Consider the following 141,762-nt stretch of genomic DNA (forward strand, 5'->3'; position numbering starts at 1 on the left):
AATGTCAAAACATGTCTTGATGCATCTCAATCATCCAGGAAAGTAAATCTCCAAAAGTTGATTCTGTTCATCTGGACGTAGCGTTTTGTGGCAGAAACGTTTCGTCACTCATCCAGGTGACTTCTTCAGTCTCCGCTGACTGCAGGTTTCCCCAATCTTATAAACAGCACATTTGCATTGGAGAATGTCAAAACATATCATTACCATATGTTTATGAAGGAATTCAAGATGATGATAGGCGATTTAAGGGAAAGGTGGGTTCTAAACCATCTGCGCCCCCTGGTGAGGTCTTCATTGGATCCGCTGCAGTTTGCTTACCAGCCTGGCATCGGGGTGAAGGACGCCATCATCTACCTCCTGCACCGAGCTCTGGCTCACCTGAAGAAGCCTGGAAGCAATGTGAGGATCATGTTCTTTGATTTCTCCAGTGCTTTCAACACCATCCAGCCACGACTTCTGAGGGACAAGCTGGAGCTATCAGGAGTGGACCACCACATGTCCCAGTGGATACTGGACTACCTCACAGGACGCCCACAGTATGTGCGGACACAGGGCTGTGTCTCTGATACGCTGGTCTGCAGTCCGGGGGCCCCATGGGGAACAGTGCTGGCACCGTTCCTCTTCACCGCAGACTTCTCCATCAACTCCCCACGCTGCCACCCACAGAAGTTCTCTGACGACTCTGCCATAGACTCTGAGTACAGACAGTGGACTCTGGACTTTGTGGACTCGTGCCACAAAGTCTAGAGTCCAGATCAGCAGGTGACTCGTGCCACCTGCTGATCAACGCCGGGAAAACCAAGGAGTTGGTGGACACACCACACTGACACTGGTGAACATCCAGAGAGTGGACATTGAGATAGTGGACTCGTATATGGTAAATGGCCTGTATTTGTATAGCGCTTTACTAGTCCCTAAGGACTTTACACACCCATTCACACACTGGTGATGGCAGCTACATTGTAGCCACAGCCACCCTGGGGCGCACTGACAGAGGCGAGGCTGCCGGACACTGGCGCCACCAGGCAACGGGTGAAGTGTCTTGCCCAAGGATACAATGACCAAGACTGTCCAAGCCGGGGCTCGAACCGGCAACCTTCCGATTACAAGGCAAACTCCCAGCTCTTGAGCGATGATCGCCCCGCATGTATAGGTGTATAGGCACCTGGGTATTCACCTGAATAATAAGCTAGACTGGAGCCACAACACTGATGCTCTGTACAGGAAGGGTCAGAGCAGACTCTACCTGCTGAGGCGGCTGATGTCATTTGGAGTACAGGGAGCGCTTTTAAAGACCTTCTATGACTCTGTGGTGGCATCCGCCAGCTCTGTTCTGGGATGCACCCTGGACCCAGTGCAGGTGGTGGGAGACAGAAGGACTCTGGCCAAAATAACATCTCTGATGGACAGAGTCTCCCACCCCATGCATGTAGATGTTGCTGCAGAGCTGCTTCAGTGACAGACTGCTGCATCCTCGATGCATGAAGGAGCGTTTCTGCAGGTCCTTCCTCCCTGCAGCTGTCAGACTATACAATCAGAACTGCTCCCAACAAACACAGATGTTTACATCAGCGCTGTAACTGCAGTATTTTATCAACTGACTCACTCTACAGCCTGGGTTTGCCTCTTACCTGTATTTTATTTTATTTTATTTTATTTAATAATGGTACAATACTCTGTTTTTGGTAACCATTGTCCTCAATGTAAATATGTAAAACTTGTGTATGTTTCTGTTCTGTGTCTTGTGTACTGTTTCTTTGTATATGTGTCTTTTTTGCTGCTGTTACACCCAAATTTCCCCTTGTGGGACAATTAAAGGATTATTCTATGTCTTCTTCTTCTTATGTCAGCGTGAGATGAGACGAGACGAGACGAGACGAGACGAGACGAGACTTTATTGATCCCACTGTGTGGAAATTTTTGCATTACGTCAGCTCAGGGACAGAAAGCAGAAGGATAATACAAAAAATACAAATAAAATACAAACAAATATAAAATAAGTAAGATATTAAACTATATACAACGGTAGCATAGACAGTATGTGACTGTGGATATAGCTGTAGAAATATGCAAGACATAAACTATAAACTACATAGTTATAACATAATTTTTCCATGTAAGTAATAGTTATCTATAAGAATAGACGTGTACACGCACACTCACATGCAATATGAGTGTGCATCTAAATGTACAGCATCTAAATATACATATACATACACATATTCCTGCAAACGTCCACACACATAGAATGTGCATTATGCATGAAGTGACCGTGGATGTCCACAATGTCCAGTGACTTATGACACTGTGAGGAAAAATGTTAAAGTATTCACATTTTTTTCTTTCTCCATAAAAAAAAGTTGATTTTGTTTTTCTCTAAATTCTTTGATCATTTCTGGATATGAACAACCGAGTACAGAGCCATTTTAAAACGTTATAGCGGCAATTTTGTTCCTCATGACAAGTTCGCCATTGTTATGACAAACACCAGCCCACAGAGACACTTCCTGTGAACTTCAAAATAAAATCTGCGAGGATTTACAATGCGCACTGTCTGACAGTAGAGGGCAGCATATGACTCCTTGGCGTCAAAATCACGAAAAGAAGAAGAAGATCGTGATCACGAAGAAGAAGTAAACCCGCGATACTGAAGAACATGTAGTTTTAGTTCAGAGTAATAACAGAAACTGGGGCTGATTTCAAGCAATATTATTCTTAGACATGAGTGATACCCACCGGAAACATGGAGCGTGTTTGTAGATGTTCTGGAGCGACGTTATAACCGGATAGAACCTCCACAGTTTAAATGTGGGACACCGAGAAGCTGCTTCGCGGTTTGTGAGGAAAAGTGTGAGAAAATGGAGGAAAGTGCGATGGAACCGGACTCAGTGGAGATGTCTGGATCCGGACCGAATCCCGGGGTCGCTGAATCCTGGGAAACCGTCACTGCGGCGCTGGTGAGTGGCTTCCCACTCTGGACACCTGCAGCTATGTGACTGTAGCATAACGAGCAACCGAACTCCATTAAAAAATCTCTCGATTTAACGTTTTGTTGGTCGTAGATGTGGTTTGTTAGCAATTTGAGAGGTTTTCAGATGTCACATTAATCAGGAGAAGTTTTCGGTTAAATTCGGCTTGTATGTATCGATGTCTTCTTAATGGTCCTAATCTGTGTTGTTTCCTCTGTCTGCTTCCTACTGAGTTCATTATTGGTTATCAATCCTCATAAATGTAAAGTAAACTGTGACGTGACGTCCATAAACAGCCAAACTTACAAGTTACAAAACAGAGGTGAAACAAGTGTGTGAAAAAACGAACTTTCACAGTTAGAGAAAGACCACAAAGCTACACAAATTCAACTGTAAGAAATGTAAAATGAACACAGGTTAATAAAGCAAGTGCAAAGACTCAAAAGGAGCGCACGGAGACTCGGAGCAAGATGCAGATCAGGTCAAAAAGAAGCAAAACAACCACAAGGGTTAGTGGAATTGAACCAAAAACACAAGCTGAGACACAAACTCGTCTCCTCCAGTCTCGTGGTTTTGCTCCTCTGTACGAGGGTCATCGGTCAGTCTAAGAAATCCAAACTGAAACTGGCTGTGAAGAAACCCTGTCAGCCAGCACCAGCACGTGTGCATCCTGTGTTTGTGTAACGCTGTGTTTTGGTTGCGTTCAGGTGTCTCCGGGTAGCTCGGTGTCAGAGCAGAGCCTCTCAGACTCGCTGGCCCTGCTGAACGATCAGGGTCTGGGCCGGCTGCTGGGCAGCTGGCTGCTGGAGACGCTGCAGATGCGTCTGTCTGCCTGCGTGGTTCCCGAGTTCTGGTCTGCCCTGAAGCAGCCGGAGAACGAGATGGAGGAGAAGGACAGGGTCTGGGTTCTGCTTACGGCCTTCAGGACTCTGCTGGACAGGCTCGAACCTTTTCTGGGTGAGTGGACCATCAGAGAGTTGATGGGTTTTCTCTGTGCGCAGCATTCAAACTTCTCCTCCTCCTTACAGCTGGTTTGGAGAAGCTGGGGGCGTGGCAGGATGAGGGCCGTGGAGGTCTGTGTGGCCCAGGATCCAAAGCCCTCATGGAGCGAGCCTTCACCACCATCAGGGCCCTCCTCCTCTTCTCCCCGGCTCCCGTCCTCCAGGAGCGAGTGCTGGAGTTTTACAGCCGGACCTTCTCTGTCTACATGAACCGGGAGGGCAGCGGTGAGGACGCCACCGAGGCTCCCGGTGGCGGGGCCTGCCGGGGCTGCTGGGTCCCCGTGCAGCAGTGCTGGTGTCAGCAGGCCCTGGAACACCTGCAGGAGCTCAGCCACATCCTGTGAGTCAGGCTTTTAATTTGAAATAATTGACGTAACGAGGCAGGAAGTTGGCATTATTTCCTTGAATTTTCAGAGTAAAAAAAAAAAAAAAAAAGTTGTGACTAAAATAAAATAATAATAATATAATATATAGCAAATATAAATCTTCGATCATTTCTAACAGTTGTATTTATGATGCTGAAGCGTGGCTCAGATCAGCTGTTTGTTCTCATGCAGTCTGAAACGCTGACGTCTGATTGGTTGTTTCCAGGTCGAAGCTGCAGCTGCTGGAGTGGGTGAGCTCCGAGGCCGTCACCACCATCCTCCACAAGCTCATCGAGATGCGGATGGAGCAGCTGTGCCGGGGCGAGTACGAGCGCTCCTTCCTGCTGGAGTTCCAGGAGGTGAAACATCTGCAGCATCTGTCCACGCTGAAACTCACTGCGGCCTGCTCCTCATTTACTGTGTGTGTGTGTGTGTGTGTGTGTGTGTGTGTGTGTGTGTGTGTGTGAGGGAGCAGTGGTTGGAGCTGGTGCTGGGCTGGCTGGCTAAAGTGTTTGCCAGTGAGGCGGACGGAGATGCCGCTTCACTCCCAGCGGCCCCCGGCGGTCTCGGCGTCCAGGTGGTCCCGGGCGGCGGCTCGGTGCTGAAGCAGTGGAGGTGCCACATGCATCAGTTCTTCTGCAGGATCTATGTCAACATGAGGATCGAGGAGCTCTTCAGCATCATCAGAGGTGGGAGTCTGCAGCAGGTTTACAGATCCACGCCAGGCTGAACTCTGACCTCTGAGCTGTGATTGGACGCTGACGCCTGCTGATTCTTTAAGTCTTTTCTTTGCCGCGGAGCTCTCGTTTCCTCTACGGCAGTGTTTCCTGTCATCGCCTAGAGCTCAGCTCGAGTCAGGACGACGGAGCGTTTCAGCTAGCCACCGCTATAGAACAGGGTGGTCAAACATAAGGCCTGTGGGACAGAATCGCCCCAGGAAAGAATCCACTCTGGCCCACTGAAAGGATTCGAAAACAATAAAGAAGGGCATGAAGTTTGTAGAAAGAGCTCCCCGGTGGTCATTCGTGCTACGACAAAGTAATAAAGTAGTAGATAAACATTTAAAACACAGAAAAACGTCTAGTTTTTCTGTCATTTAATCAGTTTCTGTTTGTAACAGAGCCACAGTCAAAAAACAACAATAATAATTCTCTCTCTCTGTAAACCAGATTTCAAACTCTTCTTGGCTCTTGTGCTTCCTTTCAGATTTCCCAGAATCCAAAGCTGCTATTGAGGATCTGAAGTTCTGCCTGGAGAGAACCAATCAGAGACAGCAGCTCCTCACCTCGCTCAAATCCGCCTTCGAAAGCCGCCTACTGCACCCGGGTCGGTTTCTGTTGGGGTTTATTTTTGTGACCTGATGAGTCGCGGTGGCAGATTTTTTTAAGTTAAACGCGATTCAATGTTTAAAGTCAGGATTAGAGAAGAAAACAACAATGAGATGAAGGTGGAGGAGGAAAAGAGCCCAGAGGAGGTTCAGTGAGGTGGTGAAGGAGGAGGTGGAGGCGGACCATAGAGCTGATGCAGCTATTTAAAAACAGCATTTGTTGATTTGCTTATTTTGAAGCTGTTTTTCAGCTCGTCGTGCACACGTGTGATTTCTCAGGTCATCCTCATCATCGTGTAGGGAAGCTGGTCTCTATGGTAACGTCTGTGAAACTGACTGATCTGTCTGCAGGCGTTCACACGTCAGACATCCTCACTGTTTACATCTCGGCCATCAAAGCGCTCCGAGAGCTCGACCCGTCCATGGTCATCCTGCAGGTCGTCTCCCAGCCGATCCGCAAGTACCTCAGGTGAGTCCACGCAGGCGCCGGCGGGATTCGCTTTCAGTCCTGCTCTGATCTTTTGGCTCTGATCGTGCACTTTTTTGTGAGTAAAGTTCTACATGAGTTTAACATTTGACGTCCTAGCAGAGGATCAAACGTCCGTGTTGTGTTTCAGGACCCGGGAGGACACGGTGAGGCAGATCGTAGCCGGTCTGACCGGAGATGCAGAGGGCTGCACCGACCTCGCCTCCGAGCTGTCCCGAGGAGACCCGGTGACTCTGGAGATGCAGGACAGCGACGAAGAAGGCAACGACCCCGAGGACTGGACTCCAGACCCGACCGACGCCATGCCCGGTCAGTGAACGCACCGCGCTGAGCGCAGAGAAGGAGACCGCAGCTGAAGAGAAAGATCTTACTCGTGTGTTTGTTCTCAGATAAAATGGGCTCGAAGCGCCGCTCGTCCGACATCATCAGCCTGCTGGTCAGCATCTACGGCAGTAAGGAGATCTTCATAGACGAGTACAGAGGCGTGCTCGCCGACAGGCTGCTGCAGCAGCTCAACTACAACACGGCCAGGTACGACCGCACCAGCGCCCAGCTTAAAGCTGAGAGAAAGTGTTGGTACTTTGAACATGTCGGGTCACTGATAGCAAAGTAAACGCTCACGCCCGTCCTGTTTTCTGCGTCTTCAGGGAGATTCGTAACGTGGAGCTGCTGAAGCTGCGGTTCGGCGAGTCTCACATGCATTACTGCGAGGTCATGTTGAAGGTAAACATCTGGAATATGGATCGTTAACCAGATATTTTAGGACATTCCCTGAAAGGATGAATTTCTGAGAACGTTGTGATTACCCGATGGATGCAGGACATGGCGGATTCTCGCAGGATCAACAGCAACATCCGCGAGGAGGAGTCAAAGCTGAGCGAGGAGGAGCAGCCGCCGCTGCCCCTGTCGGCCATCATCCTCTCATCTGAGTTCTGGCCCGCGCTGAAGGAGGAGAAGCTGGAGCTCCCTCCTGTCGTCTGCCAGGCCATGGAGGCCTACACCCACCGCTACGAGAAGCTGAAGGTGGAGTTGACCCACTGTGGCGTCTCTGGTTTGGTTTGCAGTAGAAACCAAATGCACAGCTACGCTTTTACCTGCTGAGTCGAGTCCCGTTTGTGTTTCAGGCCATGAGGACGCTGAGCTGGAAGCCTCACCTGGGCTCGGTCACTCTGGACGTGGAGCTGGAGGACCGAGTCCTCACCAACCTCACGGTCTCACCCATCCAGGCTGCCACCATCATGTACTTCCAAGAGAAAAGTAAGGACTTTCATTTCAGAGCGCTTTCATGCTGTGAAATGTAATTCTGCGATGACCCCTGATGTTTTCCTGACATGGCGATGTCATGGTTGTAAACTATCGGCTCTGACATCGCTCGTTACGCTGCGTGGAGTCGAGGGAGATGCAGTTTGATCGTCGTGTACCTGCTCGTCCTCTCAGGTTCTTGGACGTTGGAGGAGCTGAGTGCGAAGCTGGGCGCCCCGAAGGAGCTGGTGCACAGGAAGCTGGCTCTGTGGCAGCAGCAGGGCGTGCTGAGGGAGGAGGCGGGCGGCCACTTCTACGTGGTGGAGAAGGGTTCGTCGAAAGAGAAGCTGGACAGAGGCGTGATGCTGATCGACAGCGACGAGGAGAGGGACTCCAACACCGCCACACAGTCCGAGCAGAGGGAGGAGAAGCTGCAGGTACGCACTTCATTCATCCTGCTGTCTCAGGGTTATTTACTTAGTTACTTTAAGTATTTGAAACCTGGCACCTGATGATGTGCCGCTTCTTTTCAGTCGTGTTATAAAAATCACTTAATAATGAATGACAGTGGGTGTTTTAGGATCACATGCTCCATAAATCACGAGCTTATTGTTGTGAACGACTTGGTGCACCCGCATGATCCCAGGAGGGTAACTCACCCCTGGTTGGGTCTCCTAAGGAGGTCTTTCATGGGAGAGCGCCTGAGAGCCGGGATCTTAGCCATTGAGGCACAGCTGTGGACAGCCCACCTCTCTTGGGAGGGGCCGTAGGGGTTCAGTGCTTTGTGAATCGCGTGGTGTATGTCTTCAGCTGTCTGGAACGTCACCGCTCTGCTGGGGAAGCAGCTCAAACGAGCGCTTCAGCCTGAAAAGTATCAGCTAGTTCTAGTTAGGTCTTAAACTCTCACAGTAAGCACACTGGGCCTCTGTCTCTGCAGCTGTTCTGGGTCTACGTCCAGGCCATGCTCACCAACCTGGACACCATGACACTGGAACGCATACACACCATGCTGCGGATGTTCGTCGCTACGGGACCCGTCGTCACGGAGATGGACGTGAACGAGCTGGAGGCGTTCCTGCAGAGGAAGGTCAGGGACCATCAGCTCATAATGTCCGGCAACGTCTACAGGCTGCCCAAATCCAACTGATGACTGTGCTGCGTTCAAGTGCGTCGGAATATGTGGAAGATTCCAGCGTTTGTTTTGCTCTGAGGGATTTTTACTAAAAGGGCTCATGGAGTAAATATGGAACAATTCTAACTTAAATTTCCTGGATTTTTCCATATGATGTGAAAGCAGCATGGATTTAAATAAAAAAAGGAAAAGCAGTGTTTGTTTTTTCAAAATAAAAGCACTTCCACTCCTTTAAGCATCAGTACAGACAGATTTGATGCTGCACCTGGAGATAACTGTAAAGGTGTTTGGTGAACACCGATGTGTAAAACTGGTTAATAAACAGAATCATTTCAAAACCACTTTCATCTGTGCCTTTTTCTAACAGCTGCAGTTCTTCCCAAAGTATAGAGCAAACATTTCAGCCTCTCCTGGTTCTCTCTGTGAGATGAAAACCACGGGCGGAAGGGCCTGCAGCTGCAACAGTGGGAACACACTCTTTGACAACAAAGAAACACCAACAGCTGCAGTTCCTCTAATGTCCAGCAGAGACTCCAGGAGCGAGTCAGTCCCCATGTTAAAGCTTTACAGCAGTAATAAAAGTGTCTGACACAAACTGATCTCTGTAGAGAATTTCCCCTTCATAATCGATTGTCCCAAAAATCAGAACAGAATTGGGGAAAAGGGCTTTTAAACACGCTGCCCCGGCTTCCTGGAACAATCTGCAGAAGGAACTGAAATGATCTGACTTGGTTACCTTGGGAGAGTTTAAGTCTGTCTCAAAGGAACGAGAGAACAGCTCTTTGACTCAGTGTGATTGTTTTTAAATGTACTCTTAATTTGATCTGTTATTGTATATTTTCCACATGGTATGGGGATATTGTATTGGTTGTAAATGTTATAGTGCTGCGTGTATTTGATGATGCCAGGTCTCTGTTGGAAATGAGATTTTTTTTTACCTGGGTAAATAAAGGACTAATAAAAAATAACACCTGTACAGGGGACGATGTTTTTATAACTCACCTGTTTAAAGTTTGCATTGTTAGGGGCGTGGCACAGGTGACTGTCTGCTCCGCCTCACCTGAGCTGGACCTCTGAGCCGTGTTTGTACTGTTGGAGCCTTTTGGGGCATTTTAATGACATCACCTAACCAAAAACATGGCTGCTGTGAGGTCACTCTACTAAAGGTAAGTGAAATTCTAGGATTTCATTGCATACAGTCTCATCACTGCACAAAGAATCACTGAATTTATTGCTTTTATTGTATTTGGACACATTTGCTTGGCATCAGATTTACATTAAAACATGTTTTGGGATTACTGGCCTCATTCAGACTGAAATAAGGCATGCAGACAGTTTGTACTCATCACACACGTTAATGTCACAATTGAACAAACAGCTCCCTTTCACTGGTTAAATACATGTTCTGTATTAAGAAAAAATCTAAACAGTGGTTTAAGACCAAAGTTAAAGGACCATGCTGGTGTTTGTTTTTGCATGTTTTAGTTCACTGCAAATACAGATGTAGAGTTTCTCAGTGTTACTCCCTTTTTTCCACTAACATGAGAACTGGCGACTAAAGACGTGGAGCGTGATATGGCTTTCATCTTCCACGTGTCACAGAAGGTAACAGAACAAAATAGAAACAAATCCCTGCAGTTTTATCTTCAGTGAAACCTACACAACTAGAACCTGTCATTGTGAAAGGTCGCAAGGTCATTATTTTCCCACTTTCAAAACCTCTGCTGATGAGCCAACCGGAGAAAAACTGACCTAACAGGGGAGAAGCTATCGGCTTGTTTCAGACAGGATGGAGCCTGTCTGAAACAAGCCTACCACGAGATAAGTGAGTAATCATGCAAAGCCGCTTTAATCCAAAAACATGGAGGGAACGAGCAGAATCGGAGCACTTTAACATAAAAACTGATTCTCCCTAAAGCGCTGTGCAGCTGTGGTGGGAGCACAGACTCGACATGTGACCAAATCTCCGGGTTTTCCACCAATCAGGACGCATTATTGACTGACGCAGTGCCCAATCAAACACGTTTCATGCCAAAAAGGTGGACGGTGTTTGAATGGTCACCACAGAGGTCCCCGGCTCTAGAGCTCAAGCATCGGGGCCATGTTGGTGGAAAGTTCTTTGGCTACATGTGACCATGAACTGACTTCTGTCTTTGGAGAGATGAGTAAAAAAGAATCAGTTTTAATGATGAAACCAGGTTTGTTTCCTGCCAATTGAAGTGTTTGAAAATTGTAAAAGCCGGGATAGAAGCTTCATTTTTGTGGTGTAACTTGAATGAGAGTTTTACAGGTGCTGATTAAGCTGATGATCACACACCTCCTCATAAACCAGTGCAGCTCAGACTGAAACGAGTCATTTAAGGCGAGCTCAGGAATCCACTCGTTTGAATAAACGTCACAGAAATGTTTCTTCTGGTTAGCATCCACAAACCAACCTGCACATTAGTCGCTCTTTAGCTTCAGTCCAACACACGACACGCTGCAGTCTGGTTAGAAGAAAGAAAAAAAAAAAAAAAAAAAAAGCATAAACACCAGAATGATCCTTTAGGTCATGTGACCTCCTGGCTGCTACTTGCATTCAGTGCTGGCAGACTGTAGACCCTCAGGCACAGCGAGAGCTACAGCCTGCTGTGCTGTAGCTCCACACATTCATATCTGCAGTGAGAGACGGCCTCGAAGGCGCCGAGTTCAGTCTCAGCTGAATGCTGTGGGCAGAAGCGGCGTCTCAGCAGCATTTCTTCCCCCTCTTCCTGCGGTCTCGGTCTCGCTGGGCGTTGATGTTCACCGTGTCCTTCTCCCGCTCCCGCTCCCTCTCCACTCTGTTCTGGCTCTCCTTCTTGGCCCGGAGCACCATGAGGGTGAACGCCATGAACATCTGAGCAGAGCAGCAGAAACAACACAGACTTCAGGATTATCTATCGCGGCCCCGTGTCCCACTCCCCGACCCTCAAACGGCAGCGACACCGTGCACGAAACTGTTCGTGTCACTGAAGACATTTTAAAAATAATAAAGCAAATACTCATGGATAGTAACAACAGGAAGCACAGTCACATCTGATCCTGCCTTTACTTTAGTCTCCGTTATTAAAACAGTCTGAGCGTTCCATGGTGAATATATCTGAGATCAGTCACAGGGTCCCTGCTGGTGGTTTACCAGCATTTTTATCAGCGGGATTGAGGACGAACCGCCATCTCTGCTGTTACCACAGTCTCCGTCTTTCAGCTCAAATCGAGGCTAAACAGACCCCTCCTCCTCATCGCTACCCTCTGCAGTGTAATAATGAGATGATGAGGTGCATCTTCATCTGCAGGCCTGGACCATCCAGTATGAAGGAAACCACTGCATTCAACCTGAAGCCCCATCATTATGAGACACTTCTGCGTCACTGGGCCTGGATGACAGCAGTGAAAGGACACTGCCCCCCTCAGGTCACACTGAGAACTACGACCCCACGCTCTAATTTACCTGCCTGTCATTTCAATACCAACCTTACAGACAAAACATTAGGAACAAAGGCTTTCGACCTTGTAATGGGACAAACTGCACACCAAAAAAATCTTTTTAAATCAGGATGTTAATCATTTAAAGCTTCACCTCTTCAACATTTATGTTCTCTTTGGCACTCGTCTCGAAGACACGGACACCCACCGACTCCCCAAAACGCAAAGCATCCTGGGTATCCACCTGCCTCTTGGAAGGGTCGTCATTCTTGTTCCCCACTGAGGAAAGAAGGAAAATCCATCTGTAAACGCTTCCTGCAGACGTCCCCAACCAGGGTGAAACTCAAATGCATCATAAAAAAAGATATTAATAACTGATGCTGCAGGTCTGAAATGAACCAAAGCATCTCTAAGTGTCAACCCTGATTCACCTCCCCAGAGTCAGACCTGCACAATAACCTTCCTGTTTAAAATTACCAGTAAAACTTCACGTTTACTGAACCTGAGAAATCATCTGATAACAACAGTTTGTCTTAAACACAGTAGATCTACAAAAGTGTTTATGACGACTCAGCGGGACGGCACGTCTCACCATCAGGAAGTTTATAAACTGTTGGTGAGGGGAAAGAGGCTCTCCTCACCAGAGATCTGCCTGCATGATATCATAATAGATAAAATATTCGACCAGTGTTCAAGCTGACTGCATGTGGACTTTAAAACATATCCAAACTCAATTTTCCAAGTCTGGACATTAAAGTGGATAATGGAGCTGAATGAATGCAGCTGCATCTTTAACAAACCGTACGTCACCTGGAAGCAGACGGAGCCTCTCAGCAGCTTTCGGCACACCTGTGAGCAGGTCAGAGTTCACACTGAAACACTGATATTCAGGATGAGTTTAGGGTCGACCTACCCAGGATCTTGCAGACGTTGTCACAGTTCTGGGAGATTTCATTCAGCCACCTCTTAACATTTACGAACGACTCTGGATTTGTCACGTCGTAAACTATGATGACGCCGTGGGTGTTTCTGTAGTACCTGGGGACAGGTGAAGCGGAATAAACTGATGACCTCAACGATGACGCTGCAGCGGGCTGCACGCAGTCATACAAAGAAACTCGGGGGAGAAAGTTTCAGAGATCATTACGTCGAGGTGATGGTTCGAAACCTCTCCTGCCCCGCCGTGTCCCAGATCTGCAGCTTCACCCGCTCCCCGTCGATATCCACCGTCCGGATCTTAAAGTCCACGCCGATGGTGGTGATGTAGCTGCCTGCACGAGACCACACGAGAAAAAATAAAAGCCAGAGTGAGGCAGACGTGCTGCACAGCAAGGCGAGTGCAGACGCACTGCGTGCGTGTGTGTGTGTGTGTGTGTGTGCGTGTGTAACTGCGTGTGTGTGCAACTGCGTGTGTGTGCGCAACTGCGTGCGTGTGTAACTGCGTGTGTGTGCGTGTGTAACTGCGTGTGTGTGCGTGTGTAACTGCGTGTGTGTGCAACTGCGTGTGTAACTGCGTGTGTGTGCAACTGCGTGTGCAACTGCGTGTGTGCAACTGTGTGTAACTGCGTGTGCAACTGCGTGTGTGTGCAACTGCGTGTGTGTGCGTGTGTGTGCAACTGCGTGTGTAACTGCGTGTGTGTGTAACTGCGTGTGTAACTGCGTGTGTGTACGTGTGTGTGTAACTGCGTGTGTGTGTAACTGCGTGTGTGTACGTGTGTGTGTGTGCAACTGCGTGTGTGTAACTGCGTGTGTGTACCTGCGTGTGTGTACGTGTGTGTAACTGCGTGTGTGTACGTGTGTGTGTGTGCAACTGCGTGTGTAACTGCGTGTGTGTGTGCAACTGCGTGTGTAACTGCGTGTGTGTGTAACTGTGTGTAACTGCGTGTGTGTGCGTGTGTGTGTAACTGCGTGTGTGTGCAACTGCGTGTGTAACTGCGTGTGTGTGCAACTGCGTGTGTGTGCGTGTGTGTGTAACTGCGTGTGTGTACGTGTGTGTGTGTGCAACTGCGTGTGTAACTGCGTGTGTGTGTAACTGCGTGTGTAACTGCGTGTGTGTACGTGTGTGTGCGTGTAACTGCGTGTGTGTGTAACTGCGTGTGTGTACGTGTGTGTGTGTGCAACTGCGTGTGTGTACGTGTGTGTGTGTGCAACTGCGTGTGTGTGTGTGCAACTGCGTGTGTAACTGCGTGTGTAACTGCGTGTGTGTACGTGTGTGTGCGTGTAACTGCGTGTGTGTGTAACTGCGTGTGTGTGCGTGTGTGTGTAACTGCGTGTGTGTGTAACTGTGTGTAACTGTGTGTGTGTGTAACTGCGTGTAACTGTGTGTGTGTGTAACTGCGTGTGTGTGCGTGTGTGTCCTGCTGTTGCATCTGCAGGCCCTTGTTAACCCCCCCTCCCCCCTCACGCACCAACTCCACCACTTCAGATGTTTTGGCGTCCTGTCAGGAGCGCCTGGCCCACTTCCACTCGCCCCACCCGTTTACATCCTCTCCCCGCCTTCGAGAACTATATTTGATTCCCGCTGAGCGGCTGAGACACGGAGCGCCATTCCAGCCGTATGTGGGAAAAACTCTGCTAGAAACCCTCGATATTTCCCCAGACTGCAGAAACGTGGCCGAGGCTCCAAAACGGTTTCTCAGACGGGATCGCAGCTGGCCGTCACTCTGACCATCTGTGGCCGCAGCTACAGCCCACTGAACCACCACCACTCCAGCTTACATGTTTGTGATTCCAGCAAGAAAAAACCGAGCCGTGTTTCTGGCTCCGTCCTCCAGCTGTCGTGAGAACTTTTGGTCTGTCATGTCAGGACCAGACAAACCGTCCAGTGACACGCTTTAATCGACCGTGAGATGCGTGTTCCATTCGGTAAACAAGCCTGAGTGTGAATGCTGCTGGTAGCGCTTCATAACTAATGACACATTCAACGACCACGTTTCTCCAACACCTGAGCTTCCTGTTATGAAACGATCAGCAAATAAAAAAAACTGCAAATAAACTTTGGACTGTTGCTGCCTGACGCAGTCGCTTCCTCTGCTGGGATCCAACTCGTCTTTACAGCATCATCACTTTGAGATTTGGCGCACGACAGACATCTTACTCTAGTTTCACGTCGGCTTTCAGTTCAGCAACTTTCTGCTTCTGTTACACATCCGTGGCTGTGTACCCACGCCACAGAGTGGATTCAAAACGCCGACACAGGTTATTAATATTCCTAAAGGAGGGCAGTTATTGTTTGACACTTGGGTGCGAGCACACGAGACCGTTCAGAGGAAATGGATGAAGCATTTAAACGTTTGATGATATAGACCTGCCTCTCCTGCAGCTCCTGACGTGTTAGGACAGCTCTTATGACTCCTGGAGATAAGATGACTCCTCCTGATAAAATGCTTTTAATTCTCGGCCTATAACTGGAGTCTGCTGTGTGTTTAGTGTGAGCAGGTATCACCTTTCATGTAACCAACTCACCTGAGAAGGAGTTATCTGCGAAGCGGAGCAGGAGGCTGCTTTTTCCCACATCTAAAGGGGGGAAAAGATCAGAGGGACGAGATTAATATCTGTTTGAGTAAAGCCTACTATGACCCCCACTGTAACTTTAGTGACAGCCACATACCAGCAAAAACACACAGACGGGAGGAGGTGAGATAAGGAAAGTGAAACAACACAAAATAGGACAAAGGTTGAACTCGCACTGGACATGTGTGAGAAAAGCATCTGAAGAAAACCTGACAGAGGAGAGCCGACGAAGCAGGAAGACGTCGGGCTAAACGGAGAAATCGATGGGAAAGTTACAGTTTTCTCAGAGCATTAAAGTGTTAGAGACTACACGCCTGTAAAAACAAGTCCTGCATCTGCTTTGCAGGCTGGATGTTTGCAGCTGACACTTGTGCTGTCTATCAAAATCAGATTCCAGAAGCTGGAGAAAAAAAAAAAAGAAAAATCACTGCTTGGTTCAATCATTTAAGCGGTTTTCCAAAACAAGACTGGACTAGACTCGTTCAGCAGGCTCGGAGATGGAGCTCGTTTATCAGGAACTAAAACCTCTGCCTGCTACGCCTCAAACAGATGGACGATAAACGTGACAGCATTACTCCTCACAGAAACAGCTCTGCCAACGAAAGGCACGAGAACTATGTCGAGCTGAAAACTGGAAACTCGCAGCAGCTTCCTGAAACCGTCTTTCCATCCAGGCACGCGTCTCATGTGCAGCGATGAAATCCACCCACTGCTCTAAAATAAGTTCCTGCAGGGAAGAAGGTGACCGACAGTGACTCAGCACCTCCTGCAGGAGGCCTGACACCAAAAGCCCTGAAACTACAACATTCGATCAATAACTGGAGCCTGCTCTCTCCAAAGCAGAGGACCAGGTCCGTTTGTTTTATGGAGTCATCTTTGTTTTACTACGAGCTTGGAGAGAGTTTGTTTTCTTGTTCTCGTGCTGAGAAAGTGACATTAAACGAGTTTTCCTGGGAACGCACTCCCAGCACAAAACCAGGCTCTGCTGAGGCCCGCGGTGCTGGCATCCCAACATGCTTTGCAGTGTCTGAACTCAGACTTTGTGCTTTCAAACAACATCTGGATTCATGAAATGTTAAAGTTTAATTATCATTATTTTTATTTAGGTACTCAGTCACTCTTACTGGTTTGAGATATATCACACCACCCCAGTCCTGGACTCTTTATTTTATCGATGACCTTTTAAACTAAAAGCTGTGCTCCGCCCCTCATGGGGCCTAATCTGCAGCCAAAACACAGAAACATTCACACATGCATCAGACACGCCCACTACAGCCGAGTCCGATACCCGAGCTGTGACGTCTTACACACATCTATCTACGTTTCATATCTGAGACATTGGAGCACATTAGGAGATAAGGAAGACAAACAACATCACAAAAACAGTGAAAGACCTCCTGTGGAACATGATCCCCGACTGCTCTGTTTCACAGTTTTTTCTGCTCTTGGATCTGTATGATGTCATAAAGAGGTGATCTCTCTAATCTGGAAAGCTCCACCCACCCAAAGCTCAAACCGGGCAGCCAATCACAAGAAAACTGATTTTAAAGGGGGCGGGGTTTAAACAGCTTGTTTCAGTCAGAGGACAAACTGAAGGCCCGCAGCAAGGCTCAGTATGATTTAAGGGGGGATTATTTTGAACTGTGAATCATGCAAAGCTGCTTTAGTTGCGTCGAGAAATAAAATTATGGCGCTATAAATAAATAAATGTTTAGTCCTTAATCCAGCCTTGCATCTGGGCTGGCATGAGCTCAGGATTAATCTCTATGAACTGTGCATAATATATTAGAAAACAAAGATGAATTTTAACTTTAAATCACATAAAGCTACTCTAACTGCAAGGATAAGCACATGGAGCTGGGAATGAGTACAGGTCCTCTTTAAAGCAAGTCTATAAAAGCAGGCAGTAAGAAGGCAGTGAGTCTGTGAGGGGTCCCGAGGGCTACAACGCCAACACCTTTGAGATTCATGCAGTCAAGCTTCTTTCACATACAGGTGAAAACCAGACCAGGTGATCGGCAAAAATCAGCTAAAACCAATTCTGAAACAAACTGGAAGCCAGGACAGGGATGGTGCGATTTCGACCAGTAAGACCTCCCCAGTTCATCAGTATGGAAACGTTCCTATTAATAGGTTTATTATGGTTCTACTGGCCCACAGAGACAGCAGCCTAAATGTACTGGAAGTGTCTGTTCACACATCTGTTTCTTGCAGGGCTCCATTAAAAAAAAGAAAAGCTTTGACTGCAGAGAGATGTAAACAAGTTAAAATGTACTAACTGGAGTCTCCAATGATGAGCAGCTTAAAGAGATGATTGTAGTCCTTCCCTGCCATTTGGATGGCCTTGTTTTGGATTTCCAAGTAAAACCAGTTTCATAGGAGGAAGGTGAGCTTCCTTCCCTCCAAGTGCACATGCGGCACTCGCCTTGTTCCGCCTCCAAACGCTGACCACCTCAAGAGTTTGTCCAGAAATCACAGGTTCGCTTCCCCTTTGGGTGTGAGGACATTTCCAGTTACACTCTAGTTTCAGTTCTGATGTTCACATCGTTTTAAAAGCGAAACCGCAGCAGCCGGCAGAGTAGGTGGCACTTCTCGAGAGCTCTGCATTTATGATTCACGCTTGACGGCGAGGGCCGGCACCGTGGTTCCACCTTACTTCCAGTTCCACCCAGCGACACTCCTGTGGGGGATTTCCAACAACTCCTCCACAGTTGTGTCAGTGCAGCTCCAGCACTCCTCTGGATGCTCAGTCTTCACATGTACGGCTCCAGGATGGGCACATTTGGCATTTTGTGGTAGTGCTGATCATAAATCCCGTTACTGCCCTTCTCCTCAGAATTCCTGCCCCTCACCTCTTTTTTTTTGGTTGTTGCACTTGAAAGAAACTAAGATGTTCCTCTTTTTTTAACAGCAGCGGTTACATCTGCAGAGGTTTCTTTGACTCAATCCCTTCGGTTCCTCTGGTGGTTGGCTAAAAAGTCACCCGTTCCCTGTTTCATTGCACGAGGAGGGTTCACCAAAAGGAGCTAAACAAAAACAAGGAGAAAAGGTAATGAGAAGTCAGACCAAATCACATCAGACTTCACAACTTTTTGCTTGCTGTGTCCCGCCTTAACTCCCTGCCTGTTACTCGAACAGCAGCTGAGTCACTAAATATAACTTCCTATTCCTGCTGTATCCACCCCCATCCAATGCCTTATCTGTGTTAGCAATATCAGCAGCTCACTGACGGCCATCGTCCAGATTTGGTTGTTTTTCTAAATTCTTCAGGTAAAACAGCGGAGCTGAGCTGGCTGCTGCTGGGTTCGCTTTCCGTGAAAACAGGAAAGGCTGGACTTCGCTAATGCGAGCTAATCCAGCCCCAGGACGCTGTTCTGTCGTGAGTAGAGCGACGCCAATCTCCACTCCAACAAACGCACATTTAAATGTTCGTAATGTGGCGGCAGAATCAATGCCTTCAACAATAAAACTACTCACCCCGGAAAGTCTTGGACCGATCGGCTTTGATTCGGCTCACATCAAGCCCCCAAATGTATACGTGATTCAATAAAGAAAAATAAACCTAAATTTAAAGTAACGGACTGGCTCCTTTAACTAGACTTAAACAACCATGTAAAGGCACAGCAAATTATTGAATAAAAGTATAAATTACGTGCAACCTTGTGTGTCTATACATGCCGAATTGAAGTATAATACATAACGTTGGAGCAAAGAAGTCCCAAATCTGTGTGACTCAGGTTTAAAACGCTTGGGCGTAGAAAACTGATGTTTTCGCTTAGATTTTTGAAGCAGTTTGGCAGATAATTCCATCAAACATTAGAAGAGATGGCTATTGGTCTGTGGATGGCCTCAGGTCACTGATTCAGCTTTAAAAATCTTTAACGGCCATTACTGGCAGTTTCTGACCCGCTGCTGGGACAGCACGTTCGAAAGTCTCTTATTGCGCGAGCGTTTGTAGCTTTTGGTGGAACGACACGCCTGACTCCACGCGAAATATATTCATTTTTCGTTAAATGAAATCAAACTATGCCAATCCAAGACTTAGAGTCACTTGTGAAAACATTGTAAAAATGAATCAGGGACGTGCTTCAATACGGCACAAATAAAATAACACAGTGCTGGCGTTAAACTGTAGTTTTGTTCAGAGCTCGATGGTTTTAACGGCCAAACCACCGACCTGTTAAGGCACAAACGGGACAAAACTGGTGAATAAATAAATATTAACGTTAATTTAACGGGTGTAAATAAAGAAGAAAGCAATGACCGCTCGTTATAAGGCTAAATGTGTATTTGGTACTGGGTGTACCGCTGCAGACTAGCAAGAAAACGTTTAAACTTCCAGATTTGTTCATCCAGCCTCGAGTGACGGTGTCCGGGCCCGACGCTGGCCTGCCAAGACGTCGGGAAACTTCAGTGCTCGGAGAAACTTTCAACCCGCCGCCGTTTATTTAAAAAACGAACTTACTGTGGTCATGATGCGGTGCTTGGCCGGTGGGTCATGCTCACAGACCGGTGCTACACTCTGACTTGTGCCCGTTGATTCCGCTGGCTCGCCGCTCCGACGGTCGGACCGTCTCCCTGCCGACCACACCTGACTGACTGCAGCTGATGACCCACTCTCATCATCTGACGCTGCGTTCACGGTCATGTGGGAAAACCCTGCACCCTTCAACCGCAAAGTGCACACCGACACAGAGTACTACAGCTGCTCTTTCTTTCGTTTTATAATATCTAATCAAATCATCTTTACCCATGTACTGAAACATATGATAAGGAAACAAGCCAGGGGCGTCCAGCATACGACCGGGGGAAACAGATCTGCCCCACAAAAGGGTCCAATCTGGCCCTCGTGGACTATTTTTTCAGATTCTCAATTTAAAATTTCCACATTGTCTATTTTATTTCATGCATTTAATGTACATAATTCACTTACTTGCTGCATATAATGTCCTCCTGTGTATATTCACTTAATGTACATAATGTTCTCTCTCTTTCTGCACAGCCAAGGAGCATGTCAGGATACATTTCACTGCGTGCTGTACTCGTATAACTATGGATGTGACAAAGAAAGATTCTTGAACCTTGGAGGGTTTTACAAAATATTACAATTAAAAAAAATCTTCACTTGGAAAGAATCATGAGAGTTTGAATCATCATAGGTTTTACAGCCTTCTTACTGACAAATACTTACTGTTTCCCCCATTACAAATGAACCATTGAATGAATTGTTTATTTTCTACAGTGGGAGCATAGTTACAAGAATAATAACAATAATTTCACAGTAATAACTTAATAACACAGATTTATTTGTTAAAGTTAAAACATGGGTAGTGATGCTGATTTATCTTTGAAAGGGTAAAATTAAGAAAAATTAAAGAGAGAGACAGAGAGAAGTAAATGAATAATAAAATCAATGCAGAAAGACAAATAACGTACAATCAAAGGTGAAAAACAGATGCAAAATGGTCACTATGACACTTTAAAATGACCCCAAAGCAACTAAAAGAATTACAAAAATTACTGAAAGGAGGAGTCTGGAAAGAGGCTCAAACCCATCAGACAAAAAGGTCAAATGAAAAGGACGTAGGGTGAGTACAAAGTACATAATAAAACTACAAAGACACAAAAATGCAAAAAGCAAGTCCACTGGAATGACATGCTGTTAATGAGCTTTCCCTCTGTGATCAGTAAAGAGTGAATGCTAAAGAAATGTAACCAAAACTAAAATTCACAGTTTGAACTTTAACCAAAATATTTGAAACACGGAGCTCAGAATCAGAACTTGTCTGTGTCGTGTGTGAAGTCAAAGTAGTGAGAAACACACACTGAACGATGGCGTGTCACCAGTTTTAGTATTACAACAGCAGCTTCCGCTTATGTCCGGTCACACCAAGATTTCCGCTGGCAGGTCACTTTTTTACCAACAAAAAAGTATTTCACAAGAAATTCTACGGACATTTAAAAAGCTGCTTAAGAAACGAAGCCAAAGGAAAAATGTCACAAACGACTGCAGGAAATAAATCAGCCGGGTGACCCACATACATGTGACCCTATATCTGTAAATGATTTGTAACCGTATCCTGTTGCAAAACTCTTTATTTTGAAATTCAGAGCTCCAAGCTTTTATTTTGTAACGTTACACTTGTTACTCACTTAATACTTTGTGTTAAACGTTTTTTTTTCCACACTTGTAATTTTCAGTAACTTGCAGATTCAGCTGAGCTCATGTTTTGGAGCCAGAGGCTGGTCTGCTGTCACCATGTGAGAAACGTAAAAATGTGTGAACACGTCGTGTTGCATTTGGTGCTTTATTGCTCCTCTGGTGAATCATCTGCGCACAGCGGGCAGAAAGCGGCCTTGATTGTCGTTTTTAAAATTACTGCATTCATAAAATGAGTCACTGGTTTTTCCAGGAAAACCTGGGCTAATTATACAACCTACCTGCTCAAAGACACTTACAGTTACCATCATTATTAAACTGTGGTGTAGCGGTTCTCAAACGCTGGGGCGTGGGCAACAAGAAGGAAACATGAAGTGAAACTCAACTGAATGAACAGGACTTTTTTTTTTTCAGGAAAACAGATTGTTAGGCAACAACTGCTCAGCTCCTGTTTTTGTTCATGATAAATGTATAAAAAGACTTTTGTGGCTTTTTATAGAACAATTGTGGTGAAAACTGAGCAATTATGACCGTATGTTTACACCATAAAAATAAACGTGCACTGCATCATTTTTTTAAATTAAATCTGTTACTACAGTACAAATACTTTTACATTGAAAGACTTAGATTTAGTGTTAGGAAATTAAAAACTAGGATTAATGTATGAAAATTGCTTGTTACATTTTCTGAATAAGAGGACAAAAACTGAAATTGTTCAGTCAAAAGAAGCAAACTGAAGTAATTCTCTGCACTACAACAAAACCTTGATTACTGCTACTTAAAGGTGCATTTCCTCTTTGACACTCGGCGTTAACAGAACGTGACTGCTAGGAAGTTTCAAAACATCTTTTTACTGTTAAGAAATGCAAGTTGAAATAATGCTCAGTTGTACTTCTCATACGCAGTGAGTCGATGTGACCGTTATTGGACCGAGTGAGCTGTTAAACATTCGTATTTCCAGCAGAAGCCTGTTGAGAAAATGGTGTTAAAAGTTAAAAGAACAGCAACACACCCGCTGCTCAAACCTGGTTAAAGTTGAAGTCACAAATTGCAGAAAAACAACAAAAGTACCTTTAAAGTGTGACACAAAGCACAGCAACAGAAAACTCCCAGACAAATAAAATGTACAATTGCCTTTTATTATTGTTATTAATCATTTGCAACAAAGAAATTAACCACGTTTCAGTTTCCGCTCACATTAAATGGAACTCACATGATAACCAAAATACAGACAGCTCATATCTACAGGTGAAACGCAACACAGAGTACAGGTACAGAGGAACAGTGCTAGAGTTACGCTTTACTTAACTGGGTGAACTTTTTACTGAGCTCATAAAAAGAGACGTACACGCCAGCCTCGAGCCATCGCTGCTTAAAAAAAACAAAACAAAAACCCACTAACACTGGAGACCTCCCGGCGATGCAGATCTGCTGGCTCTGGCATTTGTGTTGTAGTCCAGTTCAAACACCACAGAAGAAGAAGGGAGGCGTCTGCTGTCGCCTCACTTCCTTCGTCTGCTGCTCGATGATTGGTTCGGTGACCGTCTGTTGCTGCTTCTACCAGCAAAGAGTTTAAGAAAAAACAAGTCATTTCCAGACCTTTTTCCACTACTACTCCACTTTAACCTTTATTCATACAAAATCGTTTCACAACAGCACACAGCTAATGTGAAACAGGTGCATTAGATACAAAAAGCACCAGCTTCTGCAGATATATCTGCATATATGAACAGGGAGGTTAATTTGAGATGTTCCATCTTCATTTTTGTACCCTGACAGGAAGTGGTGATGTGTTCATTCCTATTTGTTTTACAGTTTATGGCAGGTGTGTCAAACACGTGGCCCGGGGGTCTGAAACCGCCCGCCAAAGGGTTTCAAAGGGCTTCAAAGTTTGGTCTCCACGTCTAGCAAATCTCCTGGTCTTCTCGCCCTGCATCACTTACTGCTGCACATCTCACTAAACAGCACTAAACACAACCTGTTTATTTTTTAATAATTGTATTCAGATATAAGCCTGCTGAAGCAATCAGGACATGTAATCACAGCAGGCTCTCAATATATTTTAGATTCAGCATCATTTAAAAAATACATTTACAACTTACTCCACAAATTTTTCTAATTCTGTAAAACCAACCAAAACGAATAAACGACACCATAGGCTGCTGTCGCTCTATGTCAAGTTCAAATGTCCCGGGTGGTTACAGACCTGCGGCTCGGTGAGGACGCCACTGGTCTCACGTGTCGGGGAGGAGAGTAACTGAGGGAGCGAGAATCTCTCAGCGAATCAGCCGGCACCCGCTGAGGCCTGATGGGGCTGCGAGCAAAACACAAATCTGTCATCAGACTACTGCGCTGCAACCTCGGTATAATCAAACATCACTGTAACCATTAAAGCTGAAGCAGGCCGGTACTCGCCTAACGGCTCAGCGAGTATGATAACAATAACTTCCAGAGAAGTGGTGACTACACAGGACAAAAAAAACATTCATTGGGCAACAGTTCATTTTATCTGCCTGTTAATGCAGTTTAACATTTTACAGGACCAAAGGAGCTTGCAAAGAAAAGCGTCTGGACTTCTTTAAGTTGCTTGAAGACGTTTCACCTCTCATCCGAGAAGCTTTCTTCAACTGAAGCAGCTTCTTCAACTGAAGCAGCTTCTTCAACTGAAGCAGCTTCTTCAACTGAAGCAGCTTCTTCAACTGAAGCAGCTTCTTCAACTGAAGCAGCTGCTTCAGTTGAAGAAGCTGCTTCAGTTGAAGAAAGCTTCTCGGATGAGAGGTGAAACGTCTTCAAGCAACTTAAAGAAGTCCAGACGCTTTTCTTTGCAAGCTCCTTTGACTACGGTGACCTGGATGACTGAGAACCTTCACAGACATTTTACAGGACCACTGAGATGTTTTTCATGAAATCTTTAAGCTAGCTGCCAGCTCGCCACTGTTGCCCAAAGCGATGTCACAACTGATAATTAAAAACAAACAACAACAAACTATTTTGCAACTTCCTGTTTCCACGTGTTCTACTCCTGAGTGTTTCTTTCTTTCCATCTATCCGGAGACTTTCACTTCAAGCAACAGCATAAACGTGTCGTTGCTGTGGTGAAGGTATTAAACAGTGTTTGTGTGGTCCTCCCTTCTTACCTTCTCTTCTTTGCTTCCTTCTCGTTGTCAGAGGAAGAGGAAGCAGAGCTCTTAGCTTTGGCTGCCTTCCTGTTGGAGAGAAAACAGTCTTAGTTCATTAATGGTGTGACGGACACAGTGAACTCCACCGTCAGCTCAGATTATCAGTCTGCTCACCCGTTCTCCTGCTCGGCTTCAGAATCTGAGCTGTCTGAAGAGGACGAAGATGATGATGAGGAGGAGGATGATGATGAAGAGGAGGAAGAAGATGAAGAGGAGCTGGAGCTGCTGCTCTTCATCTCTGCCTCCTTCCCGTTTACAGCGCTCTCGCTTCTGCCCGTTCGTTCAGGTGGCTGGCGGCTGGCTGGCGGCGACCGCTTTCCACTTTGACCCCGGTGCGGCTGCTTGCCGTCTGGTTGGCTGCTCCCCAGAGATCTTTGCGGGGTCACTTCAGAGCGGCGAGAATCGGACTGTGAGCCTCTCCCACCTGAGGGTGGAGCATGAGAAGAGTCTCTAGAAGCGCCCTGTGAGGCAGAGGGGCGGCTTTTCTGCTCCCTCCTCTCGTCCTGCTGATCTGCTCTCCTGTCCCTCTCTGATGGTCCTCTGCTGTCTTTCCTCTCTGGCGGCGGTGACTGTGAGGACGCAGAGGAAGAAGAGGAGCTGGAAGAAGATGATGACGAGGAAGAAGACCTGCGGGGTTGGGGAACATCCTTTGGCTGCAGGCTTTCTTTCTCCTTCTCCCTTTCTCGCTCCTGCTCGAGCTCCCTCCTCCTGACCCTCTCACGTTCTCTCTCCCTTTCTCTTTCACGTGAGAGCGAGCGACTTGTCCTTCTTCGCCGCTGTGGAGACGGAGACCGCCGAGGCCTGGGGGGGGGGGGGGAGATTTGACTTTACTCTGTTACTCTGCACAGTCAGCATGGCAGAAATCATCATTGGATCGCCGCCCACAATACACACAATGATGTCAGATTATAAACTTCCATCTGAAGTAAACTAAGTTTTTATTTATAATGACACGTTAGTACATACAAGAGTTCAGAACCCTAATTAATATTAGAGGGGGCTGATCTGAAGTTCATACATCAGGACAGGACCGAGGTGTTTTTAGGCCAGCAGACAGAGGTAATCTCTCCAGCGTGGTCTGGGTCTGCCCCAGGGCCTTCGTCTGACAGGACATGCCTAAAACACCTCGCCCAGGAGACATCCTCACTTACACTTAGCTGTGAACTGCTGCAACGCGAGCTGGAGGTGAGCTGAAGCCAGCCTAACAGCATCATCTGCAAAAACCAGAGTTGAGAATCTGAGGCCAAACTGGAGGCCTCCTGCCAGCTGGCTACGCCCACATGGCAATCCAGAGACCACCCAAAATGTGACTTTGTAGAGGCATGTCAACCAGGACAGCCCTGCAACATCCAGAGCTTTCAGGAACTCAGGGGAAAACTTTACACACCCCAGAGGACCAGAAACCAAGGAGTTGTTAGCTGCCTCAGTGACCTCACCCCAGGCTAACGAAGTCCAACAGGACTGCATTAGCTTGATGGATCTCTTCACCTCTAGTGCTCACCATCTGGTATCGTGGATTACTACCGCAACAGGGAACAACCATCATCGCAGCTCCTGCAGCACCCACCCTTGAAGAGCTCATAGACCCAGGCCTCTGCCTCGTGTTTCCAACACACCCTCACTTAAAGGTTTAGGTGTGCCAGCTCTGTCCACCATCCCCCCCCACCCCCCCACCACCTGATCACCAGCACTGCAAACTGACTAACATTAGGAAAGAAGACGACCGAAAGAAACATTAGTTTCACATTAGTGATCTCTGTGTTTTCCAAAGATTAGTGCATCTTTGGAAAACACTGACTGACAGAGACATGCAGCTGCCATCACATGTCCACAGCTTAAGCATTTGATATTTGTTCGATTGTGAAAGAGTTTGATATTTGCACATCATTGGATTCTGTTTTAATTACATTTTATTCAGCGTCCCAACTATTGGGGAACTGTGGTTGTAAATTTGCCCCCTAAATATTCATCATGTGATCTGTTACCTACTCAAGATTTACTTCGTACAATTTTCCCTTCTGTTGCCGACGACTGGAACTCTTAGGATTTGGTGCGTGCTGTAGCCGTGTACTGCTCTTAGACAAGCTCAAGCACAGTCACAGAAAAAAATAAAATAAAACATAAGATGATGACGTCCCTGTGAGGCTGTTCATTAACGTGAGAGAATATGGATGTTGCCTCATGACAACGCTGCCCTGCAGACCCTGCACACTTACATGTAGGCTTATCTCTTACCTGTTGGGGGGGCTTCGTCTTCTTAGACCTCTTGAAGTGGACCTGCTACGTCTCCTTGGACTTCTGGACCTGGTCCTCCTGATGATCCTATCTCGCTCCCTCTCCCGGTCTCTGTCCCTCTGCCTCTGCCTGTCTCGGTCTGACCAGGCTGGAGGAGGTGGAGAAACTCTTCTGGACCGGGCTGGGGGGTCCTGATACTGCCTGGGTGGAGTGCGACGGGGGGGTGAGACGGTAGCTTTCCTCTGGGGTGGAGAGCGTGACCTCCGGGCAAAGGGGCTAGACCTTGTGGCTCCCCTGGTTGTGTCTTTGTCCCTCCCTCTCTCCTTTTCCCCAGCCTTTACCTCTGCTCTCCCCCTCCCACCATCAGCCTCAGAGGGAGAATATCTCCTGCCTGCTCTGGTGCCTGCTCTGCTGGGTGGGGAAGGAGGTGGGCTGGGACTGTCCATCTGTGTGGGGCTGTAGCGTTCCTGGCCTTTGGTGCGGCGTGAGCACTCCTCTGTCGGAGCTCTTTGAGGCAGTCTTTCCCTCTCGGGTGCATCTCTTCCCCCTGCTCCTCCTCCTCGCTCCCTCTGGGAGCTTTTGGGTGTGTCGCGCTCAGAGGCCGAGCTTTGCTGTTTACCGTTGGCTAAATGTCTCTGGACTGCAATCCCGATGGCGGACAGTGCAGCTTTTCCTAGGCTGTCCTTCTCCCTCTGTGGGGATCCAGCCTTTTTTGACTTGCCTTCATCTTCAGAGGATGAGGACGAGGAGGAGGAGGAAGATGATGAAGAAGATGAGGAGCTATCACTGTCACTGTCGCTGCTGCTATTGCTGCCGCTACTACTACTGCTGCTGCTGCTGCTACTGCTCTCCCGTTTCTCAGCAGGCTTCTCCCTCGCCTCCGGTCTTTCACTCACCGCCTTCTCGGCAGGCCTTGATTCATCTCGCCTGATTTCTGAGGACAATCGAACCTCGTCCCGCTTCCTCTTGCCTTCCTGGACTCTGTCTTCTTCCCTCTGCTTGTTCAGATGCCTGTCCTTCTCCTTGTTGCTCTCTCTGTCTGTTTCTCCTCTCCTGTCGTTCTCCTTTTCCCTCTGACGTCCATTGGTGACAGGTGAGTGGGAAGCAGGTGACAAGGAGCCACGAGATGGTTGTCCGTCCCTCTTCCTGTCATTTCTCTGCTGGCGAGGAGGCGTCTCTCTCGCAAGTCTCCTTGCATCCTTCCTGTTGTCCCTTTCGTTTGGCACTGCTGACTGCAGATCATTAGTTCTGCGCTCCCTCTCTCTACTCCTCTCCCTCCTTATTCTCTCTTTTTCAGGGGGAGGCGAAGGCGTGGAGGAGGAGTCATGTCTTGACTTTTTGTCCAGTTTAATTCCGTCTTTGCTCCTTTCCATCCTTGTTTCCTGTTTCAGAGGGGAAGGGGAAGGGGATGAGGAGGAGTCATGTCTTGTCCTCTGAGGGATGCTCTCCTTTCCTTTGTCCCGCTGTTCTCTGCTCCTTGAACGCCTCCCTCTCTCCATCTCTGGACTTGCTGTTCTTCCCCTCTCCATGTCTCTGCTTCTGGAGCGCTTACTTCTCTCCCCCTCATTTTCTCTGCTCCTTGATCGTCTCCCCCTTTCCATCTCTCGACTCCTCGATCTCCTTACCCTCTCCGTGTCTCTTATTCTTAAATGCTGCCCTCTGTTCCTTTCCATGTCCCGACTCCTTGATCGTCTCCCCCTCTGTATGTCTCTGCTTCTGGAGTGCCTATTTCTCTCCTTCTCCTTGCTTCTTGAACGTCGTGATCTTTCCCTCTCATTTTCTAAGCTTCTTGAGCGCCTCCTCTTCTCCATCTCTACACTCCTCGAGCGCCTCCTCTTCTCCATCTCTACACTCCTCGAGCGCCTCCTCTTCTCCATCTCTACACTCCTCGAGCGCCTCCTCTTCTCCATGATCTCCACACTCTGGGAACGCCTTCTTTTCTCCACTTCTCTGCTTCTTGAGCGCCTCCCTTTCTCACTCTCCTTCTGCTTGCTCCTGGACCTCCTTCCTCTCTCTGTGGCTTTTGCCAGCTGTGGTGGGGGAGAAGGGGATGAGTAGTTGTGTCTCCTGGAGGTCCTCTCCATCTCGCTTGGTCGCTCTTTTTCCCTCTGAAGATTGGGCCTCTTCTAGAGGACATGAAATAGCGTTTCCGTCACTTTAAGGTGTCGATCAATATTTAAATAGTATTAGTGACCACACACGCTCAGCCTTACCCGTTCGCCCTGTTCTGGGCTCTGCTCCTCATGGCCTCGTCTCCTCCTGTCTGGAGAACTGCCTTTTCTACCTTCAACAACGTTTCTTCCAGTCTGGTCCTGTTGGCGTGATCTTGGTGGCGCCGGAGATGGGCTGCTGCTAATGTAAGGGGGAGGGGATTTAATAATTAACAATTTGATCCAAAATGTCAAAGCTGTTTTTAAAGTTAAGGGATTCACTGATGTATTGCTTTGTCTGTAAAACTTTCTATCCAGTTTACTGTGACGTGGCAAAAAAAGCCTTCACATCCTCACATTTCTGAGAAACTATAAGCAAAAAACGTGATCTCCCCCCATCTGTTCCTTTTATCTGTTTTTCAGTCTGTAGTCATGTAGAACAACAATACTTCGTGATGATCCATGAAGCAGAATCAAGTCAAAAGGAAAAGAGATCATGACCTTATGACTAGGAATTAAAAACATGAATGTCACATATTGGGTCGAGGTCAGAGTGACATGAAACAAAGCTATTCCTTGTTGGTTAGATCCAGTAGGACACGATTTTACCAAATACAATAACGAAGCTTTTGTTTTTCTCAAAAGACAAAAACAAAGATAAAATGAGAAAAACTTAGAAAAACTCCCTCAAATGATACAGTAGGGAAGATAAGTGGTGTCAAACTGAGTACGAACGGCACTGTAAGGTTAATTATGAACAGCCAGTTCCTCAAAGCTGGCCCTGCACGTCTCCTGTTTGATGTCATACCTGTGAGCAGAGCTGGAGGAAGCGCTCCTGCCTCGTCCTGGCTTTGCTTTTGGAGGACTCGCGCTTTCACTCTTTTTTCTGTTTTTCTTCGACACCATCTCTTTTTCCTCTGACGAACTTTAAAGAGGGCGAAGGACAAAGTTAGACACAACGCTGTTTAAACAGCGACAAAATCAAACGCTGCCGATTGGCTGTCAAGTACAAGAGTCTGATAAACACCTACCTGTCTTCTTCCTCCTCTGACACCTCTCTGAAAAACAGATTTTCAGGTTAACAGTGACAGTCTGTATGATATAAATGAATATGAATGAAAAAAAATAAATGGTGGTGTATAGGGCTGTCACGATTACAGTCGACGACTGATTTAATAGTCGACGCGTCGTTTGAAGCTTTGTAAGATCACAAAAGACGCAGGAATAAGTAGCAGGATTTAAGAGTGTAATAACGGATTGAAACAGAAGATGGCAGCACTGCATGTACAAGGATGCCAGCTGCCGTTAAACCCCGAAGAAGAAGAAGCTGTGTCCCAGAATTCATAGCGCAGCCCAGCGCAGTAGTCAACAATGGCAGCAGCTGGTTAGTTTTAATATTACTCTTATTATTCTTTCTGGGTCACAAAATAAACGTTTAACATATTTTCAGGCGAGAATGTAGCTGTGTAAACCTCAAATATCTGCTCAGTTTATCAAGACACCACATATTTTCAAAAGCGCTCCGACGTTTTCAGAGACGTCTGTTACCCACTAGCTCGATAGCTAGCCGGGGGCTAGGTCACTAGCGCCGTGAGAACACTGGACTCCCGGCAGATCGTTTTCAAACCATCGCTGTCTTTCGCTACTCAGGTTAAACATGATATATGAGTCACTTAGATAACTTAAAAATGTTATTGTTTGGCTTTTTTTAAAAGTATTTTATTTGTTCCTGAGTAAATCTGTTTGGCTGAGATTAAAGTTATAGTTTTTACACAGCTGAATAAACGTCAAGCAGACAGCTGATTATCAGAAGTGTGAGATGCTCGAGAATATACTCCGGTGTCCTGTTATATTTTAGATAGCAAGGAGTTTATTAAACTTCACTGAAACAATCTGCAAATTTCATTAAAATTTAATAAACTATCATTTTGTCTTTATTTTTAGTTAGCACAGACCTTAAACACTTAAAGCTGTAAGCTAATGATAGTTATATAAGAGCAGATGCTGCTGGTGCAATAAGCTGTAGTTTTACGTCCAATGGATGATGATCTGATTAGTCGACTAATCGCATAAATAATCGGTGACTAGTCGACTATCAAAATAATCGTTTGTGGCAGCCCCAGTGGTGTAATACCGTTTCTTCTTCTTCTTTTTAGATTTCTTCTTCTCTCTGCGAGGTGATGGGGAGGGACTCTCTGAGCTGCTTGGAGAAGAAATAAAACCATCAGACCACCGCTCAGCAGCCAAAACCTTTTCTGCTTTCCCCTCATTTATCGTCTCACCTGTCTCTGCTCTTGTTTTTCTTTTTCTTCTTGCGACTGCGCTTCTTTGGAGGAGAATCTGATTCATCTGAATCTTCCAGCAACCTGAGAGAGAAAAAAAACAAACAAACCAGACTCTAAATAATAATCAAAACATTAATTAATAATTAATTTGATGTGCACTCAGGCTCTGAAGGTGTTTTTATGTCCTCCTCACGTGTATTTCTGTTGCTGTTGCTTCTCCCTCTCCAGTCGTTCCTGCTCCCTCTTTTCCTTCTCTTTCTCCTTGCGGTCAGCGTGGAAGGATGATCCGTCCACGTAATCGCTGGCGATGCCAAAAGCAGCGCGAAGGCGGTCATTCTTCTGCTGGTTGGCTGCAGCGAGGGCATGTGTCTCTGTCACCCTGAGAAGAAACCGTAAAAACCCACCAACACGCTCTGAAGGATTAGAAGTTTCTGTCATGCTGTTTTCCACAGTTTAGGCACCTGGGTAGCACGTGCAGACCAAGCTTCCTGTAAATTCTGCAAATAATGAGCTGGTGCCCCTGAACATCACACTGTAGCTCTAATATTAAGACATGGCAGGATTTTACAAATGTAATTAACTGGACGTTCTTTTAAATTAATGGACACAAGACAATTTTAGCCTTATTCCTTCCGCTGCAACCCTCTTGCTGTCAAATGAGCTCACGGTAAGTAAAAGAAATAACAAACTGACAGGTGTGATTATCCTCCGTGCAAACTGTATATGAGGTCAGCAAGTACGAGGCCGGGTGCTGGTTTATAGAAAAATATGTTTCTTGAAACCAATAAAAGAAAACAGGCAACCAAAGTTGCTTCAAGGAATCAATTTGTGATTTCTTTTGTTATTAATGAGGACATAAATGCTTACGTTGGTCTCTCGGTGGAGGCGGGTGCAGGCTCCTCCTTCTCCTGCAGCATCATGCGGAAACTGTTCACCTTCTCCTCGATCTCCTCAGCAGAATACCTGAGCGTTCACACAAAGAAGATTTAGCAATATGCAGAAGTCGGTGTAACAGCATGCTGCACTACCAGTACTTTCTTCCTCCCACTGAAGCAATCTGGGTGGACTGATTACATATTTCTAAAGACACGGTTCAATATTTTTGTGAGAGAGAGAGAAAAAAAAAACTCAGTTAAGAATAAGCTGGAAATCCTCACGATTCAAGAAGCAGAGACCTTCAAACACACAGCAGCTTAGATAAAGAGATTCATTTTGAGTTCAATAACCATATTTACCCTTGCTCCTCCATCATGTCCTGCAGCTCAGCACACTTCACCTCCAGCTGCCTCTTCCGCTGGTGCTCCAGGATGTCGGCATTGGGCTGCCTGTTGAGCTGGCTCTCCAGCCTCTCCCGGTCCTTCTCATCCCGCTCGCCGCCACGCTCGTCCCGCGGCCGCTTGACCCGCAGACTCGATAGGTTGCGCTGCACGTAGCCATTGGTGCCACTCCCGCGCGGAGTCGTCAGGCCAATCCCATTGTACATGGCTCTGAAGACGTGAAGCAAGTGATTAAACATCAGATATCAGCTGCAGTAAAACGTAATAAACATAAGTAGAAAAAAAACAAACAACAATCAGGATCATTGAAAGGACCTGATATGCTGGTGAGGTCCAAGTGAACACTGAATAACAAATATGGAGCTCAAGAAAGGAGACGACCTGAAGATTAAAAAGAAAAAAAAAAGACTCACTGCAATAGGGGTGGGCGATAGAAACGATATAAATTTGGCCAACGACAGAGATTTTGACTATACCGCTCTATCGCGATAGCACATGTTGATGATGTCATCAAGCTGCGCCTGTTTTGGTCGAAAGCGTTGCAGCGGCTACAACCATTATCTTCTGCAAATTATGGTGGGCGACAGTCACAGCAAAGAGATGAAGCACTTTTGAAATATGGGGAAAGCCAAAAACTGCGCTTCCTCCACTTCTGTAACATTGATTCATTAATGCTGAATTCTCTGGCAGCTGCTCTGTTCCCATGTTGTTGCAGTATATTAATAACTAACCTCGTATTGTGGATGAATGATCTCAGTTGTTCTCCTGACTGAAGTTTGCCCCGTGTACAGCATCCTGCTATGCGATTGCATTTGTCCCTGACCACCAGAATCCCTCACGTTAACTTTTATCGAGTGGAAAAAAAGTTGGCGTTCATCCTCCAGCTTCACTGTGCTAATGTTATGCTAACATAGCTGTGTCGCTAGCAATCACGTAGCACAACATTATATACCAGCTAGCCCAACTTCAGTAACCCTGCAAACGTCACTGCTGTTTAGTTTTCTGTCTTCATTTATGTTGGAAGTGATAGCAGAGCTGTACGTTTTAATTAGTTTCAAAAATCTCTGATATGAAATGTTTAGGTGGAAACTAGCGAGCTAACTTCCTGTTAACTTCTAACTCCGTTAAATTTAATAAATTCTGTTTTCATGGATGTCTGGATGTTAAACTTAATTGTTACACCTGCTAAAGCAGCAACGCTGATGATTTTATTAAAGATGAAAGAATTTAGACAGTTTTTAACTCTTAGTGTTCGTTTGACTTTGGGACCTGAAGCAGACGGAGTTTTGGACCCAGATTACTCCGCGCAGCTCCTCACTACGGCAGCCGTAATGCTCTGACAATCCATCAAGCAGTGCTGCTTACCAAAGTTGTACTAAAACATTTTTTAACAGATTTCTGCCAAAATCGGTTCGAGGTCAGTAAGCACAACCAGAATTCATACATAAGGCACACTCTTGATTTTTGAGAAAATTAAAGGATTTTAAGTCCTTATAGTGTGGAAAACATGCTATACAGAAGAAAAGAATATATCGCGATATATATAGTTACCGCACATGCTTCAAATTATATCGCGATATGAATTTTAGGCCATATCGCCCAGCTCTACACTGCAACACTAATGTGAATGAGTGTCTCAAAAAGCCACCTGGTGTTTTCCCTGCATCTGATAAGGCAGTGTTAGAACCTACATTATCTAAAAATAAATTATTTAAACTTTGAAGCGTGTGTATGCAGACTCTATGCACACCGACCAATACAAATGCAAATAGATCAAATGCTGATTGGTTAAAAAGTGGGTTGGAACAGGGAAGGGAGCAGCAGTGGAGTCCCCACAAATGACAGAAGACCAACAAATATATAAAGAAACACAAACAGTGGCAGCAGAGGACACCGTTTATTGTTCTTAACACTTGGTTTCATTTCAGCTCTTTGAATGTTGGACCTCTGCTCTTCTTCACGGGTCACTAATGGACCAACAGCAGCACAAACAAGACAATGTGCAGACTACTGTCTGCAAAGCTGTCCGAGGACCACCACACTGGCATGTTTGAGCCATTACCTCTCACAATTTCAAAAGAACAGGGTTCACCATGTCATCTACTATTAGGAAGGTTAGTTGGGCCGATCACTGGCTGCTCTGTATACAGACTGTACAGTCAAGATACTGATCTGCAAGTTGCTCTCTAATGCATTTGGAGCCTGAATGTATAGAAAGCACTATGATATGACTGCTGTATAAAGTGCTTTGAGTGCTCATGTAGAGTAGAAAAGAGCTTTAAAAGAACTTTAGTGTGTGTCATGTCATTTCCATGTTCTGGCTTTGTTGTAATGCGCTTGAAGGACATGTTTAACGTTTTTAAATTGTGCTTTGTGCTTAAATAAAAGTCTGCAAAAGCAATTAAGGGTAAATATAAAATGTTAAAAATCAAAAGAATAAATATTTTAAAAATGTGTCTGGAATAAAGTACTGTAGAAAAAGTAAAGATCAAAGTAAAACCAAATTAAATTAAAAATAATAGTAATTGTAGAATTACATTTAAAAAAAACATCTAAAAATACTTCAAACTAAATAAAAAAAATACAACAATATTTAGGTAAAATAGAAACACTAGTATACGGCTTAAAATAAATAGATAAAAATAAAATAATAAATAACTAAAATGGTAGGAGTAGAAAAACAATTATGCCGACAGCTCCCTGATCCTGAACAGCAGGATGTGGTTACGGTTCGACAACTATAACTTTTCTCATAGTCTCGCTTTCGCTGCTAATAACCAAATATTCCGACGCAATGGTAGGCGTTAAAAACTGGCAGTGATTATTAGTCCTACCTGTTTCAAGCCTCAGACTGTCACAGGTGTATCATCAAATCAGTCTCTCGCACTCTTTTTGTTTTTTGTTGACACGGGTTTGTTTGAAGCTTCGGATCACCGAAGGCTGGAGCAGCCTCTGAGCCGGGTAGTACACGCTGTGTGGGTCGGTGTGCGTCTCCGCTCGTGTTTAACGTCAATTCTTCTTCATTTGATCTGAATTTATTACCGCTAACAGTAATTTTTTGGCGCACTAACACGTGCGCCATAACAGGCCTGCTGTTGCGCCTGATTGTTAAATAAACTCATTTATGATAACTAACGCCAACAGAACCGAAGGGACACGCAGATTATATTTATATATAAAAAATTAAAGGAGTAAATGCAGCTTCTCTGACATTTGGTTTCCTTACCAACTGGCGAATTTAAACGCCATGTTTCTAAAGGCCTCTCAACACACAGCGAAGCTAATATAGCTAACGTATTTGATACGTACCAGCTTGTTCTCCGGGCGGGGGCGAAGAGAAAACGGCGTCTGAGATAATTTGGCGGTTAATAAGGTCCCTTACAATCACACGATCACAGAAATTAGATTATAACAACAGTGTCTTTAAAACTATGCAAAGATAAAGAAACGCTGCTAGCTCCGTTTGCTTTCAGATAGCCCCTCTGGTCTCCAACCGCAGGAAGAACGAGACTCCCAGTGACGTCAGACGCACGCAGGCGCGGATAAAGACTGATGCGTTCAGGTTCTGAAAGACAGAACCATATTCACAAAAACTACACCGTTCTGTCGTTAACTATTATATTGAGCTTACTAAGCTACCTGTTAAACTCTCTGAATTCCATAAACAGGTCCTTCTTTATTGGAAAATGTTATTTAAACATAATTTCACTCCACATAATAGCCCAATTTGGAACAATAGATATATACTGATGAACAGAAAATCTATTTTTATTCAAGATTGGTTATCAAAAGGTGTTTGGGCAATTGCCCATTTCGTAGAAGAGGAAGGACATGTTCTAGGACATCAAGATTTTTGCCAAAAGTTTAATATCCAATGTTCTAAAAGTAAATTTAATCGGGTTATAAATTCCATTCCATTGTCACTTAAAAACATAGTTGTAAATGATATAATATATTCTGACATCTCCCCCAAGTTAAGGCAATTATATATAGATGGTATTCGATTTTGTGATGTTAAATGCAATAATAAGTTTCTAAGATTGTCATTAAGGAGTCTTTATTCTCCAAATTTACTTAGATGTAATTACATATTAAAAGATTTCCAAAGGGAAGAAATTTAAAAAATAAGAACTGATTATATCACCTTCCCTATCCCTCCTAAAGGGAAAGAAGTCCAATTAAAAATAAAATTTACCCGACAAATAGACTCCTTGGTGATAGATTCAAAATAGAAACGGGTAATTGTGTATTTTGTGAAACAGAAGAGGAGGATTTGGACCATCTATTCTTTTTGTGCAATTTTATACAAATATTTTGGTTGGATTTTCATACCTGGCTTTATTCCAGTGGGATTCAAATTACCCCGTTTACCTTAAATATGATAATGTTTGGAGTGTTTTTGAAAGAAAAGAAAGCTAATTATGGTGTTACTGTGTTATTAATCTTGTGCAAGCATTTTATACATTAATGTCGTTTTTTCAAGACCAAACCAACACTAGCTCACTGGAAAAACGACTTAAACCTGTTGGTTAAATCTTTGACCTTAGTTAAAAAGAAAAAGGCTGCTTTTTTGTTTCCTTTGTGGAAGATTTTGATTTAGTGAGTTAATAATCTGTTAAATTATGTGACCCCATCTTTATATTTTCTTTTTCCTATGTATGAAAATTGCTAATATGTAAGGAATGTTTATTTTCTGAATGTGTAATATATGGTGCATTTTGTTTGTATATTAATATTACTAATAAAAAAAACTATTATATTGAGCATTAAATATCCCCAATACACGAAAGCCTGGAACAGCCCGTTTGCAAAGTCCGAGTCTCTGATCCTATGAGTATCATCCAGTAGGCACTGCATAGCTTGGATGAACTTATCCAGCTTTATAGTCCTCAGAATGTCGATCCTGCTCCCTCTTAAGGTGTGCTTGCCTGGGTGGCCTTGTAGGTCAGGTGCAGTCCTTCAGATACATCCGTCATCATCCGTGTCGATAAAATCCAAATTGGAAGGGAGCCAAATCCTTGGAAGTTGCAATCCAGCAGGAAACAGACAAATGCTTTGACGTTATGATCCAACAAAAAATAAGCAGAAAAAAGCCCCAAAAATATATAAATGCAATTTGTGAGTCCACAGTATTGCACTTTATCCGCTGGCGGTTTTTGTTTTTGTTGGTTTTTTTGCTGTAATTTTAAACTGTGAATTCCCAATCCGAGATCTTCTGATACTGAAACTAGAGGAAGAACAGCTTATTCCGTCTGCACGGGGTGTTTATGCGTTTCTTCTTCTATCTCCTCCCCTCCTTGATCTCCACGAGACATCTATGACAGCTACATCAGTCCATGCTGCTCTCTCTCTACAGCCTTTCAAATACATGATTTAAAGCAAAGTTCAGTCACTTTCATTATTCGTCACAAATGAATAGACTTTACTTTTCATTCAGTCTTAATGTTGTTGTAGGATGATTCTAACATGATCTCTTTTTAACTCAGGAATACTTTTTCTCTGCATGACTCGACGTTTGTGACTCACAGTATACTCAGTATCACTTGTTTTGTTCAGAATCATGCATGATGATGGGCCAGAGTCACATTTCACTCTTTTGCACACACACTCTGTCCACTGTACTCTCTCTCTCTCTGTCTCACACACACACTGAGTCAAGGATACATCACAGTCATAACAATGCTCCTGGAATCTGGGTGGAAAAAAATCAGGCATGTCAAAAACTGAAATTTGTGATTGTAAGGGATGTTGTTACGCTAAGTTTTCATTCATTAGATTGATCAGAATTATACTTGGTTATTTTCTGATTATAATTATAAATCATTAACTGTTTCAAAATCACATACTCTGTTTAACACTCTGTGTGTCTTTAACCATAAAGAGATGGATGTTAACTCCTTTTACTCCACTTGTGGGTAAAGATGAGCCTGGGGTGTCAAATCTCTTTGACATTATTTATATAAAGATCAGAAAATGAGTTTATTTTATGAAATATTTTCAAAAATATGAAGAGAAATGTATTGAGAACATAATTTTCAATAGACCTAACTAGGCTTGTGTCCTTTGAGTGCAAAAAACAGAAGACAAGCTGCATCTCTCTCCTGTTTAAAACGTTATACAGTTCTGTTGTTTCCCCTTCCTTCTGTCTTAACACAAGGCTGGAATAAATTATTTTTATGTTGTCTATGTCACATGTTAAGAGGATGAAGGAGGACAGTGATGAGGTGTCCCGAGTTGTGCTATAGACATGAGGTTCTAGGTGGGGGAGATTACGGGGTTATGGACTATTATGTTTGAGAGTAGCATGATCTGAAATCCCCGTCTTGGCGTTGTTCCTACATCATCATAACGATGGTGGTCAGGGTCACAACTGACCAGTGATGTTGTCTGCGCGTGGAGTTGGCATTAAAAAATAACCAAAAATTGGCTAACACTAAACCAGACTTGATAATATATTTATTCTATTGTATAAATTGTAGGGAGCACGGTGGCACGGTGGTTAGCACTGTTGCCGCACAGCAAGAAGGTCCAGAGTTCAATTCCACCATCAGGCCGGGGTCTTTCTGTGTGGAGTTTGCATGTTCTCCCCGTGTTTGCGTGGGTTCTCTCCGGGTACTCCGGCTTCCTCCCACCGTCCAAAGACATGCAGCTTGTGGGGATAGGTTAATTGGATAATCCAAATTGCCACTAGGTGTGAATGGTTGTCTGTCCCTCTGTGTTGGCCCTGCGACAGACTGGCGAACTGTCCAGGGTGTACCCCGCCTCTCGCCCTATGACAGCTGGGATAGGCTCCAGCGCCCCCCGTGACCCTGAAAAGGATAAGCGAATGGATGGATAAATTGTATGAAAACACTTGGACTGCAGACCATTTGTTCCAGATGAAAGTTTTATATAAACAAAGGAATTAAAATGATAATGTAGGTACAACACCGAGGAGTAGACACAGAAGTCCCCTCTTGACCACAGCAGAGGATGTGAAGAAGCTGGATTATCACGTGAAGAAACAAAGCAAGACCTTTCTGTAAGGAACCATTTTCCTTTCATTTTACATACGAATTTCTTTTTAATTTATAAAATCTCCCCCAAAATAGTAGTTTCCATTAACCTAATAACATTTCAAGCTTCTACTTGTCCCAGACGACTGAGATGAATTTGGAATTTAAAAATGATCCTTATCCTGTAGAGGGGGCTGTTTAATGACTGTGTTAACGCGCTGCACATACTTCATTACAAACTTTAAACTGTAATAAAATGCAATAAAAAAAAACGTGTATTTTCTCAGCAGAAAGTGTCAGTAAAGCTCAAAAATGAGCATACCTTTAATTTTAATGGTGACATCATTTCTGTAATAAAAGTAAAGACAATCTTATAGAAGTTTTTAATATTTTCTCAAAGTTTTCTGTCTTTTTTCCTCTTTAAAAATGGGATTTAACTTTATTCTTAAAATGCAAAATTAAAATAAGCTCCTGTAATACTTCTTTTTTCTTAATGTGTTTAGCTGTTGTTAATTTAAAATGAATTTAAAATGCTGCGTTTCATTTTAAATTCTATTATTTGTTGTTAAATTTGAAATGGTGTACTGTTTTAAATGCTCTATCATTAAGTAACCTAATATTTTCATTTAAAAGTATGCTTTAACTCTCTTTAATTTTTATATCAGGTTGCACCCTATTAATTATTATTAAGTAAGTAAGTAAAATTTTATTTATATAGCAAAATATCACAAAGTGCTTCACAAGGTATAAAACAAAAACAGACAAAAGATAACAAAATGCAATTCTAAAAAGACGTGTTTTTAGTTGCTTTTTTAAAAGTCACCACTGAGTCCGCAGATCCTAAGTTCTGAGGAAGAGAGTTCCACAGTGGCAAAAGCTGCGTCTCCCTTGGTTTTCAGCCTTGTGTGCTGAATAACAAGTAGGCCCTGATCACAAGATCTCAGGGACCTGCTAGGGACGTAGGGCTGTAAAAGTTCAGTGATGTAGGCTGGTGCTTGTCCTTTAAGAGCTTTAAATGTCAGAACCAGTATCTTAAAATGGACTCTGACTTCAACGGGGAGCCAGTGCAGCTGTATAAGCAACGGTGTTACATGAGAGTACTTACATGTTTTAGTCAGAAGCCTTGCTGCAGCACTTTGGACAATCTGCAGACGCTCCAGGGAGCTTTTGTTTAGACATGTAAACAGTGAATTACAGTAGTTCAATCGTGATCAAATGAATGCATAAATAACAATCTCCAGTTCAGTATGAGATACTATGGGGCTCAGTTTAGAAATGTTTCTTAAATGATAGAAGCAGGACCGAACCAGAGATTTGACGTGAACATCCAGGGTAGGAGCAGAATCAAAGGTTACCCCGAGGTTCCTGATGGACGATTTCACAAATGTTGAAAGAGGACCAAGAGCATTCATTATGTCAGGTACGTGTCTGTCTGGAGCACATACAAGGACTTCAGTCCTTTCTTCATTAAGTTGGAGGAAGTTGTCAGCCATCCAACCTGTGATGGTTTCTAAGCACACATTTAGAATCTGCAGCTTAGAAACATCTTCAGGTTTAAAAGACACGTACAGCTGGATGTCGTCTGCGTAGCAGTGGTAGCAAATGTCCTCAAAGGGGCTCAAAATATGCTGGAGAGGAAGTAGATATATTAAAAACAATAAGGGCCCCAGCACAGAACCTTGTGGCACACCATAGGACAGGGACGTGGAAGATGACCTGTACTTAGAGACCGCCACAGAAAAGTATCGTTCATAGAGATACGAGGAGAACCACTCTAAGGCAGACCCAGATACAACAACCCAGTATTTCAGCCTTTCAAGCAAAATGTGATGGTCAGCGGTGTCAAAGGCTGAGGGCCAACATTAGGAGTACAGAACACTTTCCTGCGTCAGAATGTCACTGGAAACTCTAAGAAGGGCTGTCTCAGTAGAATGAGCTTTAAAGCTTATTTAAAGAATAATAAATCATTTTTGTATCTTGATTACATTTATGACTGTGAAAAAAAGATGTTTTCGAAAGGTTGTAATCAGCGGGCGGGGAAGCAAGGAGCGGCGCTGATTTTGAACTTTGGAGAAGGCTTGGTTTTGAAGGATTGGATTACGGATTTTGGCGGTTGGCATAAACTGGTGTGTGACTGGACTGGAATGGCAACTCAGGTAGAAGACGATGATGACATGGATTTAGGAGATTGGACACCGGTTAGTGGGAAAGGGGCGAGGAGAGGGAGAAGAGGTAGGGAGGATGAAAGTGTCATAGGAACTCAGGGCAGCAAACGAAGTTTGGAGGGGAATAGTTCGGATGATGGGAGTGTTATCCGGAAAAGGAGTGTCAGAGAAGAGTTTAAAATAATATTGAAATTTAGGCTGAAGGGGTGCAACTTAGCCCAATAGTTTTGTCAAGAGAGCTGAAAAAGAAGTTTGGAGAGGTAACGTTAGCCAAAGTACTTAGAATTTGTTGATAATCGTTAAGACGGAAGAAGAGAAAAATAAAGTGTTGCATACTGAGAGCATCTGCAGAAAGACAGCGAGAGAGAGAGAGAGGTGTTGGGGGAGTGTAAAGTGGTGCGAGGGGTAATCACGGGCATGCCAATAGAAGAAGATTTAGAAAAAATTAGACGTAAATGTTTCAGAGTGGTTTTAGAAGAGGGAGGGGTGCAATGGATCCAGCGTTATGTTTAGAACATGAGATAAGGAAGGCACAAGTGAATAAGGAGAGTGTGCTGGCGGTCTTTTTTGATATAGAGAAAGCGTATGTGGAGGGAAGGTGTATTAATTAAAATGAGGGAAATGGGTATAAATGGTCGAATGTTCAGATGGATTAAGGATTTTTTGGAAGGCCGATGAATAATAGTAAGGATTGGGAGGAGTTATTCGGAGAGTTTGCCAATAAAAAATGGAATGCCACATGGAAGCATAGTTAGCCCGCTATTGTTTTCACTGCTGATTAATGATGTGTTTAAGAACATAGAGGGTGGGATGGGGTTTTCAGCTTTTGCAGACGATGGGGCGATGTGGGCACGAGGACGACGGTTAGAGTTTTTGGTGAAGAAAGTACAGAACAGTGGTCATATAAATGAGGGTTTAAATTCTCAGTTGATAAGACTAAGTTGATGGTTTTTACAAGAAAAAGAGGTGGGGTTGACGTCAGGGTCAGATTATATGGACGGGAACTGGAAAGGGTGAAACAATTTAAATTTTTGGGGGTTGTGGTTTGATGAAAGGGTGACATGGGCTGTACATATTCAGAAAATAATAGACAGGTGCAAGAAAGTGTTGAATGTCATGAGGTGCTTAGTGGGAACTGACTGTGGGGCTGATAGGAAATCTTTAAAAGCTTTATATACTGGGTTGATTGGGTCAGTATTGGATTATGGGTGTGTCGTATATAATTCTGCTGCCGGAACAAGTCTTTGTAAGTTGGATAGTATCCAATATCAGGCGTTAAGACTTTGCTCAGGTGCATTCAAAACAACATCTGCAGCAGCACTACAGGTAGAAATGGGGGAAATGCCATTACAACTAAGAAGAGAGCAACTGACATTGAATTACTGGGCAAATTTACAAGGACATGGTCAGGATCATCCGACAAAAACTGTTTTCCAACCATGCTGGGAAAAAGAGAAAACGCAATTGGACAGTGGGACAGAAAGCAGCTGAACTTAATCTGGACAAGATCAACATGTCAAACAGTACCGTTGCCTACAATACCACCATGGATGCTCGCTGATGCAGTAGTAGTTCCTCAAGAGCAGAATACGACACAAAATGAAGGAAAGGTGGCAAAAGCAATGGGAGGAGGAGAGGAAAGGGCGATGGCTGTAAACATCCAAAGGAAAGTGGGGAAATGAGAAGTACTGGACGAAACAGGAGAGAGGAGACGATTATATCTCGACTGAGATTTGGACACACTGGCTTAAATAGCACATTATTTTTAATAGGTAAACACTGTGCAGGGGAGTGTGACTGCAGTAGGGAACAGGAAAAAAAGAACATGTTTTATTGCATTGTCAGAAGTATGATATGGAAAGGAGACAACTGATCAAAAAGCTGGACGATATGAAAGTGAAGTTGGACTTGTTTGATTTATTTCGCATGAGCTCTATAAGTGAAAGTTATCAGGCTGTATTTTGGTTTTTAAGGCAGACCGATTTGTTCCGGAGAATTTGAATATTTTATTTTATTTTATTTTATTTATTTTATTTTTTTTAAATTGTCATTTCGGTCCACACTCCACACCACGTGGTGGCGGTAATGCACAATTTTGCTGTTTGCCAACCGCCAATAAACCCTATACAAAAGAAGAAGATGTTTTCGAAAGGCAAGGATTGATATTGGAACTCTATTACCCAGAGTTCCTCATGTGTGACGTAGGTTTTTCAGTTAAAAACATCCTGCCTCCTCGGCTCTACCGTTAGTGGCGCTGAAGCTAACGGGAGCGGAGGGTGCTGTCCTTCTGTTGGTCGTTTCTCCGAAAACTCATAAAAGAACTCCACATTAGAAAGTAGGCCGCTCAGTTTAGAGATAATGGCGGAAGGAGACAACAAAAGCGTGAACTTGATGGTAAGTATGAAGCATTTTTAAAACACAGTATGGCGAATTTAAGGGCTCGTGTTCGATGTAGACGTGTTTGCAGCAGGAGAGTTAGCCTCGCACGTCGCTGCTAATCTGACGGCACTAACACTACTGTGGTGTTTAGAGATTCGTGTAAATAGTGTGAACTTTGCACATGGGGGCAGCTGAAAAGTCTAAGCTAAGCGATTTAACCCTGATCGCTTATCCGTCCGTCCGTCCGTGCTGACCGCAGCTAACCTTAGCTCGCTGACTAGTTAGCATGCTTATTTTAGCTTCAGCAGCGGGGACGCTTCCTTTTTGTGGAGGTGCTGACTCGCCCTAACGCAGAAATCATTTTAAAGCTTTAAAACAAACTGAGATCGAGTCATCACACGCTCATTCGACGTGGTTTGACAGCCTGTGTTTGTCCCCGGTTATTTCTACGTGTAGTGCACTGTCACTGCGCCGTCTTATCACCAAAGATACACACCCTGTTTATCAATTTGCTTCTCAAATAGACTTCTAGGCCACAAAACACACAAACTGAGAGCCATATAAAGGAGTATCGTTACATTCAGGTGTTCTGTGTGTGAAACAGCAGGATAAACCCACATTATATGACTTTAAAGGTGCTAGTTGCTCTTCCAGAGGCAGCACAGTAATGTCACCTTTATACTAACTCCTGGAGAGACTGCCCTCCTGAGTACACAATCCCCTCAGATTACACTGATATCGCACAGTTTGATGGTCAGTTAGGTAATGTGTAAAGGTTTGTTTGTGTGTTCAGGCCCAGGAGACGGCCCAGCTGGAAGAGCAGCTGCAGTGCTGGCGTGAGGTGATCCTGGCTGGGGATCAGGTCCTGCGTTGGGAGAAGCCCTGGTTCCCCGGAGCGCTGATGGGCGCGACCACCGTGCTCTTCCTGTGAGTCTGCTTCAGAGTGGGTGCTACACAGCTGGCACCACACATTTCCTTCCTCTCAGCAGTGATAGCTATCTGTTACAGGAGAGCAGGGAGAGGCTGGCCATGTCTTATATTCAATTTTTATAGTTTACATCTGCCAGCGACTAAAAGCAGCCCGGTTTGATCTCAGATGGGCTGAGCAAAGTAAACCAAGGTGGAATTACTCAGATTTATTTCTTCCAGTGTAAAACTAACAGTACAAAGTGTTATGTCTTTGGTCAGGTATTTTTCTGATTTAATCAGCAGTCTGATGGTTGGTTGACCAAAGATTTGCATCACAGTATTTTAAGATTCTGGTGGATTCCCTGGATTAATTATTTTGTAGTACATTTTGTTTAAGTGTGTCTTTATGTAGGTTTACCTTCAGTCAGGAGTATAAATTATTCAAAAACTACTTTAAGTATTTGACATAGGGCTATAATCACATCATAACTGTAAGTCTTTTCTGGTTTTGGGTTGGTTGTAATGTCACTTTTTGTTATCCATTTGCACTTTTTCTTACAACTGTTGTGTGCAGGTGATTCTGTCTTCAGGTAAAATCTCCTCTCTTGGAGTATCTCTGCTCGTTTCCCATCCTTCAACTGTCTGTACTGCACAGAGGCCTTCCTGTCTGCTAACATACTGCTAGAATTGCGCAGCAGCTCTGGATGGTGTAATTTAGGATGTGTAACGTGTTAGTGGTGCACAGCAGCCATTTCTATCTTTGCCCTGTGGAACTGAGTTAGCTGTGGAGTCTTGTCTGCTTTTGTTAACTTAAATGAGTCGTATAATTACAACCATGAGTGAACAGGGTGCAGAGCTAATACAGGTCCGCTTTCAGTGTGCGGCTTCTGGTCACACACACACACACACACACACTGTCTCTTATTTAAACCACTAGGAAAAACCATGGTAGACATTTGAACTGTTTCTTGTAGTGTTCAAGCTCAGACCGTGATGTTGTCAGAGGAGCACTACGATTACAAAACCGCTAACAAACAGATGTTTTTAGTTTTCAGATCGATGAACCAAAGAAATCCAAAACGACGATTTTGTCAGTCAAACTCGACAAGTCGCACTACTCTCTTACTCTCTTCCAGACACTTGTGCTCTCGGTTAGTAAAGCAGGCGTCACCACAGAAAGAACAGCAGTGTAACCTGTATCCTGCGGGGTGAAATGGAGGCTTTGGCAGGCTGATTCTTGAGGCCTGATTTATTACTAAATAAGATAATAATTAATTGCCTGTGACAAGTAATATAAGCCCCCACTGATGTAAAACGAGTGTCCTAATTACAGTTTTCCAGCTGGTTGGCAGAACACTCAGCTTAATGTTAATCTTTTCCACATTGTTGAAACACAAAGCAAAACAATGCAGATTAGCTTCTGCTAAATGAGCTTCGGTTGGGCCATTATTAGGTTATTCCTGAAATCTACTGAAGGTGAATCCAGACTGGAACACTGCTGCACTGTTTCTGATGCCTTCCTGCTTGTTTCACACACCCTCAGTGTTCATGTCTTTCAGCTGCAGGTGCTTTGTACGCTCCAGCGTTCATGAGCAGAGATCCCCAAATCATAACAATCGTAACAAAATGAAGGCGTGATTTTAAACAATGAAATGTTCAAACCCGTTCTGCCTGTTTTGTGTTCATCCTCCAGGCTCATCTACTACTTGGACCCATCAGTGCTGACCGGCCTGTCCTGCACCGTCATGTTGCTCTGCCTGGCCGACTATCTGGTGCCCACCCTCGCCCCCCGAGTGTTTGGCTCCAATAAGTGGTGAGAGCTCTGTCATATTTGCTTCGCCCCTATGTAGACAGGTTTTCCTGTTTTGTCAGTCAGTTCTGAAGGCTTCCTACATCACTCTGGCTTCAGAGATGACCTCCAGCTTTGGTCTTTGACTAAACTGAGTTGTGAAAGAGGAGGATATATATTATCGCAACGTTCAACAGACTTCCACAGGAGGATGAAACTGGATGCTTATCAGGGTTTCAGGATCGTTCCAACTCAGCCTTAACTATGAGCGAAGCAGCTTCATATGACTTTGTTTCTGTGTCTTTGATTCTTGTTTTTTCTGCAAATCAGAAGTGATGAAGCAACAGAGAGGGTGATCTCAGATGGTGTAATGAGAACAGCTGTGTGAGTGAGCACAACACATGTCATGGTCTAACTGGACGATAACCAGTTAAACAGTCCACTGAGGAGGAAGATAATAAATTCTGAGGCAACATGAAGCTGAAGGGGAAAGGTGAGCGGAGAAAAGGAAGACGTATGGTTTAAAAAAACAAAAACAGGAGGGGGGTTCCCTCCAGCTGTGCCGGTTTAAAGCAGTGGTGGTCTGGCCTGCTTTAGAAGCCAGAAACAGTTCATGCCTCACACGGGTTTTGTTTTTATTTACTGCTATTTAGGGCTGGGCCATATCATACCGTTCATGGTAATACCGCTACAATGTTAGCCAACGATAAGAAAATGAAATATGGCGATAGAAAGTGGGTAAAACGCGCATGCGCTGTGCCTTTGTTTTCATACGCACATGGCGAACGAGAAGAGCGAAAGCGGATTGTTGAACGAAACAGATGAACCTGAACTGGTTTGTAAAACGTTGCAGCTTCACTGGTGTGGAACTGGTTTAGCTTTCGTCCGTCAGACACACAACAAAGCACTATTTTTGGTAGCGCATGCTAGCGGGCCGTCGTTATTACCGTGTTGTTTGGAAAATACGGCGCACTTAAAATCAATACTTTGATTTTTCTGAAAGTCGACAGAGCCCCTTATAAGCCCGTGTGCCTTATGTCTGAACTCTGGTTGTGTTTACTGACCTCGAAACGATTTTATGTGCACGGCGCTCGAACATCTGTCAGATGTTTTAGTACGACTTTGCTAAGCTACGAAGCCGCACCGCTTGATGGATTGTCGGAGCATTACGGCTGTCGTAGGCGGAGCGATACGTACTGTGCTTCAACATAATGTTACCGTGTTGTGTGTGTGTGTATAACCTCGTTAAGTTTTGTGGATGTTATACATGGTTATGCTGAGGATGTGTCGGCCAGTTTCCACTGGAAATGCCTTTTGGTTAAACTGTCAGCGAGGAGTTTTCATTTGCACTTTAAATATTTATATAACTTTAATGCACATAAAAAAAACAGCTGATTGTGTAAGTGAAAATGCATTGACTTGTTGTTTTTTGTTTTGTTTTTTTTGCACAAATAAAGTTGTGGAGTTGTAAAGTATTTTGTCTGGTGTCAGTTATATCGTTATTGCAAATTTTCAAATGTATATCCTGATAAATATTTTTGGTCACGTCGCCCTGCTCTACTGCTATTTACATCAAAATGGGTCCAAGCTGAATTTTGGACCGTCCTAGTATGTTTTCGGAGGATGGTCATCAGTAAGTCCACGCGACCTGCCCAACAAAACGTGCATGTGTAGGGAAACCGATGGTTTTGAAAGCCTCTACAGAACTGACTGTGTAAAATTGCCCCGCCTTCATAATGAGGGCGGCTCACCTGGAGAGTTAGTTGGTTAAGACGAGTTGTAAAGCCTGTTGGCTGAGCTGCACCTGGAGTCCTCTCATCCTCTTTGTTTGTTAGTAAAACATAACAAACTAGATTATTAGAGACCTGCAGCCAAAGGGGCGTTTCATTTTCAGTTCGAGGTAAATGGCAGACTGTCCCACGGCTTCACGAAGCTTCGGCAGTAGCCAGTACTCGGCGAGCAGCCCGTTGATTCAGCTGTTTGTGTTGGATGGTGACAACCAGACACCCAGGACAGGATAGGATAACAGCCTTCAGTTGGCACGGTGTGCTGCACGTCATCCTCCAGCTGATATAAAAGCTTGCATCAGCAGAGCGTGACCTGCACTGCTTCACACTCAACACAGCCTCTGGGTGATGATGTACAGTTTTTGAGATTTTCGCTTGTTTTTAATCTACCGCTGGGGGCTTGGTTTATGTAGGGAGATTAAAAAGCCTGTTTACATTTTCGGTTACAGCCTCGGGATGATGAGCTATTTGTCTGCAGAGCCTGACAAATGTCCTTTGATCTCACTGAGACGGCAGAAAGCCGGCGTATCTGTGCGAGTCTGTAACACGAAGCTGGTCACGGTCCCTGTTTGGCTCCCCGACAACAAGGACTGAAATAGGGAGTGATGGCGAAGCAGAAAATAGAGGTCACACTTCCCAGCTGTCCCCTCTTGTCCTTCACTGTTTGATCTCTTTAGCCTTCACAGCAGTGCAGCGTGCGATGTGGTGTTCCAGTTTATTGGCTGTGAGGCAAATTATGGTCGGAGATTGTTGTTGGGTGATTCCCAAACAGTGAAACTTCCACCTGTCAGTGATTTTGCTTGTTTGTCTTACTGAACTCCAGAATGTGAGAAAGTTTGGAACTGAACTTCAAGCAGAGCTGGTTTGTGCTGCGAGCAGCCCGGGAGAGTTTACTCTGTACCTGTAGTGATGTTGATGGGCAGCACCTCTCCTGTGTGTCCTTTATGTTTTGTCAGGTACACGTTTTTATAAATGGAGGATTCTATTCTCCTGCCTCTTATCCAGCTGGTAGCTTGTGTTCAATAGACCCAGTTCTTCCCCTGATCAGGTTCTTGGTTCTGGTTCTGCTTAAGCTCAGAGCAGCACAAGTTGCAGTCAGCTGGGCCGCAACTCAGTGCTGTTACCTGGTGACAGGAGGAGGTTAGGTGGACCTCCTCCTGTTGTAGGTTGGATTTTCTAAAGCAGAAAGTGAGGAAGTTTAAATATGCTGAGAAGCTGATATTGAAGTTTTTTGCCCCGTGATCTGAAATATTTGTGCCTGCTGCAGCTGATCATCTGTGAGTCAGCTGATCATTTCAGCTCTAATGGAGCTTAGACATTTATTAGGTCACATTAAAAACGTTAATGCAACAACACTGTTTTTTTTCTCACTCTCATTGGTTTAAATAGAGCTAAGTGTTGCAGGCGGCTGTGTGTGACTCACTGGCTTCCTCTTGATGGTGAGATTAGGAAATGTTGGTGAAAACCTTTCTTCAGGCCTGAGCTTTAACTCAGCAGAAACTCTGCAGCCAGGACCGTTGAGTGAGTTTTCTCATTGTCTGTAACACCTTGAACTCTGCTCCTGCAGGACCACCGAGCAGCAGCAGCGTTTCCACGAGATCTGTGGGAACCTGGTGAAGACTGAGCGCCGCATCGTGGGCTGGTGGAAGCGCCTCTGCACCCTCAAGGAGGAAAAACCCAAAATGGTACGCTCAGAGCTTTCACTTTGATCCCAACCCCTCCAAATCCAGCATTTTTAAGACATAAATTCCCAATCCTGCATCTGATGTTGCAACTAAACACCTCACTATAATAGTTGTAAGTGTAATCAGCTGCCTCTTGCTGGTCTCAGCCATGCTGTGTGTTTGTAGTTGGAAGCTTTTGACTGTGTTGCAGTCGGTGAAGAAGAGGCACAAAACTTTCCACAATGTTCCCAGGCTCCAAAATGAATCACATTTGCACAAAGTTCTGATAAGCTGATCTTTGTAGGCTAGCTTAGCGTGCACAGTGAAGGGGCTGTATCTGATTGGCTGCTGAAGGCAAGCGTTTAGTCCCAAAAACAGTCTGTGACCTTTGCTTTTCAGTATTTATTTATTTATTGTCATTGTCAGAGAACAATGAAATTGCATTTGGGGCTTCCGTACAACCCGTAAATAAAATAATGAAGAAAATAATAAATACCCCTTAAAACCCAAGTGTAAATATTTAACCCAGTGTGACTCCAGTGCAATAAGACAATCCTTAGCAACAACATGAGAACATGACAAGTAAACATGAGAACCTGACAAGTAAGTTCATTGCTATTAAGAAGTTGGATATGGTTATTGTCCGTGAGAGGGGGGCAGAGAGTTCAGGAGCCTCACAGCCTGTGGATACAGGCTGTTGGCCAGTCTGGATGTTCTGGCCTGTATAGACCTGTACCTATTTGGTCTGAGCAGAGTTAAAGTCTAACTTGCCCTGAGCTACAGGGAACCTGAATGAATCAAATAAGCTGCAGTAAATGGAAGTTTTATTACAACAGGGAGCTCTCTCTGTGCTCCAGATAAAAATATCAGCTGATCTGACTTTGCTGCTCCACTTAGCAGACCTCAAACTGGGTCACGGGCAGCCAGAACAGAGTTTTTCACAGCCTGTGTGACTCGTTCTCATTCAGTGGCCATTCTGACTCTTCCTTCTGAATGATGACTTGCTAATGAAATTGAGCTGAATGTAACCTGACCTCCTGATCTCCACAGTACTTTGCCTCAGTGATCAGCAGCCTGCTGGCTGTGGCCTGGATCGGACAGCAGGTGCACAACCTGTTCCTGACGTACCTGATCGGTGAGTATACTTTCACTTGACTACAAAAAGACTGTTTTGTTTATCGCCACTGTTATCAGCCATGTTTCACTCATATCTTTGTGGGTTTCCTTCCTGCACTCTCCCCTGCTGGCTGCTGTCCAATCACACGCTCCTTCATGTCTCAAATTGTTGAGCTGTAAAGTCACTTTTAATAATTCTATTAGGCAAACATCTGGTGAGCGGTTCAGACCCGGTGTGACTACCAAAGGTAAAGCACTCGTACCTCGTGTGCCGTCAGGTTTGGGCTTTGTATCAGTAATCGGGTCTCACTGTAAACACGCTTCAATACCACTCTGACATTAAAACGACACAAGTCTTACTGTAATGCCAGATTTTATTTTAAATGTGCTCTTCACAGTTTGTTGTTGTGCATTAGATGTTTTTGCACAAACTCCACATCAGGTCAAAAACAAACTCCGATGTGGCTTCAGGGGTTTGTGATAGAGACGATGTAGGAGAGCAAGCTGAGGGTGAGCCGTGTTCCCGGCTTCCAGGTGAAACTCCCGCGCTCAGCTGCAGACCTGTTTGGATGATGCCAGCAACCTTTAAAGAAGGTGTTACACTCTTCTCCTTTTAGAGAGAGAGAAACAAGAGCTTGCTGCTCATCCCACACTGCCCGTTTCTTTATTTTTCTGTCCTGGGCTGATTTTCTTTCTTTTTTTCAGTTCTTCTGTGGGGGGGGGACCCGGACAGTTAATACTGGGAGACTTGTTCACCTCTTGGTTTGGCTTCCTCTGCTCTGTCGCTCCAGAACACAATGATTTATGTCCTTAAACCTCTGTGTAATCCTTCACACACAGGCTGAAGTGGACATAGTCTTTGACATTTTGCTGAAGGCGTGCCTGCAGACCCCGCCCAGCTTCATTCTGTTTTAAGACATTTCGGTTTTAATGAAAGGCTCGCAGAGTGTCGGGATTAAAATGAGAAATCTTAAATGCTCGTCTCTGCTCTCGGGTCCTTCTTTAAAACTGCTTTCGCTGAATGTGGAAGTTGAGCCTTTCGTGCATTTTCTGCGGACAGAAACTCGTACGTGACTGAAGAGGAAGAGGCACTCGTGTTCATCAGCAGTTTTAAATGCTTCTGTGTTCAAGTTAATTTAATGGCCGATGGTGCTTTAGACTGATATTTATCTTTGATATTTGGCAGGTTTTTGCATGTTTGAAGCTCTGCATGTGGCTCTGAGTGGATCAGGGGTATTCATTATTAATGGGGCTGATTGTGGAAGTCTTTACAGAAACGTGCAGTAAAACTTGAAACCATGTCTCACCGCTGCAGAGGGCGAACACGTCTTAAAGCTGCCGGGGGGTTAGATCAGCAGGTCTGGCGAGCTGTGAGTGGGCTAATCCCCACTTACATAAGCTGAGACATGTCGAGTGTTCCTCTGACAGAAACCGAGCAGAAAGGCAATCAGAGGTCATGTGACTGTGGGTTTTAATCTGGTTGCTCTTCAGGCTCGTCTGGTTAAGCAGCTGCTTTCATGTGAAGACTTCATCTGCCAGCATCGGGTGGAGTACAAGCAGCGGGTGGAGTACAAGCAGCGGCTCCTCACCGTCTTTCTTAAATCAGTGGCTAATGTTCCTCGGGCTGTGCGGTGTCAGTGAGTCACTGCTCAGAGAGCTGAGTGAAAGCTGTGAACAAGTCACTGATTGTTCTGACATGAACACGGGGAGTGATGCCAAGTGAGCCGTGAAAACCAACGCAGGTTTTCAGCCGATGCTGGCTTTGAAGGGAAACGCTGATCTGACAGAGTGAAAGTATTTTTCATATCGGTCAGTCTTGCAGGATGCAGCAGAACCTGAAACCATCGACACGCCGTCACTTTATCCCTGCTGTGATTGGTGGTTGGAAAGCTCGATGCAGCCACGCTGAAGTCGTCCATCAGTCTGTCCATTCAAAGCGATCCTGGTGGATTGAAACCGGACGCGTGTGCCGCCTGATCATCCCGGATAATCCTCTCTGGTCATTAGACTGAGCGCGTGCAAAATTAACCGTTTCATTAATTTGACCTCGCAACCATGAGGTGTTCTTTCTCTACTCGATGCCCCCTGGTGGCAGTTTAAGAGCATTTTCTTTTCTTTCTTTTTTTTTTTTAATCTGTTAGTATAAATTATGTTTCAAAATGAGAGCCTGCAGGTGTTTCACTATGAGATTATTGGCAAGTAAGAAAATTAAAACTAAAGCCACTTTCACCTTTGGCCTTCAAACAGTTTTGTGACAGTCAGGTTTGGATGATTTCATTTTTCTCACAGGAGCAAACTGTGGTTTCAGACACACACAGGCAGCGTGTCAAAGTTCATCACGTGCTGTCTGTAAACGTTTCAGCGCTGAAAGCGTCCGATTTAAAATCTTTGCACACTTTTTTTGTTCTTCTCGTTGCAGTGAGCTTCCTGCTGCTGCTGCCCGGCCTGAACCAGCACGGCATCATCACGAAGTACGCCGGCATGGCCAAGAGGGAGATCAACAAACTGATGAAGCAGAAGGAGAAGAAGAACGAGTAGATGAGCGTTCGCTGTGAAGAGGGGAATCTCTGCAAGACGAGAAAACGCAACAGGACGATGGGAAAGTGGAGGAAAGTGAAGAAAAAGGAGCAGGGGAGTTTAAAAAGTCCTCCTGCTGCCCGGGTCTCTGCACTTTGTTTTGATTTTCACACAGTTTCATTTCTCACACACACATTTAAACCTCATCACACACAAGGTTTTATTTTGCTTTTGAATTAACCTGCCATGCATGCTGCCACCAAATGAAGGTGATCACACGTGGAAATGTCCCAGTCAAACATCATCCTTCTGTTTCTTAGATCAGCTGTGCTTCGCTTGGAGGCGTCGATGCTTTCAAAGCCGTTCCCTCTACTTAGACTACTGAGCAGTTTGTGTAGCATTGCTGCCTCATTTTAACCTCTCAGACAGCAATGATTTTTTTTTTTGGGGGGGGGGATTAACAGCAGGTCTTTTTACGTTTTTGTGCTTCTTCTGCTTCACTTGTGTTTGAATTTAGTGCTGAAAACAAAACTGGATTTGAAGCGGAGCTGAAACTGTTGGTAGAGACAGGCCTACTGCTGTACCGCTGCTAGCTGGACTCTGTTAGTGCTGGGATAAAACCCCACAGTGCGTCGGTGACGTGGGGCGTCTCTGTAAATAGGCCCCACCCTTTCTTCTCTGTCCCCGTCTGTCCTTTTCTTGTTATTTATGTGTTCGTTTCTCCTCAGTCTTCTTATTTCTGGTATTTCAACTCATTTCATTATTTGTGTTTATTGGAGATCTTTACACACGAATAAAGTGATTTAAATGAGGTTGTTTCTTGGTCTTCATGTGTGTGAGCCCTGCCCTCCTTCCAGACCTGCACTGTCCTGACCGTTGGCAGCACACCTGCGCCGTGTATTCTCTCAGGACCAAACACCTCACAGCTCCACAGTGATCCGACCCACTGATCATTGGCACGTTATTGGACCACAGTGGGAGTACAGGATTGAATATTTCTCTCAGATTTGAAGCTTTTATTGTTGGTTAAACTGGGTGGGGGGCTTTCATTAGTGGCTTAGGACCCTAGAATTTTGGGTCCAGTAGTGATATTTGGATGAGAGGGTGATGGCATTAGCTGATAACTTAGCAATCACCACACACTGTATGCTTGTATCACACAGACCTGCTGATTAGTAACAGCCAGAATTTCACCAATATTTCTTGCCGTGTCTGTTAGTACCTCACAGCAGCCATATCATTGGTCAGATGATGCTATAAAAATGCTAGCAGCTACAGCCACCTGTGTCTCACCTGTCCGGCTGTAAACGTGTTTATGCTGTAAAGCTGGCGGTCGACTCCCTGCTGGAGCCTCTCGTGGGCTTTGGATTTTAGTATTTCTGTGTTTTCCTGCCCATCTGAGCCCCTTCAGTTAAAGTTCACTTATTGTTTCTGTTCACTGAGTCCTGGAGGAGAAATGCTGTTCCTGCATCATATAGGAATGCTCTGAGAAGCATCTGCAGACCACAGAGTCCTGACAGGGTTTGCACATTTAATGGAGGTTTGCTGTGGCGTTACTTTCTATCAGTAGAGTCTGAACGCAGTACAGTCCGTCTCCCAGCGTCTGGTCGCCCACAGCTGCTGATCTCTGGACCGTCTGCTGGACTTCCCCGGCTCAAACACCTGCGTCGGTTCACCTGCAGACAGGGAACAAATGTCCAAACAGCAAAGCTAACTAAAAATCAGTTTATTCCTCTGTGGAATACTTTGAAAGTGTATGCACAGTTATTACTGGTAGTTTTTATTATGTTGCACACAGCAGAGATTAATTATCCTGATATTCTGTTTTTGCTGCATTTTTCTGTACAAAGCAGGATTGCTAAAACAGTTTGCATTGCCTGTTAAGAAACGATACGATTTTTATGGCATTACTGTGGCTGAGCGTGCCGCTCAAAGACGGCGCTGCGCGGTCCGTTATTACTGTGACCACAAGGACACAAGCTGTGAGTGTTACCTGTCAGGATGTAGTGTCGGTGCCGCTGTGTCTGTCTGCCGCTGGCCTGCAGTGACGAGCCGTCGAACTCCGGGGTCGGGTGCTCCGTCCTGTAGGTGCTCTGGCACTCGGGTGGATGATGCTGATGCTGACTGATGAGCTCTCTGATGGCGCGGCTGCTGTTATACCGAGTCCAGTTTTCCAACTTTGGGTCGACTCTCTGGAGAGAAGCAGAAGCTGGTTCTGTCCTTAATATATAGTCATATTTCATGACAGGCAGTAGCTTTAATTCATGTATAAGTTATTTTAAAATTTAGATAAGTCTAAAATAAAAAGTTGAAATTAAAGAAAAGTCTCCCAAACATAATTTTAATTATAACTGAGGGAAGATTTGGCATTAACTGATTTCTTCCCCTAATAAAATATGCTTCTAATGCAGGGTCCAGGCAGATCATCACCACCAGGATGGTCATGTGACAACTTACTGAGATAAAAGCTGGGATGAAAAAACTGTGACTACAGAAAGACAACAGATCGAAACAACTCTGACCTCTTAACTGCATCAACACAAAGAAATAAAGCATGTTAATATTTCCTCATTCATGCAGGCACAAAAGAAGAGTTATAGAAATATGATGGAAGTAAAAATGTAAGTAGATAAGACTTAAAATACTCCAGAGTCTGTCTTTAACCATCTGAAAGATGGTTTTCCGCCTCACCGGAGTCACGTGCTGGGGCGCATACACCTCTTTGCTGTGTGACTGCAGCACACTCTGCGGCGGCATGCTGTTGTCACGGAGATCCAGCTGGCTGCGGTGCTGGGAGGGGAAGCTGGGGTCTCTGAGGCGGAAGACGAGAGGACGTCCATCGGCCGACCTGCCGGAATAACTCTGACCAGGAGAAGAGGAGAGGGAAGGGCTAGAATCGTACCCGAGAGCTGGATTTGTAGGACGTTTAAACGTATACATTACTGACATGTAAAATAAAACCATTAGAACCTGTATTCTATTTTTAGTGAAAACATAAAATCTAAGATGGTAGAGACTGTGGATGCGTGATGATCCACACGAACAGCGACTGCACTGAGGAGACCTGGGTGTGGGTGGTGGTGTAGCAGGGCGGCGTGTCGCCCAGGCTCAGGGTGCTCTGATGCATGGGTCTCGGTCTAAAGCGCTGAGGTTGATGTTGGCAGCGAGGACCACAGCGGGCTGAAGCCGGGCTGAAGCCGTCCATCGTCTCGTCCTGTGCCTCGGTCACAGTGCAGTCAGACCTCTGCAGCTCTGTCAGGCTCAGGTGTAACTGCAGCTTTTCACTGTGTTTGTACAGAAATCAAAGGACCTGCTTCTTTGAGCATGAACAACACTTCACTGTTAACACTTAAAATGTCATTCATCTACATTTAGAATAACAAAAGATAAACATAATCTTACAGGTACAAACCAATCGTCTAATCACAATCGCAACAATTCACACACCCTGCCACTCTGTTAGGTACACCTGTTCAACTGCTCAGTGACAAATGTCAGTCAAACACATGGCATCAGCTTGTGTGTGTGTGAGAATGCTGTTTTTCTTTTAAGTGCACACTTAACCACCTTTTTATTAAAAAGTCAAACTTAACAGCAGGGCCGTGCAGAGAGGTTTAAAGGGGCGGGTGCCCAAAGTTAAAAAGGGGCACATTGAACCAGGCTGAATAACAACACACATTCATCAAGAATCTAATATGGGAAGGGCAGGGCTGTGTTGATCTGAGACTGTAGACATTAAAAAGTCCACAGGAGAGATGGTAGCTGATTAAACAAGTGTCATGAGATAATAACAAAGTGCAAAGATTGGTGACAGCGCTTGGAACCATAAGGACACAAAAAACTGTGAGAAATAATTTAGGCTCTGCCTGTGAATCACTCTTTGCTTCTCTTCTTCCTTCCTTCCCATCATTTCATATATCACTCTCCACTTGCTGTCTATCTGAGAACAAGGCACAACTTGCTATTGCAATAAACTATAATCTAATTGTCCACACCTAACAACTCCAGCACTTAATCTAAAATAAAATGATGACAGAAAAATGTTATAGCACTGCCTTTAGTAGCCTCACACAGCTCTGCTGTTTCCTCCTCATGTCCTTACCAGGCATGTCTGGACAATGTTATATCATGAGTAATATTTTTTTTAAATCCAGCTAAATAAAACACACACATGCACACACAGTGACACTTTAGACCTTCTTCTGAATACTGTATATACTATGGGCATCATGGTGCTGATCCAGAATCCTTACATTATTATTTATTACTAGAGCTACAATAATAAAGCAATGAGGAGGGGGAAGTAATAAATATGAAATAATGTATTTATGATGATTGCATTTGTTTCACTATCCTCTCTGTGCAGGGGCAAAGCTTATTACATGTTTAAACTGTAGAGATACAATCATTTTACTGCTGTAACATCCAACTTTTGTCTTATTTAAAATATAAATCTAATATAATCTGCTTCTTAATGTATGTTCTTTAAAATACAGCTTGTGTTTTTTAATATATTATAATTATAATAATTATTATGTGGACATGCATATTAGATCATTTTTTAGTGAAATATAATCCCTCCAGAAAGGCAGGAAACTTACTTTAAAACGAAATATGTTCCCTAAAACGGTGACAGAGCTACAGACCCATGACAGCCTTACACAGGTAGCCAGCAGCTGTGACCAGCACTACCTGTGCAGTTAATAAAAGGACAGGTAATGTTTGTCGCGCTGTTGCACACACAGCACGCTCGTTTGTTTCAGTTCGTCAGTTGCAACAAGACAGCTTACCAACGTGTACGTAATAAGCTAATACTCCTGGGTGCTACACACTACAGTGTACGCTGTACACCTACTTACTGGTTGTGTCGCATCAGTCTGTGTCTCTGAGTTAACTTGTGTTTCTCCTGCAGCTCCGGACCGCTAAAAATGCGCGTGCTCTTTGTGAGCTCGTTCCCGGCTCGTAACCAGCGCGTTCTGCCGTCAAGGGCGATCATTGGTTAAATGTGATCATGTGACTGATGCAAGCCAGATCCTTTTATTTAGCAAAACTGTGATTAATAGTTAAATATTATTGTTGAGGGGCACAGACAGGACTCCGCACACACACATAAAAAGTAATAATAATTTTTTTTTAAAAAGTTACCTCAACAAAAGGGCACTTTGGGCACCCATCAGGAAAGGGGCGGGTGCTCAAGCCCCTCTAGCCCCCCCCTCTGCACGTGCCTGCTTAACAGGCCCAAAAAGACAGAAAGATGCTTCATCCAGAACTAGGAAACAAAAGGTAAAATATCCAAAAGTAAAACAGTAAAAACTGGAAACAATAAAAGACTTAGGGAGAGGGAACAGTGAAAACAGACAGGAAAGAAGGGAGGAATATACGAGGAAACGATAACGAATAAACCAACCGTAGACCTGAAACACATCTCTGGAAAGATCACACAGTAAAAACAGGAAGCAAAGATGGCGTCACAAGAACTAAGAAACAAGAATCGAAAACTAGGAAACACCAGTGACTCAAGTCCAAGTTCCCAGACCGCTGAAAGGGACACGACCATGGCAACCCCCGCAGACAAACTGCCTGTTTCTTCCTGTTGACAGTGAACATGTAGTAAAATCACAGATGTGGTGACCTCAGCACAGTCACCACACAGGACGCTCTCATATACAGAAAGCTGACAGAGATGTGTTCGATCATTACAGCAGGAATCACGCCTGCTCTGTAGCGACTTACCTGTGATAATGAAGCTTGTTTCTGTGGAAACATGTTGCCACGGTGATGAAAACAGACGGGTTTACTTTGACATTTTCTCTCAGGAAAGTGATCCTGCTTTATCATGTGCAGACCTGCCTTTTACTCCTGGACTGTTAGATGGAAAATAAAAAAAATTAATTTACTGTATCTTCAGAATAAAACATTTCTGATGAAACTGAATGCATTTATTTGCTCTCACAGGTCTCCCGCTATCCAAATGAAGGCACTTGTTCCTTTGTCCATGCATGTTCAATGCAGTGATGGCCACTTTTATGGATTCTCCTTCAGCAGTGAGATCTAAAGGACAGAGAAACACCCCCTGAAATGTGACCAGGTTTTCTCTGGAATAATCTGCCCTCACACATAAAATCCAGTGTTTACAAATTTAAATCAGCTCTAAATTATATGGAATCTATCTTATCTTATCAAGTCCACAGTGTGTGTTTTCTGACTGGACTGACACCTAAATAGATTCCCAATTTATGGCTTTTAACCCCCAGAAAGATTTTGATCTCTGACCTTCAGGACAAGACCCCATGGTGGATGGGTGGAAATGACTTATAGAGCATTTTAGAATTATGTTTGCTACTCAAACTAGGTTTGTCATAACTATTATTTCCATCACCATAAATGCACTCACTTTCCTTCTGAAGAAAAAACGAAAAGAAATGATTAAAAATGATTTTTACTGTTGTTGTTATTAAAATGATACTGTATTACTATCATTACTATTAATCTACTACTATTTTGTGTTATAAGAAGTCACATCTCATCACATCTTGTGATGATGGACCATTTTTCACCTGACATAAAACTAAACATCATCGATACTGCTGCGCTCCCCCTGGCGGGCGGCGGAGGAACAGCAGCTGAAGACGGCGGCGCTAGTGGGTCGAGCGTCGTGTCGATTCGTCCTCTTCTTCGGTTTAATCATCCAACGACGCGTTGTTTGACCGAGAGAAAGGCCGAAGCGGCGCTGTCTCCGTGTAAATGGCGTCTAACGGTAAGAGAAACGGGCAAATCTGTCTGGGGTCTGGGCGTCGGAGCCGGTTAGCTAAAGATAGCATCACCTTCACCTGCCGGTGAACAGAGGACAGCTAGCGGCTAGCTGCAGTTTAAATGGCTCTCTGGGGGCGTGGCGTCCATCCTTTATTATCACATTTAATTCATGCAGGCCTTACGCCACCGTTTGTCCGGCTGCACGACCGCCCCGCCGCCTAGCTTCGGTTAACTCTGAGTAACCGAAGCTGCTGCGGTCCGATTAGTTCGCCGTTAGCCCGGTTTTGCTGCTGACCCAGTTTCTGGTGGCTCACTGCGGTCTCGAGCAGAGTAACCGCCCCCCTGTGCCGATCGCGCTGCTTTAACCCCTGTCCTCGGTTTATTAGAAGGACATCAGAGCGGAGACCGAGCAAACCCAGCTCACCTACACCGGGCGGGTTCAACTCAACCCCAAATAATGAAAGACATTTCATTATTAATTTTTTGGCATCTGTGGGCTGGATTATTAATACTGTCAGGTAAAGAGCCTGCAACAACACAGAAACAGTCACATGGCCCCCTGTGAGGAAAAGTCCTGTTAACAGGAAGAACCCTGCGTTAGTACCAGGATCAGGGAGGAGCAGCCATCTGCCTGATGGGGGTGAGGGGAGGGAGCAGCAGGCTGGGTGTTTGAACTGGAGGGTAACCGACAGGGAGGGCTTTGCTATTCCAGAAAAACACGAAACAATAAATAAACAGGCCGTAAATATTTCCAAACATATAAGCACAGGACACTCAAAGTTTATAGTTATAAAAGGGCGACTGTGTTTGATTGGATCAGTGAACTCACAACACACACACTAGGGCACAATATCCTGTCACATTTCCATTTGTGTTGCCATTTTCATGCAGTGTCATGCTTTAAAGCTCGCTGCACACACCGATGAGACACAGAGATACTTCTGACCTGCACAGGAAGCTCTAGACTGATGTGAACTGCATCATTAAACTGAGCTGCACTGCAGCAGCTTATCAGCAATATGGGTGTTTTTCATTATCATGTGATTTAGTGTAACTTATAGCTGAAGTGTGTCATTAGGATTCAGCAGCACAGTGACTTGATTGGGAGGATCAGGACCCCCGAGGCTTGTCCATAACACCGAGCTGGGGGTAAGAGAGTAGAGACAACAAATGATAAGATGCAGAGTGGTGTGAGCGAAGAAGAAATGCTCAGTGCATCATGGGAAGCCTGTCGGTTCGGGATCACCCGATCCAGCCCTAACTATGTCACTAAACAAAAGTTTTAAGCATAATCTTAAAAGTACTGAGTGTGTCTCTCTCCCACATCCAGACTGATCTGACAAATTTGAATTCAGTGGATTTGGTGTCTGGTTTTTAATGTATTCATAAATAGTTTCACAGTGTTGCAGTCTGAAACACTTTAAATCGTCTGTTTTTGTTAATTATGTTCGGTTTGGATAGATCTCCCGGACATGGATTGAATCTAGTCCCAGACTAAAAGAGAATCAGTTTTAGTCCATGTCATGAAAACTGAGCCTAAGTATTACCAGTTTCCATTTCTGGATGATAAAAAGCAGTGACGTGGCCTTCTTAAAAAGTGTTTTTACAGATAGAATATAGTTTATTCATTTAATAATTACCATTAAAATGTGTCTTATATAGTTACTGTTGAGTTTGTGAGGTTATAGATTATGTCTGACGCTGTTTGGATGTTTTATTGCTATCATCAAAACTGACTTTAATATTAACCCTCTCTGCTTTTTCCCACAGATTATTCCCAAACATCTAGCCAGGGGTAAGTTATGTAAATCATGTCTTTATTCATTCATGAAGCTTTCAGTCATTAATACTCATTCAGAGTAAATACATTTAGGTTTTGAATTTGGGTTAAAACAAGAAAAGTAAGTCCTTGCATTTAACCGTGGAAATGATTTTGTTTTGTAAGTCAATGAAAACAATTTGAAACGGTGTATTCTTGGTTGGTGTGTGCAGCTATCCATCCTATGGTGGAGGTGGCGGTGCTAGCCAGGGCTACGGTCCGTCGTCTGGCCCGGGTTACGGCCAGCAGGGCTACGGAGGCTACAACCAGAGCTCTGACAGCAGCTCCAGCTCCTACAGTCAGGGAGGCTATAGCGGCTACGGCCATCCTCAGTCAGGTAGAGGAAGCCCCAACGTCCGCCCAAATCCACAGTCACCGTTTTCCAGTCAACTGTGAATCAGTTTCCTTTTCCCAGGTGGATACGGGTCTCCATCCTCCAACCAGGGTGGTGGTGGTGGTGGTGGGTATGGTCACTCAAGTCAGTCCTACAGCTCCGGTGGCTATAACAGCAGCAACCAGCCGTCCAGCATGAGCTACAGCCAGCAGTCGTCATTCTCCGGGTACAGCCAGCAGCAGCAGCAGCCTCCTCCTCCATCCTCTGCGAGGTATGCTCACGTTCACCTCGCCTTTAATTCACTGATTTCTGCCCCATCTGCACAGCGGTAGTGTTTAGGAGCAACCACAAACCTCACTGACTTTACCTGCGGTGTGAGAGAGGAGGATGCTGGGATAGCAGGAGATGGAGGCAGGTGAACTTTAGCGAACCTTGATAGAAGCAGTCAAAAAAAGAATAATTTAAAGGCCGCATTCGTCTTTAGTTTTAAATAATTTTGGAGTGCAGTTAGTTTTTGTTGTTTGATGGTGGTCAGAACACTCCTGTAATAAAAATCAAATGTTCATACTGGTCCCCAGTATAAAGTACAACATAAGCCGAGCTCAGTCTCAGTAATTCAGTGCTTATCTCTATGATACTAATCCTAATAAAGCAGGTGCTCTGTTTTTCATTATATTATAGGTCAGCCTAGAGGCCGAACTAGTTTAAATCGAATAGAACTTTAAAAAGGCGCCGTTACTGCAGTTTCATGTGAGTACAGCAGGGGGCGCTCCAGTTATAGGAGCAAACTTCCTCTGTGGCGACCTCAGCTCTCTGCTGATCGCCAGGTATGTGTCCTTTGAAGCCAGCGTGGACTTGCAGACGGTGACCCTTTTAGCTAATTTCATCACACAAAGCCTCTTTTTAATTAGTTCAGGTGTGTCGACGTGCACGTGTCCGCTGCCACCTGAACTTCTCTTTACCCCTCTGTTACTGCGGAGGCCAAACATGCTTTCATTTGCATTGTGTTCATTTTGAGGACATTCAGACATGTTCAAGTTCAGTAAATGTTTGTTCATTTACAGTCAAATCATTTTTGGCCCTTAGCGGTAAAAGGCTGATGAGCCGCCAAGTGAATGATTGAGATTACAGCATTGAACAAAATAATCAGGATTAAGGTTTTCACCATAATTGAGCAGCTGCAGTTTGAGTCTCTCGTATGTGAGCTGCCATGTTGCTTTGTAGTCTTTAACACTTCCTGTTTTCTAACAGCTATGAAGGCAACTCGCCAGCTCCCGCCTACCAGCCACCGAGCAGCGGAGCGAGCGGAGGCAGTTACGGCAGCAGTGGAGGGCAGCCTGGTGGTAACTACGGGGGCAGCGGAAGCCACCCACAACCGTCTCAGCACGGAGGAGGTCACTACAACCAGCTGCCGAGCTACAACACCCCTCCTCCGCCGAGCTACAGCCAGCAGAGCCAGTACGGGCAGAGTGGAGGTGAGGGGTTGTGTAGCTGTTGATTACTGATTGAAAGCACATCAGTGTTTGGTCTGCTGAGGTTGGAACTTTCTCTCAGGATATGGAGGCGATAGCCCGCCGATAAGTGGAGGAGGAGGCGGAGGATACGGTGGTCCTGATGGAGGTTATGGAGGTCAGGAAGGCCGTGGGGGCAGGGGCCGCGGTGGAGGCGGATTTGGAGGCCGCGGTGGTGGCGGATACGATCGAGGTTTTGACCGAGGCGGCCGAGGTGGTCCAAGAGGAAGAGGAGGCATGGGGTAGGTGTCATCAATCATTGACTTATGAGTCACAGAAGCTCAGGGCTGTGCTACATCTTAATGTCTCCACCCATCTGGTTTTACATGGAGCCGCACTACTTCCTTCTTTTCCTGTAAAAAAAAAAAAAAAGAAGTAGTGATTCATATTTACACCTCTGACCTCACCTGCTTGTAAGAGTATGTAATCCTCAGTGCTGCAAGAGATCCCGTGGAGCGCCTCTCCACCCAGCCCAAAAACGCTGAAGACCACATTGCTAAAGGTCCAGTGAGTCGACATGTGGTTGAAAAGTGAAAGAGCCAAAGCTGTGAATCATCTCTGCAGACTCCTCACACGATAAAACAGATTCAAACCCAGACCCTGCTGCTCTGAGGCCACTGGACCACCTTACCACCAAATCAAAAAGAAATGTGAAATGGCCACAAAAAAGCAGTGTGTTCTGAAACATTACAGTACTCACAAGAACAGGTGAATGAAACTCATCTTTGAAAACAGAAGGTGGAGGCAGCGAGGAGAAAGTGTGACCTTAAACAGGCTTATTTCATCTGCCTGCAGGTGTGTTTTTTACACATTAAGAGCACAAAGGTAAAAGTTTTAAAAGCCAACATCTGTGCTGTGATATCAGCTCGTCCTATAAAAGAGAGGACGTCCACTCAGCTGGGTTTTCTTGGTTCATGGTGGTTTGCGTTGTGGTCCGGTTGACCCTGTGCAGACCCGCCTGACAGTGTGATGAGGTTAAAAACAAATAAAAAAAATCTGGTCAAGAATGGATCAGTAAGCCAAAAATGAGAGGTTCACAGCCAGAACACAAAAACAACACTGCAGCCAAACTCGGTTTCTTTTATTTTGAAAATCTGCGCTTACTCAGCGCTACTTTGTGGCAACATGGGTTGAAAGTACTGTTTCCTGTTCTGCTTAGTCAGTGCAAACACAACAGAATGGTCGGTGCTCTCTGATCAGAGAGGATGAAGTAAATCTCACATACTGCCAATGTATGGATTATTTGTTCATTATTGAAGTATTGATGTTATTTCTATGGAGCTATAATGTCTGACAGGGTTCATTCAGTGTTTTGTGCCATTAAGCACAACAGGTGGCACGCCTGTCTATTCCAAAACAAATTCATAAATAATAAAGATACAGCTTGAGACAATAAATAAGGAAGCTATTATCAGCTGCCTCTTCAATAAGATCCTCGTCACGTGGCTGAACTTCGTCTCGTCTCCAGCTCTGATGCCTCAGTGAGCTCGGCGTCGTGGCAGAATCTGGTTAGTGTGGACCTCCGTTTAAAAAAAACAAAACAAAACAAGAACTGCCACCAGCTGCAGTCCAAGAGGGTGGAGTCAGGCGGAGGTGGAGTCAAATGTACTCCAAGCTTGTTCAAGTCTGTCCAGCTCGAACTCCAGAGTGATGGTGACACACAGTAGTGATGCGGCCATCGAACTATCGACTGTGAAAACGCGAGCATGGCCCGCTATGTTTACAGTGCCAGCACTTTCAAAATAAAAGCAAAGGAATTGTCTATGAATGCTGATGAGGCTGTAGTCTTACATGGATGTGTTAGGGTTATTTTTAGGGTTAGGATAACCCTAAAGTATGGGACACACTGAAGATGCTGGGATGTGATTCAGATTTGTCATTTTCAATAGAATGATTGTTTTAATACCACTGACTCGATTCATCTATTCCAACCTTGGAAAAGAAAAGATGCAAATGTAAAAACGAAGGCTCCGCTATGATACAAATCAGAAACCACAACCACAAAAATTCCAAACAGCTCAGGAAAAACTGAATTCAATATCATTCATTCATCACACATTACTGTGAATTGTTGTTGGTTATTCTCTCAGCTCTGATCCAGCACTGGGAAAACTACGTGTTAGTAAAAGTTACAGGTGCACTAGCAGGATGCTGTAATAAGGCTAATGCACAAAAGAGAAGTGCACGGCCACGGGTAATTGGTGTTATTACCCAGAGGTCTGAATACTTGCAGAGGCCTCAGTGGTTTTGGGTGAAGCTGGATTAAAACAGCAGAAATGGATAATGGGTTGGAGCAAAGCTTCGTAAAGCCAATGAATTAAATGTACAGAACAAAGAACATCAGCACTGATTGCTTGAAGCTGTGAAGCATAAACCGGTAAGTTGATGTTTTTGTTCTTCTTACGAGGTTACGTAGTCTCTCGTTTTCTTCTTTGTGACCTCACGATGTTAGAGCTGGACTCAGATAAACTAGTTTCCCATTCCATTATGTATTTTCTCATCCATCGTGTACTTCCTGTACATCTCCTTCCACACTGGGTCATCTTGATATTCGCCACAGTGAGAACTAATCAGCTGATAAATCCAAGTTTACAAATGACTTTGGGGTATTATCAGTTTTACGATGGATGAACACGTCAAAGAAAGATAATGGTATGTGTGTTGTGCCACATCTGGAGTTCAAAAATGCCATTCAGCTATAAATAGTAAAGTATACAGTTGCTTCAGAAAGTATTCAGACCCTTTGCACTCTTTTTGTTTTAAAATACATTTTTTATCTGTAATTAATACTTTGTCCATCGATCTATTTTCTGCTACTTACTTGGTCCAAGTCATTGACCGGGCAACCAAAGATGCCGTACGGCGAGTTTTTCATCTTTGCTTGTGTCTGAAATGTTTCTATAGAATAAAGTGTGACCTTCACTCTACCTACAAACTAACACACCTCAGTATATCACCATCACCTGCCTTTTTCACCTGTTACCACCACCTTCCCCACCAGCCCTTGCAGGTTTACTGTACCATACTCTGCTTTAATCACTCTTTGAATCTTCTCCTAGGCTTTTACCTTCTCTCCAGGCTGGCTTTCTACTCTTAAGCCATCATTTGGAAAATCACATTATGGGGAAGTCAGATTTAATAGTCTTCTAATAACACAGGATATATTACTTAAATACTAATCAGTCATTTTGGAGAAAAGTCTCAAACACTTGGGAATTGCTGCAATTTGTGTAAAGACAGGGTGTCTACGGGTCCTTAAAAAAGACTTGAAACTCTAAAAACCACTGAAGAAGAATAACATTTTCTTGAATTCAGTTAAGTGGGTCTCAAACATTTTAAAATCATGTCACTGAGACAGTTTCCAAGACACAAAGCTGCTATTTTGGCCTCCTCTGCATAATTAGGTAACAACAATGTGACCGCATCAATTTTTAGAAGCCGACGCTGTACCTGCGAGAGCAAATGATGTGTAATCTACCTGGTGAATAGCAGCTAATGGTTTGGTCTGCTGGAAAGATATCAGCTGAAGAGAAAACGGGTGGGGTTGGGTTTGCTACACACTTTTCCACTGGCGTGTTCTTACCAGCTTAATTTTATAGAAAGGTATAAATATCAAAGTGCTTTCACCCGCTGGGTGAAAAAATTGTGCCTCATTCAGTTCGGTTTTATTTATATAATGCAGTTTAGAATGAAAAGCATGTCATGGATAATTTTACCCTTTTAAAAGTATAATTTTTAGCTTTACTTTGTGTAAAAAGCATTGCAGACAGTAACTGTTTTATCTCAGGATAAAAATACATAAGTACTTTAAGTTAAAGCCCAGTGAGACCCAGCCTCAGGCCTGAGCACGGTAGAGAGGCCCTGCTGTCCAACCTGCTCAATGATCGAAAAGGAAAGAAGGTCAAACACACGTGAATAGGAATAAAAATACTTTTGGCTGTTAAAGCCTGTGGCTGAAAATGCTGATAGAGCAGTCTGCGCCGTGTTGTTCAGACTCGGGAATAAAAACAAATGAAAATTTGACCTGATGTCAGTGTGTTTTCACCTTTGTGTTACTCAAAGTGAAATCTTTAAGGTCTGAAGGTTCTAAATTGAAGTCGTTCATACCTGTAGACACCCTGTGTTGAGTGAATAAAGGTTTTCCGAGACCTTTAAAGAAACAAACAAACAGCACCCACCAAGGGATCAGAGCTCTGATGTTTGGGTTTGTTAATTCTCTTATGATGAAATAAATGGAACTTGAAAGTTTTTACACCTTCTGAGTCAGAAATGCAAATTTCAGCTAACAGGGTTTGTACACTGGCCTCTTGTCCATGGGTTACATCAACATGCAGTAAGGGTACATTTGGACAATGCCAGTGAGGAGGGGTGGGTTTAGCAAAGACGCTGTGAGAGTGAAGGTTAACCTCAGCCCATTGAGAGAAATCGCTGTCAGCTCCAGCCTTCAATGCGTGTCGTTTTTCTCTTCCTCTTCATCAGAATGGGCGATCGTGGAGGATTCAATAAGTTTGGTGGTAAGTGACAAAAAACTTCAACACTTGAGTGAAAAGGTGTGTCAAAGCTAAAAGGGAGTAAGCTCAAACTCTGGTACTTCAAGTGTGGCTTGGGGGATAAAACTTGATTCTGTCTGAAAAGCTGAAGAAAAAACAGCTATTTAACAGTGAAGGTCAGGCGAATGTTAAGACTTTTGATGTATACTGTCTCTAGCATGACTGTACAGATAATAACACCCATCGTGTTTTGTGTGTTTGACTTGAAATGTCCATCGGAGGGAGTTAAAACTGCATCATTAGCCCTTCCACTGCTCCTCTGGCACTCGGTGTTTGAATTTGAAGTGTGGATGGTGACAAACTCAGTGACTGAAGTGAGATAAGTGTTGCTTACCTTATCGTGTTGTGCAAATGTGACAAATCGTGTTAAATAGATGAAATGACCCTAAATGGTTTTTAAGGCTTGGCTTGAAAACCTGTTGACAGATGTTTTGATTCTGTTGTACTTTCCACCAAAGACGGTTGAAAGGTAAAAACTGGTTGGGTTGCACACACTGGGAATTTTTTTCACATGACACTGACTCTGGAACTCACGGTGATGAAAACTGAAAATTCTTGGTTCAGTTGCAAATCCATTTGGAACAATAGAACAAGAGGCATGAATGCTTAGTCATACCCTCAGATCTGGGTTGATCGTATAGAAAGGCGGGCATGCTTTAGCTTTGTTAAAGTAATTACAGTAAGAAAGCCCCTATCTAAATTCTTACCACTGCATCCGAGAATATGCTCATTCAGGCTGAAGAGGGTTTTGCTTTTGTTCTTTTGTGATCATAAAGAGATTAAGTAGTAATGGCGGTAACTTGATGCATTCCACTGTAGTTCTACTACATGTCTGTGTAGACTCTGTCAGTGCGCCCCAGGGCAGCTGTGGCTACAATGTAGCTGCCATCACCAGTGTGTGAATGTGTGCGTGAATGGGTGGATGACTGGATATGTAAAGCGCTTTGGGGTCCTTAGGGACTAGTAAAGCGCTATATAAATACAGGCCATTTACCATTCTCAGTCATCCAGTCATGGTAGTTTTGAGAGCTCGAAAAGAAGGTGACTGGACTTCGTTGGGTTTGCAAAGACGTTTCACCTCCCATCCAGGAGGTGAAACTCCCTTCAGTTCTAGAAACAAGAGGTGGAGAGTCCCAGGTATTTAACCCACAGTGGGGTAGATTTTGAGAATGTTGAGAATGTCAAATTTGAGAATTTGACAAGATGAACATTGGTTTGAAAGAGGCCATCTATGCCTACTCTGAACGACGGCTCATGTGACACCTGCAACGGTCAGCAGTGGGAACTGAAGAAGCCTTTTGGATGAGAGGTGAACGTCTTCACAAACCCAAAGAAGTCCAGTCATCATCTTTTTTTCAAGCCCTTCAAACTGTTTGGACAATATTTCTTGAAGGAAATGTTTTCAGTTGTTTACAATCCTGCTAATAAGAAGCACAAACTGATACGGATCGGAGAGTTTATATAAATGTGGGCTTTTTATTTAAATTACCAAATTATTTTAGTTAAAATTTACAGGTAGCACGCCCAACAAGGTTCTAGCAATAAATGGTGTTTACCCCGCATGGCCACTGTGTCTGTATTGGTGTCATTCACCACCCAAAGATTACCACTCCAAGGCCATTTTGAAGCAGCACAACAGCTGCGGAAAAAGCAAACGTGTGCTGATTGAAAGGTGTTTTCATTAGAGACATTGTAAGAGCAAAACAGGGTTCAAAGAATGCCTTGCAAAAATCTCTGGGTAACTGCAAAGATGCTGGACGTTCTGCCCATCAATTGTCTGCTTTAAATCAGCTGAACCTGAAAGTATGAAAAGTTTTCACATTTCTAGTCATTCTTTACTGGTTTTACTGGTGATTCTGTGATTCGGGGACTATTACAAAAACATTGCAGGAGGAGGCTCAAATAATCCTGAACAGAAATCTGTGGGAGCCTTCTGCATGGTCAGATATGGCGGTGGGCCACCCCTCCCACCATAGAGCCAATCAGAGTGCTGACTGTATCACTGGACTGGACTGAGCCAATCAAGAAGCTTTTCAAACACCAATCTGTGATCAGACTCATAACATCTTTTGAATAATTCAGTTGGTGAGAGTATTTTTTTGGAAAAGTTAGAGCTCTTATTTATTCAGATAGAAACTTCATAATAAACTTGCTTCTAGGATGAGTTTTGTTTGTTTGTTTTAAATCCTGACCTTTAGATTGATGTTACGGCACTTCTTTTTTTTTGGATTGTTTCAGTAGGGCTTGGCCTTGTTTGCCCAAACTACTTGGAGATGTTGACTGGGATTCCTGCAAATGGCGAGACCCTGTTGTAGAAGGGCTGTAGTAATCTAATACATACTTACTTAACTCGAACTTTCTTTAAAGATTGTTGAGTAGTTTATTGTAGGGTTTAATCTCCCAGGCTCTGATTCTGCACCGTCCTCAGTGTGGATGGGATCGAACACCATTGTCTGCCCGCCTTTCTGCAGAAAACTTTGGAATCAGTTTGGAACAATAGAACAAGAGGTACGGATGCTTAGTCACATCCTCAGATGTGGGTTGATCATATAGAAAGGTGGGCGTGCTTTAGTATAATTAAAATAATCACTGGTTATGTGTTTAGTGTAGGAAAGTCCATATCAAAATTCTCACCACTGCATCTGAGAATAGATGCTCATATTCAGGCTTCTGGTTTTGGTCCGTTCTGATTCTTCCAGTTTACTCATTGCTGGGGTGGGATGTCTTTAAGATCCACAACATCACAAACATCACAAACACCAACGAGGGCGTATGCTTTCTAATGAAAAATCTTCAGTTTAGCTGCAATGTAAAGTTTTTTATTGTGCTTATGTGGAAGAGATGTAATAGAAAAAAACGTTTGTATTTGAATTATTTAAAGAAATAAAAGGTCATGAAGTCATTGACCCCTGTTAGGGTTGGGCATTAACTTAAGGTTTTCCATCCAGCCAATAAAAGTTCAGCTATCTGCGACTACTGATATAATTGTGGAGAGGGTGGTGTCTAGTTTCCTGATTATTTCCTCATAAGATTCTCAGGGAGCCAATGCCAGATGCTCCACCCTAACCGATAGTTGTTTAATGTCAAAGATAGTTGAAAATGAGCTCAGTGAAAAATAAACTGGAAACTGAAATCTTGATTTTTAGCTTGGGACACTGATGCCTGCTCATGTTAGTTACGGATCAGATTTTATTTTCTATTTTGGTTTTTTTATTTTGGTTTCCTCAGTGAGTTGTGCCCAAAGACTGGTTCTCCTTGTTTGCACAGCCACAAACTAGAACAATATATTAAAAAAAGCCCCCAAACTAGTCTTTTAATGTCAGATGGACACGAGCAGATCTGCTCCTGCAGGCGGTTTGCCTTTGGCGTCCGATAACCAGTCCCGTGTTTGTTTAAAGAGGGAGCATTGAGCCCAAGTTCCTTTCAGAAAAGTGACGGGACCTGATGCACTGAAGCGCTTCGTAAGGTGTTTGAGGTAATGTCTGAAAACCTGCACAGGTGAAGATGGTTTTCTGAGCGGGTTCAACTGTCAGAATGGCAAACATGGCGTTCGTGTTCCCAGGACGTATGTTTGAGCAGTTTGCAAGAATCCTTTGTTGAGCTGTGGGAAAACTGAAGTATCCAATGGGATCAATTAATGACATGTAGGGCTGTTCCATAGAAATTAAAACAATTGTGTTTCAGTGTGTTTGACTGGTTCAATGATTCTGTAATGTTGGTGTTAAAGAAAACGCTTCAACATGACTGCAGCAATTCTTAAAAAACCCAACATGTAAACAAACCACCTTTAAGGCTCTTTCCAAAGAGTCTGCTTGTTCTCGTTGGAGAAAAAAAGGACCAAAGCCAATGCACAGAAATAGCTACAAGGCAGTATCTCAATAAAGTGGACGGTTGTGTTTTTTACACTTGTTCCTGGGACTTGGAGCCACTCGCTGACCTCAGTGGAGCGTGATAACGATGACGGTGAAGCGAATGAGCCGAGACATGAAAAACGTTCAGACAGATAAACCTAAAGAGAGTTTGATAGTAGTGCTGGATATACCTGTGGGGATGAGGTGTGCATGAAATGAATTAACTATTAGTTAGACCATTGTTTGTGTGTGATGGAACAGCTGACCTTTTCCACACCTAACATCTGTTTGTTTTTGTCCTTAAGGACCAAGAGAACCAGGACACGGAGGATCCGGCTTCAGTAAGTGTTTCCTGTTTTCTTTGTTCAGCTACCAGCAAAACCAGTTTCAGTCGTTGGTGTGATGTCAGTCTGAGAGATGAACTAAAGCCAATAAATTCAGAAGAAACGACTACAAATATTTCCTCCTATGCCAAGAATTTACCAAGACATGGTTCTCTTGGCTTTATAATTGGCAGACATTTTTCACTTTGTTTTAGTTTTCTTCCGATAATAAAGCCTACATTTACTGAGCACTTTTAGAGACACTTCTAGAGAATTAAGCCTTTTGGTAGTTCCTTTAGCACAGAGGTCTCTATCCCCTGTCCTCGAGAGCTGCAGTCCTGCAGCTTTTAGATGCGTCCTTGTTCCGAAACCCCTGAATCAAATGAAAGGCTTGTTGCCAGGCCTTTGCCAAATTTGATGGTATGCTGCAGAGCTAATTCAACAATTTTATTCGCCTGTGTTGGAGTAGGCATGCATGTAAAAGCTCCAGGACAGTAGCTCTCAAGGACACCCCTGCTTTACGCCATTGTTACTGCTTGAATTACATCACTTTATATGATTTTCTAACAGTGCAGGACCAGGATAACTCTGATAACAACACCATCTTTGTGCAAGGCCTGGGAGACGACTACACTGTTGAATCAGTGGCTGACTTTTTTAAGCAGATTGGGATCATTAAGGTAACATATTGATTTGTGTTTGGTCAGTAATCAATAAAGCATTTATTTGGATGTGTCATGTATAGATGACTGGTTAAAATGGTAAAGAAGCGCCGGCTTGATGTTAAAGTTTAACAAAAACTGGAATGAAGCCATTTTCTTTCTTGGTTCCCCGATCGCGTTGGCTCGTCATAAAATCTTATGTTACACTTCAGAAAAAGAAGAAGAATTTCATCATTTGGAATCTAAATGAATTTCTATCCTTTAGTCTGATTTCCATGGTAACACACAGCACCTGAACTGTTGTGCTGTTCACAGTTCTGGTCCATGGACTTTCATCCCTTTCCTTCTGTCCTCTTAGGTAAACAAGAAGACAGGCCTGCCCATGATCAACCTGTACACGGATAGAGAGACGGGGAAGCTGAAGGGGGAGGCCACGGTCTCCTTCGATGACCCCCCCTCAGCTAAAGCTGCCATCGAGTGGTTTGATGGTGAGTTATTACCTCTGAGCTTTGGCTTCCCCACTGTTTGAGTTTCTGTTGGTGGTTTAAGTGGTTTTATAAGGTTTGTATCTGGAAACTAGGCTTTGATGGAACTGACTGCTAAAGTATAAGACAAATAAGGATTATGTTGAACTGTAACTCATGCAAAGCTACTGTTGGAAAGTCCAAGAATATGGAGCTAGAAAGGATTATTGATTTCATACCTCATATCTGATCCTTTGATATTCATCGCTTTACTCCAGGTAAAGACTTCAATGGAAACCCAATCAAGGTGTCCTTTGCCACACGCAGAGCTGACTTTGGAGGCCGAGGAGGCATGAGGGGAGGTAGAGGGCGAGGAGGCGAGTCACTTTCTTTTTACTTTTAGTTTTATAAAGTGAAAAATTATAACCTTGTAAACAGCAGTCGGACCACACGGTGCACTTCACAGGTGAACTTTGAGTCGTAACAAAAATGCTCGTTTACTGTTTGCAGTGAATTAAAAAGCTTCAGCCTCGCACTGAACCATCAGTCACGTGTCCCGCTGACAGATGCTGTGGCGTTTTCTTCCGTGCAGGTCCGATGGGCCGTGGAGGGTTCGGAGGCGGTCGAGGGGGAGGTTTCCCAGGAGGCAACGGTGGCAATGGAGGGGGAGGAGGTGGTGCCAGTGGTGGAGGAGGGCAGCAGCGAGCCGGAGATTGGAAGTGTTCAAACCCGTGAGTTTTGATGACTCCTCTATGACAATAAATTAGAATTAAAAACACAACAAAAACATCTTGTACAATGATTGCTTATATGATGCCAGATGTTTTAGTTTTGCTCAGTCTTACCTTTATTTAATGTAGTAATCTTTCTACGGATCTGTTATCAACATATAACAGTTCTTCTAAAGTCTTCCTTTCTTCTCTTCAGTAACTGTGGGAACTTGAACTTCTCCTGGCGTAATGAGTGTAACCAGTGCAAAGCTCCGAAAGCTGAAGATGCTGGTGGGATGCCCCCCATGGAGCGAGGTTAGATACACCTGGATAAATATTAGATAAATAAATAGGTGAACATTTGTTGACTCACAGAGTTTACTCAGACACTTAAAAAAGGCTTTATGCGTTTAACCGGGCACGCTCTGTTTTGCGTAACTATTTCTAAATCACTGCAGAACTGGGACCACGTGAGCTAGCGCAATAATTTGTTTTGCATATGAAACCGGAGGAGTTGTACTTACATCTGATGCCATCAGCTTGTCCTCAGTCACGGTTTCCTTCCACATAAAGCTTTGCAAAACTGCATAAAAAGCGCTTGCAGCAACAAAAACATAATATTCCAGAAACACGCTTTGCCGATCCCATCAGCTGTTCGTAACACTTCCTACGTTGGAATATAGGTCAGCGCGAACTTTTGCATGTCCGCCATTACCTGCCCGAAACCGGAAGTGACGTCATTTTCATGGAAATTTTAGTTTTTTACCCTCGGGGCCTTATAAGCCTGTACTGGTGTTTTTAAAAGTCATGTTTGACTTTTCTGAATAGTTTCTGGGATGCTTAGAACTCAAATTGCACTGCTGAACATTTATTTTGATGCAGATGCTGTTGGTTTTTTTTTGCAAATTTGCAGTATAATATTTATTTTTGTTTTTCCTGCAGTATATAAAAATTAGTGTATCTCAAAAATAAAACTATGAAGACACTCAAAATAAATTTCCTGTTGTTAGAAACTATTTTGTGCAACTTTTTTGCATTTACAGTTTTGAGGGATAAACCTCTTAAATTTCTCTAAGTAGAAATATATGTAAAAAAACCAAAAACCATTTCCAATTTTTGTAGTTTATTGCACATTTTTGCAATTTATGTAATTACTATGCACTTAATGCAGACATATTATCAAAATTTGGGCTGTAACAGTTGTATTGATGTATAGCAACTTGAAATGCTCCCACAAATGGCTCCACAGCATGTAAAAGTATAAAGATAAGCTCTGGCGGACTTGGTTCTATGGTAGGTCTTAAAGGGTTAAGGTCAAAACATGCATTAAATAAATAAAAACACATGTAGTTATTATTAAAGTGTGTAGTTGTTCCTGTTTCTGCTTCACCCACGCTGTCACGAACACCAAACAGCGGAAGCAGAATTTTCCAAGTGAGCTGACCTGACTTCCTGTCACAGATCACAGTTTTGAAATAACTTTCACGATACCCTAAAAGTTCACTTCAGTTAAATTCCATTCACTGTTATTTATATGAATCACGGTTCTCTCAAGGCGCTTTATTGTTTGAGGTCGACCGTACAATAATACAAAGAAACCGAGAAAACGCCAACAATCATATGACCGCCTATGAACAAGCGCTTTGGCGACAGTGGGAAGGAGAAACTCCCTTTTAACAGGAAGAAACCTCAAGAGAGAACCAGGCTCAGGGAGGGGCGGCCGGTTGTGGTGAGGGGAGGAAGACAGTACAGAAGAAGAGAATTAGCAGCCACACGTGGAGGTAACTTTACTTCCTGCCGACCAAACGCTGTTCGATCAGCTGGTTTTTAAGTGAGGCGCTGTTTGGGTATCACTGTCTCCTGTAATATCACAGTTTCAGTTCGTGCCTCAGTTGTTTTACACTCAGAGGATGAACAACAGAAATCATGCGATCACATCGATCGGATCACGAACAAAAAGAGCACGTGCAGACTTTTATTATGGAGTGAGAAAGCTGAACATGTTGTTATCGTTCGTGTTGTTCAGTCGTTCTGAGTGTTTGTTTTCAGTCTGACTGAAACAGAAGCTGAGTGTGCCCTCCGACCCCGACGTTCGCCCGGCCGGCTGCTTTGTTGTTCTGGAGTTCGTCCTAAAGCCTTTGTCTCGGCTGCTTTCAGGATGTACTCTGTGTACACTTCTACTGCTTGTGTGTTTAGCTGTGGGAGCTTTCTGTGGTTTAGCACAGCTGTAGTTTACCTGATCAAAGAGAAGAGCACGCAGACATGTGTCCGCTCATTTTTATTTTTTATGTATTCTGCAGTTAGATATGTGATAGGTGGGCGGGCTGTAGATTAAATCATGTTTTATTTCATGTCATTGTCTGATGATATAAAATCTACTGAGATCTGCTCTCTGAGCTCTACTGATGGCTGAAATGAGCGATGACGAGTGAACGCGCGTTAGCATCAGTATTTATCTCACGCAGGTCATGTTCGTGAGATAATCTTGAACTATTTCATAAATGTGGCTGAAGAACACATGCTTGCAGTGGAGCGTAGCTGCTTATCGCTGTTTCTGGATTACCGGATTACAAAAGCAAAAAGAATGAGGATTCAGGTGACGTAAACTCCTCCCTGAGATAACTGATCTCCACATGAGGCGGCTGCAGGACAAAAATGTCTTCTATTTCCAGTAGTTGTTACATTTGGAAGTAGTGTGTTTGTGACTTGAAAACAAGTTTACATTTGGTAATTTTTAAAGTTTTCTCGTCGTGATTTTAATGATAAGCGCATCCTGGCAGACTCTGGCGACCACGTTTCTACATCTGCATCAGGATGGTCGACTTGTACTGTGCGATCGCGTAGTTCTGATGACTTTGTAACACGCAGACACACAGTTATGTGCTCAAACACACACACAGCAAGAATCAGAATACTTTATTAATCCTTACAGAAATTATGTAAAAATTCTGAGTAAGGAGAAAATAGCAGGAGCAACTGAAACAACCTGCAGCTGCCGTTTGTCACATGCAAATGTATTCTATGATGCACGAATGATTAAAGAAAACCCAACCTTTTTAAAAAAAGAGTTTTTAGCAGTCGTTTAAAACAAGCTGCAGATTCAGCAGAGGAAGCTGTTCCAAAGTTTAGGAGCTTCTTGATTCAACAAAGAACGAGGAACCGTTAAAACTCTGATCGTAGCATCTGAGCAGCCTGGACACGCTCTGACCTTCTGAGTTGTAAATGTAATTAATGATATTTGAAAAAAGGGGAATTTCATCATTCATAGTTTATCTAAGATGGAGAAGAAGAACAGGGTGACCTGTGAATGTTTAAGACATCTCAGGAGGATAAACTTGTAGCTGTGAGGTTAATATTTCAGCATATTTTACTTTGCTGTAGGTTTACATTAGAGTAAAAGATTGCAGATATTGAATGAATGATTGCATTAAATCATAACAGACACAGTGCGGTTTATGAAGGAATCCTTCTGCTCTGTAGTGGTTTACTCTGGTTTCCTGTAATCACCTATATGTGTACAGCAGAGAAACATTTCAGTTTGGTGAGTCATGCATTCCCGCTCACCTCATTTGTTTCCTGGCAGGAGGTTACGGAGGAGGCGGAGACCGCAGAGGGGGGTTTGATCGGGGCGGCTTCAGGGGCCGCGGCGGCGACCGCGGCAGCGGAGGCTTCAGAGGAGGCCGAGGAGGCGAGCGGGGAGGATTTGGCCCCGGCAAGATGGATGTGAGGTGAGCAACAAGATGCACGGCAGCTCTGTGAGGCGGCGTGCCCGCGTGTACGTCAAGTGTTTTATGGTTATTCATTTGGAAATCGATGAGTAATCATGACAGTTAACCCCTGGCCTTACAGATGTTTCCAGTGTCGGTGGAGTCAACGACACTTGCACACACGACAGACAGCAGGAGAACTGCTTTAAATGATTATAGACACACACACGTGGGAAAACAGATGTCATCAATCATAAACTCGAATTTTACTCACAGCAGATGTTCAAACTGAAAATGAACCATTTAAATAAAATCTGAGCTCCTGTTTCCCAGTCTGCAGGTTCCCCTCTTCTTTTCATGGAGCTCATGCCGCTCTGAAACCTGTTTGTACCGATCAGCACTGACGGAGCCTTCCCAGACGTGCCAGCACTTTTAGCCTGATTTGGAGTGTTTTGACTGTAAATACACGAGAAACAGGTTTCACGGGTTAAGATTTGGTCCCACTGATCAGATTTTTTAAATTCATTTCATTTAAAAATCTGTTTTGTTGATTTTGAAATCATTTATTTATTTCTTAGTCTGAGTATTGACTTGTTGAAGTCCAAGCTCAGCAGTGCCTCTGTGGTTTGTGTTGACTTGGAGAAACTCGACCGCTGGCTGGAAACTGCACTGATGTTTTATGTCTTTGTGTTTGGTTTCCAGGGGCGACCGCAGGCAGGAGCGGCGGGGCCGTCCCTATTAGCCCATCCCGGCCGCTCGCATGACGACCTACGTGTGCACAGGTGTCCGTGCAGCCCGCCCCTCTCACCTTTTATATCACTCCTTATTCAACACGTGACTCTCCCTGTGTTAGTGTTAGCTGTCGTGATTCATCCACACTGTCTGCTCAGCGGGGCGTCGTTTACCAAAACAAGCTTCAACATTTTAATTGATCAGATTTTATATCTGCCCGACTCTCCGGGATCATCACCGCTCTGTTCAGCTTCACGCTTTCACTCTGTCAGAGTAGCTTTGCATGATTCCCAGCTCAAAATATTTATGTCTGAGACGTGAATAAAGATCATCAGCTGGCGTCACTATCTGTCCAGATTTTCAGAGAAACGTGTGCTCAAAGTGAGCACCGTTACCGGTGTTTTGATCCCTGCTGATGAACGCGGCACCTCCTCCTGATGTTCGGCAGGGTCAGTGAGCGACGTACGACGGCTCAGACCGTTTGGGATCAAGAGGCACAGATGCCACACCTGCCCGCTGATGCCAGCTCATTCTGATCATTGCCAGTGTGCGATGTAAACGAAGCCCCGGCTCTACAGCTGTGTTCAAGAACTTTTTACTATTTATTATTGGTGTTTTTGTATCGTGCTCGTGCTGCTTTTCCAAATGAAAGTGTTGGCCAAGTAACTCGTTCTTCTGTGGTTCTTTTTCACTGTGATGCTTTGAGAAAACCGGATCACTAAACGCTCCAGGCTGATAGTTTCAGAGGCTTCGAACAGATGAAGCAATTCCAGTTCTTAGAAATGTTGGATCAGTGTCAAACATTTCTTTATCCACCTCAAAGACTCCCGGTACTGTCAGTTTGTTTTTTTCACGCCTGGATCAACCCGTCGATGTTGCTCGTCCACTTGGCACAGCTTTGAATCACTGACTCAGCGCTCTCGTCTGCAAAATGTTTAAGGAAGGAGAACGTCATCATCTTCAGAAGATCTTGTGAACTTTTTAATTATTTTCAGTTGAAATAGTTTCCAGATTTTTTTTTTTTTTACTTTAATAGAGGGTCACATCATCTCCTCCTGAGACGCAGCCTGATCCTTCTGTTCTAAGTTAAACACATAATTATAAAATCTGATTTAATATATACACAGAAATGACGCTTAAAGACATTAAAAACTGAAAAGGACCCAAGAGCAGTTCAGTCAAAGGCCTTATTAAATGTAATAATATTAAAGTCAGCTGGGGGACCAAATCGATGCAGTAAGTGAAGTAAAGCAAAAAGATGGATTTTAACCCACAAGAGTTTAATACCTGTTCTTAGAAACCTACAGTTGTGTATGATGAAGAGAAGCCGCACAGAGGGCTCGTTACACACAGCAGGGTAGTAATAAATGCCAGGTTGTAGTGTGGTTGGAGATCAAACCCACATTATTCTGTTACAGCCCCAAACTGCAGACATGATGGTGAAACATAAATGAAGGACCCTTCATGTCTCAGCGAGGGCTGTTTTACATATTTTGTTGAAGACTGCAAGGACAACCATCAACATTAACTGGATGAAGCCCAACGCTCTTCCGATAGCTCGGGTACAAAAGCTGTCCTCTCTACCATTATTGAGGTAGAAAGTCACCTGTAAACTTACCTGTAACGACAGGTTTGTTCTGCCTACAGTTTATTTATCAGCATGTACAGGGAGTGCAGAATTATTAGGCAAGTTGTATTTTTGAGGAATAATTTTATTATTGAACAACAACCATGTTCTCAATGAACCCAAAAAACTCATTAATATCAAAGCTGAATGTTTGTGGAAGTAGTTTTTAGTTTGTTTTTAGTTTGAGCTATTTTAGGGGGATATCTGTGTGTGCAGGTGACTATTACTGTGCATAATTATTAGGCAACTTAACAAAAAACAAATATATACCCATTTCAATGATTTATTTTTACCAGTGAAACCAATATAACATCTCCACATTCACAAATATACATTTCTGACATTCAAAAACAAAACAAAAACAAATCAGCGACCAATATAGCCACCTTTCTTTGCAAGGACACTCAAAAGCCTGCCATCCATGGATTCTGTCAGTGTTTTGATCTGTTCACCATCAACATTGCGTGCAGCAGCAACCACAGCCTCCCAGACACTGTTCAGAGAGGTGTACTGTTTTCCCTCCTTGTAAATCTCACATTTGATGATGGACCACAGGTTCTCAATGGGGTTCAGATCAGGTGAACAAGGAGGCCATGTCATTAGTTGTTCTTCTTTTATACCCTTTCTTGCCAGCCACGCTGTGGAGTACTTGGACGCGTGTGATGGAGCATTGTCCTGCATGGAAATCATGTTTTTCTTGAAGGATGCAGACTTGTGTGGAGAAGTTCTGGCAGGTCATGGGCTCGTATTCTAATCTTCTTGGAGAGAAGTTTCAGTAATCATGTCCTGACTCTGGAGTTTCAACATCTCTAAAAACCTTTGGGAAAAATTTTAGGACTTATCCAGATCAGTTTAACTGTACAGATAAATATTTCCCAGAGGAACTACCTGAAGTTCTGAATGAAGTTCTATCTGTCTATAAGCTAAAAGGCTCCAGAAGGAGTTAGGAAGACAAAGGTGGGAGAAATGGTGCCATTATAAGTTGGTGACCTGTCGTGGGTGTGCCCTGCCTCTCGCTCGATGACATCGCTTTGCTGGATAAGCAGAAGAAGATGGATGGAAACACAGGTGTGAACAGTTATTTTAACCCTTTAGCTCCATTCACCGCTCTTCATTGAGGACTCGACGAGCGACCCCGCGGTACTCTGGTTGTTCCTGGAAATGACATCTCTGCTTGGAGGATCGCACATGGGCAGAGGAATCGAAGAAGAGGAGGGATGACATCAGGTGATGAAGACTACCCCACCACCTCGAACATTTTCATCAAAGAAATACCTGGAGCACACCAATATGAACAGACTGCTGCTTAGAGATGTGGATCGATAAAGTAAAGGGGACTCACAGAGGCTCAGATCCCTGTGCTACGCCTCCGCCTCCCCCCGTCAATTATTTGAATTTCAGCTACACCAGTTTTCTTTACAATAATGTAACTCGTCTGTAAACTGTTTATTTGCACATTTTATTTTATTCTTTTTAACTTTTTATTTAGTAATTATTGTGCTAATAAACAACCAAACAAGCAACATATTAACATTCTCTGACATAAGACCATTTAGAAAACACACACACACACACACACACACACACACACACACACACACACACACACACACACACACACACACACACACACACACACACACACACAACAGACCAAGATTAGGTCAATAACATGTCGTGGGGAAGAGTTATGGCTTCGTGCTACAATGTTCCAGAGTTCTGGTTCATATCCATCTTCAGTTGAAAGCTTGCTGTCATTCTGTGTGAACTCTTTTCAGTCTCTGTTTCATTGTGTTACGGATGGTGAGCTTGTTTGTTTCACAGTTATCATTTTCTTAGCTTTTAGTTCAGACTTTACTTCTTAGGTTAAATTCGTAATTTATTCTGTACATCGTTTAGACCTTTGTTCATCTCTTATCTATTATGTAACATGCATGTCGTACTGTGTATGATTGTGTATGTGACAAATACATTTGAATTTGATTTGATTTCGTATGTGTGAGTTTCAGTTCAGTTCATGTTCTCGGTGACTCAGTCTGATATTTCTGTTTCTAAATTTCATGCGAGGTTTAAGATAAAGACGTGCGGAGGGAAACACTTTTGACACAACACGATGTGCTCAGTGGAAACATCAGCGTTTCACTCGTTCTGAAACACTTCCTGTTCATTCGTTGATTCTGGAAACCTGATGCAGTTTGACCAGTTTATTCCTGACTGGGCTGCAGGCCTATTGTTCACAGTCCCCAGTGTGCAGGTCCCGCTGTCACTGCAGATAAATGAAGCATGGAAATTAATTGGTTTCATTCACAAAGCAGATGTTTGGCCTTTTATAATCTCTGGGTGAGTCACAGAAGATGCTTCCTTAAACGATCCCCCCAAAGGCCATCCTGGATCCTCGTGCACATTTGAACCTTATATCAGAAATCCTGCTTTCCACAGATTTACAGGAATGTTGTTCTGTTAAAGACGTATGCTGGGAAGGCTTATCTGCTTTTCCCGATTCTAGTGAAATAATGAGGTCTCAGAAACTGACTCCCATTGTTTTGGTTTTATTTCACAGTCGCCGACGACAAACAGACACAATAGAGACACAATAGAGCTCACATACTCTGTGTGCTGCTCGTAAGTGGCCTTCAAGAACTCAGCCAATCAGAAGAAAGCCCACTTTCTTAAAGAGACAGGAACTAAAGCGGCTTGTTTCAGACAGTTTCAGTCCTTCATGAGTCCTCCTTTAATCCCTTAACATAATTTTTTCTTCCTTGTTTCTTTGTTCAGGATGAATTTGCTGCCATTGCTGCTTCTTGTCTTCAGATGGTTTTTCAGTCATCACCTTTCTCGTTGGTTTCAATTAATTTCTTGTAATAATTAGCCTGCAATAATCCATAATAATACTATAATCGTGTGCTGACTCTCAGATTGCTCATATATGTGAAAAACGACCTGCAAACATGGAAAATCTGATGTTGGTGTAACGGACTTGAATGTTACCACCGTCTGCTGCTTATTTTAATTTACTTTAACCTGACTTTAGTTAAAATAGAGTATTTCTACATCATTATATTATTGATAAACAATCGTCTGCTGTGTAAAATTGTGAGTAAATGTGTAAAGTTTGACGTCTGAGTTGATTTGGAAGGAAATCTGAATTATCTGAAGCATCAGGTCAAACTGCGCCGTACAAAGTTGAAAGGAGGCTGTGTGGCGTTCAGCGAGAATGTTGACAGGTGAGATTCACCTGATAGCAGCCTGTCGTTGTTCTTCCTGATAATAGGACTTTTAAAAATGTTCCATTACCCTTTACTGTTTATTTTACGTAACTGTGCAAATATTTATTCTGATCTGAGTGAATAAGGAAAAGTGCTGAAGACTCATTGACTGATTTATTTCAATTCGGTGCAGGAAATAGTTTAACCTAAATCTAAAAATACTATCATGTAATTACACCACATTACAAACGAAGTAACATTTATTTTCTGATTCAGTGTCAAGTGACTTAACAAACAAGTAAGACGGTTTTAAAAAAGGCCCAACAGCGTCTTCAGTTTCTGAAGAAGGAGCTGCTGATCGTCTTCTACCGCTGCTCCATTGAGAGTATGCTGCACTGCATCTGTGTGTGGTTTTCCAGCTGCACTTCAGAGGGTCATCAATATGGCCCAAAAAATCATTGAACATCCTCTTCCCTCCCTGAAGGACCTGTACAGTACTCGCTGTGTCAAGAGGGCACGCAGCATCCTACAGGAATGTACACACCCAGGACACCGGGTGTTTAAGCTGCTGCTGTCTGGCAGACTCAATGACAGCTTTTACAACACGGCAACAGCCCTAATCAATGCAAACAGCTGACCTGATTGGATACCTCCCTGGACTTTTTAAGTTACTGTGTCGTGTTGTTTTCTGCGTCGTGCAGACGCAGGACAGTTTCCAATTTCTTTCTACTATTGTACTCGGTATGACCGTGCAATGATGATAGAGAGTTATCTGTTATCTTTCAGAGGTTGTCACCATGGCGTCCCTCAGGGCTCCATTCTTGGCCCACTTGTTTTCTCATTGTGCGTTTTGTTCCTCAGGTTCAAAATGCAATTTTTCATTCAAATATGACAAGCTGTATCACAACAACAAAAGTCTCACTAGATAGTCTGACTAGAACAAAATAATTTCCAGATAGACCTGCTCTATTACCTACCATGTTGAGACTTACCGCTCTGAAGAGTCTGATAATTCAAGTTAAAAGATACAAAAAGGCAAAATATGTATATATTTTACAAAATGGTCTCAGGAGGAGGTGCTGGCTGTCATATTGTGGTCTGGGATGTGGGGCCTCCCTCTACTGCAGATATGGAGGCGGTCTGCTTGCCTCCACTCAAGAGAGAAGGGTTACACTTCCTGGGTCCGGGTACGGGTTGCCCCTCTGGGGGCAGGGGTACCTGGACCTGGGATATAGAGTATGTTTGGGGAGTGTGAATGTGTGCACAGTGTCTATTTGTGTCTGTCTCCATGTGTCGGATGAGTGCCGAGTATTTGTTTGTGTATATGGGGGTGGGAATGCACCTTTGTGTCTGCGTGCGCCTGTTCGTCTGTGTCTATATGTCAGGTAGGGTCTCAGACTCCGCCTCTCTGGGAACATCTCAGGCTCTCCGAGGTTTGGAGGCCCATCTCCCCTCACCACACTCCCTGCCGGTGGCTGATGCCCTCAGACGTTGGTGTGTTGGTGGCTCTTGGTGTCTGGGGCTGGGTGCTCATGTATGTACCGACTCACTCCTGGTGGCCGATTGGCCAGGTGATCAAGGTGTTTTGTTTTTCTTTTTTTTTCCTTTCTCCCCATCTCTTCTATTTTTCTTTCTCTCCCTCTCTTTCTTTCATTCCTTCTCCCTGTCCTATCCCTCAGTCATGTCTGTCCCGTCTGTAACAACCGAAAATCTAATCAAATAAATACATAATTATAATAAAGGTCAATCAAATGGACCAATATGGCGAGGCCATGATGATCCACTTGGTAAAGTAAATCCACTTCGCATCTTTCTCGGCCCTCAGACAACAGTTTTGATGGTTAACGATCCAAACGGGAAAGGCAAAAAAAAAAAAAGGTCTCAGTTATAACTAGAAGTGTAAACATCTCAGTAAACATTATAGATGTCCAAACTCGATATGTTCTTTGAGTCTACATTTTAGTTTATATTGGTTAAACGTATCTTTAAATAAATTTTACTTGACCTTCAGTAATAATAATAATAATAAAAAAGGATGATACAGCCTTTATTAATCCCACAGCTTGGAAAACAAGAAAATGCATTAAATTAATGTCTGTGATCTTGTTTATTTTTAAAAACAAGATTTTGAAATCAAGGGCCAAGAGCCTGTAGACTCTCATGTTAATGAAATTCTGCTGAGGGGATGAAAACAAATGACATCTGAGAAAAGGTCCTCAGGTAAACACAACAGATTAAAGAAAATGCTTCAGTCTGTAGCAGTCTGTTTGATTTCCTGATGTGAAATCAATAATTAATCCTAAAAAATTAAATAATTAGTTCAAAAGTTCAACATTGCTGCCTGAAACCTGAAATTCCTGTTTAATAGAGCGTGTCTGATGGGGGGAGGATCAGGTGAGCTGGAGGGAAGTGTTGGGCGTGTCGTTAGACAGGTGTCTGGCAGAGGTGTGTTTAATGCAGACAGAGAGGAGGAGGAGAGAGGAAGGGTATTTATGCCTCAGCAGGTCTGGAGGTTTGGATCTTACAGCGATGGCTTTCTACAAAGTGATGTGTTTGGCTGCTGGGCTGATGCTCCTGACCCAAGGTAAGAGCTCTCTGCACACACCTGCATCAGGAACGACTCAGAGGGTGAAAACACTCAGGAGCACAGCGCTTCACTGTAAAGTGGCACTGCTGCATAGTCATCACATTTATTGAAGAAAAAATGTGTGTCGGTTTATGGTGACGGCTGAAGCAGTGATGACAGGTTCCTTCATCATGGTTCAGGGCAGGAATTGAGCGACTTACTGTGATGGCAATACACCTCGCTATGAGTGCAAAACGAATGAATCCACAGAAGCAGAGTGAACCTAATGAACCACGTAGTGTTTATGGAGGGTGGCTAAACATATATTCAGCTGTAGAAACATCAGGCGCTTGTGCTGAGCTGAATGTTTGAACTACAAACACACTGATGGTGATGGTGATCTCACACACAGGTACTGCCTACGTATAACCAGTGGACTCCTTTAACATCTCGTCAGGAACTGCAGTAATACTGCAGTAGTATTAGTATTACAACGTGCAGCGTGTGTACAGTATTTCTCTGTGTGGTTTCTGTCTGAGAGATAAACATCATCAGTGTTTTCATCCTGCTGAGTCACACAGTAACCAACTCCCCAACTCCCCCCCCAACCCACACACACACACACACACACACACACACACACACACACACACACACACACACACACACACACACACACACACACAAACCAGTCTGCTGTAAGAGCGAGCTGATCTGGACCAACAACATTATGAGATGAATAAATTTTGCATTGATTTTAAAATTCTTTTACTCACTTATAAAATCTTAAATAACACTGCACCTTGCTATCTAAAGAACTTCTCTATGTGTTTAATCCTAAAAAAGCACTAAGATCTTCAAACCAGATGCTCTTAATGCAACCTAAGTCTAGGCTGATCATGCCTTTGCTATTACAGCACCTAGACTGTGGAACAATCTCCCTATTGCCATTCACACTTCTTAGTCTATGAAGCCTTTAAATCTTGCTTGAATGAATCTTTTTACCCTGGCGCTGTCTTAACTTAGTTTGACTATCATTTGGCTGGCTTCTAACTTTGTCTTGTCTTGTGTTGCTGTTTGGTCGATTTGTCTTATTTTATTTATTTCCTAATTTGTGAAGCACTTTGATTGACATTGTTGTTTTTAAATATGCCATATAAATACATTTTGATTTGATTTGATAATCAGCTAATGCAAGCTAGCTGTATGGGAGCATCACTGACACCTGATAATTAGTGCTCAGTAACACCCAGTTAAAATCCTAGAATTTCACCTAAACTGGAGATCAGCCTTCTTGGACAGTTTGTTCGTACAGCAGCCATATTATTGGTTAGATGATGTCATTAAAAACAGTCCAGAGGTCCTGCTCAGGGACTCCAGTTAGCTGAGGTGAGGCCTAGCAGAGAGCTAGTAGCTACAGCCGCCTGTGTCGCCATCCACCTTTCAGCCAAAGAGACCACGCCCCTAATAACGTAAACTTATTAGTACAGTTTAAATAGGTGAGTTATAAAAACAGGTGTTTTGAAGGAGCAAACTATGGGGACTGACTCACGGCTGCCTCTACTGGACAACAGAGGAACTGCAGGGGTTGGCTTCATTTCTCAGAGGCTTGTTTATAACTAACCACAGACAGTCAATTTTCCACTATTATTACAGACAGTGAACTAATCACAGACAGATAAATGAAGATTTTTAGTTTTAAAATGGTTTGTTTTCTGTGTTTCAGAGTCTGAGTCACAGCTGGATGGTAAGAAAAAGCTTCTTTGTGTAATGATTTAGTTTTATGTGTAATAAATCTTTAGTTTCATATGAATATTAGTTTGTGAGTGAACTGTAGACTCCCAGGATCACTGTGTCCTCACTCAGCAGTTTGTAGTGCTGAGAGTTTACAGCTCCTACAGTAATGCTCACTCTGTGTTTTAATGTCGGTCTTCAGTTTGTGGTCAGCCAAAGCTCAACACCAGGATTGTAGGAGGACAGGTGGCCCCTGTTGGCAGCTGGCCCTGGCAGGTCAGTCTGCAAACATCTGGGTCCCACTTCTGTGGAGGATCCCTCATTAACAGTCAGTGGGTGCTGACTGCTGCTCACTGCTTTGAAACGTGAGTAATGAGGCTGAAGCTGCACTCTAAAGATGATTTAAAGACGCTGTGAAGTCAAACTTTATATATGTTTTCTCGTCTATAACAATTGTAACAACTGTGCACTGTTCGTGTCGCTCCTGATGATCTCAGCAGTACTCCAACCGGTCTGACTGTGAATCTGGGCCTTCAGAGTCTACAGGGATCTAACCCCAATGCAGCGTCTCGGACAGTAACAAAGATCATCAAACATCCAAACTACAACTCTGGTACCAACGACAACGACGTCTGCCTGCTGAGGCTCTCCTCACCGGTGACCTTCAACAACTACATTTCTCCCGTCTGCCTGGCAGCTTCAGACAGTATCTTCTACAGCGGTGTTAACAGCTGGGTCACCGGCTGGGGCGATATAGGAAGGGGAGGTGGGTCATAAAGACACCTGATCGTTTTTAGAGAAATGATGACAATAATACAGGGAACAAGTTTGCTATCTCAGAAATATTTAGAGCAATAAGATGTTTCCATGAGGTTAAATCTGTGCAGAGTTCAAAACCAGAAAGAATAATTATGTGAATTAAACAGTCTGGAAGTGCTGGACCTGCAGCAAACATGCTGTCTGCACGATGATGTCAGGTCAAAATGATCCTTGGTTAAAAGAAAGTATACTTTCTGTGTATCTGACACTGCCCCCAGGTGGTGTTAGACAGTTACTACATGATGACGACCATCTACTGTCTGTGTGTCAAGTTTATTTCTGTATCACGTTTAAAAACAGCAGCTGTTGTGCTTCATCTAAAATACTCAAATAACATAAAACAGGACAAGATGACAGAGCGGCATCAAAGTCATGTGACTGTGTTCTGCAGAGAGCTCCAACCCCAGCGGACAAACATGTTTCCCCATCTTTGTTTGCACACATGACTACACTTTGTTTTTAAGTTTGGTGGAGCCGCCCTTTTGTTTGAAGGTTAATCAGTCACATGTTATTTATTACAAACTGATATATTTATTTTACCCCGTTCAGTGCCCCTTCCTTCTCCACAAAACCTGATGGAGGTGGAGGTTCCTGTTGTGGGAAACAGGCAGTGTAACTGTAACAATGGAGTGGGAAGAATCACTGACAACATGATCTGTGCCGGGTTAAGTGCAGGAGGAAAGGACTCCTGTCAGGTGATTGTTGTTACCTGTGTTTGGCACATTTTCACCTTCTACAGTTTCTTCTCCTCAGCTAACAGTAAATGTTTCTGCTCTCAAAGGGGGATTCAGGAGGTCCAATGGTGAGCAAGCAGAGCGGTCGCTGGATTCAGGCGGGAGTCGTCAGTTTTGGGGAAGGTTGCGCCTTGCCTAATCGTCCAGGAGTCTACGCCAGAGTATCCCAGTACCAGACCTGGATCAACAGCCAGATCTCCTCCAACCAGCCGGGCTTCATGACGTTCACGTCCACTGGGACCAACAGTGACCTCAGTGTCTCCTGCACAGGACTGCCACCAGTGCCAACCACCACACCTACTAACACCACCACACCTTCAACCACCACACCTTCAACCACCCCAACTACTCCTATAACCACTACAACTTCCACCACCACAACCACCTCCTCTGCAAAAGCCACCACCCCTACCACCACCATCACTACCACCACAACCACCACCCCTACCACCACCACCCCTACCACCACCACCCCTACCACCACCACCACTACCACCACAACCACCACACCTACAACCACCACCACTACCACAACCACATTGCCTCCAACCACTCCCCAATGTGAGTTTCCATCACATTAACACTTTGTTTCCTCTAAACTTTTAGATAATACAGCTGCTGCTCTCTGACACTTTCTGAATTCTTCACTACCTGAACTTGAAGTGATGGTTTTGTGTGATCCAAGTTTTTCCTGCCTCTTTCTGTCTCTCCCTGGTTCTTCTCCTCAGCCGTGGTCTGTGGACAAGCTCCAAGAACTTCTGGGATTGTGGGAGGAACCTCAGATGCGACATCCGGCTCATGGCCGTGGATGGCGAGCTTACAGAAGAATGGAAGTCACGTGTGCGGTGGGACTCTGGTGGCCTTGGACTCAGTGCTGAGCCACGCCAACTGTTTCTCAAGGTGAGTTGCAGCTGAAGTTGAAGTTTGCACAGACGATAATTCAGTTCGATGGGTGAGTTAGTCAGTATGTTACCCTCTGATTAGTAAATTCTCTTTCTGATGTTAAACTGAGCAATTTTTAAGAGTTTTGAGTTCAGACATCAAGAGAAAGGGTGAATCTGACAGAAGAACTAACACACTCATTGGTGACTGAGCTTCAACAGGGAGATCAGTTTGAGAACAGAAAAAACCCCTCAGCACATGAGTCAACACATCTCACAACATAGAAGACAAAAGCTTCGAAGGGGGTGGGTGGTAGTGTAGGTATGTGTCAGTGTACATGTGTGTGTTTGTGTTCAGCTGAGAGAAAGTGTCCTTTCACCCGGTTAGGCAAAAGTCAACAATCTTCGGTCAACGTGGGTGGCCTTGAATGAGAGAGGAGAGTCACAACCAGAGATGGGCAGTAACGCATTACTTGTAACGCGTTACTGTAATCCGATTACTTTTTTCAAGTAACGAGTAAAGTAAGGGATTACTATTGCAAAAATGGTAATTAGATTACCGTTACTTTCCCGTAGGAACGCTGCGTTACTGCGTTACTAAATCCGTGATTTTTTGCGAGAATGTCTCATGACAGTGACGTAAGCGAGTGCTACGTTAGTGACAACAGCTGTGTGCAGATCAACAATGGATCACATATCGAGTGCAGAGAGAGTATGAGCGTGCAGCGTTTAAAGCGTGGACGCACTGACCTTACTTTGAGTTTGATTCCATAAAAAGTGACAAAAACATTAGTGTCCGCTGTGCGTGGGAAGAAAACTTCTTTTTACAGCGAAAAAAACCCTAAACTTCCAACAAGCACCGAGTAGCTACGACGTAATGGGAAACTCACAGAGAAACTCGCGGATTCTTCCACTGACCGCGGCACACCTGCACCAGGGTAAACCTCCGCCTGCCCCACTCCTGCTTTACAGGTGAAAATAGAGCAACAGGACCGCTGAGTCTTTGACTTTATTTATTTTCTGCTGTGTTTTACTTGCATCTATTTGAAAGACTGAGTGTAAACACACAAAATATTTTATTTTATGTGCTGGAATGTGCAGAAAATAGGTTTAAATGTTAAACTAATTTCTTCCAGTCAGAGAATGTTGCATATAATTTAATTTTTGCTTGATGCATAAAGTTAAAAGATTAAAACTAATAAAACAAGTTAAAAAAAGAGACTTTTCCATTTGATTACATTTTGTATGATGGATTATGCAGAAAAAGTAGAATTGGGCTGAAAGATCTATCACTTTATTACCTCTTCAGGTTGTAAATCGTGTTTTTAAAAAGTAACTAAGTAACTAAGTAATTAATTACTTTTGAAAATAAGTAATTAATTTTCTGGGATGCGGGGGGGGGGGGGGGGGGGGGGGGGGCATGAGATGAAGATGGTTGTTTTGGTTGGTGTGAACAAACTGCTTCCAGTTTTACAGTAGGTCTAATGTCCATCACTGGTCACCAGGTCTCTCAATTCCCGTTGTTCTTCTTCAAGATCTTATCAATATTGCGTAGTACTCACAGCCCTGCCATTATCTATCATGTCAGCCAGCCTTGTGGGATTTTGAACAAACCCTGCTTCTTGTTCTTTGATAAGCCGCTCCGAGCCAGCCCCAATCAGCCAGAACTCTGTGGGCATAGAATAGAATAGAATAGGATAGAATAGAATAGTCCTTTAATTGTCCCACAAGGGGAAACTTGGATGTAACAGCAGCAAGAAAGACACATATACAAACAAAGAGTACACAGGACAGAAACACTTTTTTCTTTTACATATTTATATCAAGGACAATGGTTACCAAAAACAGAGTACTGTTTAGAGGTAATTATTAAATCATACAGATAAGAGGCAAACCCAGGCTGTAGAGTGAATCAGTTGATAAAATACTGCAGTTACAGTGCTGATGTAAACATCTATGTTTGTTGGGAGCAGTTCTGATTGTGCAGTCTGACAGCTGCAGGGAGGAAGGACCTGCAGAAACGCTCCTTCATGCATCGAGGATGCAGCAGTCTGTCACTGAAGCAGCTCTGCAGCAACATCTACATGCATGGGCTGGGAGACTCTGTCCATCAGAGATGCTATTTTGGCCAGAGTCCTTCTGTCTCCCACCACCTGCACTGGGTCCAGGGTGCATCCCAGAACAGAGCTGGCCTTCCTGATGAGTTTATCCAGCCTCTTCCTCTCAGCTGCCGATAAACTGCTGCTCCAACATACCACACTGTAAAAAATGACAGATGCACCTTAGAACACACATGCATCAACACTACAATGAGCGGGTGGAGGGAGGTTTGGAGTCTTCTCTCACCCCCATTCTCTGCGGCCTACTGGAGCGGGGGGGCTAGGAGGAGTGGGCCGTCCGACTGCGGTCTGGGGCCTCCCTGCTGCTGCGGAGTCGGGGCGGTCTGCCTCTCCCCACCGCAGGGAAAAGGGTAACACCACCTGGGTCTGGGTGCAGTTCCCCCCTCCAGGGGCAAGGGTACCTAGACCCGGTTAGTAGAGTACGCTTGGGGAGTGTGATTGTGTGTACAGCGTCTCTTTATGTCTGTCTCCACGTCGGTTGAGTGTGAAGTACATATGAGAGCATGAGGGTGGGAATGGATGTTTGTGTCTGTGTGTGCCTGTATGTCTGTGTCTATATGTCAGGTTGGGTATCAGACGCCACCTCTCTGGGGACACCTCAGGCCCTCCAAGGTTTGGAGGCCTATCTCCACCCACCACCACTTCCCCTGCCGGTGGCGGACTCCCTCAGGTATCGGTGCGTTGGTGGTTCTTTGTATCTGGGGGTGGGCGTCCGGGTACACACCGGCTCACTCCTTGGCGGCCGCTTATTGGGGCCTGGAGCCTGGGGCTCGCTCGGGCCACTTTGGAGGTGGGGTGCCCCCGGCCTCTCGGCCTGGGGCTCGGTCACTCAGGCACAGCTGGCTGCCGGCGGAGCTCACGGGCGCGTCACTGCAACTCCCCCTGGCTTCTGCTCCGCGGCTGCTGAATGAGCCCTCATCTGGGACTCTCCTTAGCTCTTACTGGGACAGTGGCACGGCTGCCCCTCTGTTGGTCTTCCTTGGTCTCTTGTGTTCTGGGGGCCTCTGGATGTCTGGAGTTTTGATCTCCTCCATACCTGCTTGATACCATAGAGGACAGGGCTGTGGCCCCCCCACACTCTCTAGCAGATCATTACATGGAGAAACCTTTGGAATGCAAGCATGCTGATCCACACAGGTATGCACACAAGTGTACACACGGGTATTCACAGATGCGGACTACAGCTTTCTTGGCTGCTGCCTCAAAGCACATTGTGCGCTGTCTATCTTGCGTGCTGCACAATATCGTTTATTATTTAGTAACTATTGATATCTATGACTAGCTAGTTTATTGTGATGGTGCTTTGTTTTTTTTTTATTATTATGTTGCTCTTTGTTGTTTGCTGTCTCCCCTGTTTTTTTTGTTTTTCTTTCTCTCCATACAGGTGACCCAGGAGTTTTTTTTTTTTTCTCTCTTCCCCCCCTTCTCACCGTCTCTTCTCCCCTTTGGTTTTCTTTCTTCCTCTCCCCCTCTTTCTTTCATTCTTTCCCCCTGTCCTATTAAAAAAAAAAAAAAAAAAAAAAAGGATGACAAAGGATGAACTGAAGCTCCGCCATCACGTGATGTCACATGCTGCTGTTTCTGATGTCACTTCCAAAAAAAAAAAAAAAAAAAAAAAAAATGACAGATGCCACCAGAGTCATAGAAGGTCTTTAAAAGCGCTCCCTGTGCTCCAAATGACCTCAGCCGCCTCAGCAGGTAGCGTCTGCTCTGACCCTTCCTGTACAGAGCATCAGTGTTGTGGCTCCAGTCCAGTTTATTACTCAGGTGAACACCCAGGTACCTATGAGAGTCCACTATCTCAATGTCCACTCCCTGGATGTTCACCGGTGTCAGTGTGGTGGGTCTGCGTCTCCGGAAATCAAGGGTGTAGATTTGGTTTTGGCATTGGTGGGGACAGATGATTCAACCACCAAACCCCGCCCTGTTTCTTTTTTGTCCTTTTTGTTTTTGCTTCTTGATAAAAGGAGAAATATACTTGCCTACATATGCTATTCTACATGCTTTTAAACCATTTAAAATTACAATTCATAGTTTTATATGTGAATTATATAATGTTAAATTACTATTAAACAAATGACTAAGTATTTTAGACTTTAGGTTACTTCAACCATATTCCATACAAATCAGGTATCATACAAAAATAAAAACAGCTTCATATACAGTCATGACAATAAAAGAATATGACTTTAAGGATTTAACAACATTACCTCAGTTATAGTACACCAACATGTCTTATACATTAGCAGTAAGGGAACACTGAATGACCTGCTGGGTTTTGTCAATAAAACTACTCATCTAAGATGACCACAGAGTAAAACATCTCTCAGCAAAATTATGCAACATTTTAGGCACTGTTGCCCCGATCAACTCAGTGAGCTGGATTTTTTTTATTCTAAACATGAACTACTGTTACAGCAACAGACATGGACACAACAACTCAATGTTCACTATGTGAAGCAGCCAAACACATGCCTGCTCCTCTCGTTAACTGAGATAAACTGCTGGCATATTGGTTTTACATCTATACTGTCCAGCCTCTCCTGGTGGACATGGTACAGCCTCTGTAAACTAATATCCTGGCTGCTCGAGGCTGCAGTTTTCTCTGACAGTTTCAATCAAAATTAGAAATGCTGCTCGAGGCTGAGATAACCAATAGTGCTGCCTGTTGTGCAGTTAGTTTCCAAAACACGTTATTCATGGTTACATACACTTTTATACTGATGTGGGCCAATGCCTAGCATAGCCTGTAACGTTATTATGACGGACACATTTTATGAGTGAACTTGGCTTTAAGTGACTTACAGGTTTCTTTGAAAAACACTTTCTTATATCCAGGTTCTTCCTCTTTGCTGCCGTCCTCCTCTCCTTCTTGCAGGTCCTGGCAGCAGGCTTGCCGCTGCTAAAACTAAACAGAGCTCCCTGAAAGGCTCAGCCAATCACATTGGCCATATTTGTCACATGACTAGGACTCCAGTAGAGGACGTAATTTCACTCTTTCTGCACCGCTGGGTGAATGAGACGCTGACAGATCTTTTTTTTTTCTTTCTATTTGATTTCTTTACTCGAAGAGATCAAATTATTGGTGGGGACAATTCAATAATCGCTGGATATTGGTGGGGACATGTCCCTTCCGTCCATGCCAAATCTACGCCCTTGCCGGAAATCCACCACCAACTCCTTGGTTTTCCTGGTGTTGATCAGCAGGTGGTTCTGCTGACATCAGTCCACAAAGTCCAGAGTCCACTGTCTGCACTCTGAGTCGTCCTCACCTGTGATGAGGCGACTATGGCAGAGTCGTCAGAGAACTTCTGTAGGTGGCAGCGTGGGGAGTTGATGGAGAAGTCTGCAGTACGGGGGCCCCACAGGGAACTGTGCCAGCACAGTTCCCTGTGGGGCCCCCGTACTGCAGACCAGCGTATCAGAGACACAGCCCTGTGTCCTCACCAGTGTTGGTCAAGTTACTTGAAAAAAGTAACCAGTAACTAATTACTGATTACTTCCCCAAAAAAGTAATCCCGTTACTTTACTGATTACTTATTTTCAAAAGTAATTAACTCATTCACTGCCATTGACGTCTATAGACGTCAATTACGTTTTTCAATGGGAGGGGCTATAATACAACCTTGTCACAAACCAAGAAATATTAGTGTCAAAGGCACTTTTCTGCTTGAAATGTATTTTTCACAAAAAGCTCGTTTTCTCCCTTTTTTTGGTCAAAACAGGCATTTTTGGTGGAACCCACCTCTCTTCTACAGCTGATTACTAAAGAATGGAAAATGGTAGAAACAAGCTTTTTTTTTTGGATGAAAGAAGAGAGTCTGTTCTTCATTTTGGTAGGTTCAGCGTTTATATGATCATAACACACAGTTTTCTGTGGCTCTTCAAAAATGAGTAAAAATGCTCAAAAACCCTGGCAGTGGGGAGTTACCTGATTTGAAAATGGCTGGCAGTGAATGAGTTAATTACTTAGTTACTTAGTTACTTTTTAAAAACACGATTTACAACCTGAAGAGGTGATAAAGCGATAGATCTTTCAGCCCAATTCTACTTTTTCTGCATAATCCATCATACAAAATGTAATCAAATGGAAAAGTCTCTTTTTAAAACTTGTTTTATTAGTTTTAATCTTTTAACTTTATGCATCAAGCAAAAATTTAATTATCTGCAACATTCTCTGACTGGAAGAAATTAGTTTAACATTTAAACCTATTTTCTGCACATTCCAGCACATAAAATAAAATATTTTTTGTGTTTACACTCAGTCTTTCAAATAGATGCAAGTAAAACACAGCAGAAAATAAATAAAGGCAAAGACTCAGCGGTCCTGTTGCTCTATTTTCACCTGTAAAGCAGGAGTGGGGTAGGCGGAGGTTTACCCTGGTGCAGGTGTGCCGCGGTCAGTGGAAGAATCCGCGAGTTTCTCTGTGAGGTTCCCATTACGTCGTAGCTACTCGGTGCTTGTTGGAAGTTTAGGGTTTTTTTCGCTGTAAAAAGAAGTTTTCTTCCCACGCACAGCGGACACGAATGTTTTTGTCACTTTTTATGGAATCAAACTCAAAGTAAGGTCAGTACTTCCACGCTTTAAACGCTGCACGCTCATACTTTCTCCCGCACTCAATATATGATCCATTGTTGATCTGCACACAGCTGTTGCCACGAACCTCGCACTCGCTTCCGTCACTGTCGTGAGACATTCTCGCAAAAAATCACGGTTTTAGTAACGCAGTAACGCAGCGTTCCTACGGGAAAGTAACGGTAATCTAATTACTGTTTTTGCAATAGTAATCCCTTACTTTACTCGTTACTTGAAAAAAGTAATCAGATTACAGTCAAGCGTTACAAGTAATGCGTTACTGCCCATCTCTGGTCCAAACATACTGTGGGCGTCCTGTGAGGTAGTCCAGTATCCACTGGGTTACTGATGTTGTCCTGTTGCAGCTGCTCCTCCGTCTTCCTCCTGTATTTTTCCTTCCCTTGCCTTATCTTTCATTTCAGCTTCTTCTGGACAGCGCTCACTTCCAGATCTAAAGACTCTCTTCTTCTCCTTGGGGGAGCCTTAATTTCAGGATTCATCCATGGCTTGTTGTTAGAAAAACACCGTACCTTTATGATGGGTACGGTGTTGTCCACACAGAAGTTCATGTAATCCGTAATGCAGTCTGTGATGCTGACGCTCCCACTCAAGATGCTCCCACTCAAGAAAGCCATGACCTGCTGTTATTTCTTAGCTAGTACGGGAGGACTGTCGGCTAAAGCTGGCTCAGATGAAGTGCTCAGCCTCTCTCTTCCATAGGCATCAGTCTATTGGTTATGTTTAATAAAGTGTCTCAAATTTAGGTGAACTTCTTGTGTGGACTCTTTCCTTGTCACTTCCTATGAGACAGTTCATGACATCATTTAACTTCCGTTGTATTTTGTGCTGTAGCAGGTTTTCAATTGGCTAGTTCTTTCTTCAGTTGAAGTCTGTTTGACCTCTCAGGGCCGTTGTAGCTTCACCTCTTTAATTAGAACCAGGCCTGAATGTCACCAGGATCAAGTCTGTAAAACTTGGGTCCCATGAAGTTGAGTGTAAAGGTGTAGATCTTGTTTGAAGCTGATGAAGTTTATGTTTGTGTGCTTCGTTCCTCCCACAGCTCCCCTGTAGCGTCCGAGTGGACTGTCGTGTTGGGGCGTCTGAAGCTAAATGGATCCAACCCCTTTGAGGTGACGCTGAATGTGACAAATATCACTCTGAGCAACACGACCGGGACCAACATAGCCATCCTCCGTCTATCTGCCCAGCCCACCCTGACCGACTACATCCAGCCCATCTGCTTGGACAACGGGAGAACCTTCGCCGAGGGCTTGGCGTGCTGGGCGGCCGGTTGGAGTCCTGGAAGAGGAGGAGGTGAGTCAGCAACATGAAGGCTGACAGAGTTCTGCCCAGACTCTGCACCAGTCCATCTCTCAGATTACACATGTGGACCACTGCACTTACAGTTTCTTTAGTCAAACATCAGGATTTTCTTATCTTTCATGATGTTAGCTGAGGAAGTTATGCAGCAGTTTCAGACCTCGGTGGTAAACTGTGGGAACTCATCATCGAGTGAGAGCATCTGTACAGACGTGTTTGCACTGCAGCAGGTAAATGACTGGATTCTTCTTCTTATAACACTGTCTGCTGACATGTTGTTTATTCTGGACCTTGGATTTAGCTGCTTAAAAGTAAATATAATAATCATAGTCCAAACTTTCTGGTAACAAAGGTGTATTAAACTCTTCCTTTGAGTCGCAGGAAAATATAACATATAACATTAAAATAATAACTGACCCTTTCCGTCTGTTCAGGGTGATTCTGGCGGCCCGCTGATGTGTAAGCAGGGCGGCTCTTGGTTCCAGGCGGTCGTGTTAACAGCTCGAAGCCCCTCTGCCAGGAGGAGACGAAGCTCAGTCATGACCTTCACCAGAGTGAGCACCTTTGACTCCTTCCTGACGAAGACGCTGGGGACCCTCTTGTCTCCACCCTCCACGACCACCACCACCAACCCCACCAGCGCCTCCAACACCACCATCAACCCCACCAGCACCTCCAACACCACCACCAACACCACCACAACTACCTCACGCCCCGTATCACAAAGCAGCGGGGGTCGTCCTGCTCACTCCTTCATCTTTGTCTTCTTCCATCTCGTCAGCCTCACCGTTTGTCTCCAGCTCTTCCTGTAGAGAGTCTGACTTGATCGACATGTAATGGACACAAATGAATGTGAACAAGCTTTGACTCTAAGACTTTACAGGCTTAAAGCTCTGCCTGCTAATCTTTGACTTGATTCTGAACTGATTATCTACAAAGAGCTCAGTGGTGACGTTTGGGCGAGTTTACTGTCGGCTAACGGCGCCTTAGGTGCTCCACTTCCAAGAAAAGGAAGCTGGTTGTACAATGTGTGGCTTGAGCTCTGACTGACAGGGGCTTTGAGCTGGACTCTGGTTTAAGGGTGTAAAAATGAAGAAGTTCTTTAAACTTGCACTGAACATTAAACGGTAGCTCAAATGTTTAGAAGTTCATGTTTTCTTAAGCTAAACAGATCATTAGTGTGTCTGCATCACTGTTACTGTTTCATATATATCTCTAGATTTTAATTAATGCAACAATGAAAGATGTGAAATCTGCATATTTTATAATTTATTTAATTTTTTTTATTATCAGATACTGATCATTGTACCTGATCATCATTGTGAACTCTGTTTTCAGGACAGAATAGATTACTTGTAACCTTACAGTCACAAACATATTGATGATTACAGACAGAACTGAAGTTATTCTTGCAGTCTTTGGTTACGTCCACACGTACACAGGTATTTTTGGAAACGGAGATTTTCCGTTTTCGTTTTAAAAAATAGTCCCGTCCACACATAAAGGCAGAAATGAAGGAAAACGCTGCTAGGAACATGCCAAAGCAACAGGTGGCGATATATTCCTAACCGTGTAGAAATGTTGGCCAATCAGAAGCCTAGAAGCCTCAGTGGGAAAAAGTAAACAAAGCTGGGGCATAGAAGCAGAACCGAGTCTTATGTGTGGAGGGACAGTAACTGTGTGTGTATGTGAGCATTTAAACACTGCAGAGAGTGCAAGTAACAGTATTTTGTCATTTCACCGAAACAATAACGTGGCGCACAGTGTGACGTCAAAAAAGACGCACACCTTTGACGCTGCGTTTTCTGTGTTTTTCTCGTCCACACTAAATGCAAAAACAGAGCTTTCGAAAATATCCACCCTGGCAGGCGTTTTTAGAAATCTCCATTTTCAGTGACCGAAAACGGCGTTTACGTGTGGACGAAAGGTGCAAACGCATAGAAAAATCTGCGTTTTCAAAAATACCCGGGTACGTGTGGACGTAGCCTTTATCAGATTTAAAGAAGCATCATTTAGAGATGCTGGAAACAAGGGGACATGATCGGACTGTCCCTCTTCTACCTCGCATCTGGGCCACAAACACTTAAGCACTTAAAGAATATTTGCTTTGAAAACTGTTAAATTGCACTGAAAAAGAAAGTTATTTAAATGAAGAATAAACAACTAAAAAACTTCTTGTAAATGTGTAAATGTAAAAATACAAAAACAACAACAAAGAGCTTTGTTTTTTTTTACTCTCCGCACAAACTAAAGAGACAAAATAACGTGAATAATTTGCTTCCAGTTTGTGGTGCATTGATCTGTCTCTGTTGCTTTTGGGCCTCCTTTGCTCACTTCCCTTCTCTCCCCTGTCTGATTACCTCTGATTACCTGTTTCATAGGTGCTTCCCTGCTGGTCTCGCTGCTCTCATGTCAAATTCTCAGCTGAAGGAGGTTTGTTGGTCATCTCACCTGCTTTTCGTGTTGTTTAAGGCTGAAGAGATGCCTCATTACTCACCAGATCGCTGCATCAGCAGGGACCTGTCCAGTATTCAGAACACCTCTCGACTTCACAACAGTGTTTGTGTCCACGGAGCTGCCTGCGATCGCTCAGTCAAAGCTCTCCTGTCTGTTGAAAACAGAAATAAACCCTGGTAAACCCTAAACACTGGTTTTGTTAAAGAACAATCTGGCCAAACGGATTCTGACGCAGGCTGTCTTCAGGAAACCAAGGAGAGCAGCGGGGCGAGCAAGGCCAGGTACTCCGTCGCTTTGGTGCCAATCCAGCTCTTCTCAGTCTCCACCTGCTCCAGCAGACCCCATTGGAAACAGCCCTGCTGTCGTCACAGCTTTTTATTCCAGTGCTCCCCAGCGTGGTATGAAAAGGAAAAAAACAAAACACTTGGACAATGTTAGCATAATGGACAGGTTCACACAAACGCAAAGCAGGAGATGAAGCATCGCTGAACATGTTTCCAAACCAACTCCATTCCAAGCCAAAGACTAGAAAATATGGTGAAGCATATTTTCATATACTTTGGCTTCACCTGCACAAGTGCCGAGGTAGGTCTCCCTGCAGAATTAGTTTTCCCTGTCGGGAGCAGCGCTGGGCTGTTCAAATCACGGACAAACAGGATCCCACATTCTTGATTTTTAGTTCACAAACACTTGTTGTAATGACTAACTACTCCTGACATTTTGGAGATGTTTGCTCTTTATACAGTAAAGTTACAGCTGGATACAAATAACATCAGGCTGATCCTGCCACGATTTGTCTCTCGGTTCAAATCACGGACAAACAGGATCCCACAGCTGTTTATGTTTTTGAACCCATTTTGCACAGTGAGGCATTTTTTGAAAAATGTATTGATTACACAGGAAAAAAACAACTACACGAAAAATAATCACACTGTGACGCCTCTGCCTTTCTAAATGGAGGGACAGTAACTGCGTGTAAAACCTGCAGACAGTCAGATTAACAGTATTTTGTCTCTATCTGCCATTCTGCAATTCATCCCATGTAAACAACGTGGCGCACAGCGTGACGTGAATAAAGGCACATACCTTTGACGTTGTGTGACGAACTCTGTGATTCCTCGTCCACACATAAACGCAAAAAAGGAGTTTTAAAAAATCTCAATTTTCGGTGATTCGAAACGCCGTTTACGTGTGGACGAAATGTCCAAGCGCATAGAAACAGCTGCGTTTTCACAAATACCCTTGTAAAATGTTTGGGGTTTGGAAAAACAAAATATGGGTGTGTGTGGCGGATGTGTTTGTGCGTGGGGGGATATTTTTCTTGTAAAACAAAGGGGTCCTAGCAAAAAATGTTTGGGAACCACTGGTGTAACCGACGATGGGAAACATCTGTCTGTTGTAGGTCATCCTGTGCTGTTCCACTGGCTGACAGTTGGTGGCAGTAAAACGAAGTAAATGTAGAAATGTAAATGTAACCCCTTCATGTGATACGCCTGTGATTGTGTTGTGTTCTGGCGTGAAAGTAAGAGGCAGGAGACAGCACTGGCTCTTTACTGCACATCTGCAACACAGAAATACAGCTCTGATCTGTGTGTCACATGCCTGCCAGGACACCTCTCCTCCGGCCATGCTGAAAGGAGCTGTGTCTGCAGCTTCATTAACACTACAATAATATAATAGATCAAATACAACAAATTGTTTTACAACATTAACTTAAGCTCTCTGAAAACAAAAAGCACAAAATAAATAATATGTCACTGAAAAATCATCAAAAACAACTTATAAGAACAATAAACAAAATAATTAAAAAACAAATAAACAGTCAGACAAATACGATTGAATAACCAGGACCCAATATTCTAGTGCTTATAGTTCAAACATTATACTTAAGTACAATCAAAATAATAATCGCCATCCAACAGGCAATAAAACACTGTACCATAAAAACAATGAATGAAAGACCGCATCCCCAAAACATAAGAACATCTCCATATCTGCAACACAGAAATACGGGTCTGAATGAGAACTTATCACTGCCGTCATCCCTGAAAACTGGCGGCCCCTTGATGTCTGATTGCAAGACAAGTTTCACCCCAGACAAATTTAGCTCAGGAGGTCCCTGCTCAGCCTTAAAGGCCCCAGTAGACATACTGGTCTCCTTATCACCTTGCAGCTGGGCTACAATGGACTGACCAATCTGATTGGCCAAATCTGAGATGAGTGTACTCAACCCAGCATTGGAAGCTTTCTGCGGGGTCTGAATGTCACAGGGGAACCTGGAGACGAGTGGAACAAAACTTGGGAGCAAATGATACACCAAGTTTAGGTGTCTGAACCCCATCCCCAAGAAACCACCCTCGCCCCAAACTCACATGAGAGGAAACCTCCCCATCAGGAACACCACTTGCTTCTGAACCAGATGCTGACTCCATAATGATGAATAAAGCATCTGGTTCACAAAAAAATTCCAAATAGTGTAACTGTACAAAACCAAACACAGTATTTGTAACTAACACTTGATGTTATTCAGGATCAGAATTGAGCAGATTAAATATCCAAGCTCATTCAAAAAGTCTTACACAAGCTAGGAAAAGTAACCAACATGGAACAAGGGCAATTACGAAGAGCTCCCCACAGTGATCAAGATTACGTCGATGCTTGACAAATCCACAGTGTCACGGCACCAATGTAACCCCTTCATGTGATACGCCTGTCGTTGCGTTGTGTTCTGGCGTGAAAGTAAGAGGCAGGAGACAGCACTGGGTCTTTACTGCACATCTGCAACCAGAGATGGGCAGTAACGCGTTACGCGTTACTGTAATCTGATTACTTTTTTCAAGTAACGAGTAAAGTAAGGGATTACTATTGCAAAAACAGTAATTAGATTACCGTTACTTTCCCGTAGGAACGCTGCGTTACTGCGTTACTAAAACCGTGATTTTTTGCGAGAATGTCTCATGACAGTGACGTAAGCGAGCGCCACGTTCGTGACAACAGCTGTGTGCAGATCAACAATGGATCATATATTGAGTGCAGAGAGAGTATGAGCGTGCAGCGTTTAAAGCGTGGAAGCACTGACCTTACTTTGAGTTTGATTCCATAAAAAGTGACAAAAACATTAGTGTCCGCTGTGCGTGGGAAGAAAACTTCTTTTTACAGCGAAAAAACCCCTAAACTTCCAACAAGCACCGAGTAGCTACGACGTGATGGGAAACTCACAGAGAAACTCACGGATTCTTCCACTGACCGCGGCACACCTGCACCAGGGTAAACCTCCGCCTGCCCCACTCCTGCTTTACAGGTGAAAATAGAGCAACAGGACCGCTGAGTCTTTGACTTTATTTATGTTCTGCTGTGTTTTACTTGCATCTATTTGAAAGACTGAGTGTAAACACACAAAATATTTTATTTTATGTGCTGGAATGTGCAGAAAATAGGTTTAAATGTTAAACTAATTTCTTCCAGTCAGAGAATGTTGCATATAATTAAATTTTTGCTTGATGCATAAAGTTAAAAGATTAAAACTAATAAAACAAGTTTTAAAAAGAGACTTTTCCATTTGATTACATTTTGTATGATGGATTATGCAGAAAAAGTAGAATTGGGCTGAAAGATCTATTGCTTTATCACCTCTTCAGGTTGTAAATCGTGTTTTTAAAAGTAACTAAGTAACTAAGTAATTAATTACTTTTGAAAACAAGTAATCAGTAAAGTAACGGGATTACTTTTTTGGGGAAGTAATCAGTAATTAGTTACTGATTACTTTTTTCAAGTAACTTGACCAACACTGTCTGCAACACAGAAATATGGCTCTGATCTGTGTGTCACGCGCCTGCCAGGACACCTCTCCTCCGGCTATGCTGAAAGGAGCTGTGACGTGGGCAACCATGCAGCGCACACACACACGAACGCACACAGACTCAGATCATACAGGCAGGAGATTAAAATGCAAAATGAAATTTTTTTTTTTTTAAAAAGGGTTTTGGGTGAAATACACAAGTATTTAACAAAAATGTTACACCAACAAAGTTTGAGACGCAAACTGTATAAAAGGATTGATTTGATTGAAAAACACTAATATATAATTTCCAACTGGTTACACATAATCAAGTCAATTTACAGTCAAAGTGGAAAAAAAAATCATTTATCCCCAAGGGGCACTTAAGATAGATGATACCTTGCTGACCATACATACAGTCGTGGCCAAAGGTTTTGAGAATGACACTAATATTAGTTTTCACAAAGTTTGGTGCTTCAGTGTTTTTAGATCTTTGTGTGAGGTGTTTCTGTGATGTATTGAAGTATAATTACAAGCTCTTCATAAGTTTCAAATGCTTTTATTGAGAATTACATCACGTTTATGCAAAGAGTCAATATTTGCAGGGTTGGCCCTTCTTTTTCAAGACCTCTGCAGTTGGCCTTGGCATGTTGTCAATCAACTTCTGGGCCAAATCCTGACTGATAGCAACCCATTCTGTCATAATCAATGCTTGGAGTTTGTCAGAATCAGCGGGTTTTTGTTTGTCCACCTGCCTCTTGAGGATTGACCACAAGTTCTCAATATGACTGAGGTCTGGGGAGCTCCCTGGCCATGGACCTAAAATGATTTGTTTCCCAAGTTACTTAGGTATCACTTTGGCCTTATGGCACGGTGCTCCATCGTGCTGGAAAAGGCATTGTTTTTCATCAAACTGTTCTTGGATAGCTGGAAGAAGTTGCTTTCAGGGGATGTTTTGGTACCATTCTTGATTCATGGCTGTTTTCTTTGTCAAAATTGTGAGTGAGCCCACTCCCTTGGATGAGAAGCAACCCCACACATGAATGGTCTCAGGATGCATGAATGGTCTAACCCTATCTCCCTCCGAGATAGGGTAATGAGCTGTCACAGTCACGTAGCTTTCCGTTTCCCTGGAGGTCCACCCATTTGTAGTAGGTAGGGCAACAGAAGATGCCTGGGACAGTTCAGCCATAACTTTAAGCTTTTCCTGCTCATACATGCCTGGAACGATCTTGCCGCTAAAGTGGACGGGTAACAGGATATCATATGTGGCTCAAGCATGTTCATCATAGTTTAAACCCTTGTTTTGCACAACGGAATACGGCCTCCCGTCTGCAGCTAAACACCGCAATAGCTTTTGTAATAGCTTTAGCCCGGTTGGATTGGGCAGCAAAGGGCTGCTTAAATACAGCGAACTCCTCTGCTCCTCCCCTTGGACCGCTAGCGCTGACCATTGCTATCGCTTGACAGATCCACCATGTGCACCACACACATACTTTTTTTTCTTCTTTTTCGAATCTTCGGATCACGTGCGTGCCAAACCGTGGCGTGGGATCGGTTCGGATAACGAATCAACCATGATCCGCTGCACCACTACTGAGCAGTGACAGAATTTTCTCATGATAGTCTTTCTGGTTTAGCAATACTGTGCACCTGCCCTTGTCTGCCGGAAGGATGACGTTGTTGTTGACGATGTTGTTGACGATGTTGTTGTCATTACTAAGTGATGTGCGTGCCTTCCTCTCCTCCATGGTGATGTTGGATGCTGGGGGTTTTGCATTGCTGAGACAGGCTGAAACTTTCGTCTGTAGTTGCTCTGCTTCCACTTCTGCAATATTGTTGTTTCGAATTGCTGTTTCTGTGGCTGTGATCAGCTCCACTAGTGGGATTTGTCTCGGCGTGACAGCAAAATTCAGTCCTTTAGCAAGGATGTTTTCTCTGTTTGGGTGAGCTGTCTATTAGACAAATTTTTCACCCACTTGTCCACATCCTCGTTGTCTCACTCAGGTGGTTCCTGTAATCTGCCAACTTACATGCTGTTTGATCATACTGACATACAACTTGATACATTCTTAATCATCAGGGCTGGACTGGGACAAAAAACCGGCCCAGGCATTTTGAAGAGAGACCGGCCCACAAGGTATTTCACCAGGTTTTCATTCAAAGCCATAAAGCCTTTGAATGAAAACAAATGCTGTTGTGACAGTGATGTATAGTCTTGTTGGTATATGTGTGATTTCTATACATTTTATATCAGATAAAAACTTTGGTTGTAAGATTCAGATAATTATTTATTAAAAGCTAGACATTTTAAATGAGAATAAGAAAGAAAAGTATTTCTTTGTGTCCCCCTCTCCCTGTTAATGGCCTACCTGGCCCCCTGGCAAAAACTTTACTAGATCCGCCCCTGCACAGTTACCAGCTGTCAGCTACTTAGAAAAGGATCCTGGTGTTATTTGTCTTACCTTCAATTTATTCGTGTCACCTAAAAGGTAAACCTGTTTCTCCATCACCTGTTCAGCTCTGATGATCCAGTAAGGACATCTCCTGGTTTCATCTTCATGTTTCCCTCTCACCACATATCCAAACCAACATCATGACCAGCAGCTTTACAGCTGTGGCTCCAGCAAACATCAGCTGATACTAGAAATTAATATTAAATAAATTCTAACAACAGCTGATCAAGCTTAAACGTGCTGCTGTTGTTTAGCGCGACATCCGCTGGTTTCCTGTTTCTGGCGCAAAGTGGGTGATAAACAAACAAGAGAGACGATCAGCTGATCATTGATCAGTTTCATGATTGAAGTAGCAACAGGAGAGGGAGGGGAGAGAATGAGAGGAGAAGGGGGAGCTGACAGCATAACGACGCAGAATAAATCCAGTCGCTTAAAATATCGGTTGTTAAGCTTAATGTGGGAATACTTTACAAACATTCAGAGACGAACTTACACACTTGCTTTATTTACTTACTCTGGGATAGTTTCCTCAGAGATGAAATGCCGGTTTGGTAGCGAGGCTCCAAATGCTTAACCAAACCGCCAACAGGTCTCGCGTGCCAAAGCCGCTCTATCACATGACGCATACTGCTCCGACGTGCTGGGTTATGCCATGTCGCAAGTTTTGTGAGGTGCTTTTGTGATATTTAATAAATCGGATTATATATTTTTATTTCTCTCCAATATTTAGGTCAGTATAGTACCAATACCGATATGTAATATCAGATCGGTCCATTGCTATTTAAAAGTAGAATGGGAGGCAGAGCCTTCAGTTTTCAGGCCCCTCTTCTGTGGAACCAGCTTCCAGTTTGGATTCAGGAGACAGACACTATCTCTACTTTCAAGATTAGGCTTCAAACTTTCCTTTTTGCTAGTATATATTAAGCCCATATGGAAAAGAAATAGGAAAAACTAATAAAAGACTTGCATAAGATTTGGCTTACTTCATATAGTGAATCATATAAGGCTTATATGATTCACTCATGAAAGTGGCTGTCATGGTCCGACAGCCCTCACCTGGCTGCCTGCCCATGTGTTATTGGGTGCATGTCGCTCCCTTCCCCTCTCCCTCTCTCTCTCTCTCGGAACGGGATTGTTTACCTCCGAGCGATGACGAGCATTCCCGAGAGTGTTCCCGCGCAGAGACTGGCCGCACCTGTTGTCGATCGGAGCCGACCAGCTGTAGCCAATTATCCGCCATCTCCCGGGCTGCCTTCTTAACAGGGCGATCGAGCTTCGGTCTGCGCTGGATCATTGTGTGAAGCACGGTAGAGCAGCGCGGATGGTTTTTGTGGCAGTTACGTTGATCTGAAGATTGTTTAGTTACCCCGTGTGTGTTTGTGTGTTTGCCACCAGGAGGGAAACGGAGAGAGAGATCACGGGAGCTGGACCGCCACTTGGGATAACTGTTTGGAAGGAGTCGCTACGTGTGTTTTCACTTCACGGCCACGAGCACTGCCAGGAGGAAAGGGACGAGACCACACCTGGACACCCATCATTATATTTATATATATTATTGAACTGTTGCACCTTTACCGCACTTTAAATAAATCCACTGTCTTCTCCCAAAGGAGTCCTGCATAAAGTCCTCTTTTCTACACCCACCCTGACAGAATGATCCAACCAGCCTTGGACTCGGCGGACTCCGATCCTGTACAACGGGAGCTATCTCTTCTTGGAATGACACGAGAAGATGTTTCAGCATATTTCTAAGGAACAGGGCACCCTGCTTCAGGTAGTAACGGAACTAAAAGGTATGTGGCAATCCCCTGGCCCAGCAGCAGCTAATGTTTCGCCTCAGTTGTCCTCCTTAAGTGTTGCGGCCCATGCGTGAGCACACCTTACCTGTGCCTGAAAAGTTTTCAGGGGATTTAGATAAGTGTAGAGGCTTCTTAACCCAGTGCGATTTGAGTTTTCGCCAACAGACTCAAGCCTATGCTACCGACGGTGCCAAAATTGCCCTCATGGTGCAACTCATGACTGGGAGAGCACTGAAATGGGCTCAGGCAGTGCTGCGTTCTGACCCCAATGTGTCTTATCCTGACTTTCTGACCAAATTCCGCAGTGTTTTTGATAAAGGTTCTAATCCGGATGCAGCTGCTCACTGGTTGTTTTCTTTAAAACAGGGCAAAAAGAGTGTGGCGGATTTCTCTGTGGATATTTGGATCTTGGCTGAGGAAACTGGCTGGGAGGACAAAGCACTTCTCAATAGCCTGAATGACGGAATCAGACGTGAGTTGGCCACCAACGACTTACCTACATCATTGGATGCTTTGATTAATATGTGTATCAGCCTTGATGACCACATGCGAGAATACGGAGGGCAGGCTGAGGAAGCCCGCCAGGCAACAGGAAGCCCAGGTGGTTGGCTGAGCGCTTCTTCCGATGGGGGAGGACAGGGGGAGCGTAAACTTGAGGAAACGGGGGAGGAGCCGATGCAGCTAGGGCGAGCTAGATTCAGCAAGCCGGGGTGGAGGAAGAGACGCCAGATGGGTGAGTGCTTTGCATGCGGAAAGAAGGGGCACTTTGCAGACTCTTGCCCGTCCCGGCTAAAAGATTCGGCCCGTCAGTAGCGGTGGGGTTACTGATGGGTGCGACGGGAGATGTGTTACCCCACCTCAGCTGCCCCGCCAAGCTTATCTTTCAGTCCATAACTCATTCCTGTAACGCACTAGTGGATTCGGGCACAGAACAAAGCTTTATGGACGAGACTTTAGCCAGGAGATTGGGGGTCCCGCTTGTTTCCCTGCATCTTCCCTTACATGTGTCTGCCCTCAATGGGGAAGTGCTGGCCAAAGTCACGCATCGCACGCATGAAATCACGCTGGTTCTTTCTGGTAATCATGTTGAAAAGATAAGTTTGTTTCTGTTTAAGGCGCCTGATACTCCATTAGTGTTGGGTTACCCGTGGCTTCAACGTCATAACCCTCAGATAGATTGGGCCCAGGGTAGTGTGGGGGGATGGAGTGAGTGGTGTCATAAGCAGTGCTTACGGTCTGCTGTTCCCAATCTGACGCCGACTGTGGCGAAGGACTCTGTCTGTGCTTCTGATCTCTCTGTTGTTCCGGCTGAATATCATGATCTAGCTAAAGTGTTCAGCAAGAGTTTGGCCTCATCGCTTCCGCCTCACCGACCTTACGATTGTGGCATTGATTTGCTTCCAGGAGCTACACTGGCCACCAGCCGCCTGTACAGCCTGTCCAAGCCTGTCCAAGCCTGAGCGCGAGTCCATGGAGCGCTATATTACCGACTCATTCTCCGCTGGCATCATTCGACCGTCGACTTCTCCACTAGGGGCAGGATTCTTTTTCGTCGACAAGAAGGACAAATCCCTTCGCCCCTGCATTGACTTTCGTGGTCTCAACAAGATCACTATCAAGAACAAATATCCTCTCCCTCTGTTGGCGTCCGCATTTGAGTTGCTCCAGGGAGCCACCATTTATACTAAGCTGGACCTTCGCAGTGCCTATCATTTGGTTCGTATTCGAGAAGGGGACGAGTGGAAGACCGCATTCAACACGCACTTGGGCCATTTCGAATATTTGGTCATGCCTTTCGGTCTTACTAATGCTCCGGCTGTCTTTCAGGCTATGGTGAATGACGTGCTTCGGGATTTCATTAACCACTTTGCTTTTGTGTACTTGGATGATATTCTCATTTTTTCCAAGACTCGTGAGGAGCGTGTTGAACATGTGAGGCTGGTGCTTCAACAGCTGTTGGAGAATCGCCTGTTCGTCAAAGGTGAGAAGTGTGAGTTTCACGTCCCAACTGTGTCTTTTCTGGGGTTTGTGATTGATCGGGGGCAGTTGAGAGCAGATCCTGCTAAGGTCAAGGCAGTGGTGGAGTGGCCGGAGCCTAAGACTCGGAAGGCACTCCAAAAATTCTTGGGCTTTGCGAATTTCTACCGGAAGTTCATTCGTAACTTTAGCACTGTGGTGTTGCCGTTGACTGCTCTCACTTCTCCTAAACAGCAGTTTGTGTGGTCGCCCCAGGCCCAACAGGCTTTTGTGCGACTGAAACTGTTGTTCTCGTCTGCCCCCATTCTCGTTCAAACAGATTTGTCTCGACCCTTCATTGTGGAAGTGGATTCTGGTGTGGGCGCAGTCCTTTCCCAACGAGTGGAAGGTAGACTCCATCCCTGCGCCTTCTTCTCCCATCGTCTTTCTCAGGCGGAGCGTAATTATGATGTCAGGGATCGGGAGCTCCTGGTGATCAAGTTGGCCTTGGACGAATGGCGCCACTGGCTGGAGGGGAGTGTGCATCCGGTGCTGGTCTGGACGGACCATAAGAATCTGTCGTATCTGCAGACGGCCAAACGCCTCAACGCCCGGCAAGCCAGGTGGGCCTTGTTTTTTGCTTGTTTTGATCTTGTCATCACTTACAGGCCAGGGTCGCGTAACACCAAGCTGGATGCCCTCTCACGCCAGTTTGCTCCCAGTGGGTAGGGGGCGGTGGAGGAGGAGAGCAATATCATCAGCTGTGTGGTGGGTGCGGTGACGTGGGAGATCGAGAAGTTGATCAGGGAGGCTTTGCGACTGGAACCTGATCCCGGTTTGGGCCCAGTGGGCCGACAGTATGTTCCCACAGCTGTCCGTGGCAAGGTCATTCATTGGGTGCACACAGCTAGGTTCTCCTGCCACCCGGGTAAGAACCGTACCGTCACGTTCTTACAACGCTTGTTCTGGTGGCCTGCTCTGGCGACGGGCGTCCAGGAGTATGTCGCTGCATGTACCATCTGTGCTCGGAACAAAGTTCCTAGCTCTCTGCCCTCGGGTCAGTTACGGCCACTTGCTGTCGCCAGCTGTCCATGGTCTCTCAAATTCAAATTTGAAAATTTGAATTTGAATTTGATATATTAACTCATTTAACCAGGGACATTTTTGTATCTTATCTTCAGATCTTTTCTTGGCACTGACAACACTGTCAACAACGACTTGACACTTTTGCATGCCTGTGAACTGACTGTACATTACATTTCCCCGATGAGCTATTATTCTCTTACTGGCAGATCCAGTTTGTCGTCACACAGACAGGAGAACAAAGACATGGGGAAATAGCTGCAGAAGTGTTTCTAAAACTATGACTTATGAGTATTGTCATGATTCGAGTTTTGAGGAGAAGACAAACGACTGCATGGTCTCAGTAGATGTCAGAATAGTGATCTTTATTACACACTTCTGAACCAGAAGTATGGGAAGACTGACGTACAGCAACAATCTCCAAAGAGTGGACCGTTCCCCATCCTTATATTACCCCTGATGACATCACACAGTTAGACCTTACTGGAAATGATAACAGTCTCCCCATAGTCCAAAGTTCTCCTTATACAAACATCAGATGATACTTTAGAGAAAAACAAGTGTGTGACATGTCATGTTGTGCAGTTCTGTGAGCCTGTGTGTCCAACTAGAGAATGTCCTGACATGACCTCCCTGTGTAAATAAGGGTGAACGTGCGTGTTTACATAACTCTCTATGTGCATGTTCTGATGTAGGCCTGCAAATGAATTAGAACAAGGTCCTGCTGGACCCTCCAGTTATGGACGGTGAATACAATGCTGTGGATACCATTTGAGACTTGATTACAATGATGATAATATGCATACATTAATCTTTACTCAGATTACCACAGATATAAAACAAAGATTATACTGTCATCAGATTCCACAATGGTAAATGATTAATCAATGATAACTGATTATGAGAATACAAAATAAAATATCTCCTGATCACACTCCTCCTCTTTGGCCTTTAGAAAAAAAGGCCAACATTTAGAGATATTGTGTCACTCCTCCGTCCAAGCGGCTTCTCGCAACGGCATCATATGTTCCGGACCAGCTGACCCAGCTGGACCAGAGTCTAGGGCCCTGCTTACCAATTTTACCAAGACACGCCTTAGCAGAGGAATGAAACAACACCCGATCATCAACATTCCTAGAAAAACCATAAAAGAAAACATGGCAGACATAAACACTCCCTTTTCATTGCCCAAAAACAGACGTCATCCGATCCTCCAGCGCCGTGTTCACACTTGGATGTACATACATTGTTAAAGTGTTTTTCACATGTGTAAATATTTTCGTTTAGGCGTGGATCGACGTGTTTGCGTACGTTTGTCAATTCGCGGATATAAACCTGATAAGGTGGTGCAGTTACCTGTGTCCACAGCCTCTCTAGTTAATCTCAAAATACACTGATAACCCCAGTCATCCTCTGGATACAGAGGAGCGGGCTCAGTAAACTGTGTCAATCATCTACTTGCTGTTCTTTAGCAATTTGAGCCATCCCATCCGGCGACTCAATCAATTTGGACTCTCGAGCGGGTAGACCTCTGCGTCTGGGCAATTCACCCGTCTGTCAAAAAAACAAACAAACATGTAGCAACACTCATACATGTCAACTCCCCCTTTATTTTCCAATTTCCCCACAACCCAGCTGAGCTTTTAGCTTCAGACTCGAGTCTCAGCCTGTCACGCTTCAGGCCTCTTCGCCACCTCCTCTTGGAGTGAAGAAACACCCTCGGATTCTTCTTTCTTCAGCTCCCCAGGTAGACTACTGAGTGAGCTAGCCACGTTGCAGAGGATTATTCTGCCTCTGTTTTACCACCCGTGTTGTGACTTGGAATGAGCTTTTCCCTGAGCTCCCCTCGGCTCATTCACCTTGAGACCACCGGAAACAGAACTATTACTTCCGGAGCTTGGCACGCTCCCTCCTTCTCCTGGAAGCTCAGTAGCACAGCTCTCTGTGCCATTTCCGCTGTTCTGCTCAAGATGATCCCTGACGCCTCTCCGCTCACGTCTCATCCAAGCATTCCCCGAGACCTCATTGTTCTGGTGTCTATTCCTTTCTCTGCAAGAGACAGAAAGCCAACACGTCTCCCTCGCTGGCTCTCCTAACCTAATGTTGTTGACTTTGTTCATTCCAATCCTATGCTATGCCTATGTGACTGATTTATCTGATTCTGATTCTGATTCCGATTCTATGTGTGTAAGCGTGCATGCATTTAACCCTCTTCACTTGAAGTCAATACCTCCAATATATCAATCCGATCCTTCGTCAACTGGACCATCCCGTCTCCTTATAAGCACATTTGCAATGTGTGTATAAAAGTGAACAACAGACCTCAAACAAATTGGGCATTCTTAATTCTAACTTAAGTTTAAGTCTAGTACTCAGTTTCTGATCATCTAATTATGCTTCTCACTGGTCCCCTAAATTGTCTAAACACCTTTAATTTTGCCATACCTAAATTATTAAAACACAAACCAAATCATAGACCCCCTATATAGCTTTTGCCTTTATGAGCACACTTCAATAATGAGCAACAACCTGCAATCTGTACCAAAAATCTTCATGGTCACACCTGCAATTAAAGATCAGATGCATTTTATATCTGTTTTAATTCTTCCTTATATAGAACCTCCTCAGTGTCAGGTTAGTTTTAATTAGTCTCAACTAATAGTTCTAGTTGTATTTGCAATCTCCCTACTGCAAACTGCACAAGAACGTTACACATTCTCTCTAAAACACTCTCCCGCCAACCTGTAACCCTGTGTAAAAACATTAGTCAGCAGTTACATGTTAACCTCCTTTAACTCCCAATTCACCTAAAAAGCAAATCTGTTAAATCAAACAGCTTATTTACAACCACCTGCAAATCATAAGAGTAATAAAAGATTCAGCACAACAGACAAGTATCATGTTCAGGATTTCTCTGATCATTAAATCACTATTATTGCCACAATTTGTTTTATTCACCCTTTGGGCAATGTTACTCCACTTGTGTATCCCTACCAAGAGCTCCCTAGTGGCCAGTTAGTGAGCTCTGTCAAACTGTCCCCAAATTAGTTATTTGTTATTATTACTTGTTTTATTATTATTCTTTTGTTTTCATGTCACTTGTCTGTTTTCTACTGCACCCTCCTCACACATTCTTAACAAAGCAAAGCAAACATTAGCAGCACATCCACATTCCAGAGGTGCTATAAAAAGATTTCCTGTAAAAAGAATCACACATAAATTCATCCACCCTCTTGTTCTATCTCGGTGGAGGTTAACCTTAAGTCGTAGTCAAGTCTTGTCAGCTTTTAGCAGTCAGTCCGTTTGTTTTATTTCCAGTCTTTCATCCATTCATTCATTCATCCATTCTTTCTTTCTTTGCTGATAGTGGAAACCATCGCCGCATTTAGATTTCCACCCTCAGCAAAATGAGCTCATTTCAAAAAGAAAAAGAAGAACTTGAGATCGGATTACCTCGCTGAATCCTTTTTTGGGCAGGGACTCTCATTTTCTAATTGTCCCCATAAGTGGTTTCCTCCAGAGCCAATTCTAATGCGGAGAAACTCCCTTACAACAATTTTCTCGCCGACGTGTAATGCTTGTAATTTCCGATGTGCAGATCTGCTTAAAGAAAAGATTCACAAACAAAAATCAGTGCACTGTTCAAAATATAAAACAAAATAAAATGAAAGATAACAAAAACAAAAATGCAGACGCCCGGGTCTTAGGACTTGTCACTGAATATTCCTCCTATCAGTAAAAATACCAACCTAAACCTAAACAGAGTCAAATCAACACCACCTCAACCTTTTCATATTCATAAACCTATATATTTTTGTGTTCGTGAAACAAAATTGAACCGTTTCCATATTAAGTAATTTGAGCTCTTGAAATGTTTTAGTTCTCTTAATTCTGCCAGTTTACCTCAACACTCATTCCATAACTTTTATTCAACTGCTACTTGGTCACTCAAATCTTACCTGTTCAAATTGCCTAGGGTTCAACAAAGTCTAGATCCTAGTTATCATGAAACTTGAACGGGTCTACACTGATTTACTTACAATAATTTAGAATCATCACTCAACCTAACTCTAATACTGGCACTGCGTGACTTTTCTCACACTGGAAAGCAGAATTTCGTACAGATCTTTAATACCTCAGGCAATCGGGGTCAAGGGCTGCCCCCCCCTTTCTCTTCTTCTTTGTCCGTGTGTTCCTCCTTTTATTAAATCTCCATCACAATGATGTGGCGCTCTGAAATAAGACTCACACTGTTAATTCATCGTTTTCACTCTGCACCACTGCTCAGAGTGTTTTCTTTTCTTCTTCTTTTAGTGTACAGTAAACAATTGAGTCGAGGCCTTAAGCCCCAGATATCTCGCACGGGCATCGTTTTCATAACCAAACTGCTCTGGACTCTGCTCCCCAAACCACACAAATGCCCTCTGGGCTTATTATTGTAACAGATTCTGTATTTGGATTTGTTGTGTGCAGCATTGAGCCTTTGTTAATAAAGCATTCTTCATTGCAGCAGCTGGAGCATTGTGTGTCACTTCTTAGTGAATTGAATCAACATTCTGATTTTGGTGCATGGGTGTGTATCAGTTTTCACTCACTCAACGAGTGCATAAGTGTTCATGTGTGTGTTTCTCTTCATTCTAAGTCGGCGGATGCAGAAGTGTGTGTTTGTGTGTTTGTGTTCATCACCTTCCTGTTCTGTTGTTTGGGTAAACCAGCGGCCTGAAGCATGCCCTGAGGTCCTGCCCTCCTCTTTGGGTCTGTTTGCATCCGTTGTTGCAGCTGCCTGCATCTTCTCCTTGTAACTTGACCCTTTTGCTTCTGTAGCTCCTTCAGGGCTTGCTCCTGCTGTTGGAGCTTTGCATCAGGTCTGGCGACCTCCTGCTCCAGCAAGCTTCCGCCTGATTTCAAGTCCTGTATGTGGGACTCCAAGTCTGAGTGATGGGTTCAATTAGCAGCCAGCTCCTCCGGAGCCATGCTCAGTTTCTGCTCTGATGCCTTAAGCTCTTACTGAGGGCAAAAACCTCAGAGTCTTTTCCTTCCACGTCAGATCGGAGTCTATTTATGTTGTCCTTATTTTGCTCCATGGCCTTCTGCAGCTCTGCTGTTCGGCTCTTCTCAGAGGTCAGCATTCTTTTGCTCACCCTCCCTTTTCCTCCGGGCTTAATGCGCGTCTCATCACAGCTCTGTCAGCTGACGCAGTCTGGGAATTTCCCCCGTGTAGTGAAACGGGCTTTAGGTTTAGTGCTCTCCGTCTCTGCTGCATGAGATCGCTTTTTTGCAGCACTGTTGACATCCTCAAGTTGTTGTTGTGAGTCCAGCTGCTGTGGCCTTCAGGGGTCAAAGGGTCAAAGATGGTCGCGGAGAGGGCAACGATGGTAGAGGGGAGGGTAGGAGTCCAGGTCAGCTTCGGCTTTCAGAAAAAACAAAAACAAAACAAAACAGGCGAACAGGAAAATGATGTTGTGCTGGCTGTGCTGTGTTGGCTGTGTTATCCAGAGAGGGGAGAAACAACGGGGTCTCCTCTCCCCCCTTTTTTTTGTTTTTTCTCACCATATAATCAACTCATAACCCCTCAAGTTGACAGGACAACACAGGCACGTGTTAAAATTCTTAAGATCCTGTTTAGAAACCTAAAAAGGAATTTTCTACCATTCAGTAGTCATTTGTCTTAAACAATCAACAAAAACATGTCCCAATTCGACCCTTTTAACCACTAAATTTGTCGTGTCCTCACTTAATCATCAGACCAGTGTCTTTGTCTTTTGACGTTAAGTTGTTGTCTTGCAACCCAGAGAGTTTATTTGTCAGTAGTGGATAAACTATATCATTTAAAAACAGGTGTATGTTAAGTGTCGCTACTTTAACCTTGCATGTACGTGCACATGTATGTAAGCTGTTTCTTCATTGCATGTATGGGTGCGTCTGTATATAGAATAGAATAGAATAGAATTCAACTTTATTGTCATTGCACATGCACAGGTACAGGGCAACGAAATGCAGTGTATGGGTTAATTTAACTTTTTCTCAAATGAGGCATTTCTCTAACACGCACATGTGTCTGTTCCTCACACTTCTCATACCTTTCTCTGGTTGTGTGTGGTTTTATTTGTTTCAGTCATTTACCAGGAACATCTTTTCCTTTTTTCCATGTCTTCCGCCAGAGGTTAACACTGGCGAGATTCAGGGACACAGCACCCAGAGCAGTTCTGCGAGAAAAACCTGCCTAAAACTTCATTCTCTCTTTTTCCGGGAGGGGTGGGGACAACTCTGGTGTCCAGCCGTGAATTTTTTAGCCAAAGCTTGGCCTGTCTTCTGCTGCCGTACTCAGGTTTCCAGGTTAAGAAAAAACACCTGTATGAGGACACTAAACATACATTTAGTATTCGTATAAACATAACTGCCTAAATTATTGAACTCTTGAGGAGGGTTGATTTAACTCTTTACTAACTTTAAACCCCACCATAACAATTTCTCACTCACAAACTTCTATGCATCCATTTAAACATGTGAAGCCAGCACAAATTCACACTCATACCCCTACAGCAAAGCTTTAACATACCCACAATCCAACTCCTCCCTTAAACGGGAGAAATCACCCTGAATCAACCCACTCTATATAAAACGTCAAACAAAGATAAACCACAAACATTTCTACACTTCTGTGTCTTCCACGCAGCACAATAGCCAGAAAAACACAGATTAATCACAGTCTATTCAATTTATACTTAACATCACAACAAAAGAAAAAGCTGCTCTTTTCACAACTCTCACAGCTAAAGTCACCAACTCCAAAACCACAGAGTTAAATCAATATAGTCAAAACTCTTACCCAGAGCCTCTGAAATAATAAAAAATCACCAAACACTCGGTTACTCTTTTCACTCGCTCCTTCTCACTCCCTTCTTCCTCATTCTCCCCATACAGCATACACGCTCGCTTTTTTTTCCAGCACACATACACACACAGAATCCCATCTGAGAGAAAGAGGGAGAGAAGAGAAAAGAGTTTGTAGAGAGGAAGTTTTTAGCAGGAGTTTCAGATTTAACAGATTTATAGAACTTATTTACACACACAGGTAATTTATAATCTATATACACACGGGCCCGCATAGACGTCATATGCCAGAAGATGTTACACCTAACTTTTTGACTAATTTAAAAGCACCTATAGCCCAGGCCTCGCCTTGCTGGTCAATACACGTTTCAAGTACGCCGCCTTGAAAACGGTCAGATTCCTAAGTTCTAATTAATTTATAACTACTTCCCCGCCAGGAAAACACGGAGCTCCACCAGCCACGTGACATATCCCAGATCACGCTTTTGGCTTTACTTAAAGCTCACAGTGTGCCCAACGTTAGATAGGATGCAGCCAGGTCTGACCTTCTCAATCAATCAATGCAGTAAGGCAATCAACCATTGAATGCCTAGCCTGTTTAGGGAGTTCGAATCCCCACGGAAGGCCAAATCCGGGCAAAAGCCTAAACGCGCGTCCGCGATTAGGAGTCGCCGCCACGGCGCTGAACAAAACTGCATTCTTAGGGGATCCCCGTCCCCAGTCCTAAACGAATTTACTTGTTTTAAAAGCCTCACTGTTGGACCCCTGCCAACCAGTTTCATTTATCTGAAGCCCAAGACCGCGTCTCTGCTAATCGATTGGATCAAATCCCCTACACTACCGATTGACTGGCTGGCATTCCCAGTCAACCCACATTTAAACCTTTTAAACCGTATAGACTTAAACACATAACCTCTTAACTCAACAGTTCACTCTCAAAATAAACAGCAATACATTTACTCAGTTCACTATTCCCTACCTTTAACACTAATTACCCCAAGATCACCCCGGACAGAACAGAAGCCCCACTGAGTGAACATTTAATTTATCTTAATTCCTCCAATTCAGCACCTTTGGACATTACTCAACAGGCGGTGCTTACCTCTCTTATTTCGGGGCCCATCACTCAGTCGGCCTCCTGGCTGTCCGTCTGACACCACTAGACCGTCAGCCAGGCTCCATTAGTCTCCCCCCAAACCGGGTTTCGGCACCAGAAATGTCATGATTCGAGTTTTGAGGAGAAGACAAACGACTGCATGGTCTCAGTAGATGTCAGAATAGTGATCTTTATTACACACTTCTGAACCAGAAGTATGGGAAGACTGACGTACAGCAACAATCTCCAAAGAGTGGACCGTTCCCCATCCTTATATTACCCCTGATGACATCACACAGTTAGACCTTACTGGAAATGATAACAGTCTCCCCATAGTCCAAAGTTCTCCTTATACAAACATCAGATGATACTTTAGAGAAAAACAAGTGTGTGACATGTCATGTTGTGCAGTTCTGTGAGCCTGTGTGTCCAACTAGAGAATGTCCTGACATGACCTCCCTGTGTAAATAAGGGTGAACGTGCGTGTTTACATAACTCTCTATGTGCATGTTCTGATGTAGGCCTGCAAATGAATTAGAACAAGGTCCTGCTGGACCCTCCAGTTATGGACGGTGAATACAATGCTGTGGATACCATTTGAGACTTGATTACAATGATGATAATCTGCATACCTTAATCTTTACTCAGATTACCACAGATATAAAACAAAGATTATACTGTCATCAGATTCCACAATGGTAAATGATTAATCAATGATAACTGATTATGAGAATACAAAATAAAATATCTCCTGATCACAGTATCTAAAAATAACTCCAACCTCACAGGACTGTCTCATGTTTTATTGCCATTAAATTTCATGTTGTGCAGTTTTTTGACACTCGCCCAGCTGTGAGAATGAAATCAGACCAATGTAAACTGACCTACTTAATGACAAATATATGTTTGCAGGACAGATGTTCAGACATGAATCAGAAAGGCAAAGATGAGTTGAATCTCCAGTTTAGTCAAAGAGCTTCTGCTGGTTTGAGTAGATAAAGATCAGGAAACTCACTGGTGGCTCAGTTTACTCAGCGTTTGTGAGGTTGTTTTTGGACTTTCTACTTTAACTATCTTTTGTAATTCCCAGTTTGCTTAATGTTTGTGGTTTTTACGTATTTTCCACTTACTTTATTTAGACCTTTTCGCAGTTCTGAGCTGTGTTGCATCCTCTTGAGTCTCCTGTATCCAGTTCCCTTGTGTGTCTGTGTTTTCCCATTTGCTGCTTTACTTTGAGAGTCAGTGTTACTTTTGCTTTGCTTTCAGTTTTGCTTTTCTTCTTGTGATTCGGTGATTTCGTTCAGCCATGTCTCATTCTCCCCATCTGCCTCCACTTCCCTGGTTGCCCTTCTGAATGTATTATTTCAATAAAAGGAGTAGATGTTACTATCCCTGATAATGCATTGCTTCAGATGGAGAAGGTCTTGAGGGATGGCTACTATGAGGGAAGGCAGCCTGGAAACTTCACCAGCGGGACTCATCATTGTCTGCCGCAACTTCACAGGCTGTTTCGGTCTTTTATCAAAAGCTATTCTGCCATTTTGTTAGGCTTTTTGTTGTTTTTTAACCTTCCTTGGTTAGGTTTGGGGATTAGGAATCTAATTTAGATTGTAATAGATCGTCAGTAGTGGACCTTGGATTCATTGGGTGTTTCGGCCATTATCATTAGACATCCTCATCCAAGGAAGCCCTGCCAGGGGCCAATACCGATATGTAATATCGGATCGGTCTATTGCTATTTAAAAGTAGAATGGGAGGCAGAGCCTTCAGTTTTCAGGCCCCTCTTCTGTGGAACCAGCTTCCAGTTTGGATTCAGGAGACAGACACTATCTCTACTTTTAAGATTAGGCTTCAAACTTTCCTTTTTGTTAGTATATATTAAGCCCATATGGAAAAGAAATAGAAAAAATGTATAAAAGACTTGCATAAGATTTGGCTTACTTCATAAAGTGAATCATGTAAGGCTTATATGATTCACTCATGAAAGTGGCCACTTTCTCATTACTTTTATATATTGTTTTGGTAAGTATCCAAAACATACAGGTTTCATTTATATAATTTTTCAATGGATCTTATATCTGTTTTCACTCTTGTATGCTTTTCATACAACTTTCAAACAAGACAGATACAAACTTTATAAGATTTATATATATCTTTTCTATATGGGAGGGCTGGACCAGGTGACCCTGAACCCTCCCTTAGTGATGCTGCAATACGTTTAGGCTGCCGGGGGATTCCCATGATGCACTGGGTGTTTCTTCTTCACTCACTATGTGTTAACAGACCTCTCTGCATCGAATCATTAGTTATTGTTAATCTTTGGCTCTCTTCTACAGCGTGTCTTTTAAAAATTGAATGGAAACCAGCAAACCTAAATTCTTCATATGACCTCAGTTTTTCTTCCTTCTATCAGTTTGAACCAGTCTGACCAGCCTGTCTGGCACCAGTGTTACATGTTACCTTCCCTTAAATGGCCTTCTTCCTTATTCTGATGCTCAGGTTGAACTTCAGCAGGTGGTCTTGACTAGGGCTGGGTATCGTCACTGACTTCTAGAATCGATTCGATTCCGATTCACAAGGTGAATTCTGACAGTCAGAAATATTATAATTCAGATCAGCACATTTACATATTTTTGTATCTATAAAAAGGAAGCTGACACACGCAAGACTTTATCAAAGGTGTGAGCGTCACAGCAGAGGCCTTTGTGTCAAAGCAGCTGAGGATAAAACAGAAAAACATGAAGCAGATTTTCCTGTTCTGGATTTTATAAAAATATTCTGCAGTCGATCAAAAAGGGAAGAAAACCATTAATCAGCACATGAACATCACCTCTGAAGTTACAGCGGTTTTATTACAGACACAGCGTTTTGCATTTTGTATAATTTCAAAAAGTTTAAATTTGTTCAGTATTGAACGACAGAAATTAGGTTTTTCTTTTCGGAAGTAAGTAAAAGGAAACAAACAGCGTCCGACAGCCTGTAAACAACGGCAGAGAATGTGCATGTAGTGTGACTTTATCCTGGTGGAAGCAAAACAGCAAAAGTCAGAGTGAATTCATGACGATGTTTGTGTGAAGCGTAGTTTGGATCTTCTTTTGCTGCTGGTTCGGTCAATGTTGTTTGGAGAGAGATCAAACTAACAGCTTCAGAATCAGCGCAAAAAGGGCGTGAACACAAAGCTCGACCCGCCGACAGAGTCAGCGAGCTGTCGGCTTTCAGCCCCGACCGTGTCCGTGCCGTCGGTGAGAAAGTCACAGCTCGCTGATCCTGATGCGTCGGCGGGTCGAGCTTTGTGTTCACGTCTCTGTGCAGAAGCCTGTTCCTGCTCTCAGTTACTGTTTTCATCTTTGGTGGTTGTTGAAGTTTTGTGAGGTTTCACCTGAGATTCTGGCATTTCGGGAAAAATTCATTTAAATTAAAAAATCGATTCAGGATTTTAATGAATCGATTTCACGTTATCCAAGCCAGAATCGATTTTAATCGATAAATCGATTAGAAAAACCCGCCCCTAGTCTTGACCTGTTATTACCATGTGATTGGCTGACTAGATATTTGTATTAGTATATTTGTACAGGTGTACCTAACCAAATGGGTGCTGTTGTCATAAACACTGTTGTCCTGATCTGCTGGAGACTGTAGAGTACAGTACTGTACAAAATGCTGGACAGATGCTGCAGCTGTGTCCCTTTTCATGGCTCCAAAGCAGTGATGTGTCACCACCTCTGCTCAGAGACACCGAGACACGGGGAGCCGTCGGACAAAGAATCGACAAAGGTGCCAGCGGTGGGGACGAAGGTTACCCCACCTCACTAAGTTTATCCAGAACTTACTGAAAATAACTGGAAGAATAACAAAAACAAAGCCGATAGGGTTGAATATTTTCTGATTTGTTGTCTTTATACTGTTGGTTTTTCTTCAGCTGAATAAAACTTCTGTAAGCTTCAGGTGTGTCAAACGCAGAGCCTTTAATAAGGCCGTGCTTCCATGAAATCTCACATCATTTATTCTCACTTGTTTGTCATCTATTAACTCATTTAACCAGCGACATTTTTGTGTCACTGTCAACAACGACTTGACACTTTTGCATGCCTGTAAACTGACTGTACATTACATTTCCCCGATGAGCTATTATTCTCTTACTGGCAGATCCAGTTTGTCGTCACACGGACAGGAGAACAAAGACATGGGGAAATAGCTGCAGAAGTGTTTCTAAAACTATGACTTATGAGTATTTAAAAATAACTCCAACCTCACAGGACTGTCTCATGTTTTATTGCCATTAAATTTCATGTTGTGCAGTTTTTTGACACTCGCCCAGCTGTGAGAATGAAATCAGACCAATGTAAACTGACCTACTTAATGACAAATATATGTTTGCAGGCCAGATGTTCAGACATGAATCAGAAAGGCAAAGATGAGTTGAATCTCCAGTTTAGTCAAAGAGCTTCTGCTGGTTTGAGTAGATAAAGATCAGGAAACTCACTGGTGGCTCAGTTTACTCAGCGTTTGTGAGGTTGTTTTTGGACTTTCTACTTTAACTATCTTTTGTAATTCCCAGTTTGCTTAATGTTTGTGGTTTTTACGTATTTTCCACTTACTTTATTTAGACCTTTTCGCAGTTCTGAGCTGTGTTGCATCCTCTTGAGTCTCCTGTATCCAGTTCCCTTGTGTGTCTGTGTTTTCCCATTTGCTGCTTTACTTTGAGAGTCAGTGTTACTTTTGCTTTGCTTTCAGTTTTGCTTTTCTTCTTGTGATTCGGTGATTTCGTTCAGCCATGTCTCATTCTCCCCATCTGCCTCCACTTCCCTGGTTGCCCTTCTGAATGTATTATTTCAATAAAAGGAGTAGATGTTACTATCCCTGATAATGCATTGCTTCAGATGGAGAAGGTCTTGAGGGATGGCTACTATGAGGGAAGGCAGCCTGGAAACTTCACCAGCGGGACTCATCATTGTCTGCCGCAACTTCACAGGCTGTTTCGGTCTTTTATCAAAAGCTATTCTGCCATTTTGTTAGGCTTTTTGTTGTTTTTTAACCTTCCTTGGTTAGGTTTGGGGATTAGGAATCTAATTTAGATTGTAATAGATCGTCAGTAGTGGACCTTGGATTCATTGGGTGTTTCGGCCATTATCATTAGACATCCTCATCCAAGGAAGCCCTGCCAGGGGCCAATACCGATATGTAATATCGGATCGGTCTATTGCTATTTAAAAGTAGAATGGGAGGCAGAGCCTTCAGTTTTCAGGCCCCTCTTCTGTGGAACCAGCTTCCAGTTTGGATTCAGGAGACAGACACTATCTCTACTTTTAAGATGAGGCTTCAAACTTTCCTTTTTGTTAGTATATATTAAGCCCATATGGAAAAGAAATAGAAAAAACGTATAAAAGACTTGCATAAGATTTGGCTTACTTCATAAAGTGAATCATGTAAGGCTTATATGATTCACTCATGAAAGTGGCCACTTTCTCATTACTTTTATATATTGTTTTGGTAAGTATCCAAAACATACAGGTTTCATTTATATAATTTTTCAATGGATCTTATATCTGTTTTCACTCTTGTATGCTTTTCATACAACTTTCAAACAAGACAGATACAAACTTTATAAGATTTATATATATCTTTTCTATATGGGAGGGCTGGACCAGGTGACCCTGAATCCTCCCTTAGTGATGCTGCAATACATTTAGGCTGCCGGGGGATTCCCATGATGCACTGGGTGTTTCTTCTTCACTCACTATGTGTTAACAGACCTCTCTGCATCGAATCATTAGTTATTGTTAATCTTTGGCTCTCTTCTACAGCGTGTCTTTTAAAAATTGAATGGAAACCAGCAAACCTAAATTCTTCATATGACCTCAGTTTTTCTTCCTTCTATCAGTTTGAACCAGTCTGACCAGCCTGTCTGGCACCAGTGTTACATGTTACCTTCCCTTAAATGGCCTTCTTCCTTATTCTGATGCTCAGGTTGAACTTCAGCAGGTGGTCTTGACTAGGGCTGGGTATCGTCACTGACTTCTAGAATCGATTCGATTCCGATTCACAAGGTGAATTCTGACAGACAGAAATATTATAATTCAGATCAGTACATTTACATATTTTTGTATCTATAAAAAGGAAGCTGACACACGCAAGACTTTATCAAAGGTGTGAGCGTCACAGCAGAGGCCTTTGTGTCAAAGCAGCTGAGGATAAAACAGAAAAACATGAAGCAGATTTTCCTGTTCTGGATTTTATAAAAATATTCTGCAGTCGATCAAAAACGAAAGAAAACCATTAATCAGCACATGAACATCACCTCTGAAGTTACAGCGGTTTTATTACAGACACAGCGTTTTGCATTTTGTATAATTTCAAAAAGTTTAAATTTGTTCAGTATTGAACGGCAGAAATTAGGTTTTTCTTTTCGGAAGTAAGTAAAAGGAAACAAACAGCGTCCGACAGCCTGTAAACAACGGCAGAGAATGTGCAGGAAGTGTGACTTTATCCTGGTGGAAGCAAAACAGCAAAAGTCAGAGTGAATTCATGACGATGTTTGTGTGAAGCGTAGTTTGGATCTTCTTTTGCTGCTGGTTCGGTCAATGTTGTTTGGAGAGAGATCAAACTAACAGCTTCAGAATCAGCGCAAAAAGGGCGTGAACACAAAGCTCGACCCGCCGACAGAGTCAGCGAGCTGTCGGCTTTCAGCCCCGACCGTGTCCGTGCCGTCGCTGAGAAAGTCACAGCTCGCTGATCCTGATGCGTCGGCGGGTCGAGCTTTGTGTTCACGTCTCTGTGCAGAAGCCTGTTCCTGCTCTCAGTTACTGTTTTCATCTTTGGTGGTTGTTGAAGTTTTGTGAGGTTTCACCGGAGATTCTGGCATTTCGGGAAAAATTCATTTAAATTAAAAAATCGATTCAGGATTTTAATGAATCGATTTCACGTTATCCAAGCCAGAATCGATTTTAATCGATAAATCGATTAGAAAAACCCGCCCCTAGTCTTGACCTGTTATTACCATGTGATTGGCTGACTAGATATTTGTATTAGTATATTTGTACAGGTGTACCTAACCAAATGGGTGCTGTTGTCATAAACACTGTTGTCCTGATCTGCTGGAGACTGTAGAGTACAGTACTGTACAAAATGCTGGACAGATGCTGCAGCTGTGTCCCTTTTCATGGCTCCAAAGCAGTGATGTGTCACCACCTCTGCTCAGAGACACCGAGACACGGGGAGCCGTCGGACAAAGAATCGACAAAGGTGCCAGCGGTGGGGACGAAGGTTACCCCACCTCACTAAGTTTATCCAGAACTTACTGAAAATAACTGGAAGAATAACAAAAACAAAGCCGATAGGGTTGAATATTTCCTGATTTGTTGTCTTTATACTGTTGGTTTTTCTTCAGCTGAATAAAACTTCTGTAAGCTTCAGGTGTGTCAAACGCAGAGCCTTTAATAAGGCCGTGCTTCCATGAAATCTCACATCATTTATTCTCACTTGTTTGTCATCTATTAACTCATTTAACCAGCGACATTTTTGTGTCACTGTCAACAACGACTTGACACTTTTGCATGCCTGTAAACTGACTGTACATTACATTTCCCCGATGAGCTATTATTCTCTTACTGGCAGATCCAGTTTGTCGTCACACGGACAGGAGAACAAAGACATGGGGAAATAGCTGCAGAAGTGTTTCTAAAAGTATGACTTATGAGTATCTAAAAATAACTCCAACCTCACAGGACTGTCTCATGTTTTATTGCCATTAAATTTCATGTTGTGCAGTTTTTTGACACTCACCCAGCTGTGAGAATGAAATCAGACCAATGTAAACTGACCTACTTAATGACAAATATATGTTTGCAGGCAGTTCATCTCATGTAAACAATAACGTGGCGCACAGCGTGACGTGAAATAAGGCACATACCTTTGACGCTGCGTGACGAACTCTGTATTCCTCGTCCGCACGTAAATTCAAAAAAGGAGTTTTAAAAAAATCTCAGTTTTCGCTGATTCGAAACGCCGTTTACGTGGACGAAACAGCTGCGTTTTCAAAAATACCCGTGTAGGTGCGGACGTAGCGTAAAAGAGTTAGTAGTTTATCTGCAGGTTACTTGTATTTGCTTAATTGTTTACTAAATGTTTGAGATGTGAAATAAACCGCAATGGAGCAAAATATGGGCGTGTGTGGTTGGGGCATGTGTTTGTGCGTGGGTGTGCGTGCGTGCGCATGGGGGAGGGGGGGCGCGAACATTTTTCTTGTAAAACAAAGGGGGGCCTAGCAAAAAAATTTTGGGAACCACTGATTTAACCAATGATCTACAGGATGGGTCCTTTCCACATCATATGTGGCTCTGATGATGAAACGCAGCCTATTCGCCTCCATTCCCCAGATTTCCATGTGAGTTTCCTCTTTTCAACACTCTCCCAATTCACCAGCGATGCTTCCAGTGCTACGGCTCTGGCATGTCTGGCTGTTTCCTTCTGTCCACGCACCTCCACCCCTACCATTTTTCGACCGTTGGGTACAGACACCTGTTGCCAGAGAGGTGTTACTGTTCCAAGACCAAATCCTCCTGTGCCCTGTTGGATGTGACCCACCACGTCAGGATGGTGAAGAGCAGATTTGGCCTGTAGCACAAATGTGGTTGGGGTCCATTCCCTCCTTGTTGCTAAGGTGGGAGCAGCGTCTATCACTATAGGGTCTCGGAGTCCATGAGTGACATCTCAAGCCTCACTTTTGCACACTACGCCTTCCTGGAAAGCATCATGACCTTCTCCATCACCAGCTGGTTCCACTCCCTCAGCCTTCATACACGAACAGACTGCAGCTCTAAAATCATTGGCCTGTCAGAACTCTGGCTCAGGTTTTCAGCCAACAGGCCCTTAGACAGGCAGCCAAAATCATCAACGACCCCTCTCACATTCTTCACCTCACATTTTAATGGCTCCCCTCTGGGCGACGCCTCCGCTGCATTTCCTGCAGGACTGAGAGGAGGAGGAGCGCCACCTTAGTCCCCAAAGCAGCTCTGCTTTTTAACTCCAGCAGATAAGAACATTTCCCCCACCAGAAACACAAACTTCTCTACACTCTTTTATACTACTGACACTTTATTTACTTTTACTTACTTAAAGTTATTTATTCATCTTTCAGTCACTTCAATTTTGAACTGTATAATTTTAAAACTGTACGTACTGCATATTCTGTGTATTCTGTTCTTATTGTTGTTATCTTCAACACTATGCTGCTCTGTTGTATGTTATTTGCCCTTTGGGGATAGACAAAGTCTTTCTGATTCTGATTAAACTCCTCTGCCAGGCTAGGGATAGGCAATGACAGCATCCCGTTGTTGTAGAGTCCAACGCTGCTGAGGCATTTGGGAAGTCAAAGCCACTTCCTCCCGTATATATAATATATAGTATAGTATATATAGTCGCTGCCTCCCCTTGTCCTTTATCAGTGGACAGGGGGAGGCAGTTGTCAGTACAACATCATGAGGGACACTTGATGACCTCCCCTCTTTGTTCAGTCCAGTTGGTGCAGTGAGTCCACATTTTACCCACTTATGAAGTGCTCACTTCAACCACTGATTTAATTTAAAGTAGTAACAGTTACCCTCTCATGCTACCTGCAGTGTCAAAGACACTAACAAAAACTAAAACCAGGGAAGTCTCAGTGAGAACAGTGAGAGGGCGGTAGTCTGCTGAACCACTGCCTCTTTGGGGTTGACTTGTTATTGCCTCTTTTTGTAACTCTCGTTTACATCAGAAGGGAAAGAAATACTTCTGACATGACAGATGTTTGTGATGTGCTCAGTGGAAACGTCAGTGTTTTGTGGTTCTACTGGTTCTGAAACACTTCCTGTTCATTTGTTCATTCAGCGAAACCTGATGTAGTTTGACCAGTTTTTTCCCGAGTGGACAGCCCCCACTGTGCCAGTCCCACTGTCATTGCAGATTAATGAATGATGGAGATGTATTGTTTTCGTTCACAGAGCAGATGTGTGGTGTATCTCTCCTTCATGATCTCTCTGTGAAGCTGCTTCTTTGAATAAAACTTCCTGTTTCACAGATTTACAGGAATGTAGTTCTGTCACAGTTCTGTGCTCGATGTTCGTGCTGATCTAACGAGTGAACAAACGCTCATCAGACTGAAGAACTGACTCGTTTTCATCTAGTTGAGGAAATAGTAAAACATCATCATGTAATTACACCACATTAAAGAGAAGCAGTTTTTATTTTGCGGAAAGTCATCATGAAAATGCAATAATGACGTTAATGTTTAAAAACTGTACAGTGATGAGCAAAAGTTTTGAGCCTCATTTCTTTCTGTTTTTCTAGTAAAATGTGAACCATGTGCAGCGATTTATTGATGGGTCAAACAGAGTTTGTACGACTCTAACGAGCTCGTTTGGTGTGAGCGCCTTTATTCTCAGCACAGTCTGAGCTTTCTCTACTTTCTTCTTCATCTTGAAGGACATTCAGGTCTCTTCTTTGGATGTTTCTTCTTTTTGTTCTGGTCTCTGTCAGGATGATCCCACACTGCTTCAGTGATGTTGAGCTTCTGGCTCTGGGGAGGCCCATCCATGCCTGATAGTGCTCTACTGTGTTGTTTCAATCCAGGTATGTTTCCACTGCACTGGCAGTGTGTTTGTGAAACCCTCCAGTTTAGATCATCACTCTTTCGCGCCTGTTGTCACAGATTCAAACATCTCTAAATGTTTCCAACAAAAAAACAAAACCACTTTTTAAATATCTCAATGATCGTCAGCAACAGGATTTATTTATGTAGTTTTTGGTCGAGTTAATGCATTTCACTTCAATACAAACGCTGCTGCTCAGCTTGCCCCTTCTTACACCTGTACACATCAGTCAATACTGTGAAACCTTTAAATAACTTTTATTTGACACAGCAGGGCAGACTTTTGTTTCCTGGTGTTAAATTAATGAGTAATCTGAGAAAAATGATTAAAAAGTTCCTGTTTAATTTGATGATTGTAATGTGAAGCAGGTCTGGTAACCTGCAGTGAGGTGTTGGGCGTGTCGTCAGACAGGTGTTTGAGAAAGGTGTGTTTTACTGCAAACCGAAAGGGAGAGAGAGGAAGGTTATTTAAGCCTCAGCAGGTCTGCAGGTATTTTACAGCGATGGCTTTCTACAAAGTGATGTGTTTGGCTGCTGGGCTGATGCTCCTGACCCAAGGTAAGAGCTCTCTGCACACACCTGCAGCAGGTACGACTCAGAGGGCGAAAACACTCAGGAGCACAGCGCTTCACTTTAAAGTGACACTGCAGGAAAATAACCTTTACATTAAAGAAATCGTTTCTTTAATACGAATTTGATGTGTTCAGTTAAAATTCACAATGATCAGTAAACATAACTTTAATATATATTTTGAAGAAGAAGTTTTTACGACAGACCAACAACACAGGACGTAGTGTTTGGAACCTCAAAATTTCTTATCTCACATTTTTTCAAATGGGTTACATTAACTGTAACTTCACACAGTAATTACAGACAGTGAACTAATCACAGACAGATAAATGGAGATCTTTTGTTTTAAAATGGTTTGTTTCTGTGTTTCAGAGTCTGAGTCACAGCTGGGTGGTAAGAAAAAGCTTCTTTGTGTAATGATTTAGTTTTATGTTTAATAAATCTTTAGTTTCATATGAATATTAGTTTGTGAGTGAACTGTAGACTCCAGGATCACTGTGTCCTCACTCAGCAGTTTGTAGTGCTGAGAGTTTACAGCTCCTACAGTAATGCTCACTCTGTGTTTTAATGTCGGTCTTCAGTTTGTGGTCAGCCAAAGCTCAACACCAGGATTGTAGGAGGACAGGTGGCCCGCGCTGGCAGCTGGCCCTGGCAGGTCAGTCTGCAAACATCTGGGTCCCACTTCTGTGGAGGATCCCTCATTAACAGTCAGTGGGTGCTGACTGCTGCTCACTGCTTTGAAACGTGAGTGATGAGGCTGAAGCTGCACTCTAAACATGATTTAAAGACGCTGTGAAAGGTGCTAATCTGGGGGCTCAGGGGGGGTAACAGGATAAATATTTAACAGGGCAGGAAGTCAAACTTTATATATGTTTTCTCGTCTATAACAATTGTAACAACTGTGTACTGTTCGTGTCGCTCCTGATGATCTCAGCAGTACTCCAACCGGTCTGACTGTGAATCTGGGACGTCAGAGTCTACAGGGATCTAACCCCAATGCAGTATCTCGAACTGTAACAAAGATCATCAAACATCCAAACTACAACTCTCAAACTTTCAACAATGACGTCTGCCTCCTGAGGCTCTCCTCACCGGTGACTTTCAACAACTACATTTCTCCCGTCTGCCTGGCAGCTTCAAACAGCATCTTCTACAGCGGTGTTAACAGCTGGGTCACCGGCTGGGGAAGTACTAGAGAAGGAGGTGGGTCATAAAGACACCTGATCGTTTTTAGAGAAATGATGACAATAATACAGGGAACAAGTTTGCTATCTCAGAAATATTTAGAGCAATAAGATGTTTCCATGAGGTTAAATCTGTGCAGAGTTCAAAACCAGAAAGAATAATTATGTGAATTAAACAGTCTGGAAGTGCTGGACCTGCAGCAAACATGCTGTCTGCACGATGATGTCAGGTCAAAATGATCCTTGGTTAAAAGAAAGTATACTTTCTGTGTATCTGACACTGCCCCCAGGTGGTGTTAGACAGTTACTACATGATGACGACCATCTACTGTCTGTGTGTCAAGTTTATTTCTGTATCACGTTTAAAAACAGCAGCTGTTGTGCTTCATCTAAAATACTCAAATAACATAAAACAGGACAAGATGACAGAGCGGCATCAAAGTCATGTGACTGTGTTCTGCAGAGAGCTCCAACCCCAGCGGACAAACATGTTTCCCCATCTTTGTTTGCACACATGACTACACTTTGTTTTTAAGTTTGGTGGAGCCGCCCTTTTGTTTGAAGGTTAATCAGTCACATGTTATTTATTACAAACTGATATATTTATTTTACCCCTTCAGCAGGCACTCTTTCACAAAACCTGATGGAGGTGGAGGTTCCTGTTGTGGGAAACAGGAAGTGTAACTGTAACTATGGAGTGGGATCAATCACTGGCAACATGATCTGTGCCGGGTTAAGTGCAGGAGGAAAGGACTCCTGTCAGGTGATTGTTGTTACCTGTGTTTGGCACATTTTCACCTTCTACAGTTTCTTCTCCTCAGCTAACAGTAAATGTTTCTGCTCTCAAAGGGGGATTCAGGAGGTCCAATGGTGATCAAGCAGAGCGGTCGCTGGATTCAGGCGGGAGTCGTCAGTTTTGGAATAGGTTGCGCCAGGCCGAATCTTCCAGGAGTCTACACCAGAGTATCCCAGTACCAGACCTGGATCAGGACCCAGATCTCCTCCAACCGGCCGGGCTTCATGACGTTCACGTCCACTGGGACCAACAGTGACCTCAGTGTCACCTGCTGAGGACTGCCTCCCAGGGACGGTCCTAGCCTGCTTGGTGCCCCAGGCTAACCTCCCCACACGCACACACAAAACGTGTCAGGTTTTGTATTGTTGATTATCATTTGTGCTTAGAAATATCTACTTATATATTCTTAGAGTTTTATAATTAGTTGTAGATTGGTAGAGGTTTGATCCTTAATAGTCTGCAAACTTTGTGTGTATTCCAGAGCACTCTGGGAGCGTGGGAGAGCTCGTACCTTCTCTTATTGTTTTATGGTAGGATAAACGTATCTATGTCTGTTTTAGGTTAAGTGCCTTTTGTTTAGATGAACTGCTGGACTTCCAGACCAGCAGGTTTAGGGAAGTCGTTCATGGGGTCTCACACACACACACACACACACACACACACACACACACACACACACACACACACACACACACAGGCAAGGTACTCTTTGTTTGTATGTAGACGTCATATGTTAATGCACCTATGTATATTCATGTAACCTCAATAAAAGAGCAGTGTTACGGGGGAGCGGACGAGAGCGACTGGGGTCAAGCGAAGGAACGGCGCCTGTCCGGTTCTCTCCCGTGCACGAGAAACATGAAGAACTTTGCCTACTCGTGTCTTGCTTTGCTGTGTAATTACATTGTCTTCAACGTTCCAGCGAATAGGTTTAAGCTACTAACCTATCAAAACGTATTAAGGATTGTACATTAACATAAAACTGTTGTCGAAGAGGGAGAGAGAGTATGCATAGTATGCAAACAGCTACCAAACAGCCATCATAATTCGTCATACAATGAGAACAGGACAAATCAACAATTGACACTGACTAATTAATATTAAAATCTGTAACATAATGTATTGTTTGGAGTTTAGTCTGTTACTGTTACTATTTTTACCATTTGTTGGAGCAACTGGAACTGTCGCGGTTCGAATTTTTGAGGAAGAGACATACGACTGAAAGTCCATAGTGGGTCAACACAAATGATTTTATTAAAACACATATGTGGTGAAGAAGCAACACATCTCTACTTATTTTGTTTTGAACTCTACTGACTTCAAACCCCAAAAATGAAATTTGACACAAAAACCTTCTTCACTCCAAATCATGTTTTCTTTTTGTGTCCAGCCGGGGAAGAAGGTCACCTCTACTATCACTGCTTCCCCAGTCGGAGACAATTTCTCACTCACACTTACGCACTTTTATTTTCTTTGCTCTCATCACTTTCTTTCTCTCTCTCTCTTTTTTTTTTTTTACACGCATATATTAACCTGTTAGTTCACTCTTCCAACCTCATTTTCCTTTCACCCCAACAGCTCTCATGCAGTCAGCAATCAAATCCTCCATTCATCCCTGAGTACCTGATCACCTTAAATGTCACCGTTAAGTTTATTTATTTATCATTACCTGAATACTAAACCACTGTTTTAGTTTTATTTATTTATTTTCAGTTCACTATCACCTCTTTGATCACTAGGATTTCTAACCATTATAATTTCACAGAAAATCAACGGACCTACTTCTCCTTCCTCTTTTGTCATGCAGGAACTCACACAGCCTGAGCACTCAGCCCCCACCTTTTCTTTCTCTCACAGACACAGAGCTCTCATGCACTTCACAAATTCTCAAACTGCGCCACGGACTCAATACTGCAGTTTCTCTGCTTTTTAAAAATATAAAACCAAACACAACCCCCCAACTGACTTCACTATTTACAACAACTCGCGACACGGCCTTCTGCCGCGATTTCTACACACCACAAACACACTTTTATTCAATCCTCACACACTCAGCTTCTGTATTAAATCATTTTCACAGCACACGCAGTTATAACCAATATTAGCAATTTACACAGGCGATTCACACTTTATTTATATACTCAGGCCTGTAACAACATGACAAAAGACACCAGATGCCAAGACAAGTTATTCAACAGTTCCTTATCACTTCAACATTTAAACACATAACATCTTAACATAAACACCCCAAAGTGACCACGGACACAAACCAGAAGCTCTACTGAGTGAACATTTAATTTTATCTTAATTTCCAATTCAGCACCTTTGGACATCAATCAACAGGTGGTGCTTACCTCCTATTTCGGGCCCATCACTCAGTCGACCTCCTGGCTGTCTGTCTGTTTGACACCACTACACCTCAGCCAAACCCCATTAGTCCCTCCTCAAACCGGTTTCGGCACCAGAACTGTCGCGGTTCGAATTTTTGAGGAAGAGACATATGACTGAAAGTCCATAGTGGGTCAACACAAATGATTTTATTAAAACACATATATGTGGTGAAGATGGGCTCTGCAAAACATCAGGCTCCATCTCCCGCCTGACAGTAGGTGGGTGTGATATTTATACTTATGATGACCAGTAACTCCAGCAAGGACATATTCTAAAAAGGAACCGCTACTTCCTCTGTTCCTCCAGATGCTTCCTGTTATTACACTTTTCCAGACTTAGACAACATTTGCAATCAGTTTACCCAGACAGGCTATGTGTCTGTGTTGTTAACCTCAGTACATGAACCCCCTCTACGTCATCTGTTACCAGGCAAACTTCAATGCAGGAGGCTGCTGAATGCACACAGGCAATATGTAGCAAATTATACTGTAAACATGTAGGCAACCTTTCAATAGCTGAACTTTGCTCCATTGATCGGCCAGACATCGCGCTGCCCGTAGCTTCAACCCTTTAATTATGCAATATGTGTATAACATGATTACAGTTGCACCTGCAATGAAAGATTATTATATGCTTATGCTAACACCTGAAATACAGAATTTAATATAACCTCACCAGTTTCAATAAATGTGTCAATGACATGACAATAATGATAAATCATAAATGATGCAACAGTAATAATAAGGATCATGAATAGTAACATAGATTATGAATGTAAAATAATATTTCATCTCGACATAACCCACATAATTTCCTCAGGGATTAATAAAGTATTCTGATTCTGATTGTTTCAGGATGACCTGCCATTATCCAATCACACATCTGCTTACCTGCATCTGTTGCTCGTTTCTCCTCCTTTTCTTTTCTCATTTTTTTTTTTTTTGTTTGTGTCCCGTTTGGATCTTTAGCCGTCAGAATTGTTGTCTTAAGGCCAAGAAAGATGCCAAGTGGATTTATTTTACCAAGTGGATCATCATGGCCTTGCCATATTGGTCCATTTGATTGACCTTTATTATAATTATGAATTTATTTTATTTTCAGTTGCTACAAATGGGACAGACATGACTGTGGGATAGGACAGGGAGAGAGAATGAAAGAAAGAGAGGGAGAGAAAACCAAAGGGGAGAAGAGACGGTGAGAAGGGGGGGAAGAAAGAAAAAAAAACAAAAAACAAACAAACACCTGGGTCACCTGTATGGAGAAAAAAACAGAAGAGAAAGCAAACAACAAAGAGCAACATAATAAAAAAAACAGCACCATCACAATAAACTAGCTAGCAGTAGATATCAGTAGATACTAAATAATAAACGATATTGTGCAGCACGCAAGATAGACAGCGCACAATGTGCTTTGAGGCAGCAGCCAAGAAAGCTGTAGTCCGCGTCTGTGAACACCCGTGTGTACACTTGTGTGCATACCTGTGTGGATCAGCATGCTTGCATTCCAAAGGTTTCTCCATGTAATGATCTGCTAGAGGGTGTGGGGGGGCCACAGCCCCGTCCTCCAGGGCATGAAGCAGGTATGGAGGAGATCAAAACTCCAGACATCCAGAGGCCCCCAGAACACAAGAGACCATGGAAGACCAACAGAGGGGCAGCCGCACCACTGTCCCAGAAAGAGCTGAGGAGAGTCCCAGATGAGGGCTCACTCAGCAGCCACGGAGCAGAAGCCAGGGGGAGTTGCAGTGACGCGCCTGTGAGCTCCGCCGGCAGCCAGCCGTGCCTGAGTGACCGAGCCCCAGGCCGGGGGCACCCCACCTCCGGAGTGGCCCGAGCGAGCCCCAGGCTCCAGGCCCCGATAAGCGGCCGCCAAGGAGTGAGCCGGTGTGTACCTGGACGCCCACCCCCAGACACAAAGAACCACCAACGCACCGACACCTGAGGGAGTCCGCCACCGGCAGGGGAAGTGGTGGTAGGGGGAGATAGGCCTCCAAACCTTGGAGGGCCTGAGATGTCCCCAGAGAGGTGGCGTCTGATACCCAACCTGACATATAGACACAGACATACAGGCACACACAGACACAAACATCCATTCCCACCCTCATGCTCTCATATGCACTTACTCCACACTCAACCAACGTGGAAACAGACATAAAGAGACGCTGTACACACAATCACACTCCCCAAGCGTACTCTACGAACCGGGTCTAGGTACCCTTGCCCCTGGAGGGGGGAACTGCACCCAGACCCAGGTGGTGTTACCCTTTTCCCTGCGGTGGGGGGAGGCAGACCGCCCCGACTCCGCAGCAGCAGGAAGGCCCCACACTCCAGACCGCAGTCGGACGGCCAACTCCTCCTCCTAGTCCCCCCGCTCCAGCAGGTCGCAGAGAACGGGGGTGAGAGAAGACTCCAAACCTCCCTCCACCCGCTCATTGTAGTGTTGATGCATGTGTGTTCTAAGGTGCATTTAAAACCCAGGAGGGCATGGAGCTACCTGCCAGAGAGCAGCAGGTAAGCGCATGGTCCCTCCTGCTGGCCCTCAATGTCTACGTGTATTTAAAATTGAGAGGTGAGCAACGACGCCAGGGGTGAGGTGTACACCCTGATGGTACTTTGGATTCCGTGTATCGTGCCCACCCCCAAGATCCTATATGTATGTGTAATGAGAGTGTGAGTAATGTGAATGTCTAAGTTGTGGGATAAAATTGAGGCAGAGGCAGCCAGAAGGGGACGGGGGGGGGGGTAGCCTCCTCTGCACCCTGGTGACATACCCCTACTCCAAGGCCCTGCATGTGTGGGTGGTTGTGGTGGGGCGGGAAGAGGGAGGCAGCTGGAGATGGGGAGGGAAGGAAGGGAGGGGCAAGTGACCCCTCCCTGGGGCCAGCTCCCCCGCTGACCCCTTGTTGTGGATTGACATTCACAATGTAGCCACAGTCTAAATTTCCCCTCGAGATTAATAAAGTATTCTGATTCTGATTCTAAAGCAGACTAGGAAGGAAATTACAAGGTGACTGTGACGACTATGAGCAGGACTCTGTGCTGGAACATGAAAGAACTATGAAACATATACATGAATAAGCAACATGAACATGACCAGCACGGAGTCCTGAAACCTGACGTAACATGAGAGGAGATACACAGACAACCCGACGCTGAACACGGGAAGACGGAGGACTTAAATACACACATGAGGTGATCAGGGGAAGTGGAGACACATGAGGAAAACAGCTGAATAGAATGAAACATATCGACAACAAGGGGGAGAGTAACACTAAACACGAGACCTTTCAAAATAAAACAGGAAACATGGGGACACAAACCAACAGGGAACACTTAACACAGGGGTGACTACATAAAGAGATCTAATCTATGGGACTAGATTTTCTCAGTGTTTCCTAGTTCAGGAGTGTGTTTCCATTCACTCGTTGTCAGGTCGTCTGTTTTGCCACGCCATAGTTATCACAGTTTTCATAGCCAGTTTCTCAGTTTAGTTATTGTACCTTTTGTCGCCTTAGTTTTCATGTTTGCTTCTGCCATCAGCCTAAATAAAGGCTCGTTTTTGGTTCAAGTTGAGTTCTGTCTCCTGCAGTGTGTACGTTTAGCAAACACATCGGCGTAGCTCGTCGTGACACTTTGTTGCCCTTCTAGAAAACGTCTTGTTACTTTCATTCACACCAAAGAGGCTGAAACTGATTAACAACCCTCTCTGCTTAAATGAGAAGATCAATAATCCAAGTTTAATTGACTTGATGCTTTACTCTAATCTTTAATTTTTCTGAGCAGTAATTTCTGAGCAATTCTATTCTATTCAATTCAATTCAATTTTATTTTATTTATATAGCGCCAAATCACAACAAAAGTCGCCTCAAGGCGCTTTATATTGTACAGTAGATACAGAGAAAAATCCAACAATCATATGACCCCCTATGAGCAGCACTTTGGCGACAGTGGGAAGGAAAAACTCCCTTTTAACAGGAAGAAACCTGGAAGCTGGTTCCACAGAAGAGGGGCCTGAAAACTGAAGGCTTTGCCTCCCATTCTACTTTTAAATACTCTAGGAACAACAAGTAGGCCTGCAGAGCGAGAGCGAAGTGCTCTAATAGGGTGATATGGTACTACAAGGTCATTAAGATAAGATGGGGCCTGATTATTTAAGACCTTGTATGTGAGGAGCAGGATTTTGAATTCTGGATTTAACAGGAAGCCAAAACAGGAGAAATCTGCTCTCTTTCTAGTCCCTGTCAGGACTCTTGCTGCAGCATTTTGGATCAGCTGAAGGCTTTTCAGTGAGTTTTTTGGACTTCCTGATAATAATGAATTACAGTTGTGCAGCCTGGAAGTAATAAATGCATGAACTAGTTTTTCAGCGTCACTAAGAGACAGGATATTTCTAACTTTAGAGATGTTGCACAAATGGAAGAAAGCAGTCTTACATATTTGTTTAATATGTGCGTTGAAGGACATGTCCTGGTCAAAAATGACTCCAAGGTTCCTCACAGCGTTACTGGAGGCCAAGGTAATGCCATCCAGAGTAAGAATCTGGTTAGATACCATATTTCTAAGATTTTCAGGGCCGAGTACAATAACCTCAGTTTGATCTGAATTAAGAAGCAATTCTAAGGAGCTTGGAAAGAAAAGCGACTGGACTTCTTTAAGTTTCTTGAAGATGTTTCACCTCTCATCCGATAAGTTTCTCCACCAAATGATGGAGTCCCACATTTTAAGCCCTAGTGGAAGTTATCCCTTAAAGAGGTCCAACTGTTTTTTTTCTCCTTACATGATCATGACCCGAATGACCAAGAACCTATAGTGCAGAGACATACTAAGCAGTGTATGTATTGGGATCATCCTTTCAGCCAGACTTTTACTATTCATTGTTTAATTACAGTTTAGGGCGTAAAGGTGTAGATTTTGTTTGAAGCTGATGAAGATTATGTTTGTGTGCTTCGTTCCTCCCACAGCTCCCCTGTAGCGTCCGAGTGGACTGTCGTGTTGGGGCGTCTGAAGCTAAATGGATCCAACCCCTTTGAGGTGACGCTGAATGTGACAAATATCAAACTTAGAGCCGATACCAACGTCAGCTCGTTGACGAACTGGCAGTGAAGGACAGTCTGAGTGGAGCTCAAATCCTCAACCCAGAATCAGCCTCAGGTGTGCAGGACTGCAGGAGATGATGGCTCTGCCCAGGGGTGGAGACCAAGGAACTCATCCTGTCATTCAGCTGCTTATCAGAAGCTTTAAACAAAGTTGTCTAAATGCTCCAAATGTTGAGAAACTAAATGAAACTCTTTAAAATGGTTTAAAACCCTTTGGTGGAAAATTTTAAGGTATTTTTATCAGCTTTGACTGATGAGCCTGTGCATTCAGATTTTGTCCTGATGACCCTAAAGCAGGGTCGGCAACCTGCGGCTCTTTCATCCTTATACTGCTGCTCCACACGGCAGAATGTGAAACCATAAACGACTTCCCTAAACCTGGTGGTCTGGAAGTCCAGCAGTTCATCTAAACAAAAGGCACTTAGACTAAAACAGATGTAGATATGTTTATCCTACCACAAAACAATACGAGAAGGTACGACCTCTCACATGCTCCTAGGATGTGGGTGTGAACGCCAGAACACTCTGGAATGCACACAAAAGTCTTTGCAGACTATTAA

The 141,762-nt window shown here is 43.8% G+C and overlaps 7 protein-coding genes and 1 pseudogene across 18 annotated transcripts; 5 read left to right on the forward strand and 3 right to left on the reverse strand.

Moving 5' to 3' along the window:
• The first annotated feature begins 2,604 nt into the window (after positions 1-2,604).
• On the forward strand, positions 2,605-8,864 carry anapc2 (anaphase promoting complex subunit 2). The gene is made up of 14 exons (XM_085404787.1): positions 2,605-2,957; positions 3,677-3,926; positions 3,998-4,310; positions 4,562-4,694; positions 4,811-5,024; positions 5,542-5,661; positions 6,014-6,131; positions 6,280-6,458; positions 6,539-6,680; positions 6,797-6,872; positions 6,969-7,172; positions 7,274-7,406; positions 7,587-7,828; positions 8,329-8,864. The coding sequence occupies exons 1-14, from the start codon at positions 2,859-2,861 to the stop codon at positions 8,536-8,538; spliced, it is 2,433 nt and encodes an 810-aa protein (XP_085260913.1). The 5' UTR covers positions 2,605-2,858; the 3' UTR covers positions 8,539-8,864.
• An 882-nt stretch (positions 8,865-9,746) lies between these two features.
• On the reverse strand, positions 9,747-20,101 carry LOC146672253 (ras-related protein Rab-35). 2 transcript variants are annotated; one of them, XM_085404789.1, is made up of 7 exons: positions 19,943-20,101; positions 17,757-18,503; positions 15,430-15,480; positions 13,112-13,235; positions 12,878-13,002; positions 12,119-12,243; positions 9,747-11,398 (listed from the first exon to the last, which is right to left on the reverse strand). In XM_085404789.1, exons 2-7 carry the CDS (start codon positions 17,809-17,811, stop codon positions 11,249-11,251), a joined length of 630 nt encoding a protein of 209 aa, XP_085260915.1. In that variant the 5' UTR covers positions 17,812-18,503; positions 19,943-20,101; the 3' UTR covers positions 9,747-11,248. The 2 variants fall into 2 exon arrangements, with proteins under 2 accessions (XP_085260915.1, XP_085260916.1); XM_085404790.1 differs by lacking the exons at positions 17,757-18,503; positions 19,943-20,101 and adding an exon at positions 15,792-15,936.
• Positions 20,102-22,755: 2,654 nt separating this feature from the next.
• On the reverse strand, positions 22,756-36,280 carry srrm2 (serine/arginine repetitive matrix 2). Of its 6 annotated transcripts, XM_085404810.1 has the most exons (15): positions 36,073-36,280; positions 32,722-32,973; positions 32,354-32,449; positions 31,680-31,865; positions 31,484-31,567; positions 31,336-31,404; positions 30,233-30,259; positions 30,010-30,126; positions 29,265-29,403; positions 28,882-29,177; positions 27,052-28,848; positions 24,931-25,617; positions 24,775-24,843; positions 23,844-23,951; positions 22,756-23,194 (listed from the first exon to the last, which is right to left on the reverse strand). In XM_085404810.1, exons 2-15 carry the CDS (start codon positions 32,967-32,969, stop codon positions 23,140-23,142), a joined length of 3,978 nt encoding a protein of 1,325 aa, XP_085260936.1. In that variant the 5' UTR covers positions 32,970-32,973; positions 36,073-36,280; the 3' UTR covers positions 22,756-23,139. The 6 variants fall into 6 exon arrangements, with proteins under 6 accessions (XP_085260936.1, XP_085260935.1, XP_085260933.1 ...); XM_085404809.1 differs by having other exon boundaries at positions 27,052-29,177; positions 29,265-29,400; positions 31,336-31,401; XM_085404807.1 differs by having other exon boundaries at positions 27,052-29,177; positions 29,265-29,400.
• Positions 36,281-44,159: 7,879 nt separating this feature from the next.
• Positions 44,160-54,895, forward strand: arl6ip1 (ARL6 interacting reticulophagy regulator 1). The gene is made up of 6 exons (XM_085404835.1): positions 44,160-44,317; positions 45,096-45,229; positions 46,905-47,024; positions 50,355-50,472; positions 51,502-51,586; positions 53,987-54,895. The coding sequence occupies exons 1-6, from the start codon at positions 44,282-44,284 to the stop codon at positions 54,103-54,105; spliced, it is 612 nt and encodes a 203-aa protein (XP_085260961.1). The 5' UTR covers positions 44,160-44,281; the 3' UTR covers positions 54,106-54,895.
• A 380-nt stretch (positions 54,896-55,275) lies between these two features.
• LOC146672256 (uncharacterized) lies at positions 55,276-60,783 on the reverse strand. Of its 4 annotated transcripts, XM_085404832.1 has the most exons (7): positions 60,642-60,783; positions 60,038-60,135; positions 59,818-59,948; positions 57,149-57,368; positions 56,776-56,946; positions 56,078-56,276; positions 55,276-55,760 (listed from the first exon to the last, which is right to left on the reverse strand). In XM_085404832.1, the coding sequence occupies exons 4-7, from the start codon at positions 57,287-57,289 to the stop codon at positions 55,648-55,650; spliced, it is 624 nt and encodes a 207-aa protein (XP_085260958.1). In that variant the 5' UTR covers positions 57,290-57,368; positions 59,818-59,948; positions 60,038-60,135; positions 60,642-60,783; the 3' UTR covers positions 55,276-55,647. The 4 variants fall into 4 exon arrangements, with proteins under 4 accessions (XP_085260958.1, XP_085260959.1, XP_085260957.1 ...); XM_085404833.1 differs by lacking the exon at positions 60,642-60,783 and having other exon boundaries at positions 60,038-60,616; XM_085404831.1 differs by lacking the exons at positions 59,818-59,948; positions 60,038-60,135; positions 60,642-60,783 and adding an exon at positions 58,944-59,042 and having other exon boundaries at positions 57,149-57,394.
• fus (FUS RNA binding protein) lies at positions 60,693-80,166 on the forward strand. The gene is made up of 15 exons (XM_085404821.1): positions 60,693-60,841; positions 62,608-62,632; positions 62,830-62,993; positions 63,072-63,261; positions 64,242-64,465; positions 64,545-64,743; positions 68,981-69,015; positions 73,208-73,243; positions 73,796-73,905; positions 74,246-74,375; positions 74,630-74,728; positions 74,944-75,082; positions 75,279-75,376; positions 78,645-78,789; positions 79,471-80,166. Exons 1-15 carry the CDS (start codon positions 60,829-60,831, stop codon positions 79,508-79,510), a joined length of 1,647 nt encoding a protein of 548 aa, XP_085260947.1. The 5' UTR covers positions 60,693-60,828; the 3' UTR covers positions 79,511-80,166.
• A 6,649-nt stretch (positions 80,167-86,815) lies between these two features.
• LOC146672258 (uncharacterized) lies at positions 86,816-101,257 on the forward strand. Of its 2 annotated transcripts, none has more exons than XM_085404812.1 (10): positions 86,816-86,917; positions 88,626-88,646; positions 88,836-88,998; positions 89,131-89,399; positions 90,002-90,147; positions 90,234-90,747; positions 90,915-91,086; positions 98,824-99,077; positions 99,216-99,313; positions 99,518-101,257. In XM_085404812.1, exons 1-10 carry the CDS (start codon positions 86,863-86,865, stop codon positions 99,893-99,895), a joined length of 2,070 nt encoding a protein of 689 aa, XP_085260938.1. In that variant the 5' UTR covers positions 86,816-86,862; the 3' UTR covers positions 99,896-101,257. The 2 variants fall into 2 exon arrangements, with proteins under 2 accessions (XP_085260938.1, XP_085260940.1); XM_085404814.1 differs by having other exon boundaries at positions 89,134-89,399; positions 99,518-101,255.
• Positions 101,258-131,634: 30,377 nt separating this feature from the next.
• On the forward strand, positions 131,635-134,039 carry LOC146672259 (trypsin-like; annotated as a pseudogene). The gene is made up of 6 exons (XR_014911632.1): positions 131,635-131,724; positions 132,109-132,129; positions 132,318-132,480; positions 132,671-132,939; positions 133,541-133,683; positions 133,770-134,039. The product of XR_014911632.1 is annotated as a trypsin-like (transcript).
• Positions 134,040-141,762: the final 7,723 nt, after the last annotated feature.

Source organism: Rhamphochromis longiceps, linkage group LG4 (genome assembly GCF_057381845.1).
Source record: "Rhamphochromis longiceps isolate RC_006_pf linkage group LG4, R_longiceps_female_GT1.1, whole genome shotgun sequence".
NCBI classification, from domain to species: domain Eukaryota; kingdom Metazoa; phylum Chordata; class Actinopteri; order Cichliformes; family Cichlidae; genus Rhamphochromis; species Rhamphochromis longiceps.

Coding starts and splice junctions, on each gene's coding strand:
- fus (XM_085404821.1), top strand. Junction 64,744..68,980: donor AGAGGAAGAGGAGGCATGGG/GTAGGTGTCATC, acceptor CCTCTTCATCAG/AATGGGCGATCGTGGAGGAT. Junction 73,244..73,795: donor ACACGGAGGATCCGGCTTCA/GTAAGTGTTTCC, acceptor ATTTTCTAACAG/TGCAGGACCAGGATAACTCT.
- srrm2 (XM_085404805.1), bottom strand. CDS start 32,969: ATGTACAATGGGATTGGCCTGACGACTCCGCGCGGGAGTGGCACCAAT. Junction 31,568..31,679: donor CAACAGCAACAGAAATACAC/GTGAGGAGGACA, acceptor TTTCTCTCTCAG/GTTGCTGGAAGATTCAGATG. Junction 23,195..23,843: donor GCGTCCTCACCGAGCCGCAG/GTCTGTAACCAC, acceptor CTTTGCTGGTAG/AAGCAGCAACAGACGGTCAC.
- LOC146672253 (XM_085404790.1), bottom strand. CDS start 15,921: ATGATTGAACCAAGCAGTGATTTTTCTTTTTTTTTTTTCTCCAGCTTC. Junction 15,481..15,791: donor TGCAGGACTTGTTTTTACAG/GCGTGTAGTCTC, acceptor TCCCCCCTTTAG/ATGTGGGAAAAAGCAGCCTC. Junction 11,399..12,118: donor AGAACATAAATGTTGAAGAG/GTGAAGCTTTAA, acceptor TGCTCTGCTCAG/ATGTTCATGGCGTTCACCCT.
- arl6ip1 (XM_085404835.1), top strand. CDS start 44,282: ATGGCGGAAGGAGACAACAAAAGCGTGAACTTGATG. Junction 44,318..45,095: donor ACAAAAGCGTGAACTTGATG/GTAAGTATGAAG, acceptor TTGTGTGTTCAG/GCCCAGGAGACGGCCCAGCT. Junction 51,587..53,986: donor GTTCCTGACGTACCTGATCG/GTGAGTATACTT, acceptor TTCTCGTTGCAG/TGAGCTTCCTGCTGCTGCTG.
- anapc2 (XM_085404787.1), top strand. CDS start 2,859: ATGGAGGAAAGTGCGATGGAACCGGACTCAGTGGAGATGTCTGGATCC. Junction 4,311..4,561: donor CAGGAGCTCAGCCACATCCT/GTGAGTCAGGCT, acceptor GGTTGTTTCCAG/GTCGAAGCTGCAGCTGCTGG. Junction 7,173..7,273: donor ACCGCTACGAGAAGCTGAAG/GTGGAGTTGACC, acceptor TTTGTGTTTCAG/GCCATGAGGACGCTGAGCTG.
- LOC146672258 (XM_085404812.1), top strand. CDS start 86,863: ATGGCTTTCTACAAAGTGATGTGTTTGGCTGCTGGGCTGATGCTCCTG. Junction 86,918..88,625: donor GCTGATGCTCCTGACCCAAG/GTAAGAGCTCTC, acceptor TCTGTGTTTCAG/AGTCTGAGTCACAGCTGGAT. Junction 99,314..99,517: donor ACGTGTTTGCACTGCAGCAG/GTAAATGACTGG, acceptor CCGTCTGTTCAG/GGTGATTCTGGCGGCCCGCT.
- LOC146672256 (XM_085404830.1), bottom strand. Junction 56,947..57,148: donor ACACCACCACCCACACCCAG/GTCTCCTCAGTG, acceptor TCTCCTGGTCAG/AGTTATTCCGGCAGGTCGGC. Junction 56,277..56,775: donor CGCCCCAGCACGTGACTCCG/GTGAGGCGGAAA, acceptor GCTTCTCTCCAG/AGAGTCGACCCAAAGTTGGA.